The sequence below is a fragment of the Cydia fagiglandana genome, chromosome 26 (genome assembly GCF_963556715.1).
Source record: "Cydia fagiglandana chromosome 26, ilCydFagi1.1, whole genome shotgun sequence".
NCBI classification, from domain to species: domain Eukaryota; kingdom Metazoa; phylum Arthropoda; class Insecta; order Lepidoptera; family Tortricidae; genus Cydia; species Cydia fagiglandana.
The window spans coordinates 5,088,696-5,206,780 of record NC_085957.1 but is presented as its reverse complement, the minus strand read 5'-3'; the positions used below and the strand labels follow the sequence as shown (position 1 = coordinate 5,206,780).

Genomic DNA, 118,085 nt, shown 5'->3' with positions numbered 1-118,085 from the left:
GCGTGCGGCGCCCCCGTACTGCGCAGGCGAAGACTCATTTAAGCGGTCGGTCTATAGTAGGTTTAGTTTTAATTTTATTACGTTCTACTTTCAGATCTGACTCTGACGTCCCGGTCCCATACGGCCGAACCATCCCTCTTCTGCATCCGATACTGGGCGACATAAACATGGAAAGATTGATGCAGCTCGTCCCATATTGGGAACACAAACAAAGGGAAGCTTTGGTCGCAATTATCATGTCGCATTGTGTCGAGTATCGGGTGAGATTTGTGGAGCTGCTGCAGAGTTTCCTGAATGTTGACATGTTCGGATATTGCTCGGGTCTTGTAAATCAAACGTACAAGGACAATGACCCGTGAGTGATTTTTGCACCTAACTATTACACCGTGTTTATTAAGCATATTAAGTTTATTTAAGAAATATACCTAAGTTTAAAGACATACCTAGCATTGGCAGCGCGCCAATTATATCCATAATTCCATAGGCAAGCCGGGGCTAATTTGCCTTACATCTCTGCTCCTTTCCTTTACATCTCTGTTCAAACGTCCAAAAACAGACAAGCCGGTGGGAATTAGCTTTTATGGACGCGCCGCCACTGATATCTAGATCCAATTCTACCCTTTATTCAGGCCTACTTAGTCCAGCAAGTTTTCAGTTTAACGTTACTTACTTACTGCTGTGGCGCAACGACACCAAAGACCGCCATGCTACTCTGTCTAAAGCCGTTTCTGTCGGCGGCGCCGAATTCGCTAAGGTCTTTCTGTTTAACGTTACCTAATATGCATTGTTTATTAAGTGGTCGAGTGATGTGCGCACCGTTGCAATGGAGTATTTATTTAGTTATTAATGTACAAATACCATAGATATAAGAATACTAACGTAGATAATAAGTTTATTGTGTTACTAACCATGTATTACTATGTATTATGAATCTTTGTTATTTGAAATAAATGATTATTGATTGATTATTTAATAACCTAAAGGATTGATGGTCCTCCGTTCAAAATTAACGCTCTAGTCAGCAAATGCCTCCATTTTCAACCTGGACAGTAATTATTTAATATTCTTGTCCTCAGGTGTCCCGGTCACTCTGCAAAAGACTGCCCAATAATCAAAAAATATCTATTCTATCTTGTAATGGAAAACACAATATGCCGCCAATACATATCAGAAAAGATTTTCCATCACGCATACGCAAAAGGCGCCATACCTATTATCATTGGAACACCATTAGTAGACTGTATTAATATTTTGCCCCCTAATTCTTTCCTACATATGGATAATTTTGCCTCTGTTAGGGATTTGCTTACAGAAATCTACGCTATACGTGATAATACAAGTAAATTACTATCTTATCACGCGTGGCGAATGCACTTTAAGACTGTGGAAGAGCATGGTTATTTGGGTACTAGGTCTTTAGCTTTGTGTAGACTTTGTGAAGCTCTAAATTATAATGATATTGCTAAGAAAGTTTATGGTATAGAGGATATTATGCTGTATTTGGATCCAGCTGTGTGTTGTTCCAGGAATCCTTAGTCGAAATCATAGTTTTATGTTTATGGAATGTAGAGAGAGGGCAATAGAGACTCTCTCCAGGCGGGTGTTGTGGCTGGGGACAGAAGTCCACTGAAAGTTGGTTAGGAGGATATATTAAATATAATTCCTGATGCAAAGATTGTCCATCCAACGCGGCAACGCAGCGAGCGTGATGGGCACCTTTGCGTCGGGGGCAGCCCGGGACGGGCTTCAGTAGTCTTCTAGTAGTACAATAGTTAGATTATGTGTTATTTTAGTTATGAAATAAACTTTTTCTCCACACCACCCATACAACCATTTCCAGTCGCCGTTACGACGCGGTGTAGACACATCTTGTGTCGACACCGTCTGTTTCGGTCACAATTCCAGTCGCAGAGTCGTCGCCGTGTCGACACAGTTACCAGAAATGGGGAAGGGTCGACACATGACACAAAGTGACATAAAGTGTGGTCGCCGTGTGCACACATTGTTTCGGGTTTGCGACTACTTTATGCCAAAATCATTCGTTCATTCGTTCATTTTGTTCCTGTCAAATGGAAACTGTCAGATGGAAAAATAGTTAAATAAAAATAAGTGACATTAATACGCCATCTCTAAAACGGATTACAAGACGTAATTATATATTGTTTGCATTTATATTACAATAGGACTTAAATTATTATGGGGAATTAAACTGCTCGAGTGATTTGATAAACTAAGTGTAATATAATCAACGCGCCACCACATTGTTTTAGTTTAGCCGGAAATGAAATTGTTTACTTCTCAGTGCTTGTGTTCATAAATATATTATTTGATGCATTTTTAGTACTTCGATGCGTATACTATACTTAAATAACAGAAATAACGCTTTACATACTACGAAACTTGTTAATTATGATGTATAAATATGGTTTAAGGCTGAGAAATATTGCAGTCACAAAGTAGTCGCAAATGTTTCGACTTTGTGTCGACTCTGTGTTGACACATGACACGCGCTGTCAAAAGTAATAACAAAGTTACTGGATTTGCAAAATGGCTCCTTGTGTTCATTTGTTTTCAGATATTCTCAAAGTGTAAAAATGACGTGGTCAGAGATGGGACTTAATAGATTAACTGTTTATTCGACTAATTAATGGAATAAAAAAAGTAAATCCTCAAATTTTAATCACGATTAGTTTAGTCGACCTAACATAGATTGAAATTGAATTAATCTGAACATTAATCGAATAAATTATCGATTAAATCTCGGTTGGAAGTTGACAGGGGGCCATTTTTGTACGTAAAAATAATAGAAATGTCTTGCATGCAGATGGTAGCCAAACACTTTGTCATAAAAGTCGAGATGGATGTCGATTTATAGGTTTTAGGGAGTGCCGATTTCAAAAATGATGACCATTTTGGAATCCAAAATGGCGGCCATGCACTGTGTCATAAAAGTCGTCATGGATGTCGTTTTATACGTTTTAGGGAGCCCCAATTTTGAAAATGATGACCATTTTGGAATCCAAAATGGCGGCCATGCACTATGCCATAAAAGTCGTCAGGGGTGTGGATTTATAGGTTTTAGGAGGCGCAGATTTTTAAAATGATGACCATTTTGGATTCCAAGATGGCGGCCATGCACTATGTCATAAAAGTCGTCATGGATGTCGTTTTATAGGTTTTAGGGGGCCCCGATTTAGAAAATGATGACCATTTTGAAATCCAAAATGGCGGCCATGCACTATGTAATAAAAGTCGTCATGGGTGTCGTTTTATAGGTTTTGGGGGGCGCAGATTTAGAAAATGATGACCATTTTGGATTCCAAAATGGTGGCCATGCACTATGTCATAAAAGTCGTCATGGGTGTCGTTTTATAGGTTTTAAGGGGCGCAGATTTCGAAAACGATAACCATTTTCGATTCCAAAATGGCGGCCATGCACTATGTCATAAAAGTCGTCATAGATGTCGTTTTATGGGTTTTAGGGGGCCCCGATTTAGAAAATGATGACCATTTTGAAATCCAAAATGGCGGCCATGCACTATGTCATAAAAGTCGTCATGGGTGTCGTTTTATAGGTTTTAGGGGGCGCAGATTTCGAAAACGATGACCATTTTGGATTCCAAAATGGCGGCCATGCACTATGTTATAAAAGTCGTCATGGATGTCGTTTTATAGGTTTTAGGGGGCCCCGCTTTCGAAAATGATGACCATTTTGGAATCCAGAATGGCGGCCATGCACTATGTCATGAAAGTTGTCATGGGTGTCGTTTTATCGGTTTTGGGGGGCGCAGATTTCGAAAACGATAACCATTTTCGATTCCAAAATGGCGGCCACGCACTATGTCATAAAAGTCGTCATGGATGTCGTTTTATAGGTTTTAGGGGGCCCCGATTTAGAAAATGATGACCATTTTGAAATCCAAAATGGCGGCCATGCACTGTCATAAAAGTTGTCATGGGTGTCGTTTTATAGGTTTTGGGGGGCGCAGATTTAGAAAATGATGACCATTTTGGATTCCAAAATGGTGGCCATGCACTATGTCATAAAAGTCGTCATGGGTGTCGTTTTATAGGTTTTAGGGGGCGCAGATTTCGAAAACGATGACCATTTTGGATTCCAAGATGGCGGCCATGCACTATGTCATAAAAGTCGTCATGGATGTCGTTTTGTAGGTTTTAGGGGACGCAGATTTCGAAAATGATGGCCATTTTGGAATCCAAAATGGAGGCCATGCACTATGTCATAAAAGATGTCATGGGTGTCGTTTTATAGGTTTTAGGGGGCCCTGATTTCGAAAATGATGACCATTTTGGAATCCAAAATGGCGGCCATGCAGTATGTCATTAAAGTCGTCATGGCTGTCGTTTTATAGGTTTTAGGGAGCGCAGATTTCGAAAATAATAACTATTTTGGAATCGAAGATGGCGGCCATGCACTATGTTAAAAGTCGACATGGATGTCGTTTTGTTGGTCATGGTCATCATTTTCGAAATCTGCTCTTCCTAACACCTATAAATCAACATTTATGACGGCTTATATGACAAAGTGCACGGCAGACATCTTGGAATCCAAAATGGTCATCATTTTCGAATTCTGCACTCCCTAAAACCTATAAAACGATAGCCATGACGACTTTTATGACAAAGTGCACGGCACACATCTTGGATTCCAAACTGGTCATCATTTTCGAAATCGGCACTTCCTAAAACCTATAAAACGATATTCATGACGACTTTTATGACAAAATACGTAGCGGCCATCTTGGATTATAAAATGATCATCGTTTTCGAATTCTGCACTCCCTAAAACCTATAAATCGACATCCGTGACGACGCAAGTTATCTTTATTTTCAGATCTAACAAATTGCTACAGAATACAAAGGACAAAAAAAGCAGCGAGGAGGTAATGAAACAAGCAAAAATACAGATGATTCCTCGACGCAATTGGATGCTTCTTAAATTGTGTCCAGATTTTTTTGTCATAAAAGTTTTTATTTTTCACGTATTACTCTCACAAGTTCCGTGACATTTCGACCTTGTAATTTTTTAAGTAAATGTTTTTGTTTATCTGTGAGGATCTCACTAGAATAATATAATCAAGGTATGTTTATATTTGATAATTGAAATAGTAACGCAAAAAAAAATTATATTTGTGTCTTATATTCCTGCCGAAGACTTTTATTTTTCCTTTTCCTTCTACACAAGTTTGGTCAAGTAATAAGAATTTAGGGCTCTCAATTTTATTTTGACTTCTACAACAGTAAAGCTACGAGGCCATGTTTGGTATCGTTTTCGTATAAATTCGCTTAAACTGCTGAACAGTTTTAATTTAAATTTAGTACACATATGTTTTGAGTCCCGAGACAGGACATAATAAGTTATCTCAAAAATCATCCTTCAAAGGTGTGAAATGAGGTGTAGGGGGGAATTCAGAATTGACTTCTTGAAGTTAATACTGTTTAAGTTTAGGTTTGAAGTCATGTTTTTTTTATCATTTTTAACTAAATCAAAGATGTAGACCATCCCAAATTTAATATAAATCGGTTCAGCGGTTATTGATTTCCCGTACAAATTTCCACGCCACTTTTCACACCTTCAAAAGATGATTTTGGTTATAAGATCTATCCTATGTCCTGTTCCGGGACGCAAACTATTTCTATACCAAATTTCAACGAAATCGGTTCAGCGGTTAAGCGACAAGAGGAGTTTAAAAAAAACCGACCAAGTGCGAGTCGGACTCGCGTATTAAGGGTTCCGTACATTAAGTCCGACTCGCGCTTGACTGCACATTTCTAATAGGTTTTCCTGTCATCTATAGGTAAAGAACTATTTTGTGTATTCAGACAGACAGACATACAGACGCACGAGTAATCCTATAAGGATTCCGTTTTTTGCTTTTGAGGTAAGGAACCCTAAAAAGATTTTTTTAATTTTGTGGAATGGTTTCAATGTGATACCTTAAATGGATTCAGCAACCCAGATTTATACGAAAACGATACCATACACGGCCTAGCACCTTCACTGGTGTAGATATATCAAGATAAAATTGAGAGCCCTAAATAAACTTTCAAGAGCGGATATCTCAAAAACTATTCAACATATCGAAAAAATTGACGGAATAAACTTGTAACAAATTAAATTAACTTTCATTTTGTATAAGTGGCCATGTCGCTAAGATGCATAGTTTCCGAGATATAATCGAAAAACCGGAAAATGGGACATTCAAAGCCCCCTCTCTTCCCCCCGCTCAAGGGCTACGGCCGGGCACTTTCGATATGTTCACCTCCTAACTTGTCCAAACCAAGTTACAGAGTCAAAAATTGTGTTCCGAGCATTTCCCTCTACAACTTTTTTGAGCATTCGTTGGCTGACCTAAGTAGCTTATTGCATTTCTTTAAAAACTTTTCTGTAAAAGGTTGACGGGTGTTGGGTGTTTATATGTTTTTGGTCGATTATTATCATTTGTATCGCCCATGATGACTTACTAGAATTACTTACGAGCACACGAGACACTAAGTAGTTTGACAAACCTTGGTTTTCAAGAGGTATTTTATATTGACATTTGCTGTCACAAATTTGCTGTCAGATTTAGTCGCAAACCGCACGCAAAGTGCACACAAATGTGTCGACACCTTGTTACGGAAAAGTGTACACACGGCGACGACACTTTGTTTCGAAACAATTCTAGACACATTGTGTGGACTCTGTTACGACACATCTGACATTTAGTTACCACTTTGATGATTCTGCGACTGGAATGGTTATATGGGCAGCTCGGAAAGGCTTACTTTGCACTTCAAAAACTGATAGCAAAGTTGAATTTTATTCACATGTCTGGCAAAGTAATCAAATGCAAATTTTGAGTTGTTTTCTTATGTTTGCTGGTAGAATTGAGTTTTAAATGATGATTTTGGATGATAAATAGGTATTTAATAACATTAATTTGGATTTGATTTACAATTAGTTTGATTTTGTTTGATATTTTACATTAATATTTGCTTCGGGTTGGTGTGGTGAAAAATTTTGTGTTTCACTCGAGGGCAAATTTTGTTTAACTCTGGTGCTTTGACACCCTCGCAACGCCCAAGATTCCATTTATCAAACCACTCGCTACGCTCGTGGTTCAATTTTGGAATCTTTCGCTTGCTCGGGTATCAATATTAGCACGAGCGGTTAGACAACAACTTTGCCCCCTTGTAAAACAAATAACTATTATTTAGTAGTCCCTAGTAGTAATCACTTTATTACCCAACACAGGTTTACCTAAAATTATAATATTTTAGTATTTGGGTGTTGTGATTTTAATCTAACAAATAAACGAACCCTATGTGTAACCATACTTCTATTACCTCTAACTTGTCATTATAATATTTTTTAAGGAAAAAAACCGACTTCTATGGGGGCCGGTGAAAGATTGACAGATAAGAGAGATAAACAAAGATAGATGGTACACTATGTAGAAAAGGAGGTAAAACCACCCACTTTTCTACTAGCATTTCGCTTCTGTAAGGGTCGTAGTTCTAGCCCAACCTAACCCACTTCTCTGATAACAGTTCGGTTCTGTGAGGGTCGCAGTTCGAACCTAATCCAACCCACTTTTCAAGTAACATTTCGTTTCTGCAAAGGCTCGCAGTTCTAACCTAACCTAACCGTTGTTCGGTACTGTGAGGATCGCAGTTCAAACCTAACCGAACCCACTTAACGGCGCATGCGGTGCGGTGTACGAGGGTTTAAGCGGGAGGGGCTAGTAAGATTGGCATCGTCATACTTTATGCCTACATTTTATGGTAGGTAATCATAGTGGTTTATTTAGTTAAGGTATGATAGTGGTTTTCCGGGTCCGAGTCCGGGATGGTCCGGGTCAAGATCCGGGTCAAGGTCCGGGTCCGAGTCCGGGTCCGAGACCGGATCCGAGTCTGGGTCCGAGTCCGGGTCCGAATACGGGTCCTCGCTTAATTTTTCAAAGCTGGCACAAAAACATACAACATAGTACCACCAGTCATGTTAGGGGGTGTTCAGTTGCAATTAGTAACACAGTTTAAGTACCTGGGGCATTGGGTCACTGCGTCTCAAAATGATGACACGGACGTAGAGAGAGAGCGCAGGGCACTATCAGTGAGAAGCAACATGTTGATCCGCAGGTTTGCAAAATGCACAACAAGTGTTAAATTAACCTTGTTCAGATCGTATTGCCAAACCTTATACACTTGCAGCCTGTGGATCAATTACACGAAGAAAGCTTATAGTGCCCTGCGCGTCCTCTACAATAACGCGTTCAGGATGCTGATGGGGCTGCCGCTGTACTGCAGTGCTTCGGGGATGTTCGCGGAGGCACACACGGACGATTTATTTATTTATTTATTTCTATTCGGAGATCCAACAGCTGTTAACATGTTAATAGGTTTTATAGATAGATTTCCGTGCCATTATGCGCAAACGCGTCGCGTCCCTGATGCGCCGTGTGCGCGGCAGCACCAACGGGCTCTTGAGCGCGGTCGCTGGGGCCCATGACAGCCTGATATTTGGACACTGGGCAAAATCACACGCGCCACTTGCCCAGTATGACATGTAAGAGTTTATAATTTTATATAAACCTGTAATTTAAATTTAATTTAATTCAATTAATTTAAGAATGTATATGTAGCCTTTTTAATTGTTTAAGATAATATAATGTGAGTGACGTGTGAGTGAGGAAGAATGTACAAACTAAAAATAATTTATGTTAATTTATTTGTTTTTTATAATTTATGTTGTAATTGTAATATGGATATCTTGTCCGAAATAAAAGCTTTTTATATATTTTTTTTTAATTTTTAATTCCTTGCTTGCTGAAATAAGAATAAATGTTTTAATTCACCTACTTGAAGAGAGTATATATGAAGAGACAGCCTATTTGGCATACCACATTGATTAACTCATGGGGTTAAGAGCTGTGTCTAATCGAACACGCCACAAAACCCAGTTCTAGCAAGACTTGTGGCCTTAAGTCCACTGCCATTGGCAGGTAGGACAAGAGCAATATCTCATTGCTGTTAGTAAGGAATATGACAACACCACAATGTCCCAAGGATACTGGCAGTGAACGCACCTAGTATTAGTATTTGAAAGATTGCCAAGTGCAAATATCATCAGAGATACCTAGGTTAGTACTCCAAAAAGCTTAGCATAGCCATTTTGCAAACAGATGCACCTAGATTAGTGCTCCAAAATGCAGTGCACAGCTCAGTCACCATGTGCAGTTAGCAGACAGACACACCTAGTATAGTGGCCCAGAATGCACAGTGCACGGCACAACCACCGTGTGCAGTTAGCAGACAGATGCACCTAGCATAGTGCTCCAGAATGCAGTGCACAGCTCAGTCACCATGTGCAGTTAGCAGACAGACACACCTAGTATAGTGGCCCAGTATGCACAGGCACGGGTCCATATTGGCTCATATACAATTTATTATTCGAATATTTCTAATAATACCGCTTTGTAGTCATAATCATCGTTTCTCCGAAAATTGTTACTCATATATTTTTTTATAGTTTTTTGTGCTACTATCTACATTATTCATAACGATATATTCCGTTTTTTTTTACTCATTATGTTGTCACTGAGAATGTATCTGTTCCCAAAATGTTATTTGTAAGAATTTCTCGAAGACTAATGCGGGAGCATTTGCTCTCGCTACGCTCGCTCACTGTGAGGGTCACAGGATTTCGGTTCTGTGAGGTTCGCAGTTCTAACCTAACCTAACCCACCATTCTGGCAGCATTTCGGTTCTGTGATGGTCGCAGTTCTAATCTAACCTAACCCACCTTTCTGGCAGCATTTCGGTTCTGTGAGGGTCGCAGTTCTAACCTAACCTAACCCACCATTCTGGCAGCATTTCGGTTCTGTGAGGGTCGCAGTTCTAACCTAACCTAACCCACCATTCTGGCAGCATTTCGGTTCTGTGAGGGTCGCAGTTCTAACCTAACCTAACCCACCATTCTGGCAGCATTTCGGTTCTGTGAGGGTTGCAGTTCTAACCTAACCCACCTGTCTGGCAGCATTTCAGTTCTTTGAGGGTTACAGTTCTAACCTAACGTAACCCACCTTTCTCGCAGCATTTCGGTTCTATGAAGGTCGCAGTTCTAACCTAACCTAACCCACCTTTCTGGCAGGTGCAACAAAGTCAATCGCTATAATAATTTTTGGTTAACCGCGAGTTCTCAGTTTGGGGCGAACCACTAGTTATTGAATAATTAAGGTTAATTGTTTCAAAAATGTACCTGAAAACTCCTAGACTATTTTTATGTTTTGAAACCAGATCAGTGTCTAGACAGACGGATTGTCTAGCCTTTCATCTGTTATCCTAACGGTGACAAACGACAGATGGAAGGAGGTTTTTCCTTTTTACCAAGATGAGGCTTGGGGCTTGGGCTCTTGGGGCTTCTTTTTAACTACATAGACTCCCTCCCTCCTTGGTCTACCGATGTCCAGCTGTTAGCTAGTAAAATGGGGATTTCACGTGCGAATCAACTGGAGTAATCCGGGCCCATTTGAAACCTACAGTATTCGGAGACCTCGTATATTAAATATATTTATTTATACCATTCATAGACACAATAGGGCAGTTCTACCCGAGTAGCCACCCGGTCTTTGTACCAAATGCCTCGGGGGGAACAATAAGACAAGGTTGCAATTTTCAGCATCGCTCGCTGAATGATTACAGCTTCTCGTAGGGACTACACTTGCGTATATTCCAAAGTACCAGGTATTGACCTGTGCAGGTAAGAATGAACTGTGCTTTGGTTATACTAGTTTAGGGACAAAGGGTAGGATAGGGTAAACTCACACACTAATTATTCCGAAATTAGGGATCCTTTTAACTTTGATTGTAGACTGATATGGTTGGAATTATATTTCTCTTCTTAAGGACTTCATATATGGTTATATTAATCTAATATATATGTGTTAAATAGGTAATGGATTCAAATACCTAAACTTTCTAATTATTTGATTTATCAGGGTGGTAAATGTCACTAAATTTTAATTGCTAGATTCTGGTTTATTGATGTAAAGACGAGGTACTGAGTGGTTCAATCAGGTTTCCATGGTATTTCATAATCAAAACTTAAATATCAAGATGGGTTTAGGAGTACAGGCTAGTCTGAAATAGAAAGATCGAAGATTGGTTCTGTTTTAGGGACCCCTTTGGCAGACAAGAGTTCCCAATGGGAATTTTGAGTGAAATAATGCTCATCTTGATATTATAGTCTCATAGTTAAAACATGTATGGTTAGCAAATAGACTTAGTACTTCGTTCAAGCATCTAAAGACTTTAAATATAGTCTATATTTTAGTTCTGGGGAATGGAAATGGGATTAGTGTCCCTAGTTTTTTATCATAAAAAAGATAAGTAATTTTGATGACTGATGAATACTTGGCGCTTCTCTTCGTCGTCATCTAGACGCATAGGTTCCGAAGTGTTGGTCATAGCCCGTCTGGCTAAAGAGGTAGGGTAGGTGATCCGATTGAAATTGTTATCAGACTAAGATCTCCCAGACCTGCATCGGATATAGGGATGGCATGTGTGAATAAATCACACATCGTTTAGAAGATGATAGTTAAATATAATTATTCTTAAAATACTAGGGAGTAAATGGGCTTACTTACCTCAGGAGTGCTGCCTCTATATTACCCCGTAGCAGGATTTTACCAAACACCTTTTATAATTCATATTATATATTCAATATTCATACCATTCGAATATTTTATCCATAACATTTATACCTCGCCTTGAGATTCGTTGAATATACTGTGTCTGTGACTCAATTAAAATACTCTTCAAATTATTATTTAATAACATAATAAAACATATCTTCAGTACCATAATCATCTTCTTACAATCTAGGTAAAGTAAAATAAAATTGGAGTCCGAAGTATAGATGTTACTCATTAAAAACTCTAGGGTATCTCGGTTCACTTCGAGGGGTTCTAACGCTAGACTAGACGATCACGTGGCCAATTATTAGAATAATTAGGGAATTATGTATTTATGTATTCAATTTAGAAGGTTTAAGGTGGAGAGTTACAGCTGTGGTCACGAAGAGACTTTCTTTCTTTCTTCGTTTCGTTTTATTTCGTTTGTGTAATTAAATATAAATAATTTGGCCAAGTCCGAGATAGCTCGAGGCATTTAGTGTTCCGTACGGCTACCATCAGTTTGGCATTGACATAAACGATATCGTGAACATAATTTACTTCCTATAGGTATATCTCTTTCGCACTAATATGTCAGTACGAGCGAGATGCATAGAAAGTAAATTACGTTCACGGCCACGGTAGCGTTTATGTCAATGCCAAACTGATGGTAGCCGTACCGCTCGCATCGTTACATTTTACAGAGGTTGTTTGCCTGTTTTTAGGATACCGTATTCAACTACACACACAGAACTATAGTACAAAGTGTCTAAGTGCGAAGGCCGAAGGCCGAGCTTTAGCAAAATGTCATCGCTTTAGCACAGAGCAATAGTACAAGTGTCTAAATGTGAAGGCCAAAGGCCGACCTCCGCGTAGCCCGAAGGCCCGAAGCATCCAGGAGGTCAGTTCTAAACACAGGTAATTAATACAAGTGTCTAAATACGAAGGCCGCAGGCCGAGCTCCGCGTAGGGCCGAAGGCCCGAAGCGTCCAGGATGTTAGTACTTAAACACAGAAAAATAGTATAAGTATCTAAATGCGAAGGCCGAAGGCCGAGCTCCGCGTAGGGCCGAAGGCCCGAAGCGTCCAGGCTGTCAGTTCTGTGTTTAACCACTGACATCTTGCAGGCTTCGGGCCTTCGGCCCTACGCGGAGCTCGGCCTGCGGCCTTCGTATTTAGACACTTGTATTAATTACCTGTGTTTAGAACTGACCTCCTGGATGCTTCGGGCTTTCGGCCCAATGCGACTTCAGCGTTTGGATCTTGCGACTTAGACACTTGTACTTAAAAATACTTGGAAAAGTTACGGGAGGCGCGCGTCTGACGGACGCTTCGGATCTTCGAATCGCTCCTTCGGCCTTTGCATTTAGTTAGATTCTTGTACTATTGCTTTGTGTTTGAATACCGAAGTCGAGCATCTGGCGAATGCTTGATGTATTATAATAATTTAGAGTAAGGCCAAGCGCGCACCACGATTTTTTGTCCTGCGATAATTTTGTCGCAGAAATGCAACGTATGTGTTTATATGTTAGTGCGCGCATATGCGACAAAAAAATCGCAGCGATTTTAAAATTGTGATTTGTCACATTTTTCCGCGATTGTTCGCGACGCGATTGTCGCAAAGTGAATTGCAGCATGCGGAGTTGTATGGCCCCGCGCGCACTATGATAATAAAATCGCAAACCGGCCGGACCTCAGTCGGCATTTCGCTCTCCAAACCCCAACATCTCGGCACCTGCATCTCCAATGGAGTCTCAAAATGAGACGCTAGATGTTGACCATTTAATTATGAAAATAGACGGGGATCACCTTTGTGTTATAAATGCTCAAAGTCATACAGCAATCGCATATTAAAGACACGTTTCATGACAAGCGACTGGTACGAAATCCATGTTGAGAATGAACAAATCGTCGACTTTTTCATCGCAGTGCGCGCAGTGAATTTTCTGCGATATATTACAGCGCGATTCTAAAATCGTGTCGTAAAAATTAATATCGTGGTGCGCGCTTGGCCTATAATATCTTAAATGTATACTCCTTCAATTTGAATTTAGAACTCATTATTATTTTTTATTTGATTTTGTTTCTAGTTCTATGCCATATATATAGACTTTAATATTATTTAGAACTGCTAAAAAACAAGATCGGCTTACTTTAAATATTTCGTCAATTTTACCTTTGTTTCTAAAAACTGTGATATTTAGCTGTCATATACTATTGTCTTCCAAAATTATTTTCTCGTAACAGGACTGAGGGGCTATCGCGAAAACCGAAATTCGCAATTTGCGGGGATCTTTCTCTTTTACTCCAATGAATTAGAGTGACAGAGAAAAATGCTCGCAATTTGCGAACTTCTATTTTCGCGGTTATAGCCCTGAATCTTGTTGCTCACCGATCCGTTCAAAAATATACATAAGTACTGAATATAATTAATAGATATTATAGATATTATAATTATACAATTAATACAGAAATGTAATGGTACTTAATGAAAAGGAATATTGTGTATATTGTTTCGACGAATCAGAGATACTCTCAATAAAATCTATAGGTACATGAGGCCAAAGCTGTTCATAAATATTAAATGACTTTATTATCTCTATACGCCTTACTAACTCTATGTGTCCTATTGTGGAAAAAAAAACACAACGACAGTCAAGAACGGAATTCTTAATTTGAATTTTTCTGATTTTTGAGATGCCTAGTCCATTAGTTGGAAAGCCCGTTCGATATTGAAACTTATTTGCAATATAATAAGGTCGTATTTTGTAGATCTCTCTCATACTTAGAGTAGGCTATTCAGATAAAATTAAATATCCCACAAAAATAAGCAAGCAGAATTAAACTTTGTGTCAAAGACATAAGTCATAAATTTCAATGCCAAAGTTTTAATTAAGGATGTTTCTCGCCTAATATGAATTGACCAGTGTAAGCATCAGTTAGCTAGCCCTAAGCAACCAAAGGTCAAGCTGCAGTTGAAAAACTAATGAAGATAAAGTTAAGCTGATAATTTTCCCGCCGTCTCCATGCTTCTTTAAGTTGGGTATTGACTGGTCAGCTGCCTGTTAGCTATAGTTTTCGCGAAAATCGCCAGGACAGAGGTGAAAATTTTTGTATGAAAACTTGCAACTTTAAATGCATTTTTTGACGAATCTATTGCAGGCTAAAATGAAGTCAAAATCAGTCCATCGACTCAATTTTTTGCAAGATTTCTAATGGTATCCCACACGATTCTTACAAATGAAAAAAGTTTCAGCCTACCCCTCTCAACCCCCTAAATTTCCCCCTTTAATAAGAAATAAGCAGTTTTGACTTATTTACAATATGAGTGGTGGTAATTGCTATAACTGTTCCAAATTTTAGGTATCTATGTCAAACGGTCTCTGAGAAAAACGTATTTAACTGATTTGCAAGACCGAAGTGATCCCATAAGTGTTCCGTAAACAAAGTTTTGTACGGAACACTAAAAATACCTGTTTATTTATGTACACAGCCAATTTGTCGGTAGAAAATAGCGGGAATTTTAAAAATTTACTTGTTGCTGATCTCCCTTGGCAAATTTGAATTTCTTTTATAATGACAAGTTAGAGGTAATAGAAGTATGGTTACACATAGGGTTCGTTTATTTGTTAGATTAAAATCACAACACCCAAATACTAAAATATTATAATTTTAGGTAAACCTGTGTTGGGTAATAAAGTGATTACTACTAGGGACTATTAAAAAACAGTTATTTGTTTTACAAGGGGGCAAAGTTGTTGTTTAACCGCTCGTGCTAATATTGATACCCGAGCAAGCGAAAGATTCCAAAATTGAACCACGAGCGTAGCGAGTGGTTTGAAAAATGGAATTTTGACCGTTGCGAGGGTGTCAAAGCACGAGAGTTAAACAAAAATTGCCCCCGAATGAAACACAAAATTTTTCATCACACCAACCCGAAGCAAATATTAATGTAAAATATCAAACAAAATCAAACCAAATCAAATCCAAATAAATGTTATTAAATATATACTCGTATCATCCAAAATCATCATTTAAAACTCAATTCTACCAGCAAACATAAGAAAACAACTCAAAATTTGCATTTGATTACTTTGCCACACATGTGAATAAAATGCAACTTTGCTATCAGTTTTGAAGTGCAAAGTAAGCCTTTCCGAGCTGGTGTGGAGAAAAAGTTTATTTCATAACTAAAATAACACATAATCTAAACATCAAACTAATTAAAAACTAAACTTAAATATAAATAAAAACTAAATACCTATGTATAAAATAAACTACCTACTGAAGCCCGTCCCTGGCTGCCCCCGACGCAAAGGTGCCCATCACGCTCGCTGCGTTGCCGTTGCGATGGACAATCTTTGCATCAGGAATTATATTTAATATATCCTCCTAACCAACTATCAGTGGACTTCTGTCCCTAGCCACAACACCCGCCTGGAGAGAGTCTCTATTGCCCTCTCTCTACATTCCATAAACATAAAACTATGATTTCGACTAAGGATTCCTGGAACAACACACAGCTGGATCCAAATACAACATAATATCCTCTATACCATAAACTTTCTTAGCAATATCATTATAATTTAGAGCTTCACAAAGTCTACACAAAGCTAAAGACCTAGTACCCATATAACCATGCTCTTCCACAGTCTCAAAGTGCATTCGCCACTCGTGATAAGATAGTAATTTACTTGTATTATCACGTATAGCATAGATTTCTCTAGCCAAATCCCTAACAGAGGCAAAATTATCCATATGTAGGAAAGAATTAGGGGGCAAAATATTAATACAGTCTTCTAAATCTTCTAATGGTGTTCCCATGATAATAGGTATGGCGCCTTTTGCGTATGCGTTATGAAAAATCTTTTCTGATATGTATTGGCGGCATATTGTGTTTTCCATTACAAGATAGAATAGATATTTTTTGATAATTGGGCAGTCTTTTGCAGAGTGACCGGGACACCTGAGGACAAGAATATTAAATAATTACTGTCCAGGTTGAAAATGCAGGCATTTGCTGACTAGAGCGTTAATTTCAAACGGAGGACCATCAATCCTTTAGGTTATTAAATAATAAACAAGACATATTAGGTAACGTTAAACAGAGATACCTTAGCGAACTCGGCGCCATCGACAGAAACGGCTTTAGACAGAGTAGCATGGCGGTCTTTGGTGTCGAAGGCCAAGGTCCACTTCGGGTCGTTGCGCCACAGCAGTTAGTAACGTTAAACAGAAAACTTGCTGGACTAAGTAGGCCTGAATAAAGGGTAGAATTGGATATCAGTGGCGGCGCGTCCATAAAAGCTAATTCCCACCGGCTTGCCTGTTTTTGGACGTTTGAACAGAGATGAAAAGGAAAAGAGCATGTAAGGCAAATTAGCCCCGGCTTGCCTATGGAATTATGGATATAATTGACGCGCTGCCAATGCTAGGTATGTCTTTAAACTTAGGTATATTTCTTAAATAAACTTATATTATTATGCTTAAGGGCCCCCCACATCTGGCGTCTTTCGAGCGTCGGCGTCTGTCGGCGTCGGTCCAGCGCTATGGAAAATTACGTCGCTGCGCAGTTGCGTCGACGCTGCGTCGACGTTGCGTCGACGTCGGCCATAGAATTGTAGACGCCGACGCTCGAGAGACGCCAGATGTGGGGGGGGCCTTAGGTGCAAAAATCACTCTCGCGTCATTGTCCGTGTACGTTTGATTTACAAGACCCGAGCAATATCCGAACATGTCGACATTCAGGAACCTCTGCAGCAGCTTCACAAATCTCACCCGATACTCGACACAATGCGACAGGTAAGTTCGTTTAATTTCCAAATATGTGTACAAAATGCGAGAGTTTAAAGTGTTAAATTTTATGATGCCATAATAAAATACTTTCTTTGCGATACTTACATAACTGATTCCAGTATTAGCAGATTCGCGGATCCAACATGTAAACGTGGATTACTATTTTCAAAACATACGGTTAAAGCTAAACGTCCACAGCCACGCATTTGCTTTGGAGTGAAGATTTGCGATAGTAACGAAAAATATCAATCCATACATACATATATACAATCGCCTGCGCTCGCGGTTATCTACCCCTAGGCACAGAATAAATAATAGTACTGCCGTACAGAAAGGAAACTTCCTACAAAACCGAAGTTTGACAGCGGTTCAGGGTCGAATCATGCTATCCCTTTCTAATATATGGCACTATCCCTTTCGGCTATTTAGGGCTGTCAAAATTCAAGTGATTATCTTATCTGTGGTCGTGCACGCAAAAGGAAGTCAAGTGGCGCCAACCCTAATAATTGCTCGGAGCAATGCTGAGCCGAGCGGAGCCGAGTTTTGCCGAAGTCATGAGTTTCGCACCCCTGCCTTAGGGCGATACTCGTTTGCAGGTAGCAAGTAAGTAGTAAGGATTAAGGAACAATTTTCTTAACTGGAACACCGCTAGCACAGATGATTGTACTTGTTAATTTGTCTCTTTATTTATTTTTCATCTTAAGTTAGGTTAATTATAATATGAATATAAAAGTAAAATATAAAAACACTTACAAAACAATAAAAAATACATATAAACACATTATAAAAAACCTAACCTAGGGTGCCGCCGGCTTGTTAATTTTATTATTACGTAAATCTAGTCTAATGATAGAAAACCGGCCAAGTGCGAGTCGGACTCCCGTTCCAAGGGTTCTGTACATTACTAAATTTTTAACAATATATTTTTTATATATATGTGAAACCCGAGTGAATTGCCTTTAAAAAACCCGTAGGGGTCGATTCAAAAACTAAGTAATTGGTCCGACTCACGCTTGACTACATATTTCTAATAGGTTTTCCTGTCATCTATAGGTAAAGACCTATTTTATGTATTTTTTTCAAAATTTTATACCGAGCAGTTTCGGAGATAAAGGGGGGAATGGTCATTTTTTGACTATTTTCTTGAATTACTTCTAAACTGTTTATTCTAAAATTATAAAAAAAATATGTTTGAGATTCTCACATTGAGTTGTTTCATTTGATATGTAACACGATATAGTTTGCAAAACATATTTTTTGATTTTCTCATTTACCCCCCAAAAGTGGCTGCCATGTTTAAAATTCATTTATTTACGTTACATGTCCGTCTTTGGGTCACAAACTTACATATCTGTACCAAATTTCAACTTAATTGGTCCAGTAGTTTCTGAGAAAATAGGCTATGACAGACGGACAGACAGACAGACGCACGAGTGATCCTATAAAGGTTCCGTTTTTTTCCTTTTGAAGTACGGAACCCTAAAAATAACAATCTTTAGACATAACTGAAATGAAAGTAATACCTAAGTTTCTATATGTTATGTTTTATATTATACATATATATATGTATGTTTAAATATCAGGCGTTTAAGGTTTAATTTTTTTGGTTCCGTACCCAAAGGGTACCCAACTGTCTGTCACAGGAATGTATCTCAAAACAAAAAAAAATCTATAATTAAAAATATCACAAGTAGAGGTACCTTATAAATACAAAAAATGTTTAATTGTGTCAACAAAAACTTCAAACTCGCTATAATTAAAAAAATAAGTTCAAAAACTTAAACCCGACTACTGCAAATCGCGCTCTAAAAAGTATGAAACAAGATAGAATTCTTATCTACAATTATCAAGCAGGAAATATTATAAATGTTACCATTTTTTTATATAAAAATACAACGTAATATAATTTACTGTTTTTTTTATATATTTACAGAGATTCAGAGGATCGCCGTGGTCGTATGCCACGATTATAAACTTAAAAGTAATGTGGCATACGACCACGGCTATCCTCTGAATCTCTGTAAATATATAAAAAAAATCAGTAAATTATATTACGTTGTATTTTTATATAAAAAAATGGTAACATTTATAATATTTCCTGCTTGATAATTGTAGATAAGAATTCTATCTTGTTTCATACTTTTTAGAGCGCGATTTGCAGTAGTCGGGTTTAAGTTTTTGAACTTATTTTTTATTTAATTAATTTTGGGGCATGATTTCGTAACTAACTTTTTGAAGTAACTTTATATTACTTTTGCGCGGGCGTCCTCAGTACAGAAATGTACGCAGAGCGCCGCCTATATCGGGCTACGCCCGACTCCTTTAGTGCCTATGAGGGCGCCGATGGCGGCCGTCTTTGGAACGCGTACGTCGGGTTACGCTCGACTCTTTTAGTATGAGGGCGCCTTCGGCGCCCGGCTTTGGAACGCGTACGTCGGGTTACGCTCAACTCTTTTAGTATGAGGGCGCCGAAGGCGCCCGGCTTTGGAACGCGTACGTCGGACTACGCCCGACTCTTTTAGTATGAGGGCGCCGAAGGCGCCCGGCTTTGGAACGCGTACGTCGGGCTACGCTCGACACATTTAGTATGAGGGCGCCGAAGGCGCCCGTCTTTGGAACGCGTATGTCGGGCTACGCCCGACTCTTTTAGTATGGGGGGCGCCGAAGGCGCCCGGCTTTGGAACGCGTACGTCGGGCTACGCCCGACACATTTAGTATGAGGGCGCCGAAGGCGCCCGGCTTTAGAACGCGTATGTCGGGCTACGCCCGTCTCTTTTGGTATGAGGGCGCCGAAGGCGCCCGGCTTTCCAACGCGTACGTCGGGCTACGCCCGACACTTTTAGTATGAGGGCGCCGAAGGCGCCCGGCTTTGCAACGCGTACGTCGGGCTCCGCCCGACTCTTTTAGTATGAGGGCGCCGAAGGCGCCCGGGTTTGAAACGCGTACGTCGGGCTACGCCCGACACTTTTAGTATGAGGGCGCCGAAGGCGCCCAGCTTTGGAACGCGTACGTCGGGCTCCGCCCGACTTTTTTAGTATGAGGGCGCCGAAGGCGCCCGGCTTTAGAACGCGTACGTCGGGCTACGCCCGACACATTTAGTATGAGGGCGCCGAAGGCGCCCGGCTTCGTAACGCGATCTTGTAAAAAAATTGACTGATTCATACATTTTGGCTGATCAGGACTTCTATACCTGTTCACGTTATAAAATGTTGCAGGACATTAAAAAAACACCATGTATAGCGGCCAAACAAATTTCTTTTGCAAAAACCTTCTTGTATCGCCGTAGTCGAGTAACACGCGGATAGAATCCAGAGCGCTTGTAGATTCATAGTTCGAATCACCTAACCGATAATTAATGTTTTATCTGGCACATGCAAGCAAAGCCGGGTGCAAAAGCTAACAATATTTATATATTTGAAATGTGCTAATTGAGCTCTTTCCAATGATGTATAACACATCATCATTACTTAATTACCCGACTACGGCAACGCAAAAGGAGGGTTATGATTTTGACCGGTATGTATGTGGGTATGTATGTATGTATGTTCATCTGTTCCCTCATAATTTCTAAAGTACTTATTATAATTTAACAAACGATGTGTCATTCGAATCGTCTTAATCGTCCGCTGGTTATAGGCTATATGGCATCACAAAAAAATTAACATTGCGCCCTCTAGAGGTCATAAAGTCACGAACCAAAAAACTAAAAAAAAAATAAGTTCAAAAACTTAAACCCGACTACTGCAAATCGCGCTCTAAAAAGTATGAAACAAGATAGAATTCTTATCTACAATTATCAAGCAGGAAATATTATAAATGTTACCATTTTTTTATATAAAAATACAACGTAATATAATTTACTGTTTTTTTTATATATTTACAGAGATTCAGAGGATCGCCGTGGTCGTATGCCACGATTATAAACTTAAAAGTAATGTGGCATACGACCACGGCTATCCTCTGAATCTCTGTAAATATATAAAAAAATCAGTAAATTATATTACGTTGTATTTTTATATAAAAAAATGGTAACATTTATAATATTTCCTGCTTGATAATTGTAGATAAGAATTCTATCTTGTTTCATACTTTTTAGAGCGCGATTTGCAGTAGTCGGGTTTAAGTTTTTGAACTTATTTTTTATTTAATTAATTTTGGGGCATGATTTCGTAACTAACTTTTTGAAGTAACTTTATATTACTTTTGCGCGGGCGTCCTCAGTACAGAAATGTACGCAGAGCGCCGCCTATATCGGGCTACGCCCGACTCCTTTAGTGCCTATGAGGGCGCCGATGGCGGCCGTCTTTGGAACGCGTACGTCGGGTTACGCTCGACTCTTTTAGTATGAGGGCGCCTTCGGCGCCCGGCTTTGGAACGCGTACGTCGGGTTACGCCCGACTCTTTTAGTATGAGGGCGCCGAAGGCGCCCGGCTTTGGAACGCGTACGTCGGGCTACGCTCGACACATTTAGTATGAGGGCGCCGAAGGCGCCCGGCTTTGGAACGCGTATGTCGGGCTACGCCCGACTCTTTTAGTATGGGGGGCGCCGAAGGCGCCCGGCTTTGGAACGCGTACGTCGGGCTACGCCCGACTCTTTTAGTATGAGGGCGCCGAAGGCGCCCGGCTTTGGAACGCGTACGTCGGGCTACGCTCGACACATTTAGTATGAGGGCGCCGAAGGCGCCCGGCTTTGGAACGCGTACGTCGGGCTACGCCCGACTCTTTTAGTATGAGGGCGCCGAAGGCGCCCGGCTTTGGAACGCGTACGTCGGGCTACGCTCGACACATTTAGTATGAGGGCGCCGAAGGCGCCCGGCTTTGGAACGCGTATGTCGGGCTACGCCCGACTCTTTTAGTATGGGGGGCGCCGAAGGCGCCCGGCTTTGGAACGCGTACGTCGGGCTACGCCCGACACATTTAGTATGAGGGCGCCGAAGGCGCCCGGCTTTGCAACGCGTACGTCGGGCTCCGCCCAACTCTTTTAGTATGAGGGCGCCGAAGGCGCCCGGGTTTGGAACGCGTACGTCGGGCTACGCCCGACACTTTTAGTATGAGGGCGCCGAAGGCGCCCAGCTTTGGAACGCGTACGTCGGGCTCCGCCCGACTTTTTTAGTATGAGGGCGCCGAAGGCGCCCGGCTTTAGAACGCGTACGTCGGGCTACGCCCGACACATTTAGTATGAGGGCGCCGAAGGCGCCCGGCTTCGTAACGCGATCTTGTAAAAAAATTGACTGATTCATACATTTTGGCTGATCAGGACTTCTATACCTGTTCACGTTATAAAATGTTGCAGGACATTAAAAAAACACCATGTATAGCGGCCAAACAAATTTCTTTTGCAAAAACCTTCTTGTATCGCCGTAGTCGAGTAACACGCGGATAGAATCCAGAGCGCTTGTAGATTCATAGTTCGAATCACCTAACCGATAATTAATGTTTTATCTGGCACATGCAAGCAAAGCCGGGTGCAAAAGCTAACAATATTTATATATTTGAAATGTGCTAATTGAGCTCTTTCCAATGATGTATAACACAGCATCATTACTTAATTTTAGTTTTTTGGTTCGTGACTTTATGACCTCTAGAGGGCGCAATGTTCATTTTTTTGTGATGCCATATAGCCTATAACCAGCGGACGATTAAGACGATTCGAATGACACATCGTTTGTTAAATTATAATAAGTACTTTAGAAATTATGAGGGAACAGATGAACATACATACATACATACCCACATACATACCGGTCAAAATCATAACCCTCCTTTTGCGTTGCCGTAGTCGGGTAAAAAGAAAATCATTATCCAAAACAGTAATAAATACTCAGACACACCCACTTTGTAAGTAGATAAATTCAAATTTTCAATGGAAAGTCAACCTACATTTTTTTTAAATTTGCCGCCTTTTCTACTGAAAAAGTGAATGTGCCAGTGATATTATAGAATAAGGTAATGCGTGAGTACTTACAGTACAGGGAGCCGATTTTTTAAATTCGAAAGCTCGATTTCGTCACTCGAAAGTCGGTGGAAAACGGCGAAATGCTAATTTTTGAAATAAGAGCCATAGAAATTTGGAATCGAGTTGTATTGACCACTAATAGTAGAATTTAAATGCATAGTAGTGAAGATATTATTGAACGAAATACACGAAATCGAGCGGTCGAATTTCAAAAATCGGCCCCAGATGGATTGGATTGGATGCAATATCGACAAATCGTTCCACTGTATGTTGACCTTTATAGAGCGCTAAGATTTCATGTTTTAAAGGTAAGACATTGATTTTAATACTCAGATTCAAGCTCGAAATCGCTAGGATGGCATTTAACTAGAACAATCGTTTTATAATATTGCGTATTATATTTAATATTTTACGGACTACTTTTAAAAAAAAACATGATACAAGGGGCCCCAATTTGCTTTAAAATTCTCATCAGAATACAATAAAAACGATGATTTTAGAGTGGTTATTTTTGGCGTATAGTAATATTTAAGTGGGCCCTAATGGAATTATGAAGCGTTTCTAATAGTTCAAGTCCTAATCTTACATTTAAAATGAAGGTTTCCAAGTGTATTTCAAGTTATAGTAAATATTTTTCAGTTTTTATGACATGTTTCATGTCTGTATTTCACCTTTCGTATTTGAAACGAATCTCTCTGAGGGACCACGAGAGAATTGTTGAGAAGTACTACGAGAATCGAAAGGTAATACACCATATCTATTATTTGAAGTACAGTGGAATCCGTTTATTATGACTCCGCTTATACTGACCAACCGCTTACTGTGACGTAATTACTGTGCGAAGTTTGGTTTTCATATAAAATTCTGTGTGACAATGTCGGATATAATGATTTCGCTTATAGTGACAAATCGGTATGTATGACCATACTTGCACCATCCCAATAACCCAGGGTTAAGCGGTTAAACCGTTAACTTAGTGTCAAATTGTACTGGTAACCATGGTAACTCCAGGTTTAACCCGTTAACCTCGGGTTAGTAGAATGGAGCAAGTGGGCCTTACATGTTTTGGTTCGATGTACATTGCTGCTTTTCTTAGCGCAATACTGCTCTTTGAGTGTTGCCATAGTCTAATAAAACATGGTCCTCTCTTCCCAGAGTGACACAAGCTACGTCACAATAACATGGCCGCTATATATAGCGCTATCGCATATTATCATATAGCGCTGTCGCATGATGACGTAGGCTTGTGTCAGTCAGTCAGTACCAGGCGGAGTATATTATTATACCATGAGTGTTGCCCTACTTCACTTTGCTGTACATTGCTACTGACATATTTTGTTTGACAGACTATACCATAGTCTGACAAAAAAGAGTAGAAATTAAAGGCAATACTGTAGTGTCGTCCCGTTTTCTTAGATTGATTTGAAAGGGACGATACTACAGTAGTAGCACTTTTTAATTACTACTCTTTCTTGTCAGACTGTACCTCGATTTTTACAGTAAATAATAAGTATAAAGTTAGCCCTCTGTCCCCAGTTAATAATTCTGTGTCCCTAGTGAAAAAAGGTATATGTCTCGGGCAGCGCAGTTGTAAATGGGTTTAAAGTTCCAAGTAAGACCTGTGCCCTTTTACTCCTAAGCTGCGTGAGACTTGTACCCTTTTTCACTAGGGGCACAGAATTATAATTAACAATATTATAAATTAAAAAATATTAGGTGAAAGTTATAAAATTAATATTCTTTATACCTACAGAAATGGACGACATCAAATCTAGGGGAATATATGTTTAAATACTCCAAAGCACAGACGCCACCTTATAAAGTGATCAACCACCCGTTACGCGGCTATTTCACTGTTCTGATCTGGCAACACTGGCCTATGGTCAAACAACGACATGTCGAAGGTTATGGTGCATACAGGTAAATTTTAGGTACATATATATATAACTACTAGCTAATACTACCTATGTACTTAAAATTAATCATTTTAAGCAAGTACATCGTAATTTAACCAATTAAACAAAAGCATACCATCCGTTCCAGGCTTCGTCACATTACAGAAATCTCATCCACCTCAGGTTTCGTCAATATAGAAAGTACGTTTAAAGTACCGTAAAATGGGGTGAGTTGGGTGAAATTTGGCTTTCAAACCTCGATAAAATTTTATTTTTACATGTGAAAACTGAATGGTGTATAATAACATTAATAAGTGGTTCGGACGTTTGTATTTTAGTTTGTATTTTATTTTGGGTAGTTCCATTTCATAACTTTGTCGATAAAGAGGAAAATCCACCTCACCCCGTAGTGCCTCGTATTTGGGGTGAGAGGATTTTTCATACAAAGGTGATTTTTTTTATTATGCGTATTACTATAGCCCCATTTTAAATTGGATAACATTATTTGTGTAGCAGTTTTCTTAAAATCCCTTCTCACCCCCCTCTCAAACCTTCTCTCCCCATTCATAACCCAACTCTCCCCGCGAAACCTACTCACCCCGTTTTATGGCACCTAAAGTAAAGTAAAAGTAAATTCTTTATTTGCATTAAATGTGGTTAACTGTTGGTCTTATTGTAATTATAAAGTACTTCACACATTTAGCCGCATGATAGCATGCAAAATATGTAGGTACAAATACATATCTGTACATCTTAATTAAATCTACATATAGATGGTCAAGCAGATCTTGTCAGTAGAAAGAGGCGGCAAATTTGAAAAATGTAGGAGCGAAGGGATATCTTCTCATAGAAATATTGAATTTCGCGCCTTTTTTAGGGTTCCGTACCCAAAGGGTAAAACGGGACCCTATTACTAAGACTCTGCTGTCCGTCCGTCCGTCTGTCACCAGGCTGTATCTCACGAACCGTGATAGCTAGACAGTTGAAATTTTCACAGATGATGTATTTCTGTTGCCGCTATAACAACAAATACTAAAAACAGAATAAAATAAAGATTTAAGTGGGGCTCCCATACAACAAACGTGATTTTTGACCAAAGTTAAGCAACGTCGTGCCGGGTCAGTACTTGGATGGGTGACCGTTTTTTTTTTGCATTATGGTACGGAACCCTTCGTGCGCGAGTCCGACTCGCACTTGCCCGGTTTTCTACTGACAAGATTTGCTTGACCATCTATATTTAATAATTTACATTTCATGCAATCTTTTAATCAGCCAGCAACAGTGATAACAAATAAAATGATAAAATAATAATAATAAAAAGAAAATGTCATATTAGCTAGTGTGGAAATCAAAATATTCTTTAATATTTTAAAAAATATTATCTAGTAGTAGGGTTGCCATAATTAGTCGGAACTGATAAGGAACAGTGGTATTTTATAGAGCAGTGATCTCCAAGCTTTTTTATCAGAGGGCCATATTGCGCCTCAAGCCCCCTCCAGACTATGTGCGTGAATCGCGGCGCGACGTCGCGGAGCGAACATATCGCGAAGTTGACGTATACGTATTCGCGCACGAGTGTGGAGGAGGCTATACATAGCCTCCTCCACACTCGTGAATCTGGTTGCTGCTGTTCGGAGCTGGGGTTTAGGGAGCCCTGTTCTAGAGCGCTATTAATTAATAAATAAATATTATAGGCAGGGTTACCAGACCGGTCGACAAAATACGGGACAAAAACGGGACCAGTACGGGACAAATACGGGACGTGATACTTAAATACGGTGACAGTCCCGTATAGGACGTATGGCAACCCTATCTAGTAGCCAGTTATACAATGTCCGTTTGAATATTATGTTATATTATGTTATATTATATGTCAGACTATTCCTTAATATCGAATGGTAAATGATTAAAGACTTTATTGACATTATGTGACAGTTTTATCAATCTATATATATAAATGCAAGTGTCCTGACTGACTGACTGATTCATCAACGCAGAGCCGAAACTACAAAAGATAGAAAGTTGAAATTTGCACACCAGATTACATTTATAAAGTGTACAAGAGATAAGAAGCGATTTTGAGAAATACAACCCCTAAGGCGGTTAAAAAGGGGATGAAAGTTTGTATGGGGTTCAAGTTTTATTTTAAGCTAGGAATTTGAAACTTCGTAAAACGATATATTATTAAAATAGAAGAAAACTAATATCATAGTTTTTGTAAATTCATCCCCTAAGGTGGTGAAAAAGGGGTTGAAAGTTTGTATGGATATCAAATTTTTTTTCGAACGCGGGACTTGAATCTTTGTATTTGGGGATATTATTAAAAGACAGGAAAATAAATTTCAGCGTTTTGTAAAATTCATCCCCTAACAGGGTTAAAAAGGGGTTGAAATTGTGAATCCATTACAAATGCTTTGAAACTTCTTAGAAAGGCGTAATAGCTGATTTCAAAAAAAGTTATTGCAACGATTTCGGAAATTCTACCCCTAAGGGGGTTAAAACGGGGATGAAAGTTCGTGTTGGGGTGCAAATTTTATTTTAAGCTAGGATCTTGAAACTTTGCAAAAAAGTTATTAAATTAAATTACAAGAAAAATAATTTCAGCGTTTTTGAAAATTCATTCCCTAATGTGGTGCAAAAGGAGTTGAAAGTTTGTATGAATATCAAACATTTTTTTTTCCAGCTTATAAACTAGGAACTTCAAACTTGCTAAAAGGGCATTAACATTATACCTATCAAAAGTTTGTATTATAAAGTTTGCATGGGTGAAAATTATAGGTACCTACATACTCAAGATGTAAAATGTTCAAGATAAGAGTCCACGCGGACGAAGTCGCGGGCAACAGCTAGTTTTTAAATAATGCCCTGCGACATGATGCGACATGGGTTTATTATAGTTAGCAAACCATCATTTTAAAGACCAAAATTGTCTTTGGCACAAAGCTAGCGTGTACCGTAGTTCAAGCGTGGGTCATTATTAGGTAAATCTAATATTCATTGATTTCATTCCAGTGATGACCCGTTATGCGGCTGCAGCGTCACAAATTGCAAGTTTATACAAGACTATCGTTCCTTTTCTGCTGTCGATGCAGTTGTTGTGAACCTACCACTAGGTCGTAAAACGGGTAAAGTAAGCCTGAGAGCGGTTTCGCACTACGTCCGATCCGAATCCGATCCGAACCCGTGAAAATTTGGTCCGTAGTAGCCGTAGAACTATTTGTATGGTAAGTTAATGGCGTAACTCTGCAGTGGATCAAAGGACACAGCAACTCACGAGGTAACGATGCAGCCGACATCTTGGCGAGAGGAGGCTCGGAACTGAAGGTGGCAGGACCTGAGCCAATCCTACCTCTTGCACTATGCCTGACTCCGGAACATGCTGCGACACAACACCAAGTTAAATCACCAGCAATATTGGTCTAACCTAGGCACTTACAGGCAGGCGAAGGAAGCCCTCCCGACACTCAACCCCAACCTGTCGCGGAGGCTGCGACAGCTGAAGCGACCACAGCTCCGGCTTATGGCTGGGGCCATGACTGGCCACGCCTCATTTAACAAACACCTATTAACCCTACGTGTTACAGATAGCCCCCTCTGCAGAGCATGCATGGAGGCAGAGGAGACAGCCGCCCACGTCATTCTCGAATGCCCAGGGGTGGCAGAATACCGGGCACAACACCTCGGCTCACCGGGGTCTCTCCCAGAAGTCGTCGGCAACGTCAAGGATCTGCTAGGCTTCTTGGTAGAGTTGGGTTGGCAAGAATAGGGCTGCCAACCCACCACCCAAAATAGGCGCATTAATATGTCGTCGAGTTGCGGAAACCAAGCCCGCGAGAACCTATAACCTATGGTAAGTTACGCACCGCACACGTTGAATGACGGAATGAAATCGGACGACGGAGATCGGATCTAGTGCGGAACTTACCATAGAAATAGTTCTACGGCTACTACGGACCATACTTTCACGGGTTTGGATCGGATTCGGATCGGACGTAGTGCGAAACCGCTCTAAATATGGCCATTTGGCGGCAAAATATGTACATCAATTAAAATTTGTTTATTACCTTTATCTTATTAATCGCTCTATTATTACTTAGGTACTTAATTTTACTACTTAATTTTACAGTGCATTGGTGTTAGCTGTAATGCTGTAAAATTTGATTTCAATAAATATCAATATCAATATCAATATCTTGGCATTAGAAATGAGGATCTGCCGAGTCCTATCAAAATTTAGGCGTCCTAACCCCTTGTCGGGGGGTATTTGCAGGGGGTTCATTTAAAAACAATCGCATTTGACAAACTAGGCAAGTGAGGTGTCATTTTCGTGTACTTTTTTGCGCTGAATCGAATGAGACTCATACTTATAGGATCAATATTTAGCAAGATATGTATGATTTTTTTGAAAAAAATGGAAAGAACACGTTTGCGTTCTATTATTTTGAATAAGAATTTTTTTTTTCATATTTCATGCTCTGAAATTTATAGTTATAGACGTTATAGTTGATCTGAGGGTATGAGGACAGTGGCAGCACTAAACGTAGCGAACAACTTCGCGTGTTACCGCCGATACCCGATGCATCTTTCTAAAATTTGAGTTCATTCTGAGAGTCAACGGACTGTAGCTAAAATGAAAACGAAGTAACAAGGTAATCGAGACCGGATGTATCAGATGTAGGATACTGGTACCTTTCAATAACCTGTCCAAAATTCCATTTGAATTTGCACTGATCTCTCGCTAACCTGCCGCTGCCTTTCACCTGCCATTGATGTCGTTCACCTGAATATCAAACGCCTATATCTTTTAAAATAATTAAAGGATTTAATTCCGTTCAACATCACTATTCACCTGTTTAATTAGCATTCTAATGATCCAAATTAAAAATATGCGAAATCGTAACTGTTTTGAAAAATGACAGTCTTAATACAGCGATGCAGATTTTTTGAGAAACGGCCCCCAGGATAGAGGAGTCGCGTCATGAAAAAGGTTGAAAATCACTAATGATTGTTGCAGGCCATAGAAGGTAGGATCGCATAGAAGTGGTATACGCGTGCCTCCGTGAGGGACAAAACATACGCAAATGCGACACTGTGATTGGTCGAATTCATTTGTTGCCCACCATTCTCCATACTAATAAAAAGGTGGGGAACAAACAAAAAGTGAGACTGTGACAAGGACAAGCAATAATACCGCTTTCTCTGCTACTCCTACTGAAAGATACATAAGACTATCTCGTTCTGTCAGTTACCCCCAGTCCCCACCACTCATGCCAGATCCAGGTATATCCTAGATTCATGTTGCAGGCCCATTTTTACCAGATTTCACAAAACGCAAGCCGTACCAGCGCTGGATATTCTGGTCCGACGAACCTCCGATTTACACATTCCCGGATGACTTTCCACAGAACAGATACAATTTTTATAAGCTGGCTAACGTCTTTAACTGGTCTATGACGTACAGGTACAGATGTAAACTATGTACAGCTTGTATAGTCTCCAAAAAGTTGAGAAATTTCTCGGAATATATCAGGAAACAAAAGAAACTTTCATTTTAGAAATTAAAAACATCGATTTCCATACAAAAATAAGAGTTGGTCGTTTCCGAATTTTTCCCATGTCAACATGTTAGCAATTTTGGAAATTTTCGGACGGCACAGTCAGATTGGAGCTTTTCGGTTCCTCAGATGTCAAGTTTCATCATGTTTAGAGCAAAATGAAGAACTTTAAAATGGCGACCGTATTTTAGAATTTTGACTATGCATGTGGAAGCTTAGTAGTTTTAATTTTATTACGTTATCAGTAATAAAGTAGTAAGTTTTAATTTTATACTCTACTTTCAGATCCGATTCCGACGTCCCGATCCCATACGGCCGAACCATCCCTCTTCTGTACCCGATACTGGGCGACATAAACAGCGGAAGATTGAAGCAGCTCGTCCCATATTGGGCACTCAAACAAATGGAGCCTTTGGTCGCAATTGTCATGTCGCATTTTATCGAGTATCGGGTGCGATTTGTGAAGCATTTGCAGAGGTTCCTGAATGTGGACGTGTTCGGGAGTTGCTCGGTTTACGTAAATCAAACGTTCACGGACAAGTGAGTAATTTTTGTACCTACAGTAATGTCCGGTTATAACGACACCCAAGGGACCGCTAATATTACGTCGTACTAACCGGACGTCGTACTAATTATAATATAGTAATGTTACCTTACCTTATTAATGTTCCTTTTCGGAATGTTAGGTGTATTAAATAATATTCGAATGCTGGCACTTTTGGAGAGCGAGGCTTACATCTGGATACCGAGCGAGATCTATTTGTCGACGCCGCTTGCGGAGATAGGGATCTATATAGATGATGCAGGATTGCAGTCCCAGAATATAGTTCGTTATTTTTAGCATTAGAAATTAGGTAAACAATCTTGACGTTTTTCAATTAAAAGACATGTTAAGATCGCTTACTTACCTTCTTACAAGTTCTTTCTAATGCTAAAAAAACGAACTATAGGTCCAAGACCATGATCCCATCGATCGATATGTGACGCGTCTAGGCCTATGCTGATCAGAGGACGCCGCATTTAGCCTTGAATCTTCTTCTCCAATCTTCTTACTTTTTCTCCCAATTTGCAATATAGACATACATATATTATACCATTTTAGTTTCTTCTTTACACATTTCGTCCTTTATTAAACAAAAAACACTTTTTTTATTTTAATGTGACGTAATGGCCGTTGGCTGCATGAAAACGACAATGGAATTGACAGTACCTAGTGTCAACCTTTCTGTTTAACATTACCTAAGTAATATGTATTGTTTATTTAACCTAAATTTAACCTAAAGGATTGATGGTCCTTCGGTTAAAATTAACGCTCAAGCCAGCAAATGCTTCCATTTCCAGCCTGGACAGTAATTGTTTAATATTTTTGTCCACAGGTGCCCCGGTCGCTTAGCAAAAGACTGCCCAATAATCTACAAATATCTATTCTACCTTGTAATGGAAAACACCATATGCCGCCAATACATATCAGAAAAGATTTTTCATAACGCATACGCAAAAGGCGCCATACCTATTATCATGGGAACACCATTAGAAGACTGTATGAATATTTTGCCCCCTAATTCTTTCCTACATATGGATAATTTTGCCTCTGTTAGGGATTTGGCTAGAGAAATCTATGCTATACGTGATAATACAAGTAAATTACTATCTTATCACGCGTGGCGAATGCACTTTGAGACTGTGGAAGAGCATGGTTATATGGGTACTAGGTCTTTAGCTTTGTGTAGACTTTGTGAAGCTCTAAATTATAATGATATTGCTAAGAAAGTTTATGGTATAGAGGATATTATGTTGTATTTGGATCCAGCTGTGTGTTGTTCCAGGAATCCTTAGTCGAAATCATAGTTTTATGTTTATGGAATGTAGAGAGAGGGCAATAGAGACTCTCTCCAGGCGGGTGTTGTGGCTGGGGACAGAAGTCCACTGATAGTTGGTTAGGAGGATATATTAAATATAATTCCTGATGCAAAGATTGTCCATCGCAACGGCAACGCAGCGAGCGTGATGGGCATCTTTGCGTCGGGGGCAGCCCGGGACGGGCTTCAGTAGGTAGTTTATTTTATACATAGGTATTTAGTTTTTATTTATATTTAAGTTTAGTTTTTAATTAGTTTTATGTTTAGATTATGAGTTATTTTAGTTATGAAATAAACTTTCTCCACACCAGCTCGGAAAGGCTTATTTTGCACTTCAAAAACTGATAGTAAAGTTGCATTTTATTCACATGTGTGGCAAAGTAATCAAATGCAAATTTTGAGTTGTTTTCTTATGTTTGCTGGTAGAATTGAGTTTTAAATGATGATTTTGGATGATACGAGTATATATTTAATAACATTTATTTGGATTTGATTTGGTTTGATTTTGTTTGATGTTTTACATTAATATTTGCTTCGGGTTGGTATGATGAAAAATTTTGTTTCACTCGAGGGCAAATTTTGTTTAACTCTCGTGCTTTGACACCCTCGCAACGCTCAAAATTTCATTTTTCAAACCACTCGCTACGCTCGTGGTTCAATTTTGGAATCTTTCGCTTGCTCGGGTATCAATATGTTGTTTAAGCACGAGCGGTTAAACAACAACTTTGCCCCCTTGTAAAACAAATAACTATTATTTAGTAGTCCCTAGTAGTAATCACTTTATAACCCAGCACAGGCGGCCAATTTTTGAAATTCGAACACTCGATTTCGTGTATTTCGTTAAATGATGTCTCCACTACTAGGCGTTTAAATTCTACTAATAGAATTGAAATCGAGTGGTCAATACCACTAGATTCCAAATTTCGATCGCTCGTATTTCAAAAATTAGCATTTCGCCGTTTTCCACTGATTTTCGAGTGACGAAATCGAGCGATCGAAATTCAAAAATCGGCCCCCAGGTTTACCTAAAATTATAATATTTTAGTATTTGGGTGTTGTGATTTTAATCTAACAAATAAACGAACCCTATGTGTAACCATACTTCTATTACCTCGTTAGAGTTTGAATTTCTTTTATAATGACAAGTTATTGTCATTATAAAAGAAATTCAAATTTTCCAAGGGAGATCAGCCTTCGCACACACAAGTAAACTTTTAAAATTACCGCCGTTTTCTACTGACAAATTGGCTGTGTACATAAATAAACAGGTATTTTTATTATATTTAATTACACAAACAAAATAAAACGAAACGAAGAAAGAAAAGAAGTGTCGAGACCACAGCTGTAACTCTCTCCACGTTAAACCTTATAAATTAAATACATAATTCCCTAATTATTCTAATAATTGGCCACGAGATCGTCTAGTCTAGCGTAGCAATGTACAAATTGCAGAAATTGCAGAAATGTTCTCGGAAATTTCAGAGAAATTACATGAAAGAAGCTTAGAAAGTTCTCTGTGAGAATGTTCCCATGAGAACTTTAACGTTTTGTGTAATATATAATATATAATGTTACACGCCACATAACAGTAAAGCGGGCAGGCGAAATATTTAAAATGGCATGTGTCTACGTCGGTCTTGACACGATTAGATTGTTTATTAAATTTAAGTTCCAGAGCTGAGAATATTCTTCATAGAAGTTTCGCAACTTAAGAAACTTCTCCTCGGTGCATTGCTAGTCTAGCGTTAGAACCCCTCGAAGTGAACCGAGATACCCTAGTTTTTTTAATGAGTAACATCTATACTTCGGACTCCAATTTTATTTTACTTTACCTAGATTGTAAGAAGATGATTATGGTACTAAAGATATGTTTTATTATGTTATTAAAGAATAATTTGAAGAGTATTTTAATTGAGTCACAGACAGTATATTCAACGAATCTCAAGGCGAGGTATAAATGTTATGGATAAAATATTCATCAATCATTCAGCGAGCGATGCTGAAAATTGCAACCTTGTCTTATTGTTCCCCCCCGAGGCATTTGGTACAAAGACCAGGTGGCTACTCGGGTAGAACTGGCCTATTGTGTCTATGAATGGTATAAATAAATATATTTAATATACGAGGTCTCCGAATACTGTAGGTTTCAAATGGGCCCAGATTACTCCAGATGATTCGCACGTGAAATCCCCATTTTACTAGTTAACAGCTGGACATCGGTAGACCAAGGAGGGAGGGAGTCTATGTAGTTAAAAAGAAGCCCCAAGACAACCCTCATCTTGGTAAAAAGGAAAAACCTCCTTCCATCTGTCGTTTGTCACCGTTAGGATAACAGATGAAAGGCTAGACAATCCGTCTGTCTAGACACTGATCTAGTTTCGAAAAATAAAAATAGTCTAGGAGTTTTAGGTACATTTTTGAAACAATTAACCTTAATTATTCAATAATAATGTCATATAATAGATATTATATTTAAAGCAAATAACTAAACTGAATCAAATTGATTACTATGTCATGAAGGCCCAGAATGATAATGAAATACTCGGTACAGATGCATTAAGTTCCAACGTTACGAAGTATTGACCCCGCACTGTCCGAACAATAACATATCTTCTAACTCTAGCCTTCCGAAAACATTCGTCCCCGAAAGCCAAACGATAGATAACATGACCAGAGTATTCACTAGACTTTAAACCTTCGTTACAAAACCCCTATTAAAAATTAATAGCAAAAGTGAAAATACTCCGTTCGAATAATATCCAAGTTTAAACATTATGGAAACAAAATATTGTCTCCACAACGCCAAACAAAGATACGAATTCCAAATATTAACACGCTTGGTTGGAAAGCATAAGTTTCTTCAAATTAGCCTTGAATGACGCTACAGACTGGGACTGCTTGAGCGACAGGGGCAACTCGTTCCACAACTTCACAGCGCGTACCGTGAACGAATTCGCATACGATCGTGTCTTATTCGGGGGAATAGCAAGCGTAAGATTAGCACTTGAACGTAAGCGGTGTTCACTGCCTTCAGCCAGATAATTAAATCTCTCGGTAAGGTAAGATGGAGAGCAGGGGTTAAAGAGTACGTTGAAAAGCAACGACAAGACACGCACATTTCGGCGTCGGCGGATCGGTAACCACCCGAGCTGAGAGCGGAATTCAGAAATGTGATCGTACTTACGGAGGCCAAATATGTACCTGATACAAACATTTTGTAAACGCTCGAGTTTATCCAGCAATTCCTCAGTAAGATCTAAAAACGCAACGTCACCATAGTCAAGAAGAGGGAGCAATAGAGAACGAGCAAGAGTTAGTTTGGTGTGAAGAGGGAGGAAATTCTGAAGTCGTCGAAGAGAGTGGAGAGACCTAAAAATATTTTTGCTCACCTCGGCTACGTGAGGAGACCAAGAAAGCGTCTGATCCATGATGATACCCAGATTTCGGACAGTAGAGGAAAGACGGATAGTAATCCTAGTTATCAAACAAAATGTCAGGTACCACCATGTCCGAGAGCTTGTCTACATAGTAAGGACTGCCAATGACAATCGCCTGTGACTTCTGAGCATTAATTTTTAGACCAAATTTGCACGCCCAATCCCGTATAGACTGTAAGTCATGATTAATCTGAGAGATTAATGAGGGAAGATCGTCTATACTACCCGCTGCATAAATTTGTAGGTCGTCTGCATAAAGATGGTATGATGACGTAAGCGATGTGGTAATACCATTAATAAAAATAGAGAACAAGAGCGGAGAAAGCACCCCTCCCTGCGGGACGCCAGCAGTGAGCTCACACCATTCGGACAGTTTGTCATCTACTCTAACACGCTGGCGTCTGCCAGAAAGGTAACTACGGAACCAAGATAATGAAGTTTGGGAAATGTTAAGTGTGTTGAGTGTGCCTAGAAGGATCTCAAAATCTACCGTGTTGAAGGCACTACTAAAATCAAGGAGGACAAGGACAGTAAGCTTTTTGGATTCTATATTAAACCGAATATCGTCGGTGACTTTAACCAGAGCGGTAACTGTGCTATGTCCGGGGCGAAATCCAGATTGGAGGGGATTAAATAGGGAATTTTTATTAAGATGAGATAGGAGACGACGGTTAACACAATGTTCAATAATTTTGGCTAATATTGGGAGAATGGAGATAGGACGGTACTGGGCGAAAGATGCAGGATTGGAGGTTTTTGGGAGAGGAATGACATGGGCATACTTCCAGGATGCCGGAAACGTGCCAGTGGATAAAGAAAAATTAATGATGTCGGAGATGATGGGTGATATGAAATCCGCCACGAGCATAAGCATATCCACACTGAAGTTATCATCACCGACGGCCTTCGTCTTAATAGATTTCAATATTTTAAGTGTCTCTTGTGAAGAAATAACGCCTAATTCAAAGGGAGCTAAATTAGAGTTGGTTGTAATAGCAGCAAGAAGCGACAGGGTAGAGCGTTTAGTATAAGGATCCAGTGTAACCGGCGAAGTACTAAAGAATTGATTTATACCGTTTACGTCAAGAAAATTAGAACCAGACGGTTGAGATTTGCCAATCCCAAGTGTTTTTAAAAACTTCCACAACTTAGCAGGGGGACATTCCTCAATGGACTGGTGTATGTAGCGGCGCTTTGACTCCCTACAGACCTTATTGCAGCGGTTACGTAATGACATATATTTCTGGCGATATACTAGGTGTGTCTGTCTGCTAACTGCACATGGTGACTGAGCTGTGCACTGCATTTTGGAGCACTAATCTAGGTGCATCTGTTTGCAAAATGGCTATGCTAAGCTTTTTGGAGTACTAACCTAGGCATCTCTGATGATATTTGCACTTGGCAATCTTTCACATACTAATACTAGGTGCGTTCACTGCCAGTATCCTTGGGACATTGTGGTGTTGTCATATTCCTTACTAACAGCACTGAGATATTACTCATGTCCTACCTGCCAATGGCAGTGGACTTAAGGCCACAAGTCTTGCTAGAACTGGGTTTTGTGGCGTGTTCGATTAGACACAGCTCTTAACCCCATGAGTTAATCAATGTGGTATGCCAAATAGGCCGTCTCTTCATATATACTCTCTTCAAGTAGGTGAATTAAAACATTTATTCTTATTTCAGCAAGCAAGGAAATAAAAATTAAAAAAAGATATATAAAAAGCTTTTATTTCGGACAAGATATCCATATTACAATTACAACATAAATTATAAAACAAATAAATTAACATAAATTATTTTTAGTTTGTACATTCTTCCTCACGCACGCGTCAATCACATTATATTATCTTGAACAATTAAAAAGGCTACATATACATTCTTAAATTAATTAAATTAAATTAAATTTAAATTACAGACTTCTATAAAATTATAAATTCTTACATGTCATACTGGGCAAGTGGCGCGTGTGATTTTGCCCAGTGTCCAAATATCAGGCTGTCATGGGCCCCAGCGACCGCGCTCAAGAGCCCGTGGGTGCTGCCGCGCACACGGCGCATCAGGGACGCGACGCGTTTGCGCATAATGGCACGGAAATCGTCCGTGTGTGCCTCCGCGAACATCCCCGAAGCACTGCAGCCCCATCAGCATCCTGAACGCGTTATTTTGTAGAGGACGCGCAGGGCACTATAAGCTTTCTTCGTGTAATTGATCCACAGGCTGCAAGTGTAAAAGGTCTGGCAATACGATCTGAACAAGGTTAATTTAACACTTGTTGTGCATTTTGCAAACCTGCGGATCAACATGTTGCTTCTCACTGATGCAACATGTTGATCTGACACAGTGCCCTGCGCTCCCTCTCTACGTCCGTGTCATCATTTTGAGACGCAGTGACCCAATGCCCCAGGTACTTAAACTGTGTTACTAATTTCAACTGAACACCCCCTAACATGACTGGTGGTACTATGTTGTATGTTTTTGTGCCAGCTTTGAAAAATTAAGCGAGTAAGGACCCGGATTCGGACCCGGACTCGGACCCAGACTCGGATCCGGTCTCGGACCCGGACTCGGACCCGGACCTTGACCCGGATCTTGACCCGGACCACCCCGGACTCGGACCCGGAAAACCACTATCATACCTTAACTAAATAAACCACTATGATTACCTACCATAAAATGTAGGTATAAAATATGATGATGACAATCTTACTAGCCCCTCCCGCTTAAACCCTCGTACACCGCACCGCATGCGCCGTTAAGTGGGTTAGGCTAGGTTTGAACTGCGAACCTCACAGAACCGAACAACGGTTAGGTTAGGTTAGAACTGCGAGCCTTTGCAGAAACGAAATGCTACTTGAAAAGTGGGTTGGATTAGGTTCGAACTGCGACCCTCACAGAACCCAACTGTTATCAGAGAAGTGGGTTAGGTGAGGCTGGAACTACGACCCTTACAGAAGCGAAATGCTAGTAGAAAAGTGGGTGGTTTTACCTCCTTATCTACATAGTGTACCATCTATCTTTCTTTATCTTTCTTATCTGTCAATCTTTCACCGGCCCCCATAGAAGTCAGTTCTTTTTCTTAAAAATTATACACGGTGTAACATGAGGAAACCGAATAATTTTAACCACGCATTTCTGAGGTCAAAAGAAGTAAAAAATGTAATATGAGTTTAGGTCAATTTCGCCAAAAAAAAATTTTTTTTTTTTGTTTTTTTCAATTTTTTGAATGTATTTGTATAATAACAAGTTAGAGGTAATAGAAGTATGGTTACAAAAAGGGTTCGTTTATTTGTTAGATCAAAATCACAACACCCAAATACTTAAATATTATAATTTTAGGTAAACCTGTGTTGGGTAATAAAGTGATTACTACTAGGGACTACTAAATAATAGTTATTTGTTTTACAAGGGGGCAAAGTTGTTGTCTAACCGCTCGTGCTAATATTGATACCCGAGCAAGCGAAAGATTACAAAATTGAACCACGAGCGTAACGAGTGGTTTGATAAATGGAATCTTGAGCGTTGCGAGGGTGTCAAAGCACCAGAGTTAAACAAAATTTGCCCTCGAGTGTAACACAAAATTTTTCACCACACCAACCCGAAGCAAATATTAATGTAAAATATCAAACAAAATCAAACTAATTGTAAATCAAATCCAAATGAATGTTATTAAATACCTATTTATCATCCAAAATCATAATTTAAAACTCAATTCTACCAGCAAACATAAGAAAACAACTCAAAATTTGCATTTGATTACTTTGCCAGACATGTGAATAAAATTCAACTTTGCTATCAGTTTTTGAAGTGCAAAGTAAACCTTTCCGAGCTGGTGTGGAGAAAAAGTTTATTTCATAACTAAAATAACACATAATCTAACTATTGTACTACTAGAAGACTACTGAAGCCCGTCCCGGGCTGCCCCCGACGCAAAGGTGCCCATCACGCTCGCTGCGTTGCCGCGTTGGATGGACAATCTTTGCATCAGGAATTATATTTAATATATCCTCCTAACCAACTATCAGCGGACTTTTGTCCCCAGCCACAACACCCGCCTGGAGAGAGTCTCTATTGCCCTCTCTCTACATTCCATAAACATAAAACTATGATTTCGACTCAGAATTCCTGGAACAACACACAGCTGGATCTAAATACAACATAATATCATCTATACCATAAACTTTCTTAGCAGTATCATTATAATTTAGAGCTTCACAAAGTCTACACAAAGCTAAAGACCTAGTACCCAAATAACCATGCTCTTCCACAGTCTCAAAGTGCATTCGCCACTCGTGATAAGATAGTAATTTACTTGTATTATCACGTATAGCATAGATTTCTCTAGCCAAATCCCTAACAGAGGCAAAATTATCCATATGTAGGAAAGAATTAGGGGGCAAAATATTAATACAGTCTTCTAATGGTGTTCCAATGATAATAGGTATGGCGCCTTTTGCGTATGCGTTACGAAAAATCTTTTCTGATATGTATTGGCGGCATATTGTGTTTTCCATTACAAGGTAGAATAGATATTTGTAGATTATTGGGCAGTCTTTTGCGAAGTGACCGGGGCACCTGTGGACAAGAATATTAAACAATTACTGTCCAGGCTGGAAATGGAAGCATTTGCTGGCTTGAGCGTTAATTTTAACCGGAGGACCATCAATCCTTTAGGTTATTTATTAAAATAAATAAACAATACATATTACTTAGGTAATGTTAAACAGAAAGCGTGACACTAGGTACTGTCAACTCCATTGTCGTTTTCATGCAGCCAACGGCCATTACGTCATATTAAAATAAAAAAGTGTTTTTTGTTTAATAAAGGACGAAATGTGTAAAGAAGAAACTAAAATGATATAATATATGTATGTCTATATTGCAAATTGGGAGAAAAAGTAAGAAGATTGGAGAAGAAGATTCAAGGCTAAATGCGGCGTCCTCTGATCAGCATAGGCCTAGACGCGTCACATATCGATCGATGGGATCATGGTCTTGGACCTATAGTTCGTTTTTTTAGCATTAGAAAGAACTTGCAAGAAGGTAAGTAAGCGATCTTAACATGTCTTTTAATTGAAAAACGTCAAGATTGTTTACCTAATTTCTAATGCTAAAAATAACGAACTATATTCTGGGACTGCAATCCTGCATCATCTAGATCCCTATCTCCGCAAGCGGCGTCGAGAAATAGATCTCGCTCGGTATCCAGATGTAAGCCTCGCTCTCCAATAGTGCCAGCATTCGAATAATTATTTAATACACCTAACATTCCGAAAAGGAACATTAATAAGGTAAGGTAACATTAATATATTATAATTAGTACGACGTCCGGTTAGTACGACGTAATATTAGCGGTCCCTTGGGTGTCGTTATAACCGGACATTACTGTAGGTACAAAAATTACTCACTTGCCCGTGAACGTTTGATTTACGTAAACCGAGCAACTCCCGAACACGTCCACATTCACGAACCTCTGCAGATGCTTCACAAATCGCACCCGATACTCGATAAAATGCGACATGACAATTGCGACCAAAGGCTCCATTTGTTTGAGTGCCCAATATGGGACGAGCTGCTTCAATCTTCCGCTGTTTATGTCGCCCAGTATCGGGTACAGAAGAGGGATGGTTCGGCCGTATGGGATCGGGACGTCGGAATCGGATCTGAAAGTAGAGTATAAAATTAAAACTTACTACTTTATTACTGATAACGTAATAAAATTAAAACTAAACCTACTAAGCTTCCACATGCATAGTCATAATTCTAAAATACGGTCGCCATTTTAAAGTTCTTCATTTTGCTCTAAACATGATGAAACTTGACATCTGAGGAACCGAAAAGCTCCAATCTGACTGTGCCGTCCGAAAATTTCCAAAATTGCTAACATGTTGACATGGGAAAAATTCGGAAACGACCAACTCTTATTTTTGTATGGAAATCGATGTTTTTAATTTCTGAAATGAAAGTTTCTTTTGTTTCCTGATATATTCCGAGAATTTTTTAACGTTTTGGAGACTTTGTACAAGCTGTACATAGTTTACATCTGTACCTGTACGTCATAGACCAGTTAAAGACGTTAGCCAGCTTATAAAAATTGTATCTGTTCTGTGGAAAGTCATCCGGGAATGTGTAAATGGGAGGTTCGTCGGACCAGAATATCCAGCGCTGGTACGGCTTGCGTTTTGTGAAATCTGGTAAAAATGGGCCTGCAACAATCATTAGTGATTTTCAACCTTTTTCATGGCGACTCCTGGGGGCCGTTTCTCAAAAAATTTGCACCGCTGCATTAAGACTATCATTTTTCCAAACAGTTACGATTTCGCATATTTTTAATTTGGTTCATTAGAATGCTGATTAAACAGGTGAAAGAATGTTGAACAAAATTAAATCCTTTAATTATTTTAAAAGATATAGGCGTTTGATATTCAGGTGAACGACATCAATGGCAGGTGAAAGGCAGCGGCAGGTTAGCGAGAGATCAGTGCAAATTCAATTTTAATGAAATAAAGGAATTTTGGACAGGTTATTGAAAGGTATCAGTATCCTACATCTGATACATCCGGTCTCGATTACCTTGTTACTTCGTTTTCATTTTAGCTACAGTCCGTTGACTCAGAATGAACTCAAATTTTAGAAAGATACATCGGGTATGGCGGTAACACGCGAAGTTGTTCGCTACGTTTAGTGCTGTCACTGTCCTCATACCCTCAGATCAACTATAACTAAATTTCAGAGCATGAAATATGAAAAAAAAAATCTTATTCAAAATAATAGAACGCAAACGTGTCCTTTCTATGTTTTTAAAAAAAATCATATATATCTTGCTAACTATTGATCCTATAAGTATGAGTATCATTCGATTCAGCGCAAAAAAGTATACGAAAATGACACCTCACTTGCCTAGTTTCGCACTACGTCCGATCCGAATCCGATCCAAACCCGTGAAAGTATGGTCCGTAGTAGCCGTAGAACTATTTCTATGGTAAGTTCCGCACTAGATCCGATCTCCGTCGTCCGATTTCATTCCGTCATTCAACGTGTGCGGTGCGTAACTTATAGGTTATAGGTTCTCGCGGGCTTGGTTTCCGCAACTCGACGACATATTAATGCGCCTATTTTGGGTGGTGGGTTGGCAGCCCTATTCTTGCCAACCCAACTCTACCAAGAAGCCTAGCAGACCCTTGACGTTGCCGACGACTTCTGGGAGAGACCCCGGTGAGCCGAGGTGTTGTGCCCGGTATTCTGCCACCCCTGGGCATTCGAGAATGACGTGGGCGGCTGTCACCTCTGCCTCCATGCATGCTCTGCAGAGGGGGCTATCTGTAACACGTAGGGTTAATAGGTGTTTGTTAAATGAGGCGTGGCCAGTCATGGCCCCAGCCATAAGCCGGAGCTGTGGTCGCTTCAGCTGTCGCAGCCTCCGCGACAGGTTGGGGTTGAGTGTCGGGAGGCCTTCCTTCGCCTGCCTGTAAGTGCCTAGGTTAGACCAATATTGCTGGTGTTTTAACTTGGTGTTGTGTCGCAGCATGTTCCGGAGTCAGGCATAGTGCAGAGGTAGGATTGGCTCAGGTCCTGCCACCTTCTGTTCCGAGCCTCCTCTCGCCAAGATGTCGGCTGCATCGTTACCTCGTGAGTTGCTGTGTCCTTTGATTCACTGCAGAGTTACGCCATTAACTTACCATACAAATAGTTTTACGGCTACTACGGACCAAATTTCCACGGGTTCGGATCGGATTCGGATCGGACGTAGTGCGAAACCGCTCTCAGGCTTACTTTACCCGTTTTACGACCTAGTGGTAGGTTCACAACAACTGCATCGACGGCAGAAAAGGAACGATAGTCTTGTATAAACTTGCAATTTGTGACGCTGCAGCCGCATAACGGGTCATCACTGAAATGAAATCAATGAATATTAGATTTACCTAATAATGACCCACGCTTGAACTACGGTAGAAGCTAGCTTTGTGCCAAAGACAATTTTGGTCTTTAAAATGATGGTTGAAGGAGAAGTCGAAGGGGGAGTTGGAAGGGGTAGACCTCGGCGGACTTTCTCTGATCAGATCGGGGAAATCCTGAAGAAAGGCCAGGTCAAGAGCACCCTAAACCGGCGAACGTGTATGCTGAGGAATGTTATGAATGTGAAGGAAGCGAAAGAGGTATGTCAGGATCGTGGCAAGTGGAAATCCGTGGTCTCTGCCTACCCCTCCGGGAAATAGGCGTGATTATATGTATGTATGTATGTAAAATGATGGTTTGCTAACTGTAATAAACCCATGTCGCATCATGTCGCAGGCATTATTTAAAAATAACTGTCACATAATGTCAATAAAGTCTTTAATCATTTACCATTCGATATTAAGGAAATGTCTGACATAAAAATATTCAAACGGACATTGTATAACTGGCTACTAGATAGGGTTGCCATACGTCCTATACGGGACTGTCACCGTATTTAAGTATCACGTCCCGTATTTTTACTGGTCCCGTTTTTGTCCCGTATTTTGTCGACCGGTCTGGTGACCCTGCCTATAATATTAATTAATTAATAGCGCTCTAGAACAGGGCTCTGCAAACCCCAGCTCCGAACAGCAGCAACCAGATTCACCCCCCTCCCCCCCTGGGGGCACACGCGAAAGTTTCTGAGGCGCCCTATGGCCCTCTGATAAAAAAGCTTGGAGACCACTGCTCTATAAAATACCACTGTCCCTTATCAGTTCCGATTAGGGTTTGCACGACGGATCCGAAATGTATGGGAAGATCCGCGGATCCGGATCCAGATCCGGATAATTTCATACATTTCGGATCCGGATTGCAAACCTTAGTTCCGACTAATTATGGCAACCCTTCTACTAGATAATATTTTTTACAATATTAAAGAATATTTTGATTTCCACACTAGCTAATGACATTTTATTTTTATCTCTGTTACAAACTCTCGGGTTTTTAAGCCCGGTCATTTATAAGGCGTGCGTGGGGATAGATCCAACACGTAGAGGCCGTTTGGAGAGCTTTGATGTCATGTAGAACACCTGCTGGAACCCATTCACGGGTGCATAAATAGATACCCGTAAACCGGTTATTATTATTTTATGATTTTATTTGTTAACACTGTTGCTGGCTGATTAAAAGATTGCATGAAATGTAAATAATTAAATATAGATGGTCAAGCAAATCTCGTCAGTTGAAAAAGGCGCGAAATTCAATATTTCTATGAGAAGATATCCCTTCGCGCCTACATTTTTCAAATTTGCCGCCTCTTTCTACTGACAAGATCTGCTTGACCATCTATATGTAGATTTAATTAAGATTTACAGATGTGTATTTGTACCTACATATTTTGCATGCTATCATGCGGCTAAATGTGTGAAGTACTTTATAATTACAATAAGACCAACAGTTAACCACATTTAATGCAAATAAAGAATTTACTTTTACTTTACTTTAGGTGCCGTAAAACGGGGTGAGTAGGTTTCGCGGGGAGAGTTGGGTTATGAATGGGGAGAGAAGGTTTGAGACGGGGTGAGAAGGGATTTTAAGGAAACTGCTACACAAATAATGTTATCCAATTTAAAATGGGGCTATAGTAATACGCATAATAAAAAAAATCACCTTTGTATGAAAAACCCTCTCACCCCAAATACGAGGCACTACGGGGAGAGGTGGATTTTCCTCTTTATCGACAAAGTTATGAAATGGAACTACCCAAAATAAAATACAAACTAAAATACAAACGTCCGAACCACTTATTAATGTTATTATACACCATTCAGTTTTCACATGTAAAAATAAAATTTTATCGAGGTTTGAAAGCCAAATTTCACCCAACTCGTCATTTTACGGTACTTTTAACGTACTTTCTATATTGACGAGGTGGATGAGCTTTTTGTAATGTGACGAAGCCTGGAACGGATGGTATGCTTTTGTTTAATTGGTTAAATTACGATGTACTTGCTTAAAATGATTAATTTTAAGTACATATTAGGTAGGGGAGAGTGGGTAACAGTGACTAACGGGTAACAGTGAATAAAAAGCCGCTGTCCGTGTATTTACGCACACAAACACTTGTACTCTTGTCAAACGTTCGCCTTGAGCGTTCCCCCCGCACCGCGCCAGTCGTCGCCACGCTCACACGCCGGGAGGTCACGCGCCGGCAGCGTACCGCCATAGTAAGTAGCAAATTAAATTTTTACGTGTTTTTAAAAAGTGTGTTGTGTCAAATTCTTTAAGGGTTTTGCGTGTTTGTGGATTATTTAGTGTTGTGTAGTGTTTCGGTTAGCCTAAAATGCTATTATTTTGCACATAACAAGAGTCTATAGTTTATTCCGAATTTTTGATTTCGGTAACGGTGGTTGGGTCACAATGGATAATTTCAACTTGGGTTACAGTGGATAAGTATCCACTGTGCCCCGTATATTTGTTCTTCGCTAATTACTTTGTATTTTCTCGTCTGTTAGGTTACAAAATGCCTCGAAATAGGATGAGGAAGACTAAGATCGGACTGCATACGCAAAATGAGATGCAGGATGCAATTGACCTGGCGCATCAAGAAGGAAAACTATTAACTCCTGTGGCAGGGCCTTCAAAAGATTTTAAGAGCCCTTTAGATATTAGAGGATTACCTAAAGCAGGCTCAATAAAAAATAATAGAAAGCCAAGGAGGAAAGGTAAATCAATGATAGCTACAGACACATCTAATAAGAATGAGATTGAAGAACGAGAAATTGCGAAAAATGCCAAGAAAAAAACGGAAGCGGTAAAGAAAAGGACGACCGTCAAAAGGAAAGTGTTGCAAAGTGATTCAAATGATGAGGAAAACGATATATTAATTGTTCACCCCGAGGAAGAAGGATTGTTTAAAGAAACAGAAAATGATTTTGGTATCGTTGATCCAGAATGTTTCGGACAGTTGCCGACTTTACCAAAAGAAGGCAATTTTGTCCTAGTAGAGTTTAAAACAAATAATAAAAAGGTTTTCTACGCTGGAAAGGTGTTAAAAGATGCAGCAAATGGGGAAACCGAGATAAGTTTTTAAGGAGAGATATGAGAAATGGATAATTTCGCCTCCCAAATGTCCCTGACATCGCAGTGGTGCTCGTGTCAGACATAAAAATGTTTTTGCCTAATCCATCCTATTTGGGACAAACAAAAAGGCAGCAGGGGTGTTATTCCTTTGATTTAGATTTTTCTAGGATAGATATTCGTTGACTCAACAATTTGTTGACTTGTTTAGCTTCATGCTGTTTAAATTGAAGCAATGTTTTGATACAATTTAATGTTACTTTTGTTTTGCTTTTTTTTTGAGAGATTTTTTTTTGTTGCATCACATTGTTGTGATATTTAGTACTTAAATATAAAGAAGACTGATTAGTGATAATAATAGTTAGCGTACATAGTGCGTTTGTATGTTTCCAGTTTTTGATCTCCAAGTTAACATAAATATCATTGATTAGTTATGGTTTCGAACACTCCGTTCCATTAATATTTGCTATAAGTAATTATGAGACTGAATTACCTTAATAAATACCTAATATTTTTGTATTACCATGTTTCAAATGTTTTGAAACATTACGTAATTCTTATCTCCAAGTTAATATAATTATTGTCGATTAAATGTAGTTTCACACACTCTGTTCTACTGTTAATTATTAAAAGTGATCTTATGAAACCAAATGATTAATAAATAATATTTGTTAATTGAGTTTCTTTAAATAAATCCTGCAAAAAATCACTGTGACCCATGAGGTTCACTGTACCCCAAGGGCTTATCCAAAGTAACCCATGCATGGGTTACAGTGGATAATTTCCCATTTATAAAAAAAAATACTTTTGACTAAAATCTATGGCTGTTAGAATGTCTGTTGTCTGTTTTTTGTATACCCTGATAGTGTTAAAAAACAATGGATTCAAATGCTAGGGCTAAATGTACTTAGTTTCAGAAATATTGGGCTTCAAACAAAAGTGTATCCACTGTTACCCACTCTCCCCTAGTATTAGCTAGTAGTTATATATATATGCACCTAAAATTTACCTGTATGCACCATAACCTTCGACATGTCGTTGTTTGACCATAGGCCAGTGTTGCCAGATCAGAACAGTGAAATAGCCGCGTAACGGGTGGTTGATCACTTTGTAAGGTGGCGTCTGTGCTTTGGAGTATTTAAACATATATTCCCCTAGATTTGATGTCGTCCATTTCTGTAGGTATAAAGAATATTAATTTTATAACTTTCGTCTAATGTTTATTTATTTATAATATTGTTAATTATAATTCTGTGCCCCTAGTGAAAAAGGGTACAAGTCTCACGCAGCTTAGGAGTAAAAGGGCACAGGTCTTACTTGGAACTTTAAACCCATTTACAACTGCGCTGCCCGAGACATATACCTTTTTTCACTAGGGACACAGAATTATTAACTGGGGACAGAGGGCTAACTTTATACTTATTATTTACTGTAAAAATCGAGGTACAGTCTGACAAGAAAGAGTAGTAATTAAAAAGTGCTAATACTGTAGTATCGTCCCTTTCAAATCAATCTAAGAAAACAGGACGACACTACAGTATTGCCTTTAATTTCTACTCTTTTTTGTCAGACTATAGGTATAGTCTGTCAAACAAAGTATGTCAGTAGCAATTTACAGTAAAGTGAAGTAGGGCAACACTCATGGTATAATAATATACTCCGCCTGGTACTGACTGACTGACACAAGCCTACGTCATCATGCGACAGCGCTATATGATAATATGCGATAGCGCTATATAGCGGCCATGTTATTGTGACGTAGCTTGTGTCACTCTGGGAAGAGAGGACCATGTTTTATTAGACTATGGCAACACTCAAAGAGCAGTATTGCGCTAAGAAAAGCAGCAATGTACATCGAACCAAAACATGTAAGGCCCACTTGCTCCATTCTACTAACCCGAGGTTAACGGGTTAAACCTGTTACCATGGTTACCAGTACAATTTGACACTAAGTTAACGGTTTAACCGCTTAACCCTGGGTTATTGGGATGGTGCAAGTGACCCTAATTATCATAACCTCATTCTATTCTATTCTATTCTATTCTATTCTATTCTATTCTATTCTATTCTATTCTATTCTATTCTAAATATTTACGATCAACGAGCGTGATTGTACAGTCAACAACAGAGCTATGAATACAGGCAAAGTGCCAAAAATATGTATACACGACCTTAGCCCCCCCCCCCCCCCACCCCCCACATCTGGCGTCTTTCGAGCGTCGGCGTCTGTAGGCGTCGGTCCAGCGCTATGGAAAATGACGTCGCTGCGCAGTTGCGTCGACGCTGCGTCGACGTTGCGTCGACGTCGGCCATAGAATTGTAGACGCCGACGCTCGAAAGACGCCAGATGTGGGGAGGGGGCTTAATGTACAGGCAATAAAGTACTGTATACATATTTTTGACACTTTGCCTGTATTCATAGCTCTGTTGTTGACTGTACATTGTTGGCACCTTCACTTTGCTTAAGTTCATGCACAATCTTATTTAATAAATATTATTGGTATTTAATGGTGAAATTTCTCTTGAAATTAGCAACGATTCAGAATTTAAACAAACAGCCACGACCGACGAGACGGCGACATAAATTTTAAGAGCCCTTCAACGTGCACACTAGCGCCACAGCTAAATAATCGTGATTATTTAAATTTAACGAAAGATATTGAAAAAAAGGGGCCGCTACGTACTGTATTGTGTATTTAAGTACCTTTTGAATACATCAAACTAGTTTTTATGTTGCTGGATTTGTCAATCTATGCGTCCAAAGTTAAAACGGCCGTTTTTGTTTTAAGTTCCTAGATCGACGAAACCAGCAACATAGAAACTAGTTTGATGTATTCAAAAGGTACGTAAATACACAATACAGTACGTAGCGGCCCCCTTTTTTCAATATCTTTCGTTTTTAAATAATCACGATTTTTTAGCTGTGGCTCTTAAGATACTTCAAATAATATATATTTTAATTTAATTTAATTATCATTTATTTAAGGACCAACTGAGATCATTTTTGTTAGTACTTACGACTATGACTTATAAACTATTGTTAGTATTATGCTCTATATGCTATACAATGTCATTTTGTTACACATGTTATAGAGATAAATAAATTAATTGAAATGAGAAAGAAATGAAACTAAATCAAAATATGATATCAAAATATGATATATGGTGTAGAATATATTACCTTTCGATTCTCGTAGTATTTTTCAACAACTCTCTCGTGGTCCCTCAGAGAGATTCGTTTCAAATACGAAAGGTGAAATACAGACATGAAACATGTCATAAAAACTGAAAAATATTTAATATAACTTGAAATACACTTGGAAACCTTCATTTTAAATGTAAGATTAGGACTTAAACTATTAGAAACGCTTCATAATTCCATTAGGGCCCACTTAAATATTACTATACGCCAAAAATAACCACTATAAAATCATCGTTTTTATTGTTTTCTGATGCAGAATTTTAAAGCAAGGAGGGGCCCCTTTGTATCATGTATTTTTTTAAGTAGTCCGTTAAATATTAAATATAATACGCAATATTATTAAACGATTGTTCTAGTTAAATGCTATCCTAGCGATTTCGAGCTTGAATCTGAGTATTAAAATCAATGTCTTACCTTTAAAACATGAAATCTTAGCGCTCTATAAAGGTCAGCATACAGTGGAACGATTTGTCGATATTGCATCCAATCCAATCCAATCCATCTGGAACCGATTTCTGAAATTCGACCGCTCGATTTCGTGTATTTCGTTCAATAATATCTTCACTACTATGCATTTAAATTCTACTATTAGTGGTCAATACAACTCGATTCCAAATTTCTATGGCTCTTATTTCAAAAATTAGCATTTCGCCGTTTTCCACCGACTTTCGAGTGACGAAATCGAGCTTTCGAATTTCAAAAATCGGCTCCCTGTACTGTAAGTACTCACGCATTACCTTATTCTATAATATCACTGGCACATTCACTTTTTCAGTAGAAAAGGCGGCAAATTTAAAAAAAATGTAGGTTGACTTTCCATTGAAAATTTGAATTTATCTACTCTACTTACAAAGTGGGTGTGTCTGAGTATTTATTACTGTTATGGATTATAATTTTCTTTTCAATTATAGCAAGTTTGAAGTTTTTGTTTACACAATTATTAAACATTTTTTTGTATGGATAGGTTCCTCTACTTGTGATTTTTTTTAGTATAGATTTTTTTTTGTTTTGAGATACATTCCTGTGACAGACAGTACCCCCTTTGGGTACGGAACCAAAAAAAGCAAACCTTAAACGCCTGATACTTAAACATACTATAACATATACAAACGTAGGTATTATTATTTGTAAGGTATTTGTAATATGGGCCTTGTTGCCTGAATTAAATTTCTAAATAAATAAATTATATGTACTTTTATTGTATTTCATTTCAGTTATTTCTAAAGATTGCTATTTCTTTTCTATCATTAGACTAGATTTACGTAATAATAAAATTAACAAGTACAATCATCTGTGCTAGCGGTGTTCCAATTAAGAAATTTTTTCCTTAATCCTTAATACTTCCTACCTGCAAGGCGTTCTAACGAGTATCGCCCTAAGCAGGGGTGCGAAACTCCTGACTTCGGCTAAACTCGGCTCCGCTCGGCTCAGCATTTCTCCGAGCAATTATTAGGGTTGGCACCACTTGACTTCCTTTTGCGTGCACGACCACAGATAAGGGGCCAAATTCGACACGTACAGCTGTCAGATTTCGCATCCACGTCAAATCAACAGTTGATTTTATTGCATATTGAGTGTTGATTCCATCAACGGTGGATAATATCATTTAGTACAACCAAAACTCAACTCTAAACTAAGGGTGTTTCGGTTTGGTTTTCTTGTCACCATAACTGTGAATTGTTAATGTCAAATTTTGACATTGGACGTATTCGAGAACTTATGATTTTTGCCACATCAACGGGAGATCAACACGATACGTCAAATGTCGCTTGTCGAATAGGGATCATGATAATCACTTGAATTTTGACAGCCCTAAGTAGCCGAAAGGGATAGTGCCATATATTAGAAAGGGACAGCATGATTCGACCCTGAACCGCTGTCAAACTTCGGTTTTGTAGGAAGTTTCCTTTCTGTACGGCAGTACTATTATTTATTCTGTGCCTAAGGGTAGATAACCGCGAGCGCAGGCGATTGTACATACATGTATATTGTATAGGTATATATATTTTTCGTTACTATCGCAAATCTTCACTCCAGAGCAAATGCGTGGCTGTGGACGTTAAGCTTTAACCGTATGTTTTGAAAATAGTAATCCACGTTTACATGTTGGATCTGCGAATCTGCTGACTAAAGGCCTGCGTAAACCGGCGGAGCGCAGCGCAGATCACTTTAAAATTATCAATGTATTTTCTTCCCTATTTCAATTACCTTCAGGTATAGATTTAAAGGCTTTGAGACCGACCTCCGGAGCATCACGGAGGATTGTTACTCCGCGGCATCGAGGAGCACGCCAGAGGATACCGCGGAAGTAGTTGGCGGCATGCGCCGAGGCCGCCGGAGTAACGCCGGGACGACGGGGGAGAACTCGTGCATATTAGTCACTAATCCCTTGTGAAAGAGCACACGCGGCGGCATGCCGCGGCATCCCCCGGCCTGCGCCGAAGTGCTCCGAAGTGCGCCGGCCGCGAGCGCCGGACTGTGCGGGCGCTCGCGGTATGTCGGGGGATTTACCCTCGCCGGTGTGCGCTAAATGTAAATGCTCCTCGGTGATCTGCGCTACGCTCCGCCGCGCCGGTTTGCGCTGGCCTTAAAGGATGACTCAAGCTATACCGAGCCGTACGGGCCGGAGCTTCCGGCGCATCGTTTTCTATGGAAAGCATCACGTGATCACCTGTCATGTCATAGAAAAGTAAGCCCCGGAAGCTCCGGCCCGGACACAGCTATATATATGTCGGGGAATGGCCGAAATGTGCCATCTGTCGCCTTAAAGAGGCGTTTTATCATGCAAACCTCGACAAATAGAGCAAACTAGGGTGTTACGTACACCTGAGTGGCGTTCGACGCAATTCCGCCAAGACGTCATAGAGTGCGCTGTTAAAACAATTGAAGTCGAGAACAATTGAAGTTATGCTGTCAATCAATCTTCAGAGGGAGCACGATGAGATCGAACGGGAGAAACAGACGTCTGTAGAGGTTTTGTGATTTGTAATGAGTCTTGTGCAGTAAAGATCAGTGTTGCCAACTTGGCATAAATGATGCCAGATCTGGCATATTTTCACTCGCTTTGGCATCAAAATTTTCCATTTAGCAACTGGCATATTTTTTAGCATAATTTAGTCTAAGCCAAGTTTTCACTAACTTGGCAGCGATAATATGCGCCATCGCCTTATGTGGTTCATATTTTCATATGAATTTTGACTTTTGTGGACGGATGGACGTCAACGGAATATATAAAGTTGGTCAAGCAGATCTTGTCAGTAGAAAAAGGCGGTAAATTTGAAAAATGTATGTGTTTTAAGTGTCTAATTTCAAGTGATATTTTAGCATTTTTTTAGCATAGGTGTTTCAAAAATCTTTGGCATAATTTTGGCATAATCTAGACATTAGTGTAGCATTTTTTCAAAATCCGAGTTGGCAACACTGGTAAAGATTGTGAGTCGAACATCGTATTTCATTGAAGGGTCTCGTCATCCACGATTGAAGGTTCTGATGTGCTGCCGATAGTATGATACTTATGATAGTATGATACTTATAGTAGTATGATAGTATGATACTTATAGTAGTATGATAGTATGATGAACTTAAGAGGTCGCGTAAAGCCATGTAAAGCCTGACAACAGTTTATTTGACCCTCGCCATTTTGCGGATTTTCAATGGTACTAATTTCTTTTACTGGCAACATGTACTCTTTGACAACGAACGTTGATTGTCATCTAATGTCACCGATGTAAACAAATAGAAAATATCTACGAACCAATATATTCAAATATAAACGGTTTTATTACAAAAAATGCCAAAAAAAAGCCAAAGATGCGAAAAAAATTGTAGTGAATGCAATCAAATACTTACAGCTTAAAAAAGACGAAGGATTACATAGCATTCCAATAAACCATGTTTTAAAATAGTTTTAAAGTTGGTTGTTGACATGGCCGGGATTGACATTTTATAGTGCGGTTGTATTGAACTGGTTAGTTGTTTGGTTTAATATTAAATATTTAGAATCAGATTTCGACGAATAGGTAAATAGGGAATATTAGGCAAAGCTCTGCGTAGGTGGCACCTTTGTGGCATATACAGTAAACAAACCACATTGACACATCACACGTCACGTTAATCACATGGCCTACCGCGAAACAAGAAAATCGAAATTTCGTTATCTAATCTCTCTATCACTCTTGCATATTCGAGCGATAAAGAGGCAGATAACTAAATTTCGATTTTCGCGTTTACCGGTAGGCCCTTGTTAACAAACCGCCTTGATGCATCAATGTCATGTTTTATTGTCTGTGAAAACTTGTCAATAAACAGTTAGTCTATGAATTTACTGAGTCGGTAGGGCTGCACTCTGGCGGCAGAACATTGCAGTAATATCCCTGGGCAGAATGGGCTTACTCATGCCCACAGACTAGCCGAGGCGTAGACGTGGCCTACGACGGAAGATTTAACGATTGTTTTACGGTTTACCTCAGAAATGGAATATGTTACCCGCATTCCATTTCTGACTGCAGCTGCACTATTAGTACGAGATCAATTTTCATAGTAAAACCTTTTCACCGTTTTCATCACACACCAATCCGAAGAAAATATTAACTGTAATATATCAAACAAAACAGACCAAATCAAATCCAAATGAATGTTATTAAATATTTATCATTTAAAATCGTCATTTAAAAGTCAATTCTACCAGCAAACATAAGAAAACAACTCAAAATTTGCATTTGATTACTTTGCCTCACGTGTGAATAAAATGCAACTTTGCTATCGGGTTTTGAACAATCTAGAGAGCCTTTACCATTTGGTGTGGTGAAAATACCTTTGATACTTAGGGCCACTTGTATGTAGTGTCAAGTTGTACTGGTAACCATGGTAACTACAGATTTAACCGGTTAACCCGGGGTTAGTGGAATGATGCAAGTGGCGCTCAGTTGTTTATGGTGGATAACCCACCCTGTTGGGGAGATAAGGTAAACAAGATTCACTTTAAATAACACTGATTTATTTTTTAATAGTTTTTTTTTTCACTTGAAATATATTTATTTACCTATTTACATACAATGTATACAATGTATACAATGTATACATTGGTACTACTAAACGAAATTAATAACTAGCTTTAATCTAAAATAGGCCCCTGAGGCATTGTACCAAGGATAAGGTTTGCGGCATTTCCTCGCTGTATCGCAATGCTGATACGTTGTGCGAGGTAGCCGCCAGCTCTTCGGTCACCAGTTACGTCAACCAGACGCTTCGCGATTTCTGCGAACAACTTATGCGCGCTGGGACCCCATGGACCTAGAGTTTCAAATTTTTTATTTATTTCGATTTATTTCGACTCGAACAATATACCAGAAGGTTAGGTACGATTCACAAATAAACGGGTGTCTTGGAGCACTTGTCTGGGACGCTACGTGCGTATGCGTAGACACCCTGAGCGGCTACCGCGAAAACCGAAATTCGCAAATTGCGGGGATTTTTCTCTTTTACTCCAATGAAGGCGTAATTAGAGTGACAGAGAAAAATCCCCGCAATTTGCGAAGTTCGATTTTCGCGGTTATAGCCCTGGCGCCGTCCCATATTTGTACCAGCGCTAACTTTGGTGCCTGCAATGTTAGCGCTAATGCAGACGTCGCAAATATGTCGCACTAGGAATGAATGAATGAATGAATTTTTTAAGTTTTTAATAAAGTGGTTTTTTACATTTTTTTTTTTTAAACCATAAACATAATTAATAACAAACTTACAATAAAAAGTAACCTAAAATTAAAACTACCTACAAAACTAAAACTACTACCTAAAAAGTGTTATTTATGTTTTAAAACTGTTATAAAATAAATAAACAAAAACCGGCCAAGTGCGAGTCGGACTCGCGTTCCAAGGGTTCCGTACATTACCCAATTTTTAACAATGTATCGTCTCGTCAGCCCTAAGCGTTACCCACACAATGACGCGTGTAAAAACGTGCCGTTCACACATAGATAGGCAAATGAGTTTTGATGTATGGCGTGTCCGCCTGTCTCGAGTAAGGATCCCTAAAACAACACACAGCTGGATCCAAATACAACATAATATCCTCTATATCATAAACTTTCCTAGCATTATCATTATAATTTAGAGCTTCACAAACTCTACACAAAGCTAAAGACCTAGTACCAAGAAATCCATGCTCTTCCACAGTTTCAAAATCAATTCTCCACGCGTGATAAGACAATAATTTTGTAATATTAGCACGTATAGCATATATTTCCCTAGCTAAAAGTTTTACAGAAGCAAAATTATCCATATGTATGAAAGAGTTAGGGGGTAAAATTTTAATACAGTCTACTAAAGGTGCCCCCATGATGATAGGTATGGCGCCTTTTGAGTATGCGTGATGGAAAACTTTTTCTGATATGTATTGGCGGCATTTTGAGTTTTCTATTACTAAGTAGAACAGGTATTCGGCTATTATTGGACAGTCTTCTTTGAAGTGACCTGGGCACCTGTAAAAAAAATATAAACAATATACCTAAGGAATGGCCCGAAACTGCACAGGATCGGGAAGACTGTAAAAAGCGGGGGGAGGCCTTTGCACAGCTGTGGGACATTATAGGCTCCCAATAATATAATAATATTGTCAAGGTAGGAAATGTAGGTACTTGCTGTCTTTTGCAATGGACGACCTTGGGAGTCCGTTTAATTCACTACGATTTTTTTCTCTACTAATATTGGTTCTCGAAATTTCTCCGACTCCATTATTAATCCAGTGTTAACGGAATTGGTATAGATATATGATTCCAACTGAAATGGTAAATTAACGTTAATATCAACGTAATTACTGCTGATTAAACATTATAGTTCGTTTTTTTTAGCATTAGAAAGAACTTGCAAGAAGGTAAGCGATCTTGACATGTCTTTTAATTGAAAAACGCTTTTTAAAAATCAAAAACTATTACTTATGAAAGCAGAAGAATATAAATGATCGTATTAGATTAATAAATGTTACATATCTGCCGTAACTTATTTTTAAAATGTGTTTTTCAATTAAAAGACACATCAAGATTGTTTACCCTATTTCTAATTCTAAAAAACACGAACTATAGGGTTGACATTGTTTATACCAATTCCGTTAACACCACTCCGCTGCACCGAAAATGCTATATAATTTACGATGTCTGCTGACTCACTTATTCGTATTATTAGGAACAACCGCGCATTTTCCAAACAAGTCCACGTTAATAAACCTCTGTAGCTGCATCAAAAACTGCATCCGAAATCCGAGGCAGCGCGACATGACGATTGCGGCCAAAACGTTCGTCTGTTTTCGTTTCCAATATGGCACGAGTCCTTCCAACTCTTTGTCAGTTCTGTCGTTTAGTTTCGGGTACCGAAGAGGTATTGTCCGGCCATACGGTACTGGGATATCAGAGTCAGATCTGAAAAAAAAGTAGGGTCAAAACTGAAATTCAAACCTCGATAACATTTTATTTTTACATATGAAAACTGAATGGTGTATATAATAAGTGTCCCGGACGTTTGTATTTTAGTTTGTATTTTATTTTGGGTAGTTCCATTTCATAAATTTGACGATAAAGAGGAAAACCCACCTCACCACGTAGTGCCTCGTATTTGGGGGTGTGAGGGGCTTTCATACAAAGGTGATTTTGGAAGATTGTTGGATCGATTTTCTTTTATTATGCGTATTACTATACCATTATATACCATTTTAAATTGGAATAAATTATTTTTGTAGCAGTAGCCTTAAAATCTCTTCTCACTCCCCTCTCAAACCTTCTCTCCCCATTCATAACCCACCTCTCCCCGCGAAACCTACTCACCCCGTTTTACGGTATATAATTCAAATTGGCATCGGCTGCGGTCAAAAAATAGAGAACTGAATTTCTACAAGAATAGTACGGCTACCATGAGTTGACATTTCGCTGGCCCAATATTACAGGGTTCTATGTTACATTTTCAAGATAGTTGAAATTCGACATAATGTCACTATAACAATGTTCAAATTTCAGTTCGATAAAAGCGAAAAATAGAACCCTGAAATATTGGGCCAGCGATTTTGTGTCGCTTACTGCTTAACTTCACAATCGGGTAAATCCACTCTACCCTCTACACAAATATTTATCCTATTACCTTTTCTCAATACCAAAATTGCTTAATCTGACGGATGGATATATCCGAGTTTGATGTTAAGAGACTTGTTTTACGATTTCGTCGCTTTGCAACAGGTATATATAGTAGTATACCCTATAATGGACGTGGAACCAGTAATGGGTGAAAAATCCACAATTCCTCTAAAATAAGTAAGTTATACTGGGTCAAGCAGATCTTGTCAGTAGAAAAAGGCGGCAAATTTGAAAAATGAAGGCGCGAAGGGTTATCGTCTTATACAAAATTTGAATTTCGCGCCTTTTTCTACTGACAAGATTTGCTTGACCGTCTATAAAGTAGTTTATAAACACTGGATATATTTTTGTTGAGTTGCCCAAAAGTTGTCGTGCCACTGAAAAAAACGTATTTAAGTAGATATCTACATTATCTACATCATAGCTCAAAGTTACATTTATGAAAATGTTAACTTTGCTGGTATTTTATTAATATTAATATTGGTGTTAGGGGCTGTTCATAAATTACGTCATCTATTTTTGACCCCCCCCCCCCTTCTAAAACCATCCAAAAACATCATGCTTCGAATAACCCCGTTTTCTCCTGCGACATGCTACCGTCATCCGATGTCCAGATCCCGAATTTGAAATGACGTAATTTATGAATATCCCCTTACTTCTGCAGTCATGATCCGGATGTCACCTTTAATACCAATTAAATAATCCTACTTATACCTGTATGACATAGACCAGTTAAAGACATTAGCCAGTTGCTTAAAACTGGGTTTATACCGTCCTGGAATAGGAAATGTGTTTATTGGAGACTCGTCCGTCCAGAATATCCAGCGTTGGTACGGCTGGCGGTGCTTCACATCTGGTAGAGAGCCTGCAAAATAATGGATTTTCAGGGCTAGTGGGAAGCAGTCTCCGTAGCCTATGGACGCCTGCAACGCCAGAGGTGCTACATGCGCGCTGCCGACCCTAACACTCTGTACCCTCGTCTGGCAAAGTGGCAACCTTACCAGCAGGAACACAACACTATGAGTAGGGTCTAGTGTTATTTGGCTCCGGTTTTCTGTAAGGTAGAGGTACTTCCCCAGTTGGGCTCTGTTCTAGACCTGGAATGAGATCCGCTGTGCTGTGCCCTGCCACACAAAGCTATATGACATTTACCTTTCTTTTGGACGAAGTTTAAGGACATACCCGGGACCTAATGAGTGGGTATCACTATGAAACGGACCCCACTAAAATGCATACAGCAATGCATGCCTACGGCGCCCGCACCTTCCCCGCCGCCCTTAGTCGTCCTACCCCGTCGCCCCCGTACCGCGCAGGCGAGGACTCATTGAAGCGGTCGGTCTAATAGTACCTAGGCATAACTGTGGTTTACAGTTTGCTTATTTCATGCACTTCACTGTTTAACTATTGTATTGAGGACATGCGCCCCCGCCTTGGCCATCCCGCCGTCGGGCATATTAAACCTAAAGTACTTACTTCTTAAAAAATGTATGGTGATCATTCATCATCATTTCATTATTTCAGCCTATATACGTCCCACTGCTGAGCACAGGCCTCCTCTCATGCGCGAGAGGGCTTGGGCTATATAGTCCCCACGCTAGCCCACTGCGGATTGGGGACTTCACATACACCTTTGAATTTCTTCGCAGATGTATGCAGGTTTCCTTACGATGTTTTCCTTCACCGAAAAGCTAGTGGTAAATATCAAATGATATTTCGTACATAAGTTCCGAAAAACTCATTGGTACGAGCCAGGATTTGAACCCCCGACCTCCGGATTGAAAGTCAGACGTCATATCCACTCGGCCACCACTGCTTCTAAAAAATGTATACAAATTGTTAACTTTTGTAATGTCCACAGAAAATACGTTGGTTTTTAAATGTCCTACGAACCATTTAGACCTTTTAGTAGATTCACAACAACAGCGTCCATCGATGAAAGAAAACTGTCATTGTCTTCAAAAAACTTGCAATTTTTGACGCTGCAACCGAATAAAGGGTCGCTAACACTGAAATGAAACCGGTAAAGACTGGTAAAAACTTCATATAAGGATCAAACAGAAAACTGTGTTACGTCTTTCCTGTAGACATACACAGGAGTTACGGGCTATAAAGGTTAATTTTCTTATTTAACCCTTATCCACATGAAAAGGTCCTCCTTTTATTTAGAGAACTATGATAAAATCATTACTTACATGCCCACAAGCTTTTAACTATTGCCCACAGGAGAGACAAATGTACAGTTCCCGCGAACACACTAGTTTTCTCTCCTGTGTCTACAGGAAAGACGTAACACAGTTTTCTGTTTGACCCATAAATTACAAAAAAAATAAAACCATCACCGCAATGAAAGGACCATGATACCATGATCTGATGATGGAAATACGAGGTGGCCATAGGAACTCTGTGATAAAATAACGCAACCTAATTGTGTATGGGGTTGTTAGAATAGTCTCAATGAGTATTATTTGCTCGTGGAAAGAAAAGTACATTCAGCAATAAAAGCTTGTACCAACGGTATATAACTTACTTGTGATTACCAATGGGGGGTCCGACATGTCTATGTTTGAGCCACGGCCAGGGCCTCCACAAAATATTAAAATGGCCGCGTTCCGGGTCGTTGATGACTTGAAAATATAACGGCTTGGTGTCATAATATTTAAACATGTATCTTCCTAGATTTGACGTTGTCCAACCCTGTATGTAGAAAGAATATTATTACCACTCCAGCTCGTAAAGGCTCCACTTCAAAAACTGACGAGAATGTTGCATTTTATTCACCAGAGCTGGCAAGGGTGCGTCGTATAAAATATACTAACATTTGATATAATCTAATTTTAATATCATTCACAACATATAACACACGTTGGGGCTACCAACAAAAAATATATGTTTATAACATATGTGGTAGACATTCTCTAACATACTTCGTATATATTAATAAATAATATAAGGTTTGTATTGGCTAATTATTTTTTATATAACATTCATAACTTATAGGAATTATTACAACAAAAGACATTTGAAATATCTTATTTGATATTACATGAGAAAAATACCTTCCAAAATATATGATCATAAATGTAACAAAGTAATTAGTATCTTCTGCCGGTCATTCTTTACTAAAGCAGGTCTCCGTTAGGTACGACGACGAGCGAAGCGAGGAGGAGTGTTAGGTTGAACTGCGAACAAACAGTGCGCGAGCCGAGCGAGCGAAGCAAGCGTGCCGCGGCAGCGGCCGGCGAAGCGCCAGAACGAAATTGGTCCATGGTTTAGTAACTTACCGGATTTTATTATTCATTTATGTTCTTAGATCTAGTAACTGATATCGTTTTTGATCGTTCGACTATATAATTTTTATGAAATTCAAGTTTTATAGAATATGAAATTATCTACATTGAATGTTATTCAAAAACAAATTAGCCATTTTGACATTATACGATTTGGGTTTTATACAATGCAAAACTTATATTATTCAAAATTATACAAAGTGAGCGTATATCTTGTGAATGTTATATTAATAAATGGTATATATTATATTACTTACCCAGCTGGCAAAGTACATAATTAGATGCAAATTTGATTCTTTTGCGAGGTTGGGCGGACTCGGGCCCAACAAACTATACATGGTGTGGCCTGTAATACGAGCTAATAATTAAAACATAGATTGTACTCCTCAAAAGGTGACACTTTTGTTCATCAACTTTTAAAAATAATGAAGTATTTAGACTCCCTATTTTTCATACAAAATAAATATTATCTTCAATGGACGCCATCGCCACGCCATATCATTGTAATTGACGTTGCTTGTCAAGTTTGAGTCTTAGAATAAACTTTAAAGTGTATAAAAAATCAAACCACAAGTTATTTTTATAATTCGCTGAACAAATGTTGGTCAGTATGAGGAGTACAGCTTACAGTTTAATTTTTTGCTCATATTACAGGCCACACCCGGTATAAAGTGTTTGCAACCTGACCAGTTTAAAATACAACTAAAACATACTTAATTAACAAATGCTGTAATCTTGATAGTTACGAGGGTTTCAAGGCCACCAAAATTTTGCCACCAAGCGAAAAAAAATAACCACACCAACGGAACGAAGTGTAGTCAAACCAAATCAATTCAACATTATGTTCTTAAATAATTGGTATTTAAAGAGCATTTTTCAAAAAGTTTGTACTTTTCGATCTACGAAGCTGAACAACTTTCACCACATTTCCCAAAATGTCCAAGAAAGTTTCTAAGAAACATTTTCTTTTTTTGTTACCAAATGTGTAAGGAAATCTGGTAACAAAACAGGAAAGTTTTATAATAACTTTCTGAAAAAGAGAATTAGGTATTACCAGCCAAGAACACAACATTTGCATTTGATTACTTTTCCACACATGTGGATTTTTATCCACATCTTTCATTTTTAGTGCAGAATGAAGATCCTTGGTGCACAAAATAACGACCTCATGTGGTCGCGACCCTCACTCATGAGGAATCGAAGAAGAAGAAGAGAAGATCCACATCTTTCTCATTACCGTAAAACGGGGTGATTAGGTTTCGCGGGAAGAGTTGGGTTATGAACGGAGAGAGAAGGTGAGAAGGGATTTAAGGCTACTGCTACAAAAATAATGTATTCCAATTTAAAATGGGGCTATAGTAATACGCATAATAAAAAATCGATCCAACAATCTTCCAAAATCACCTTTGTATGAAAAACCCTCTCACCCCAAATACGGGGTGAGGTGGGTTTTCCTCTTTATCGTCAAAGTTATGAAATGGAACTACCCAAAATAAAATACAAACGTCCGAACCACTAATTATATACACCATTCTGTTTTCACATGTAAAAATAAAATTTTATCGAGGTTTGAAAGTCAAATTTCACCCAACTCACCCCATTTTACGGTACTTTTTGAACAATCAAGAGAGCCTTTACCAGCTGGTATGGTGAAAACTAGTTTAGAATTACCGCTCGCTTCGTGTAGAACATATAAACATTTTTCTGATGTTCCCCCATACTTTCAGGCGATATCAGCGTCCCCATATCTACATACAATCGATTCAAATACGAAACGGCAGTGCATACAATAAAAACCGAAAAATACTTAATAAAACTTTTCATTTTAAGACTAGGACTAAACCGTTATTTTGTAGGGCACACTTATATATGCCAAAAACGACGACATAACATCATTTATTTGTAGTTTTTGCTTATGCGCAATTTTTTGGTATTTTTCGGAAGGGGCTTGACGAATCGAGTATTTTTTTTAATCTGGTCCGTTATAGGGTAACTGATAGATTTTTGAAATTTTATAATTTGAATGATTTTTGTATTGACGTGCTATTGTAGCGAATTCACACTTGAATCTGAGCATTGAAATCAATGTCCAAACTGTAAGACATGAAATCCTAGCGCTCTGTAAAGATGACCGTACAATGGAATGTTTTGTCGATTGTGTCCACCTGTATGATTTTTTTTTAAATTTTATAAATATTCCGCAAATTCGAATCACGCTTGGCCAGTTAGTTATTTTTTTTTAACTATATGTACCGAGTTTGACGTTTGTATCTAAAAAAAAAACAAACAAATTTAATTTCATTTCAATAATTTTCAGAACTTTTACATTCCGTATAGCATATTCGACGACCGGTCTGGCCTAGTGGGTAGTGACCCTGCCTATGAAGCGGATGGTCCCGGGTTCGAATCCTGGTAAGGGCATTTATTTGTATGATGATACAGATATTTGTTCCTGAGTCATGATTGTTTTCTATGTATTTAAGTATTTAATTTATATATTATATACAACACAAGCCTTCTTGAGCTTACCGTGGGGCTTAGTCAATTTGTGTAAAAGAAGGCCTATAATATTTAATATAGCATATATTACCTATACCATATTAGCTCGGTTAGTAACAAATTTATAATGTAGGCCCATAACCTTTACTTTTCTTGTATGGATACCCCTCTTTTTTTTACTATACAGCCCTGTGACAGACAGACGGAATGACAGCGGAGGTAGCGGCGGCGGCGGTAGAAACTACCAGAGTTCTACTGGTCACTCTTCACGTAACGCCTCCCAAAACGTCGGGAAGACTATTTATTGTTCCTTCTTGGGAAAAACATAGAATAATAATAAAAGCAATACCTACGTAAACTAATAATATACCGGGTGTGGCCTGTAACACGAGCAAATAATTAAAACATAGATTGTACTCTTCAAACGGTGACACTTTTGTTCAGCAACTTTTAAAAATTATGAAGTCTTCAGACTCCCTATTTTTCATACAAAATAAATATTGTCTTCAATGGACGCCATCGCCACGCCATATTATTGTAATTGACGTTGCATGTCACACCTTAAACATAACAAAATTCGCAATACATTGCGTCTTAGAATAATCTTTAAAGTGTATTAAAAATCAAACCACAAGTTATTTTTAAAAGTTGCTGAACAAATGTTCATCGGTATGAGGAGTACAGCCTACAGTTTAATTTTTTGCTCATATTACAGGCCACACCCGGTATTACGTAACAACAATCGCAAATCTTCATTCAAGAACGAAATAGTTATTCACGATATACAAGTGCGGAAAAGAGGAAATTCGAAACGAGTGGTGATAAACTGATAAATTAAAACACGACCGAAGGGAGTGCTTTAAATCGACACCAGTTGCGAATTGACTATTCGCACGTGTATCGTACAACGTTTTACAGTACATATGGCACTTTAAACTTTTGACATACGCACTAAAAGTGCTATTTCACGCACTAGTGCGGGAAAATAGGACCATATCTACTGTAAAAGCCTTTGCCTGTGGACATTTAGCTTTAACCACGTGTTTTGAGAATAGGAATCAACGTTTACATATTACTGACTAAAATTTCAGTCAATAGAAAAGTGTTAACGAAATTTAGTCTGTGTTTTCGACCGATGTTATGAATGTTATGATACCCCCGCAGGCGTTCGTTGTTAACTGAAGCACTGAATAAGGGGTCATCCATTAATTACATCACACGTTTAGGGGGAGGGAGGGGGTCAAGAAAATGTGACATATTGTGACATGGGGGAGGGGGGAAACACAAACTTTGTGACGTCACTTTAACTTCATCAGTAACCGAAAATTTATATAAATTATTTTATTCGCAGTACATTTAAATAACAAGTTTTTAAAACGATAATCGTTTTTATTCGTTTAATTTTCTTTCCTAAGCAGTTTTGGGTTATAAAATTACTAATATTTATATCGTCAAAAATATTTTGATAAAATATTAATAATACTTAGGTACTTACTTAATTCGATTTGGCGATTTCGTAGAAAAAATGTTACGTCACACTAGGGGGGGGTTTGCCAAATGTGACCAAGTTTGACAAGGAGGGGGGGAGGGGTCAAAAAACCTAGAAATTCGTGTGACGTAATTAATGGATGACCCCAAATAATAGTACTAGGTACAGAAGACTCACTCTCTAACAAAACGCGTCTGTTGCGATCAGCACAGATATATTATGGCCGCTGGGTGGCGACAGCGCCACGCGCGGCTTATGGCTTTCCCCAAAATTGGGGTCGAACGGATGTACGTACTTTTAGCTACCTGTAATCTGTAGCAAAGCGGCGAAATCGCGGAGTGAGACACGCCTGACTGAAGTCACCTTGGTTCTACTTTTCTTCATTTCTTATCGAACACCTCGCCCGCTTAGCAACTTCTCGGGGCGACCGACACTTCAGATTTCTATAAAAAGCATCATGTGATCACCGTTCACCTGTCATAAAATGACAGATGACAGGTGATCACGTGATGCTTTCCATAGAAAATGAAGCTCCGAAAGCTCCGGCCCGGACACGGCCCGGTCTAACGTGAGCATAGACCTAGTATTACATAGATGAGCTAAACGCGTGCCTCCGTGAGGGACAAAACATACGCAAAGCGACAATATCAAAAACACGTTTTAACATTCCTGACAACATATCAAATACAATCTACGTAATTCGGTCGGGTTATTTGTTGCCCACCATGAACCATACAAAATTTTTGGTGGGGAACAAACAAAAAGTGAGACTGTGACAAGGACAAGCAATAATACCGCTTTCTCTGGTACTCCTACTGCAATTTCCATAAGTGAATCTCGTTCGGTCGTTTGACCCCTCCGCCGTGTCATCTTTATATTTTTGTACCTCTATGAAAGTGAGTCATCCTTTATTCTAAAGAAGAATAAAGAATAAAGTATATTTATTTCACAGAAAAACCTTCTTAACAATTATAAGTGTCCTGTGGCCCCACACTAGGCTATGCCTGTGACGTGGTAGCCGAATTCGTTATTCATAAGCTAAAGGTTTAGTAAAAACTAATCTAATAGGTAAAGAAATTAAGTAGTTCAGTTTTGATATTGAATCTACGTACATATATTATGAGCGCTGTAAATACTAAGGTTTGTGTATGTGTGTGTGTGTGTGTGTTCTGCTTATGACATTTCACATTTTGATGGACTATGTGCGGAAAGAGAAGAGTCATGGAACGTATGGAGCCCAATACGACTCTTCATTTTCCGCACAAACTCTATCGGTTAAAAACTAAGATATCCTCGGTCCACGGCCGAAGTAAATATTATTATTATTACCTATACCTTATTGTTCTTCGTTCCAAACCATAAAAATGTTTAACGATCTTTTTAATTTAATAGTTATGGCACGGACTACGTTCCTATTACTAAGTAAGTTACAGTATTTTCATTCTAACAGTACCTAGTTGAAACTGTTAAAGCCCTTGATTTTCGTTCACTGGTTGAAGCGCATAAAGGATGCATCACGTCAGACCGGGCCGTGTCCGGGTCGGAGCTTCCGGCGCTTACTTTTCTATGACATCACAGGCGATCACGTGATGTTTTCCATAGAAAACGATGCGCCGGATGTTCCGGCCCGGTCTAACGTAAGTCATCCCTAATTTGGAGGGAAGGCATAAGGAATCATGGCTTCATGAGGCGTTGTGTAAAGTATTTTGATCACACTTGCTCGTAAGAGGTGTATTACCTACACGGAGGCGAAGCGGTCCGTAAATCCTAAATTTTGACCTAGAGCTGTAATGTAGGTACGTACGAAATTAGGCAGAAGTTTTATTTATTTTTCTTTTTTCCTCACAAATGTGATGAAAAACATTATGTGCGCCACGGGCGGTGCAGGAATTACGAACTCGTATTAATTAAACCTTCGCCTTAGGCTTCGGGCGTCAAATCACACTCGTTCGTTCATACTTGTTTGGCGCACTTAATACACAGTGTAGGTACTATTAGGGTTCCCCACATATGTCGCCGCGCATTCGGCAAAATCCGACAGGAAAAAGCTTTAAGTCTGCGTAATAAGAGCGAAAAAGTCATCGTTCGGCTCAAGAGGGCTTACCGCGAACCACGTTGGACGTGTTGCCTCTCTGCCGCACCTGTAAATTTGTACGTAAATGTGACAGGGAGGCAACACGTCGAACGTGGTTCGCGATAGACCCTCAGTTCGCATCGACGGCTTTTTCGCTCTTATTGAGCGGACATAAAGTTGTATCCAGACAAGACAATTTTTCGCCAATCTGATGAAATTCTCCGATCGAACAGGGCTTGCGGACGCAGATACCAATTTGATTCCCCGATCACATCAGCAGGTGCGGACACAAAAATGACAATTTTCATAGTAGAATGCAAATTGGTGATTTAATTTGTGTACGTGTGGACGCTAGATGAGATTGATCAATTATTTTCCTGAACAAATCGACTGATTTCGTCAGTCCCGTCTGGATACAACTTAAAGCTTTTTCCTATCGGATTTTGCCGAATGCGCGTCGATATATCGAGGGAGACCCTTAGGTTATCATTCGCCTTAACTTTTTTCAGTCATCGGCGGCTCAGTATGTTTCTCTATGGTCACGTCGCTGAAGCAGAGGCATAGAAATTTAAGAAAAAACTATCCAAATCCATTCCACCCAGAGGACGACCAACTTACGAAGCTCATGGGTGAATACAGGGAATAGATAATAGTTATTTGTTTTAAGCCCCCTCCAGACTATGCGCGTGAATCGCGGGCGAAGCCGCGAACGCGAGTGTGGAGTCCAGAACGCAGACCTCGGAGTAATTAACAATGGAGCCGCCATTAACAGGCGTTCCCCTCTGTCGAAAATAGGCGGCCAATGGTCAACCACATGTCAACCATATGTATGGACTGACGTTTATCTGACATGACGTACCTATACATTTGATGTGCCCCTCCCCCGCAAAAAACGGCAGACTATTTTGTACCGAAAATTTTAGACATGGCGTCTCCGTTGTTAATTACTCCGAGACGCAGACCTGCGAAATCGACTCCACACTCGCGTTCGCGGCTTCGCCCGCGATTCACGCGCATAGTCTGGAGGGGGCTTTACAGGGTTGTTGTTTAACCGCTCGTGATAATATTGATAGCCGAGCAAGCGAAAGATTCCAAAATTAAACACGAGCGCAGCGAGTGGTTCGCAAAATGGAATCTAGAGCGTTGCGAGGATTTCAAAGCACGAGGGTTAAACAAGATTTGCTCCCGAGTGAAACACAAAATTCGTCACCACACCAAACCGAAGCAAGTATTAAATGTTTCTCAAACAAAATCAAATATTTCATCAAACAAAATCAAACCAAATCAAATCGAAATGTATGTAAAATAAATATTTATCAACCAAAATTATCATTTAAAATTCAATTCTACCAGCAAACATAAAAAACAACTCAAAATTTGCATTTTCTTACTTTGCCTCACATGTCACATGTGAATAAAATGCAACTTTGCTATCAGTTTTAAAAGTGCAAAATAAGCCTTTCCGAACTGGTGTGGTGAAAACAAACTTAAGTTTAAGTACACTAGCATTTGCCCGTGATTTCTCCTATGCAGGCGTATACATCCATATCCCATCGTAAATAACTATTACAGTACCTACATATGATGCTACTTTATCGCCCTAGTGCGGTAACTAGCACTTTACGTGCGTATGTTGAAAGTTTAAAGGGTCATAGTCATATGCTCATATGTAACCCACTGTAAAACGTAGTAATATACATGTGCGAAAAGGTAATTCGCGCCGTGCCGATTTAAACACCTTTCGGCCGTGTTTTTAGGGTTCCGTACCCAAAGGGTAAAACGGGACCCTATTACTAAGACTTCGCTGTCCGTCCGTCCGTCCGTCTGTCATCAGGCTGTATCTCACGAACCGTGATAGCTAGACAGTTGAAATTTTCACAGATGATGTATTTCTGTTGCCGCTATAACAACAAATACTAAAAACAGAATAAAATAAAGATTTAAGAGGGGCTGCCATACAGCAAACGTGATTTTTGACCAAAGTTAAGCAACGTCGGGAGTGGTCAGTACTTGGATGGGTGACCGTTTTCTTTTTGCATTTTTTTCCGTTTTTTTTTCCTTTATGGTACGGAACCCTTCGTGCGCGAGTCCGACTCGCACTTGCCCGGTTTTGTTTATCGCCACTCATGAATTTCCCACTTTCCGCACTTCTATCGCAATGAACCTACCAAATGGAACACTGTTCCAGATTTCACCTCAGAGGACAGCGACTACTTCGTCGAAAGATTCGGTAAACTTAGCGAGGAGTCCGGGGAAGGGACGATAATAATTGACAAGAATCTGAAAGTAAACGGACGACATTACAGTTTAAGAAGAAGCCCTATGATGTTGTGGAACGCTTAAAAGTAAAACGACGGAAACATTATTGAATTCGTTTTTTATTACAATACTTCATTATCATCATATCAGCCAGAAGCAGTGGTGACCGCGTGGATATGACGTCTGACTTTCAATCCGGAGGTCGCGGGTTCAAATCCTGGCTCACGTACCAATGAGTTTTTCGGAACTTATGTACGAAATATCATTTGATATTTACCACTAGCTTTTCCGTGAAGGAAACCTGCATGCATACATCTGCGAAGGAAATTCAAAGATGTATGTGAAGTCCCCTATCTGCATTGGGCTAGCGTGGGGACCATAGCCTAAGCCCTCTCGCGCATAAGAGGAGGCCTGTGCTCAGCAGTGGGACGTATATATATATAGGCTGAAATGATGATGATGATGATGATATCAACCAGAGGACGTGCACTGCTGGACATAGGTCTCCTCCAAAGAGTGCCACAATGACCGGTCTTGCGCCACCCGCATCCAGCGGACTCCTGCGACTTTTACCAGGTCGTCAGTCCACCTTGTGGGGGGTCCACCCACGCTGCGCCTTCCGGTACGTGGTCGCAACTCCACAATACTTATCCTTTCCTTATCTTATCAATGTTATCATCCCCGGGCCACAATAGGCTACATTCCTACTAGTCAAATCAGCTTCTTTTTTAGAACTGTCAAAACGATTTGCTAATATGGAATTTATATGAAAACGAATGTATATAGTGACGTCACAGTCAACTCACCTACTTTTTATACTTATTTCAATCCGATATATTAAATAGAAATAGTGCTTAAAAATAACTGCTGCGTATGTTTTTCTAATTATTATCTGGTGCTTTATTTCGTGTACGGTGTGAAATAATTTATTTTAAGTAGAGGAAACATCCCTATACCGTAGGTAAATGCTTAGAGCAATATAAGTACCTAAGGAAAGAGTGGTATAGTAGACCGTAAAAAGTTTGCAGCGATTTTAATAGCCCACGCAGTGCAAGTGTCATTTTAAACGTCAACCTTCTATGAAATTATGACGTATACATAACACTTACACTGCGTGGGCTATCAAATCCGCTGCAGACTTTGTATGGTGCGACTCTAACTTCATACATCAGCCAGCGTATTATGGATAGCTTTATCCATCTTTATCCACGTGATAAAATAACTGTCACTGTTTAACACCGCGGGATAGAAAGTGACGGACACAGTTTTATCACGCTGTCACCTAGACAAGAACGACCATCATATCCGTACAGTTTTCTTACCAAAACGCAAGTCGACATCTAGCGTCAAGTAGTAGAATCATCAGTATTGCAAGTTGACGATAGATGTATTTTATAACTCATTTTGGTAAGAAAACATATAACAATACAACAAACGTACACGTTTTATTTTTTATTACCATTGGGAGGAGGGATAAAATCAGGTTCCCTAGTTAGTCATAGGGGTGACTGAACTGCTTTACTTGGAATAAATTGTAAAAAAAAATGAAGGTATCCACTCATAGACAAAAACTCTATAAAATCGGTTTGTAAAAAAAGGAGATTCGTGATATGAGAATAGGACCCTTAAGCCTCATTCGCACGAACAGTATTTCAACGTGCGTTAAAAAGTACTTGAATCTGTTCGCTCGCTAGATTCGATTTATAGATGGTCAAGCAAATCTTGTCAGTAGAAAAAGGCGCGAAATTCAAATTTTCTATGAGACAATATCCCTTCGCGCCTACTTTTTTCAAATTTGCCGCCTTTTTCTATTGACAAGATCTGCTTGACCAACTTTAGCTACCAAGGTGTAAAGTCAACAACGCTTGATACATGAGCGCTTTATCAACGTGACTTAAAAAAGCGTTTGTCTCATACAAATGGCCTGTTCGATCGTGTAGAAGGTGGTACGCCAGACGTCCGTTAAAGCCACAACAGACTTCCGCACCAAACCACGACCTTGTTACGCCGCACTCAGGATAAGTGAGAGCAATGAGAGCCAGAAAGAGTTATCTTATGGCGGCGCACTGAGGTCGCGGTCTATTATGACTATTATAGCTTTTATGGACTCGGAGTAGTTTGTTGACACAGCTATTAAGTGAGAGCGAGAAAGAGATATTTAGACCGGACCAAGGTCGCCGTCTGGTACGCCCGTCTGTTGCAGCTTTTTTGCTCTACTGACGCTGACACCTGTCAATGTCAAACTCAGCTGTAAGATGGCATTTTGTTTGTATTCACGTTTACACACAATTTTCGTTCTTTTTAATCCTAAATAAAACTGATTGTTGTTTTTAATAGTGGATCAATATGGAAGATTACCTATCGACGACTGTTTCCAATCTGGTAAATATCTAATCATTATTTAACGAAATATTATATAAATCGTGGATTATCATTTATTAACAAGTTTGTTATCTAAGTATGATGACTTGTTTGGTTTGTTATAAATTTTGTGCAATATTCCATATTAAAGAGGTGCCTATATGTATGTTATGTTAATCGCTTTGTCTTATATGAGCACAAACATTAGAATTTTACAAGAAATTTGTGTCCTCTAATTGAATTAGGATTAGACGTAGATAAGTTAGAAATGGAAGTGAAATCTATAGCTGTTTTTTTTTTCTATTAGTAAGTAAGTATGTAAGTTCTTTATTAATGGCATTTGAAGAACTAACATTTTAACAATATACTCCCTTTGCTTAATCCAATTTTATACATATACTTCCAAGCCAACACGCACACTTCCAACCGGCACGTATGGAGGTCCAAGGGGGAGGCCTATGTTCAGCAGTGGACGTCTTGTGGCTGAGATGATGATGATGATGATGACTTCCAAGCCAATATTTGTTTGACATACTTAATGTATTTTATCATGCTGGTAGCAAGATTATTTATGATTCATGATCAGTTTTAGAAACTGCTTGGCTTAGAGTATTTAATAACTGGAGTGTCCATTAAGAGCTTACCCCTCTGTCGAAAAACTTGCACAATTGTGCAAACTTTTGTATGGACTGCAGTGGTGGCGCGTCCATAAAAGCCAATTCCCTCCGGCTTGCCTGTTTTTGGACGTTTGAGCCTACTATGTAAGCCAAATTAGCCCGGGCTTGCCAATGGATATGTTTGACGCGCTGCCACTGATGGACTGACGTGGCTATTTGTACATTACATACAAATCATGTTATTATTATTATTAAAGCCTTTCTTATACGAACTGTTAACATTCATTTAACAATTATATGTGTATAAGAGGCTGTACACGGAGCCAGAGGAGACCTCGAAGAAGATGGGAGGATGAACTCAGACTCACAGCTGGCCCGAACTGGAGAAGAGTGGCCCATGACAGACCTCAATGGAAAGAGCTAGAGGAGGCCTTTGCCAAGCGGCACACTGAGCTTAGAGATATACTCTAACTCAGAACAAAGGGGCTAGATAGATAGATAGATAGATGTGTATGGGGTCATCCATTAATTATGTCACACGAATTTCTAGATTTTTTGACCCTTCCCCCCCTCCTTGTCACACTTGGTCACATTTGGCAAACCCCTCCCCCCTAGTGTGACGTCACATTTTTTCTACGAAATCGCCAAATCGAATTAAGTACCTAAGTATTATTAATATTTTATCAAAATATTTTTGACGATATAAATATTAGTAATTTTATAACCAAATACTCCTTAGGAAAGAAAATTAAACGAATAAAAACGATTATCGTTTTAAAAACTTGTTATTTAAATGTACAGCGAATAAAATAAATTAAATAAATTTTCGGTTACTGATGAAGTTAAAGTGACGTCACAAAGTTTGTGTCTCCCCCCTCCCCCATATCACAACATGTCACATTTTCTTGACCCCCTCCCTCCCCCTAAACGTGTGATGTAATTAATGGATGACCCCTATGTATATTTCTATATGCATGTTCTAAGGTGTTTTTGACCTAGGCCTCTTCCGAATTACCATTTTCTAATATATTTAAGTATTTGTCCAACATTTTCTTCCATTCTTGTCTATCTATTGCGATTTCTTTCTAGTCTTTTCCTATTGTTTCTAGTTATTAGGTTTCCATCTTGTTTTTGGTTTGCCCTTTTTTCTTTTACCAATTTTTGGATTCCAATTTGTTGCTATTTTTGTCCATCTGTTGTTTTTCATTCTGTAGAAATCAATTTCAAATCATGTAGAAATAGCAATACATATGACGTCCCCATTCCCCGCAAAAATCGGCAGACTGTTTCGTAAAGAAAATAACTGTGACAATCCAGTTACTAAATGCTCAACGCTAAAGGTCAACCGAGGTATCTATAGAATTATTCTCTTTTTGTTGTTTCATGGTTGGAACACCCTCTAAAGAATATAGAGTTAGACCGTAAAAAGTCTGCAGCGATTTTGATAGCCCACGCAGTGTCATTTTAAACGTCAAACTTGTATGAAATTATGACGTATAAATAACACTTACACTGCGTGGGCTATCAAATCCGCTGCACAGTTTTATTGGTGGCATTGGTGCGACTATACACAGATAATCTCATACTTTCATTATTGTTGTTGAACCTTTTAATAAAGTTGTTATATTTAAAGTTTTAAAAGAATGATTAATGAAGAAGATTGAACTCTTATATATTGGACCAAAATATTCTTATAAAATTACTGACTTTATAGATTTTAATTTGGTAGTTACACCAGGCGTGGCTCACTCCGCGATTTCGTCGCTTTATAAGTAGCTAAAAGTACATCCGTTCCACACCAATTTTGTGGTTAGCCATAAGCCGCGCGTGGCACTGTCGCCACCTAGCGGCCATATCTGTGCTGATCGTAACAGATGCGTTTTGTTAGAGAGTGAGTCTTCTGTACCTAGTACTATTATTTATTCTGTGGTTACACTTTCAGAGATCCGCCTACTATTCCACGTTAAACCTAACCATAGGCAATGAAACCAGCAACCTAGACTCCACGGTCTCCTCTTTAGTCTATTCCAAGTTTTTGCACTGGCAACTCAGTCAATTGAAGTGTGGTATATGTAAAAAAGCGGATAAAATCGGATATAAAGACCATATTTTTGTACCAGTACTGAATGGGCATAGGGAAGAGTATGAATTAAAAACTGAAGTGGTATCCTGTTTAAATGAATATGGGATTAGTAAAGAAATGTTAATATTTCGGTGAGTGTGATAAAATATTTTAAAGTCTATTTCAATAGAACTTGCTAACTATGTAAACAAACTACGTAACTTTGTTTTATCACTGTTTCTCTTTGAATTTTCACACCACAACATCAAATACCATTGAAACCATACACATATACACTATTGAAACGGTCCGTTCCGTAAAATACATAAATATGTAAAGCCCCCTCCACACTCGTGCGCGAATCGCGGCGCGAAGCCGCGAACGCAAGTGTGGCGTCGATGTTCGCAGACAGCGAAATCGACTCCACACTCGCGTTCGCGGCTTCGCCCGCGATTCACGCGAATAGTCTGGAGGGGGCTTAACTGTATCTTGGATATTTAATTAAAAGTTTTTAGTGCAGGCTAATAAGGGAGCTATCACACTGGATGCGATTTGCACGTCGCTCCAATGTTTGAGCGAGACAATTAACGCTATATGTGTATTATACCGCCATCCCGCTTGCACATCGGAGCGACGCACAGTGTGATAACCACTTATGCCCGTGTTTTCTTAATTTTTCGTATTATATATTGACATATAAAATATTCAAAAAAATCACTACCCCCAAATGACCATGGCCAATATCATCTCCGGCTAAAACTCGTAAAGTGGTTAAGGGCGATGTGTAATGATCCCTCGTGGATGTCAGCTACCACTCCGTTGGTGGGTTGACGAACTACAGCCTAGCCACCCAAACTCGTAAAAAAATTGTCATTGCCTCCTGATTGCATTGAAAATAGGCGTTTTTTTGCTTTATCAAGATTGCTGGTTGCCAGTGCAAAAAACCCTTGGCTAGAGGCACCAAGTTACAACCCTTCATAACATTTTTTTTTTCAGAAATCAGAAAACTATTCCGCCCTAAACCTAGTCATAGGCAACGAGAGTTGCGACCTAGACTCGGCGGTGTCCGCTCTTGTCTATGCCAGTTTTTTGAGCTGGCGACACAGCGAGATCAAATGTACTGTGTGTACACGGCCTACTCCGGGGGCTAAAGACTTGTTGTGTGCGGCAGTCCTTAATGTGGATAGGGAGGATTTTGAGCTAAAAACGGAGGTGGAATTTTGTTTGAGAGAGAGTGGGGTTAGTAAGGAAATGTTGGTGTTTAGGTGAGTAGGCAGTAAAATTTATAGTTAACAAGTTTTTAAACTCGAGGAAAAATAAAAAAAATCATTGATTCGGGCATGACGAACTTGCGACCTTTCTAAGAAAATCATAAAAAATAGTAATAAAAATGTTTTTTACTAAATAAGTTTTAAATCACACTTTCTAATAATGTGAAAACTACTAATTACATAAAAATCTAAAAAATAATAACCTGATTTTTTTGGATTACATACAACTTTGAAAAATTTCCCTTGTATATAGTTGAGATAAAATTACAAAACTTGGCGTATTCTGTTAACATATGAAGTGTAACAAAATGAGGGGGTGCCGTTTCTTCTAGCTAGAGTTTAATTTTTCCCATACAAACGTGAACCACCCTAGTTTACATACTGCTCCCGTCTCGCCTCGCCCTTTCCCGGTTGGGTCGGTTTTTTGCCGGCGAGAGCCTATCAACGCGTGTGTACAGCCGGTATAAGATATAAAATAAACTTTTCTTTTTTTCAGAAATGACTACGATCTCCAAGAACTAGTAACAAAAACTAAAACTAATGTAGTGTTGGTGGATCATCATACTTTAGCCATCAAAGACAAGTTCTTTGCTCCTTATGTTACTGAGATCATAGACCATAGACCTATAGACAAGACAGAGTGGGCCTACAGAGATGATACAAGGTAATTTTAGCCCCTTATTCATGTCGGCGGCCGATCTTAAGATCAGGCATATCGTTCCCCCGACCCGTTCCCGTTCCCTGAGTCGACGGGGCTCCTATTTCTGGGCAGTTTGCCCTTCGGGCATCTGAAGCAACCTAACGGACCTATCCTAACTATACATATATGTGACGTTCCACGGCAAAAGGTACCTTATGGCGGCTGGCGCTTACGTCGCATAGCGCTGTAATAATATTGGACCAGCGTTAATAATAGCGTAAACGCCAAACGCCATAAGGTACCTTTACCCGTGGGACGTCACATATTGGTTTAATGTGACTCGTCAAAATATTACACAGGAACATTACGATCTGCCTGATCTTACGATCAGCCGCCGACATTCATAAGACTAATATCATCATCTTCCTCGCGCCGGCATTTTTGCCACGACTCATGGGGTCCGCGTGGCAACTAATCCCAAGAATTTGCGTAGGCACTAGTTTTTACCCGACTACGGCAACGCAAAAGGAGGGTTATGATTTTTACCGGTTTGTTTACGAAAGCGACTGCCATCTCTACCAATCCAGAGGGTAAACTACACCTTATTGGGATTAGTCCTGTTTCCTCACGATGTTTTCCTTCACCGAAAAGCAGCTGGTAAATATCAAATGATATTTCGTAGGTAGGTACATAAGTTCCGAAAACCTCATTGAACGTCGCACGCTCCTACCAGGGATGTTGCGGGTGCAGATTTTATGACATCCGCAGATGCGGATGTTTAAAGGCTCGCATCCACGGATGCGGATGCGGATGTCAAGATTAGGTACTTAAAAAGCGTCAAATATTACATTATAGTAATTTTTATTTAAAAAATGAAAGGTTTAGTTCTTATTTGAGCAAGAATATAGATAGTACATTATATTTAATAAACAGTAACGTGGCCGACTTTTCTGGATCTAGCTAGACGATTTCGTTATAGGTAATGCTAATGACGAAATTACCTAGCACTTACGCCGCCGCTAAGACGTTCCTGTACAGACTTGTTCGACATCCGCATCCGTATTAGCTCCGCATCGATTTTATGTGGATGCGGATGCGAATTTTCGCAACATCCCTGGCTCCACACCGCTAGGCCACCAGCACTCCCATCAGCGCAATCATGCGCGGTAACTTGTTTTGCAGGTCTACTATAGAAACAGTCGGATCGTGCTGTACGCTGGTAGCTCAAAGAATTATGGACATGTCAGCAGTGATGGCAAAAAAGGTCGAATTCTTCGAAACACATCCGCTATGCACACAGCTACTACACTGTACGTAGGTATTTATATTATTAACATTGATACCATATAAGACAATTGCTTTATGCTTCGAGCAACACCGGCTTCCGACACGTCGGAAGGAGCCCAAGCGATATCTTACCGTACAAATCGTTCTGTCATTTTTTGCGGGGGGAAACATGCACACAGAGTGACACTTCTCAATCACTCACTATAGTTCGTTTTTTTTAGCATTAGAAAGAACTCCGCAGAAGCAAGCGTGCAGTTTTTATCAGGCTCGTTAATTGTTAATAATTATTGTTTTTTTTTGTTCTTTCTAATGCTAAAAGAATCGGACTATATGTATATACAAAATCCAATCTGTAATGACGACACAAATACATAGAAAGAAAGCGGTGGTGGCCGAGTGGATATCCGACTTTCTATCCGGAGGTCGCGGGTTCTAACCCAGGCTCGTACCAATGAGTTTTTCGGAACTTATGTACGAAATATCATTTGATATTTACCACGTGCTTGTCGGTGAAGGAAAACGTGAGGAAACCTGCATACATCCGCGAAGAAATTCAAAGGTGTAAGTGAGGTCCCCATAGCTATAGCCCAAGCCCTCTTGCGAGTGAGAGGAGGCCTGTGCCCAGCAGCGGGACGTATATAGGCTGAATTATTATTTTTTATTATTATAATAAAACCAAAATATTTGCAGCAAGAATTATACCGTAATTTCTGTTTCAGCAACCATTATTCTCGACACGGTGAACTTCTCAAAAGAAGTGAAAAAAGGCACGCCACACGATTTGGAAATAGTGACGTTCCTAGAAGGGATTATGAAAATAGAAAATCCGGAGGCTGAGAGGTACGTGTACCTACATATACATATATTTAATACAATTCTAACCAATTGATAAAATTGCCGGTCTCTTTTGAATGCCAGACGGCGAAGGAATATGCCATGCCCCGGACGCCAGGCTATCGTCATTGTTTAAGCGATTCAACTTTACGCAGTCCTGCGTAAGTCCTATCGTATTACGAAGCTGACGGCTTAGCCGACGTTGGCGTCCGTGGCAAGACTTTCCGATGACGGCTACAGCCGTCTGTGGCTGTCAAAAGGTTAATATTTAATAATGTTTTATTTTTGGCAGAGAATGCAAACTGACACGTTTGCTAGAGGCTCGAACGAACGTCTCGCGTCTCACAGCAGCACAGCTTCTCAAGAAAGACGTCAAGATTGTCAAAGAGGTGTACGTGCCTAGTTTCCCTATATTAGTGGAGGTAATTTTGGGTTGTATATGTAAAACCGTGGGTTTTAGGAAGATAAGGTGAAACACTAAGCTATAGCCTAATAAGTCAATCAAATTAGATTTTTTTCGAAAAAGGAATCGTTTTAATAGCTTCATTTGGTCAGTCACCAACATTTGACCATTGAGGTTACATCAATTCAGCCGACCCATCAAATAACGCAATGAAATGAAACTCGCATGCGAGTTCTCGCACCGTCTTAATGAGGCCGTATAATGAACCATAGTAAACGTCAGCTGCCGCTCCGTTGGTGGGTTGAAAAACAGCCACGATTACAGATATGTGAGGTTCCTACTCCCCAACAGCTGGTCACAAGCTGCACTGCGTTATTATAGGTATAAGGGGCTTCAATTAAGCTTTTTTAGGGTTCCGTATGTACCAAAAGGGACCCTATTACTAAGACTCTGCTGTCCGTCCGTCCGTCTGTCTGTCACCAGGCTGTATCTCAAGAACCGTGATAGCTAGCCAGTTGAAATTTTCACAGATGATGTATTTCTGTTGCCGCTATAACAACAAATACTAAAAACATAATAAAATAAAGATTTAAGTGGGGCTCCCATACACCAAACGTGATTTTTGAAAGAAGTTAAGCAACGTCGGGCGGGGTCAGTACTTGGATGGGTGACCGTTTTTTTTTACTTTTTTTGCATTATGGTACGGAACCCTTCGTGCGCGAGTCCGACTCGCACTTGCCCGGTTTTTTTTTACATATTACACTCATTCCCGCAGGAATTCCTATCGAAGCCAGAAGCCCTAACAGCAGTCTCCGAAGCCCTAAAATCAAGCGGGTGTTCCCTCGCACTCCTATTGGGAATGAGCTTGCAGAACGGATTGAAACGAGACGCCGCTATATGCGGGAGCGAGCACGATAAAACTGCCAAAGTGAGTATTTTAAAATAAGAGATGGGCATATACCTCGTTTTTTAGCATTAAAAAGAGGTTAACAATCTTGGCGTGTATTTTTATTAAAAAAACATTTGTGAAAAATAAGTTACGCAAATATGTAACAATTATATAGCAAGGATATATAGGTATTTACATTATTTTGGTTTTATAATTAATAGTTTTTCCAAATTGAATTTTTAAAATAAACTATTTTGATACTTTAAAAATAGTTTTCAATAAAAAGACATGTCATTGTCAAGATTGTTTACCATTTTTCTAATGCTGAAAAAACGAAGTATAGCTATCTCACTCTGCACGAACTGTGCACTGACGGATTGTGAAAATTAATTCCTATGTCAAGAGTAATTAAAAAATGTTTTTCATTTCAGCTAGCCAAATTTCTTCAAGACTGGAGCGCGCCATCGCTTCAGCTGACCTCAACAGACCTTCAGTACCCAAACACTTGTTACTTCAACCAACTGTACCTAGGTGCGTCTAGAAAACAGTACATACCTGCTGTCAACGCGTTCTTACAAAATCCGTGAAAATGGGGTTGGCAACTGTCAAAGGTTTGCATAGATAGCGCCATCATAGCATTTGAAAAAGGGGCCTTTTTCTATGAGACGTGGCTTAAAGAGCTTGCATCCAGGGCATTAAAAAAACAAAAATTTGACACAACTCTAGGGATTGACAGGGCAAGCTATGATGGCGCCATCTGCTGAATACTTCGACCGGCCAACACCATTAATTTGAATTTTAGTGATAGTCTTGTCCGCTAGATGTCACTATACCATAAGCTGAGATTATCTGGAACGCGCTATTCTCTAAATAAGGTAGGCGTTTTAAACAGGTACTTAAATGAGAAGAATTTGACACTCGGATGCTGTTGTTGCAAATAATTTGGATTTTTATAGTTTTAGAAATAAAAAAGAATGAAAAACTTGAATTCGCTGTATTTTATTAACTATGGTATTTTGAAGCTACATATACTAATGGGGTTGGCAACTGTCAAAGGTTTGCATAGATGGCGCCATCATAGCTTGCCCCTTTTTCTATGAGATTTGTCTTAAAGGGCTGGCATCCAGTGTATTAAAGGAACAAAAATTTTACACAATTCTAGGGATTGACAGGGCAAGCTATGATGGCGCCATCTGCTAAAAACTTCCACCGGCCAACCCCATTAAAATACTAGATATATCTTATCCTATTGTAAGTACAAAGTTACAGAGCAATCTAGCTAGTCGTTTTAAAATGAGAGCATAGCTACGTTTGTATGGAGAACCGAGCTTGCTGGGATTGAATAAAACAAAATTATTTCATAAAAGATTTATTCAAATTATCTTAACAAATATTGTTAAAACTACATTCAGCAAAGCACCGCTGAGCGTTCGGCGCTGCAAGAGCGAGATGCAACTATCTTATAGAAAGAGATAGTACCAATACAAAATATAGCGGCATCATGCTTTTGCAATTGTAGTGGGAGTTATAATTAGCAACTTGACCGGTTCGGTGCTGATGACACGCCTGCCATGTCATCAATGTTTTTTACACATGGCGTGTCATCATATTCTATGGCATGGCTGCCGTGTCATGAAACGATTGTTCCGCGCCATAGCAAAAAGTTTTCAAAAATGGAACACGCAACGAATCGGTTAATACAGTCGTGTACACTCCTGAGCAATGAAAAGGGCTCACTTCCCATGTAAAGTGACATTAACCCTTTCGACGCCGTGTCAAACACAAAAGCTGTCACTCAGACGCCATGCACGTCACCGAAGTGTCAAAACTGAAATTGAACTTTATGCATACCAGTGGCCTATTTTATAAAGCTACAAATTACAATTTACAAGCGGAAGTCTCGTTCTAACACATAGGGTTAGAAAGAGACTTCCGCTTGTAAATTGTAACTTGTAGCTTTATAAAATGGGCCACAGGTGTGACCGATTAATAGGTCTTTGGCGTTGAACCTGCGGTGCGGATATATCGGTCATTGACTCATTGGCGTCCAAAAGGTTAAATTTTCATTTTGTTCCTTAACTTTGAACACTACGTATAAATACATAAATTAGTTTTTTTAATATATTTGATCGCTTAAATTATGGAGATACAAAATAATAAATCTACTTTTTGCGTAATTTGATACTGCACCTAAAGCAGAGACACTTTCCAGATAGAATTTCGTACATTGACCCGCCTATTGCTATCTCTTTTGCACACGCATTAATTATATTGCTGTCCCGCCCATAATGCCGGTCTTCAATGTCACTGCGAATTTGAGAGCAATCTATCTGGAAAGCGTTTCATCCAAGGGCCCAACCTTTTCTGTTCTCTTTCAAGGCGCAGCAACTAGTATCATTTCTCTCTCCTCGCTCTTTTAAAAATGCCGTTTGTCAAAAAAGGACAACCATAACAGTTGACAAGGTGGACTTCAAATCAAGTGTTGCCTTTCTTGATGCGCCCAGGCTGTGTATGTGTGCGTAAAAGCGTATATGTGTGCTCTTTTAGGGATGTGAAAAGTCGATTTTAATCATGTTATATATCGATAAACGCTACACAGCGGAACGAAATAGCGATTAATTGAAGCTTCAATATCTTCGTTAAACATAAACATAATTGAAATGCTAATGGGTAATGAATATATTATAATATAATAATATAATTCAATTATTGCGCAACACCTATTTTAGGAGGTATTTATGTATTTTAATTAAATATCTGAACTTTCCCTTGGTTCCCTGCTGGGGCGTGACTATAAAATTGTTATCTGACAACCACAATAAAGAATAAAAGCGTTTTTGGTCATTTTAGGTATCGTTAAGCCTTTGAAGTTAAATTAAAATTGCAAGAAATGTCGATAGTTTATCGATATGACTTTATCGACATGGCTACAGCAACGTGGGCCGCATTGTTAATCGTACACTAAACAAAAGTGGCAACAGTGACAGCTCGCTGAGACTACGTCTTTATATATTATAAGTCTATGGTTTCATCTTCCATGTTACTCTGTTCATTCATCATTCATTCAAATCAGTCATTCATTCATCATTCATTTAAATCAGTCATTCATTCATTCATTCGATTCAATTCAATTAGAAAACGGACAAATAACATTAGGAAAACAGTAAAAATGAGATTTTTTTATTGCCATAAACAAAAAAATACCTACAACGACGAGTCAAGCAGTGCAATAGGAGACTGGGGTCAATTGAAACGTTTTTAGAAAAAACGGCCATAGTGCCTACATTTTCTATCAATATTGGTTTGTGAAAGGTTTCGACTATGGGTAGATTATCTGGCTTTAAAGTTATTATGTTAATTTGTATCCATTGGTATCAGATACGGAATTAAAAGCATTTTAGAAATCCTCGAAAATTGTTTCAATTGACCCTGGTTCCGGGTCAATTGAAACAATGAATGGGGTCTATTGAAACACCTAGAAATAAAATACTTATTTATTGTAATAATCATTTTTATTCCTTTTTTTGGTCTTGATTAAATCACACAATCTCAATCTTTGATTTAAACACTGTAAGTGGTAGTTTCTACCATTAACTTAACGAAAAAACCTAGCATTTATTGCTATGAATTTACTTACATTTTCATATGGCACTTATTGCCTTATTATTTAGAATATGTAGATATCTATATCACACTCCCCTCGATTCGTAGTTTTTGGACGGTTTCGCGGCATCTAAAAACAAAAAAAATATGTTACTGCAAAAAAATGCTTAAAACCATATACAACGGTAAATTTTGTTTCAATTGACCCAGCAACGTCTTGGTGAATATTTAAAATCATAGAAAAATAACGGTAGACGGTACGTACACATATACCACTAAAAACTCAACAAGAATAACCATACAAACAAAAGGTTAAATAGTATTAAAGTACTACCAATGGATACTGATTAATAAACAAAACAAAAACATCAAAAATACTTACTTTTTGTGCCGAAAAAGCAATACACTCGCGTAATAACGTCCGACGGTCACAGAGCCGCGGCTAGCACTGCTCGACCGGTTCTGACACGAACGCCGATCCCTTCCCCCTCAGGGACCGCCTCGCTATCGTCACTCGTTTCGGAGTTATTGAACTTGTTTCTATTGACCCGTGTTTCAATTGACCCCAGTCTCCCTAGTTTGTGTTACAAAGGATCAAAATGATATATTTCCTTCCGTACATTGAATCCTGAATGAAGCGATGGATTCTACAATAGAATCCTGAGCGTAATGAGGGATTCAACTGTTATCGCCCAAGACGAAATAATTTTGATACCGTGTGACACATGCTGTTTTTCACATCAACCATGAGGAAAATAAAAAATCTTAGTGTTGACACAATCTGATGCTTAAACAGATTTAAGCAAAAAAAATAATGTGCACAAAAATGTAAAAATAGTGTGCTAGAACAGAAAAGTGTTACATTAATCCCTCCTAGCAGGGAAGAGAAGTGCCACTTTGATCCCAGGAAGAAAAGGCCCTTTTTCGAATAGGTGATGTGAAAAGTATTTGTCAATAGGGAGTATTATTGCAATATTCTGGGAGACGCTGGGGGTGGCTAGCGTCAAGTCATAGTTGCTGTGAGACGCTAGGGGTGGCTAGCGTCAAGTCATAGTTGCTGTGAGACGCTAGGGGTGGCTAGCGTCAAGTCATAGTTGCTGGGAGACGCTAGGGGTGGCTAGCGTCAAGTCATAGTTGCTGTGAGACGCTAGGGGTGGCTAGCGTCAAGTCATAGTTGCTGTCTAAACGCTAGGGGTGGCTAGCGTCAAGTCATAGTTGCTGGGAGACGCTATTAGGGGTGGCTAGCGTCAAGTCATAGTTGCTGTCTAAACATGGCGGTGACCTCCTCCACCGTCTTATTCTTGGTCTCCGGGACCTTCATGCTGATGAAGACCATGAACAGCAGCTGGAATATGGCGAAGATCACGAACACGTACGCCTTTATCGCCAGCTGAAATAGAAAAGGTGTACAATATGAATAATCTCAGGTGAATTTTTCGGACTCGGACCCTAATCTGTTAAACAAAAGATATTGTTTCCTTTATGCAGTGGTTACAATCCTTACTGCTAATAGCCCGACGTAAGTAACGGGAACAAACCCATTTAAAAAACAAATTTACCATTCTAATTATATGGTTCAATCAAATTCTTGAATCAGCCCATTGATATAGTATATAGAGAAATAGTTTCATTCAAAGTTTTTCATTTATTAACCATTTTATAGCAATGGTGATTATTGCCTAGGTGGGATCCCTTTGTTTCCCATAAAGTTTTAAGTCATATAATGTATTGTATGTCATATTATAGTTAGTCATAAAACTGAAACCGTTAACATTTGAGAATTTTCGTTAGGTTATTCTGTATAATTCGTTTTTTTTAGCATTAGAAATAAGGTAAACAATCTTGATGTGTCTTTTAATAGAAAAACTAATTTTAAAAATAAGTTACGGTAAATATGTAACAATTATGAATCTAATACGATCATTTATATTCTTCTGCTTTCATAAGTAATAGTTTTTAAAAAGCGTTTTTCAATTAAAAGACATGCCAAGATCGCTTACCTTCTTTCAAGTTCTTTCTAATGCTAAAAAAAACGAACTATAGGTGGGGCAGAGGTGGGGTCCCTATGTTTCCCATAAAGTTAAGTCATAATGTCATATTATAGTTAGTCATAAAACTGAAACCGTTAACATTTCAGGATTTTTGTTAGGTTATTCTGTAGATAGGATTCTGTGGATAGGTTAGGTTTGTTTTATGGCAATCCTGAAAAGTTACGCGTTTCTGAGAAAAACCAATTATGACTAACGAAAATTCGGACAAACAATACATTATGACTTAACTATTTGGGAAACAATAGAGACCCTTGCTAGGTACATTCTAAGTGTTACTTACTTATTCAAAACTTGACAGATGTCTCAACATTGATAAAATGATAAATCAATTTTACGTATTAAGTTTTTGGATCTTTTGGAAGACCTTCTAGACCCCGCCCCTGATTTGAAATGACGTAATTTATGAATAGCCCCTTTGCTTTATTCCTACTACCGGTAGGTACTTACTTGAAGTGGTAGGAAGGTGAGGCCTACAAGGAAGTTAGCCGCCCAGTTGACTGTGACCGCCACAGAGGCCGCCGCCGGCCTCGAAGACTGGTTGAATAGTTCTAGAAACAACGATATTGTTATTGAGCATTTACACAAGTAAAATAGGTTAACTGGAAGAGATCCCTTAAAGGGATAAGTTCGCCTTTGTACTAATGACGAATGTTATTTTTCCTGTTTTGTTTTGTTTTACTACTACTTATTACTACTACTACTACTACTAAAATAACAAACAAGCGGTCTAGCGTAAGTGCTCATTATACATTTCAGACGATGCAAGAACTCGCATGGTTTCATTACATTGCGGGTTTTGATCGGTCGGTTGAATTGGACGTAACCAACAGTCCGTAATGTAACTAAAATCGCATGCGAGTTCGCGCGCCGTTTAAATCATTCCGTAGTTGCATTCTCGCGCGCGAGTCCATATTTGAAGTTCAATTCAATTCAATATAAGTCGCGCTAGATGTAGGTATGTATGGAGTCGCGCGTGAGAACGCAGCTCATGCTAACAGGTTAGATGTCTATTAGTTAGACCTTCACATTAAGTGTGTAAACCAAAAACAAAGCGCGTAAAATGTGTGGCTAAAATCCTATTTTAACACTTTTTTTCCCGTTTTTTGGCCCGTGACAAAGACAGCGGAAACTCTACTATCACTCTGTCTGTACTCAGCTTTTGCGCGTTTCAGACTTTATTTAATAACTCAATGCCAATACCGTACACGGCGGGGAGAAGTTGATACCTGTCGGGAAAAAAATGAAGAAATTTGAACCTTATGCAATTTACTTTAAAGTTCAAATTTCTTCGGTAGAATATCTCGAGTTATTAACTTCTTCCCGCCTTGTACGGATTATACATATAGCCGTTTCTTTAAACGATACCAATCACAGTAAACGCGAGCTCTAATACCTTTCACTGTCTTATCGTATTAAAATATAGACAGAGGGGCTACCGCGAAAACCGAAATTCGCTAATTGCGGGGATATTTCTCTGTCACTCTAATCACGCCTTCATTGGAGTAAAAGAGAAAGATCCCCGCAATTTGCGAATTTCGGGTTTCGCGGTAGCCGCTCAGATTAGGAGGCTAGACCGGGCCGGAGCTACCGGCGCGAAGAGATAGTCAAAGAGGAAAAATATGGTAAATGTGTTAACAATTTGAAAAAATATTTAATTGAGAACTGTTTTTATTCCATACAAGATTATTTTGACCTATATAAATTTCACAAATAATTGTATTATTGTATAGATTTTGTGTGCGTAAGTTTTTAGTTATAGTTTTGCAATACCCTAACATTAACATTTGTTGCGCCATAATTTTGTAAGTTCCCATCTGTATCTATTTGTACAGTCGCCATCAGATATATCGGAGCGGCCAAGATGTTCACAATATCTGAACGCGCACTCTAACGCCTTGACAATAGAGGCGTGTTCAGATATTTGTGAACACCCTGGCCGCTCCGATGTATCTGATGGCGACTGTACCAACATGGACGCAATAAAGATATTATGATTATGCTTCGTTTACTATGGATAGCACCACGTGATCACCGATCAGCCGTCATAGAAAATGACATGGCGGACGCCTCGGCCCAGGCACGGCCCGGTCTAGCGTGAATCATCCTTAATGGCACCTAATGATAAATGTGAAGTTTACTTGGCGTTGACAGTTTTATGCATTACACGACTACTGTGTGTATGATTTCTCTTCACGGTGCATACATACATGAGTACACTGGCGTACAAAAGTGCATGGAGATGTTTCAACCGTAATATTAAGGCAATGCGGTCAACATCTATCCATGCAATTTTGAACGCCACTGCACCTACTCTTGACTGATACACAATAGACAACTCACCAGTAACAAGGAACCAAGGTATGGAGCCAGGGCCCACAGCGAACATCACGACGAACAAAATCACTAGACCGATGCATGCGTACGGCATCCATGCGATCGTGGTCTGGAAAATAAATAAAAAAATATTACCATTTCAAGCTAATATCGTCATTTAGATAAATTATATAGACGTAAAGAGTATGTAATATTGACGGCAATATTTCCCACGCTCGTAACAAGATGTAGCCGGCCAGGAGCAACGTCTTCCCGCCGGCTATCTCCACCAGCACCAGGCTTACAGGGCAGCACGTTCAGTAATATTGCCAGCAATATATTCTACTAACCTCACTGTTATACCTTCGAACTAGTTGGTCTTCACCGGCACCGAGCACATAATAGTCATCTTCAGTAGAATTGTCAGCAATATTTCCCACAAGACCTACCACGTGCGACATGACCGCTAGCAGCAAGATGGAGCTGATGAACATGCCGCTGAAGCCGACCAGGAGCAACGTCTTCCGGCCGGCTATCTCCACCAGCATCTGACTTACTAAGGTACAACAGCAATATTTCGCACAAACCTCACTATTATAACTTCGCACTAGCCCATCTCCACCAGTACCGAGCACGTAAAAGTCATCTTCAGTGATATTGTCAGCAATATTTCCCACAAGACTCACCACGTGCAACATGACCGCTAGCAGCAAGATGGAGCTGATGAACATGCCGCTGAAGCCGACCAGGAGCAACGTCTTCCGGCCGGCTATCTCCACCAGCACCAGACTCACTAAAATCAGCACGTTCAGTAATATTGTCAGCAATATTTCCCACAACTTACCACGTGCAACATTGCCGCTAGCAGCAAGATGGAGCTGATGAACATGCCGCTGAAGCCGACCAGGAGCAACGTCTTCCGGCCGGCTATCTCCACCAGCATCAGACTTACTAAGGTACAACAGCAATATTGTCAGCAATATTTCCCACAAACCTCACTATTATAACTTCGCACTAGCCAATCTCCACCAGTACTGAGCACGTAAAAGTCGTCTTCAGTAATATTGTCGGCAATATTTCCCACAACTCACCACGTGCAACATTGCCGCTAGTAACAAGATGGAGCTGATGAACATGCCGCTGAAGCCGACCAGGAGCAACGTCTTCCGGCCGGCTATCTCCACCAGCACCAGACTCACTAACGTCATCAGAACGTTCATGGCTCCTGTGCCTGTAAGAAGAAAAGATATGTAGAGTAAGTTATTATAGTAAGTTACAGGGATGTTGCGGATATTTGCATCCGCGGAACATCCGCATTATTTTCAACATCCGCATCTGCATCCGCATCCGCATAAAATTGAAACGTTTAGTAGTTGAGCAAGAATATATTAGGTGGGTTTTATTTAGTAAACAGTAACTTCGCCGACTTTTCGGGATCTAGACGACTTCGTTATATACGAGTATAATGACGAAATTACCTAGCACTTATGCCGCCGGCGCCGCCGCTAATACGTTAAAAAATCTGCATCCGCAACATCCCTGGTAAGTTACTGTAGTTGTTAGTTTATGTATTTTATTGTATTGTATATTTTAGGGTTCCGTACCTCAAAAGGAAAAAACGGAACCCTTATACGATCACTCGTGCGTCTGTCTGTCTGTTTACTTGTTGCAAACAACAACTCTAAAAATAAATTTACCTAATGTAGCATACTGCGAATACGGCGGCTTAAGGCTGGCCTGCGAGAAGATATCAGTAGAGTAGAACATGACGGCGTTTATTCCAGACAACTGCTGGGCAACCATCACTGTCATGGCGATGAGCAGCGGTTGACGGAGCTGGCGGTTGCCGAAGAGTTCGCGTAGTGTCACCTTCTTGCTCACTTTGTTCTTTTCTGCCTCCTAGAAATGACAATAAACAGGTGAATGGTGTGGTTTGCCGAATTATGGAGATCAAACATCAAACATCAACATTTATTCAGCAAGTAGGCCACAAGGGCACTTTTACACGTCAACATTGAATTTACATAAAAGCAAAAAGCAAAAATAATAAATTTTATAAAATAAAACTAACAATTCAATCTAACGTATTACAATTACTAAGAGATGTATATAGTCTCTTAATGTCGAATTACATACAAAATACAGATACAAAACATAAAAAAAAATCTATAATATTTAGAGGTGTAAATGTCTCTAGGTGTCAGATTTGTGAGTTACCACTGAAAGTAGATAAGAATGAATACACCTAATATTTCTTAATAATCACATGCTGGAGCTTTATTGACTCATAAACAGTTATAATTCCGCCATTTGCAGGTACTTACTTATTTTTACTATGCAATAAATTTTAAATAAATAAATAAAAATTAAAAAAAATTTTTTTTAATTATACTCGGGATTGAATACAATCTCTCGTAAAATCCGTTAAAACTGACCTGGTGCATTTCTTCCATTTCACCGTGGACAGCTACGTCACCCCTTAGCCAATTCAGAGCTGAAAATAAGAAATAAAAATTTCAGTGTTAGTTCTGAACAGATTTCTAAGATCCTTACTAAATAGGTATCATAGATTTTTGTTAGGACAAAAAAAGTTGTCGGCGAAAAACAGAAAATTAGTTATAGTTAAGACGGCCCTGCCCGCCGGGCTATATTAGGTGGCCCGCCACCAGATGATCATGGTACCTGTAGATAACCTTGCCATCCGAAAGTCACCTTTAGGCAAATTAATCTTGCGGCCTGGAGCTACAAGCCAAAACCGTCTTTGTGGCCCACATAAAAAGGCTGAGTATGGCTGTGGCAAACTGTTTTAGTCTGAGTAGATTACCTTCCTGTGCATGCAGTTCCCTCCCCTTATTCAGCAGCAAATACTTCGGCGACTCGGGACAGAGTGGCAGTGTGACGCTCTGTATGACGGCGGGTATAGCGCAGACGGCCAGCAGCCAGGGCCAGCCTTCCTCCGTGCCCAGGACTGAGGGCAGACCCAGCCCTTGGGAGAGGAGGATGGAGATGGTGATGACCAGCTGGTAGACTGTGCCGATCTGAGAAGTGAGAGTTAGGTTTTTAGACTTGAAATATGCTTGAAATAAGTAAAAGAAAATTACATTAGGTGTTTCTTATCCCAAATATAATGGCCTAAAACTTTTAGCCTGGCTAGTCGGGTCAAAAACATTCTGTGTTCGCGTCTTTCCTGTAGACATACACAAGAGTTAAGGGCTATAAAGGTTAATTTTCTTATTTAACCCTTATCCACGTGAAAAGGTCCTCCTTTTATTAAGAGAACTGTGATAAAATCATTACTTACATACCCACAAGCTGTTAACTATTGCCCACAGGAGAGAAAAATGTACAGTTCGCGCGAACACGCTAGCTTTTTGTGTGTATGTCTACAGGAAAGACGCGAACACAGAATGTTTTTGACCCAGTCGGTAGTGTCGACCCTTCCTACGAAGCTGGAGGTCCCTGGATCGAATCCCGGTACGGTATTTCTAATCCCTAACGCAAAAAGAGGGGTGTTATAAGTTTGACGCCAATGTTTGCCTGTGGCGTCGTATAGTGCTTTCACGCGAAAGCGAATTATCTTGCGATGGTTCTTAGCTATGATTCATAGAAATCGATCCACCAGTTTGAAGAGTATCAGCTCGTTTCGTATGTATTTTGGCATAAATTAAATTTTGTTGGCATTGAAAGGTGTTTGAAAATTTATACTTTAATGGTTATTTGTTGTTGTCAACGCCCGTCAATCGATTGCCATATTCAGCCAACGTCATCTTCAGCCTTTGTTCACTGACTACACTTGGACTACACTTGCACTGCACTTCCTACCTTTTTGTAATGAAAAACACTTTCTTGACAACTTAATATCCATTTATTCCGAAACCAAATTGACTATATATGTGGAAAAATCTTAATAGCGCGAAGTAGCCGATAGAACAGGGACATCTATCGTGAAATTCGGCAACTATAAAAACTAAACATAACTACATTCAACACCCTTTAAAACTCATGGACGGCTTGCAACGATCGTGGGTGTTAAATATTAATATTAAAGTTACACTCACCGATCCTCGGAGCGACACTGGTGATATCTCGGCCAAATACATGGGAGCCAGGCCCGCGTTCAGACCGCTGTTGATGCCGATGACCAAGCTGCAATCAAACCAATTAAATCAATAACACGATTACTTAAGTATTAATAAGATTTACTTTCACAACGGATTGTTCTTCTTTATTATGTTTATTTTAACTAATTTAATCGGGTCATACACATTTTAAAAATGCTTAACTTATTTGCGTCTTTACTGTAGACTTGGGAAAGTTAAAAGAATTAACTCAAAAGTGCCGCGCGATTTTTCGAACGTCATCCACCCAACGAGCCAACGGACGCCAAGCGCTTCTTTCATCCGAAAGCGGCCACCAATCCGTCAAAACATTTTGGTCCTGCCATCACTCTGCGTGGCAACTTATCAACGTATGTACAAGTAAGTAAGTAGGGTCTCTATTGTTTCCCAGATAGTTCTAAGTCATAATATATTGTTTGTCCGAATTTTAGTTAGTCATAATTGGTTTTTCTCAGAAACGCGTAACTTTTCAGGATTGGCATAAAACAAACCTAACCTCCTAACCTATCCTTTCTACAGAATAACCTTACGAAAATCCTGAAAAGTTAACGGTTTCAGTTTTATGACTAACGATAATATGACAAACAATACATTATGACTAAAAACTTTATGGGAAACAAAGGGACCCCAAGTAAAGTATGTTGTCCTTCCGGATCGTTCCCACCAACTGGGAAAGGGAGGCTGAAGATCGCGACCACTGGAGGACCCTGGGTGAAGGGGTAGTTGCACACGATGAAGCGTGGTACCTTCTTCACACTAGGCGAGAACTGAGACACCAACGCGCCGCTCTCCCACCTTCGTCACCGGGCACGGCATTCTCCCGCCAGCTATGCGGTCGCCAGAGTGGCAACTCTCGCATTGGACTTAATAGTCATTTGCGGAAGTGCCGCACTTTTAATATGGACGCTGTTCTGTGGCGGATTTGCAGTCTTTGCCGCCCTAGGCCCCAGACTCTATAGGCTCCCCTTTCGCAGCACCCATAATATAGAACACATTTTGAGTTATTTCCTGCTATCAGCGATTTTTTTGTTACAATTTGCCGCCCATAATTTTTTGCCGCCCTAGGCCCGGGCCTACTGGGCCTTAAGACAAATCCGCCACTGACGCTGTTTGAACCATCATCTTATTGATGTTACAGGCCAATGGTGATGATGATAAGTACCTAAAGTAGTCCATGCAAGGAGGGCAAAGCTTACCGTCCTAGTATAAGGAGTTCCGCGGAATTAGCTTTCTTGGCGGTCCCCTGGAACGCGGCTGAGACGAACACAAGCGCGTTGTTGAGCAGCAGCCCGCCTTTTCGACCAAATCTGTAAGCAATTTAAGTAATTATAAGTAGGTACATTCCATGGACGGACGACCTTGTTAAGGCCGCCGGAAGACGCTGGATGCGGGTCGCTTCCAACCGGTACCACAGAATAATGAATAGTACTACCGTACAGAAAGGAAACTTCCTACAAAAACGAAGTTTGACAGCGGTTCAGGGTCGAATCATGCTGTTCCTTTCTAGTATATGGCACTGTCCCTTTCGGCTATTTAGGGTTGTCAAGAATCAAGTGATTATCTTATCTGTGGTCGTGCACGCAAAAGGAAGTCAAGTGGTGCCAACCCTAATAATTGCTCGGAGCAATGCTGAGCCGAACGGAGCCGAGTTTGACCGAAGTCAGGAGTTTCGCACCCCTGCCGGTACGAATGAAGGTCCAAGGGGGAGGCCTATGTTCAGCAGTGGACGTCTTATGGCTGAGATGATGATGATGATGACATGTTTATTATTAAAAATTTTGCTCAAATTAACAGTCAACAATAAGTGGTATGGTTATGGTAAATCGGTTGATTTGATCAGAAATTAAATTGGCGTCTATCTCCAATTTTAGATTTATGGTCATATTAAAGCCCTCTAAATTGAAAAAAATGCCCCAGAACGAAAACACTGGCCTCTGAAATTGGTATTCTTGCGTCCGCACCTCATTTTATCGGTAATATATTACCGGCGGCATTATCGGCGGTTAAATTCGGCGAGCCAAATTGGTATTTGCATCCGCACCTCCTGATTCGGTCGGACAATTGAATCAGATTGGCGAAAAATTGACTAATCTGGATACGTCTTAATAGGTACAGTCATCAGCAATAGTATCTTACACAACTAGGGCCGCAAAAATATGTGACACGTTCTTATTTGGAGCGCAATAAGAGCGCGTCATATATTTTTGCGGCCCTAGTTACTGCCATAAGACTTTCTCTACCAGTCAACCTTTAGGCAAAGCAGAGAGATTGCCTGCAAAATTGAGCAGTTATTCAATCATGGAAATATTGCTTAACTGTACCTGTCAGCAATGACTCCAGTCAGCATGCCCCCAATCATGCCCCCCACGCAGTAGACAGAGACGGCAACAGACCAGATGGTGGCCACCTTTGGCTCTTCGGTGGCCTCCATGGTCAGATTGGTGCCCGATAACGCGTCGAATTGTAGCCATCTTGACATCACCTGAAATAAGAAGAAAATATTTGATACTTAAACCAAAAAAAGGTCAAACATAGTCTAAAGCCCCCTCCAGACTATGTGCGCGAATCGCGGGCGAAGCCGCGAACGCGAGTGTGGAGTCGATTTCGCTGTCTGCGAAAATCGCCGCCACACTTGCGTTCGCGGCTTCGCGCCGCGATTCGCGCACGAGTGTGGAGGGGGCTTAAGATCAACAAAAACTCGTTATTGTTTCTACTTATTTCACAGATCATATATTATTTGAAAGTTAGGCCATGACATCGCCCCTTAATATAAAAGTATAGTCATATCATAAGGTGGTATTCCACCTGTCCAATGTACAGTCACCTGCAATAATATATTAGTCAATATTACTCTTCGAAGGCCGCTACGTTTGCAATCGACAACATTGCCTTTATAATGTGTCCAGGCGTTCGTATTTTTACCCACGACAGTGGGTACCTCGATCAGGTGGGTACAGTACAGTAGGTACAGTCACCTGCAATAATATGTTACACAACGAAGGCAACAAAAATATTTGACGCGATCTTACTTGAACCATAATAACACTAACAACGACGAAAGGCGTCCCATCGAAATTCATGTCTGAATGTACAAAGGTTGATATTGCGTCATTTTACGTCTTTGGTGGTCAAAGTTTGGTTTACTTACTTGGTTTAGTATTTTATTACTTATAATATAATGCCCCAAATATGCGTATATATTATATCTTCTAGCACCCACAACACAAGCCTTATTGAGCTTCCTGTGGACTAGGTCGATCTGTGTAAAATTGTCCAATAATATTTATGTATTTATATTATTTTCTGTTGACTTACCAGCTGTGGCGCGTTGAGGACACCAGTACTATAGCCATGTTGGAAGGCAGACCAGCAGGCGGACGACACCACGGCAAACGCCAGCCGCAGGTTCATACCCTGTGACAAACATACATACCATAGGGATTATACTGTATTAATATAGTTTCACCAAACAAAGTCTGCAGCGGATTTGATAGCCCACGCAGTGTAAGTGTTATGTACATACGTCATAATTTCATAGAAGATTGACGTTTAAAATGACACTTGTACTGCGTGGGCTATCAAAATCGCTGCAGACTTTTTACGGTCTGACTTTAATAAATTATTTTACACCATGCATGAAATAAAGCACCAGATAATTATTAGAAAAACACAGATAGGAGTTATTTTTAAACACAAGTTTTATTTAATAAATCGGATAGAAATATAAAAAGTAGGTGAGTTGACCGTTGACCGTGACGTCACGATGTAATGTTTCATATTAATTCCATATTGGCAAATCGTTTTGACAGTTCTAAAAAAGTAACTGATTTGACTAGTAGGAAAGTACCCTATTAATTTTATACTTAAATACTATATTGGTGAAGGGAAGTATTGGGCTGAAGATCGAATTGTGCGCTACACATTATTGTGTGCGTATGAAAATAGACAAAACACCGGACAAGTGCGAGTCGGACTCGCCCACTGAGGGCTCCGTACTTTTTAGTATTTGTTGTTACAGCGGCAACAGAAATACATTATCTGTGAAAATTTCAACTGTCTAGCTATCACGGTTCATGAAATACAGCCTGGTGACCGACAGACGGACAGTGGAGTCTTAGTAATAGGGTCCCGTTTTTACCCGTTGGGTGCGGAACGGTAAAAACTAAGTAATGACTTCTTTTGTGCTCTCGGTCACCATGGGTCTATTGTGACTCGTGAGTCAGAAATGACTCACATCGTATGTAAATGGAATCCAAAAGTGGACTGGGCTATTAGGGTTCCTTTGCAACGTTTTTGTGCCACTAACATTAGCAAGTGTTTACCGTAGCCTATGGATGCTTGCGACGAGGTGTTACATGCGAGTAACCCTCTAAAACTCCTTTTGTTTTTATGAGACGGGTGACATAGGATCTCTGTTTGTGAAATATAATATAAGGCTACATTTTTAACAGACTTTAACGCTGCCTGTCCACTGGAGCAGGGGGCCGATTATTAATTTCGACCGCTCGTATTCGTGTAGGTATTTCTTTCAATAATATCTCCACTACTATTAGCACAGAATAAATAATAGTACTAGGTACAGAAGACTCACTCTCTAACAAAACGCGTCTGTTACGATCAGGACAGATATGGCCGCTAGGTGGCGACAGCGCCACGCGCGGCTTATGGCAAACCCCAAAATTGGGGTCGAACGGATGTACTTTTAGCTACCTGTAGCAAAGCGACGAAATCGCGGAGTGAGACACGCCTGCTATTAGGCATTTAATTTCTACTATTAGAATTGAAATCGAGTGGTCAATACCAAATTCCCCCACAAAATCTAGCCAAAAATCCACCAATAGAATTGCATAAACTCTCCAGTCTTTGCGCTATTCGTGGATTTTTATCCTATTTTAGTGGATAGGCAACCTAAAAGAACTTTTAGGGTGAGAAGGGATTTTAAGGCTACTGCTACAAAAATATAATGTATTCCAATTTAAAATGGGGCTATAGTAATACGCATAATAAAAAAAATCAATCCAACAATCTTCCAAAATCATCTTTGTATGAAAAACCCTCTCACCCCCAACACGAGGCACTACGGGGTGACGTGGGTTTTCCTCTTTATCGTCAAAGTTATGAAATGGAACTACCCAAAATAAAATAAAAACGTCCGAACCACTTATTATATACACCATTCAGTTTTCACATGTAAAAATAAAATTTTATCGAGGTTTGAAAGTCAAATTTCATCCAACTCCCCCCATTTTACGGTATGTTTAAAAATAGGAAAAAAATACTTGTTTACAAGTAGGCCTTGAAGAAAACCTATCTACAGGCATTTACACCTAACAGCATAGGTACACCATTATTTTCGCTATTCTTATCACAAACCGCATAATTGAAATTATCCACACTGACATAAATACAATAAGGTATCACATAGTCATTACAGGTATGTATGTAATGTTAATGTACATGAATGTACACGTACACGGTTTGGCAATGAACGTGTGAAAAAAAACACCGAGAACATTTCATCAATTTCGGAAAATTCTCTTTGTTAGCTTTTAAATATAATTTTAGCAGTGGGGAGACACTTTTCCTTTCGGGCATTCTCGGCCCCGTTCCGCTCAGCATTGCGCCGGCATTAGGATTGGCGCAACTTGAAGTCCCTTTGCGTGCACGACCACAGATAAGAAAATTACTTGAATTTTGACAACCCTAAATAGCCGAAAGTGCCATTAGAAAGGGACAGCGTGATTCGTCCCTGAACCGCTGTCAAACTTCGGTTTTGTAGGAAGTGTCCTTTCTGTACGGTAGTCTACATGAGGTGCCCAATACTAAAATAACTTTACGAAGAAAGAAGACTCGCACTTGACCGCATTTTGTCTATGTATATAAACGTGGGTCCGTTGACGTAATCTTCGCACGGTCGGTTAAACTGGTTTACGTTCCTTATTTAACTTTTTGCGTCGAAGGCGAAGGGCGTTAACCTTTTACCGGCCAACCATTGAAACTACTATACTCTGACAAACACATTGTGTCAATAGAAAAAGGCGTGAAGTTCGAAAAAGTACGAAATAATGCACCAGAAAAATATTAACAAACCTAGACCGCAGCTATTTTCAGATTTTTTATATTTTAAAATCAGAATATTACATTAATAATATTAAATTATGTTCATAAGTCTAAACCTAAATAACGCTGAGGCATTATTCCCAGGACACAATTTTTATTTAAAAAATCTGAAAGAACCATAAAGAGAAGATGACGTCACGGTCACGTTACCTATAACTTGACCGTGACGTCATTGTTCTGTATTTCATAAACTCCATAGCGGCTAATCGTTTTGACAGTTTGAAAAAACCGGACAAGTGCGAAACGGACTCGCCCATCGAGGGCTCCGTACTTTTTAGTAATATTTGTTGTTATCATGATGTTATAGCATTGTTGACTTGCGAAAATTAGTTAAACGCCCAGTATAACTAACTAATCAAACTATCATGTTGTTGTAGCGGCAACAGAAATACATCATCTGTGAAAATTTCAACTTTCTAGCTATCACGGTTCATGAGATACAGCCTGGTGACAGACAGACCTGCCGTGCACTGAGAGAAAAGTACAACAAAAACACACTTAGAATTACAAAAATAAACTTAATCCGGGGACAAGGAGAGTTAACTAATAGGAACAAATTGACTTTTGCAATTTCTATTCGTTCTTGCAATTTCTATTATCTGTTTGTTGAATTTATATTTGGGATTACTGAGCTGTTTGTAGAAATAAATAAACTTTACAGAAATAGTGAAACGTCCATAATTATTACTAAAACTTCATTTTTTCCCGCAGTACAGAACTGTTTTTTAATTCCTGGTGATGATTTTTCTCTCAGTCTCAGTGTGGAGTCTTAGTAATAGGGTGCCGTTTTTACCATTTGGGTACGGAACCCTAAAAAGAAACTGTTTTGACTAAGCAGTTAACTACCCTATAGGGTATTTGGCTATTAGTTAAACCAGTTTCTTTGTTCGAACTGTGAAAACGATTTTGCTGCTATGGAATTTATATGAAACACTAGCATGTGACGTCACAATCAAATTACCTACTCTTTATAGTTTAATACTGGTTTTAAAATAGAGATTGTATCTAAAAATAACTGTTGTCTACGTTTCTCTATTAAACATCTGGTACTTTTATTTAATTACACAAATCGGTCTACCGCGATATAATTCCATTAATAATTAGCTTGTGGCGAGCTGTTGGGGAGTAACGACCCCACGGACCCGAGTGCTCCCGAGAGTCGGTCAGGGTCTCCGTCTCCGGCGTGTCTTCGTCGGTCGGAGTGGACCCCAAGGGGACCCGCAGGACTCTCAGCTCTGGCTTGCCTTAATTGGCCGTCCAGAGAGGAGTCGCTAGAGCTATATGCTCCAGGGGTGGAAGTGAAAGATGCATAAGACGCGAGTTGGCACAGTGGCTGGTAACAGCCACTGGGTAGAAAGCGGCGCACACCTCTCGACACCCCTGAGCCGCTCACACCGATGTTGCCCCTGGTCGTCTTAACGACGGCAGTTTCAGGGGCCCATCTAGTCAGCGGCAAGTCACCACTTGCCTCGATAACGTGTGTTAGCATTGTTATGGCAGGTGTCCGAACTCTTTACAATAGCCCAGTCTCATAGTCCACCCAAACTTCAATCCATAGACCGGTATACTATTCACTTTTGCTACAATAGTCCCAATGCCTGCTGAGACCGGTTCATGGGTGTCTATTGTTGCACCTGTGAACGGGTTCCAGCAGGCGTTCTACATGACATTAAAGCTCTCCAAGGGGCCTCTACGTGTTGGATCTGTGTCCCCACGCAAGCCTATCAAAAAACCGGGATTATAGGCCCGTGATATCCAAGGAGATACAAATAATAATAATAATAAAATTGTTTATTCATTATAAGTGTTACGCTACGTCTTACGTAGGCGAACAACGCGCGAACGCGGCGCGGCGCGGCGCGGCGAAATCAATCCTTTGATGCCCATAGAAGTGTCCTACGTAAGCGATCTCGTTGCGAACGCGGTGCGGCGCGATTTGCACGCGAATGTCAGGCGGCGCGGCGCGGCGCGGCGCGGCGGCGGCCGCTTTCGCCGCGCCGCGCCGCGCCGCGTTCGCGCGTTGTTCGCCTACGTAAGACGTAGCGTTAGGTTACATTGTACAGGGTTGGTACCTCTTTTTAAGTAAACAGATACTTGTATTAAGAGGCACCGCTCTTCCATTGATTCGATTAATTCCGACGTTTCAGCTGAGTTGCACCAGCTGTGGTCACGGAAAGACCTGTGTGTCTATGTGTGTGTGTGGTCTTTCCGTGACCACAGCTGGTGCAACTCAGCTGAAACGTCGGAATTAATCGAATCAATGAAATTATATCGCGGTAGACCCGTTTGTGTAATTAAATATGTGTACAAAACGCGAGAGTTTAAAGTGTTATATCTGGTACTTTATTTCATACATGGTGTCAGATAATTTATTTTAAATACAGTTAAATACCCTATTGTTTTGCCAGATACCCGGAAGTGAGCCGAGAGTCGGTCGGGTATCGGAGCCGCCATGTCCATTAAACACACGACAATTAACACCGCGGGGTGTGAACAAAACACCATTGTCTTTGTTTTATTACATAACTAAAGTAACGACGTTCAACACAAAGAATATCGCACATTGACCGGCATATCGCGACAATCGCCCGCGCAATAAAATTAACACACGACAATTAACAGAGCGGGGCGTGAAAAAACAGCTTGGCTTTGTTTTGTTACAACATAACTGTAGTAAGGACGCCTAGCACAAAGAATATCGTACATTGACCGGCATTTTACGTCATTTCTCTATCGCCCGCGCAATAAAATTATAGTTTTTTTTAGCACTAGAAATAAGGTAGACACTCTCGATATGTCTCTTATTGAAAAACACGTTTTAAAAATAAGTCACGGCAAATTAGTAACAATTATGAATCTAATACGATAAATTATATATTCTTTTGCTTTCAACTTATGAAAGCAAAATAATAATAATAGTTTTAAAATTTATTAAAAGTTCTACACATACATGACAAAAAACATACAACTAAGGCTTACAAATAAAAATTAAAACTATAAATTTAAGAAAACAAACCGCTCCCTGCCGTTCCCGGTGCAAAGGTGCCCATGATGCTCGCAGCATTTCCACGCTGGATCACCACGGACAGCCTTTGCACAAGGAACGACTCGGAGCGGGGACCCTCCCCTTTCTGTCTGAGTCGACGTCCCAAATCACGAGTGAAGCGTTTCGCGTCGGCAGACCAGCAACCCGCCGTTTCTACAGAGAAAGGGATGACTGGGAGAGAGGAGAGAGGGGCATATTTTTGACGCTTTAGATCCGCTTGAGTTTCGGCTGCCGCACCGGCCACGCGTGATGTACGGCTGATGTGGGAGGCGGCGAACGTACTGACGCATGTAGCGTCCCAAACCAAACACCGTCCCCTTTCCCATGGTACCAAAGTCAGACCATCAGGCCGTTTACCGTCGGTACGACTGAGGCCTGGTGGTTCAAGCACTGATGGGACACCAGCGGACCTGAGAGCTCGCTGGATAGTATCATTTAGGGCATGGTGACGCGGATGCCTACCTGCACATCGGCGACAATAATAATAGTTACTGATTTTTAAAAACCGTTTTTCAAAAAACTTGTCTAGATCGCTTACCTTCTTGCAAGTTCTTTCTAATGCTAAAAAAACGAACTATTAGTAACTCCAGGTTTCGCTGCGCTTCTTTGTAATGCTAAAAAAACGAACTTACTTATAGACTGTGTCATAAATGCATAATATTATGCTATACGGTAGCTATCAGTAAGTATGTAAACAAGGAAGATTAAAAAGACACATCCAGGCAAATGTTTACTGTTTGCACAATTTATATATAACCTTAACAAGATAAACAGGTGATCTCCAGTGTTGCCAACTTGGCATAATTGATGCCAGATCTGGCATATTTTCACTTGCTTTGGCACCAAAATTTTCCATTTAGCATCTGGCATATTTTTTTGCATAATTTAGTCTAAGCCAAGTTTGCACCAACTTGGCATCAACAATATGCGCCATCGCCTTATGTGGTTCATATTTTCATATGAATTTTGACTTTTGGGGACGGATGGACGTCGACGGACTATATAAAGTTGGTCAAGCAGATCTTGTCAGTAGAAAAAGGCGGCAAATTTGAGAAATGTATGTGTTTTAAGTATCTAATTTCAAGTTGACATTTTAGCATTTTTTTAGCATATTTCAAAAAACTTTGGCACAATTTTGGCATAATCTAGACATTAGTCTAGCATTTTTTCAAAATCCGAGTTGGCAACACTGGTGATCTCGGCAGTAGAGAATTATTTGAGTGAAATAACACCTTACGGCTTATTCATTTTAGAACCATAATCAGATGCAGTGCTTAATTGTAGTTCGTTTTTAGGGTTCCGTACCCAAAGGATAAAACGGGACCCTATTACTAAGACTTCGCTGTCCGTCCGTCCGTCCGTCCGTCTGTCTGTCACCAGGCTGTATCTCACGAACCGTGATAGCTAGACAGTTGAAATTTTCACAGATGATGTATTTCTGTTGCCGCTATAACAACAAATACTAAAAACAGAATAAAATAAAGATTTAAATGGGGCTCCCATACAACAAACGTGATTTTTGACCAAAGTTAAGCAACGTCGGGAGGGGTCAGTACTTGGATGGGTGACCGTTTGTTTTGCTTTTTTTTTGTTTTTTGTTTTTGCATTATGGTACGGAACCCTTCGTGCGCGAGTCCGACTCGCACTTGCCCGGTTTTTTTAGTATTAAAAAGAAGGTAAGCAATCTGGAAATGTCTTTTAAATGAAAAACGCTCTTAAAAAATCAATAATGCCGGCTACATACGTAACGATAAATCGTTGCGATAAAACTGTGCAGTCCGACTGTGCAGATAAATCGAACCGTGTGTATGACAAATCGTTGTCGATTATCGTAACGATTTGTCATACACACGGTTCGATTTATCTGCACAGTCGGACTGCACAGTTTTATCGCAGCGATTTATCGTTACGTATGTAGCCGGCATAACTATACTTATGATGGCAGAAGAATATAAATGATCTTACTTATTACTTACTCGTAGCTTCTTAATTGACACATTGTACATATTTGCCGATTAAAAGACCCATCATTATTGTTTACCTTTTTGTTAATGCTAAAAAACTGGTCAAGTGCGAGTCGGACTCGCGTTGCAAGGGTTCCGTACATCACACAATTTTCAATATTTTTTTTGTACGTGGAACGTGACGTAGTAAAACGTCTTGAAAAACCCGAATGGGTCAATCAAAAACCAGATGTAACATAAAGTTTTCTGGCGTGGTGGCTTATATCTCTGCAACTATGCAAAGTAGCGTAGATAGGAAGATTAAATGCCGAACAATAGTACAAGTGTCCAGATGCGATGACTGAAGACCGAGCTCCGCGTAGGGCTGATAGCTCGCGTCCGACGGGTGGCGCTTCCTACAACTTTCGCAAGTGTTTTAAGCCTTTATACGTTAGAGGGAATATATTTCCCACCTAATTTTGAACTTTATTTCAAAGGGATAGGGTTCAATTTTGCATAATTCCTGACTCCCTTGTACCTTATAAAGGGCCGAAAGCCGAAGAGAGATAATACCTACAGGGTGGCCAAAACATAAGTGCATTCCCTCAGCCAGGGAGGTTTTGGGATTATACTGAGTTTTACAACTTTTACTATGGGACCAATGCCGAAATCGCAAAAAAATGTATCCATCCATAGAAAACGGACCAGCCAAAATTTATGAAACAGCCAAATTTTTCTTCGCGATTTCGGGGTTGCACGTTGGCAACAACTGGAATACACTTGGTTTATTTTTTGGCCACCCTGTATAGTGCTTTTTAAAACACGTAACAATAGTAACCTAATCAATCAGTACTACAAGTACTATTGCGGCTTTGTGCCAGATACAGCCTAGTCGCATTTTTTGCCTTCAGACCGACTCACGCTTGAAGCTAAAGTCACGCTTCCTCGGGACGCTTCGGGCCTTCGGCCCTATGCGGATATCGGCCTAGGGCCTTCGCAATAGCTGTCTACATCACGTTTCACTTAAACCATTGCGGCTGTATCCCTAAAATAACCTAAACCGCATTTTTGTTCTTAAATCCGACTCACGCTTGACTCTAGATTTCTAATAGGTTTTCCTGTCATCTTTAGGTAAAGGACTATTCAGTGTATTTTTTTCAGAATTTTAGACCCTGTAGTTTCGGAGATAGAGGGGGGGGAATGGTCATTTTTTGTCTATTTTCTTGAATAACTTCTAAACTTTTTATCGTAAATTTATAAAAAAAATATATTTGAGATTCTCACAATGAGCTCTTTCGTTTGACATGTAACACGATATAGTTTGCAAAACTTTATTTTTTAATTTTATCGTTTACCCCCCAAAAGTAGCCCTTATGTTTAAAATTCATTTGTTGACGTTACATATCCGTCTTTGGGTTCTAAACTTACATATGTGTACCAAATTTCAACTTAATTGGTCCAGTAGTTTCCGAGCAAATTGGCTGTGACAGACGGACGGACAGACAGACGCACGAGTGATCCTTTAAGGGTTCCGTTTTTTCCTTTTGAGGTACGGAACCCTAAAAACGAACTATATATAGGTATAGATAAAAAATTTTGAACTGAGCTTGTTCACTTACCTGTACTAACAATGGCATTGTTTTATTACAATCCTATTATCTGCTTTTGTTCTCGTAGGCGCCAACCAATTTACTTACAAAATAAGTTAGAAGTACATTGCTTGTAAATTGAATTTTAAACCTTATTTCTTATTAAATGGGGTTAAAATGGTCTAAAAAGATAATATCATATTCAATCTTTTGGAAAGAGTGCATTCTTCTTAAGGGTCGATGGTCGTTAAATGCAAAAAAAGTTAGGTTAGCCATTATTTAGATAGTGTATTTTGTAGTCTATGTTTAAAGAAATAGAGTCGTTAATCTATACTAACATTTCAAGGCGGTTATAATCTGCTTTTACTACGAGAGGATTATCCTAATTTGTGGTTTACCACTCAATGGTATTGTATTCTTGAGACTCTTTGAGTAAACTACATATTTTTAAAATGGAACGAAATTTAAACATATAAAAGTATATCCTATGTTTAAAAAAAAGTCCTCATTTCGTTTATTTTTATCTGTTACCAAAAAATCTGTTACGATGTGCTCTAAATAAGTTGGTTTTTAAAAAGGCGGCAAAGTAGAAAGTATAGGTAGAGCCGCTTCCTCGTACTTTTTTTTTAGACACAGTGGGCCATCGCCGGCCAGTCCAAGGGACGCAGCTATGCGGTAGAATGAGATAGCAATATCACTTGCTCCCTCTAACGCATAAATGCGTGCCTGAACCTGAACGCATACAAATTATTCAGTGTTATTAAGACTTGCAATGCGTGTACAGTCAGCAGCAGAAGTCGCTATACACTCCAGGTGCTCAAAGAGAGGTTAACGTTTAAACTGTCAAAAAGTTGTTGACTGTCATGGTAGCATTTACTTGTGAGCGCTCAACATGTCACAAATATCTTAACAGTCGCTATTCATTAATTTCTACACTTACAACAAATCATTGATACCTTAGCTGTCAAAAAACCACTGGTATCTAAGCGGTCAACGTGTCAAATATATCTGAACAATATGGAAAAATAGACGTTTAAAGCATACATGTATGGTCGTATATTGAATGAATAATAGCTATGCTAATTTCAGGTAAAGCGTTTTGACAATCATCGAAAGCAGTACAGTCTTGTCATCAGTGGCCGATTTCCCATATAAGGCACAGTAGGCCCGGGCCTAGGGCGGCAAGATATTAGGGGCGGCAAATTGTGACAAAAAATTCGCTGATGAATTGTTGATAACAAAAATAACTCAAAATTAGACCAGGCAACGAATTCTCAAAAAAAGGTAATGGTATAGGTAAAGCTATAGAGGGAAATGCTTGAAACACAATTTTTGACTTTGTACCTAACTTTATTTGGACTATTTAGGAGGTAAACATATCAAAAGTCCCCCGGCCGTAGCCCTTGAGGCGGGGGAAGAGACAGGTTTGAAGGTCACATTTTTCAGTTTTTCGCTTATATCTCGGAAACTATGCGTTCTAACGACAAGATCATTATACAAAATTAAAGTTGGTTAAATTGCAACAAGCTACAATTTTTACGATATCTGGAAGGCCCTCCACACTTGTGCGCAAATTGCGGCGCGGGGCCGCGTACGCAAGTGTAGCGTCGATTTCGCATATTGTTGACGCCTTCGCGCCTTGTTCCCCGTTTATAGGGTTCTGTACCTCAAAAGGAAAAAACGGAACCCTGTGCGTCTGGCTGTCCGTCCGTCACAGCCTATTTTCTCCGAAACTGCTGGACCAATTAAGTTCAAATTTGGCACACATATGTAAGTTTGTGACCCAAAGATGGACGTGTAACGTAAATAAATGAATTTTAAATATGGAGGCCATTTTTTGGGGGTAAATGAGAAAATTTTAAAATAATGTTTTTCAAACTATATTGCGTTTACAGTTTACATATCAAATCAAAGAGCTCATTGTAAGAATCTCAAATATATTTTTTTATAATTTTTGAATAAATAGTTTAGCAGTTATTCAAGAAAATAGGCAAAAAACAGGGAGGTTACCCACACGCTGGTTCAACGCCATTCAAGATGTTACACGCGAGGGGTTCCAGGGTTCCTTAAGGAAGGCAATGAATCGGCCAGGATGGAGAGCACTACAGCACAGAGCGACTTATGGTGGTCACGACCCTCAGACATGAGGATTCGACTAGGAAGGAAGGCAAAAAAATTGTTTTCTTGTTTCTTTTTTAGATTTTTTGAATGTTTTTGTAGGTACACAAAAAGTCAATGTTATTGGTAAAACTGTCACTTAAAATGAATAAGTATTTGCTTATTTTTTTCGTAAACCTATGTTCCTATGATTATGTCACGAGGACGTATAGTTTCTGAGATATGATAAGCGAAAAACCGAAAAATGTGACCTTCAAACCAAACTCCTCTACTTTTGATATGTTCACCTAACGAGTCCAAAAAAGTTACTAAGTAAAAAAATGTGTCCCAAGCATTAAGCTATAATATATCTTTTCATTGCCTGATCTAAATGTAGTCAATATGATGAGTGCTGATGCTGAGAAAGGGGCGGCTACAAGGCTTGGGGCCTAGGGCGGCAAAAACTGCAAATCCGCCACTGCTTGTCATCACATACATCTATCTCACGTTTTGCCCTTCAACCATTGACAGTGGTCTGTCAGTCAACTTACTGCAAACTATTTCTTTTATTGAATAGAATCATCAAAACGAATGAGTGACACATAGCGAAAGCTAACTGAAGCCGAATTTAGAGCCAATTATCAAGGCACGTTGTGGTCTTGTTACTAAGGCGTTTGCTTTTCAAAGCAGAGACCGCGGGTTCAAATCTCAGTCGGACGCACCTAGAAATTACAGCTTTTTTTTTTTGGGTTTCATTTCTATTATTAATTTGTGGTTTTATATTAATTTCACATAAGTTTATATGTTTTTTGAAGATATTATGTCACATGTAGCGTATGTACGACTTTCTAACAGGACGTTGTAGGTTTGAACCCGCAGTGGGCGTTCCTTAGATTACTCCTGTGCCGAATGCCATTTTGATGTTTACTGCTAGGTTATACTAACAATAAGTTCAAAGATATACAGTATGTATCAGGACGAAAGGCCAAGAAAGAGACCCATTAATGTTTAGATCATACTGGACAACTTTTACTATGGGACCAATCCCGATAACGCGGAAAAATAATTGGAAGTTTTATACATTTTGCTGGTCTGATGTTGAAATTTTCTATGGGAGAGTAAATTTTTTTCCGGGGTTTCGGGGTTGGTCCCATAGTAAAAGTTGCTCAGTATGACCTAAACATTAATGGGTCTCTTTCTTGGCCTTTCGTTCTGATACATACTGTATATAACTCCGTATACTATATCCTCTCTGCTAAGTTGTAAAAAAAAAATTGTCATTCCTCCAACAAAATAAAGAGAGGAGTCATAGTTGGATATGCTTAACACCTTTACTGCCCGTGCTTCTCACGTGGGCCCACGGCTAGCCTCTATTACAAAGCCATAAGGTTTACATGTCAGATTGGGACAGTGAACGTGTTACGTTTGAATTCTATTGTTTTCTCCTTCGTTCTTTGATCGATTCGGAGCATCGTATTTTAGTACTATATAGTATATTTTAGTACAATAAGCGGGCTAAATAAATATATTAACATATAATGTGCTCTACGGTTTGGAAGAACGGCCGCCTATGACAGTTAAAATAAAAAACCGATCATTCTCGTAGAACCTACCAAAGAATATAATACTCAGAACCTACTTATTTATTGTCTAAGTTTGACACTTGACGATAAAATACTTCTTTAAGAAAGGAGGTGTCAATTCGTAGCTGCTACAGTATTTTTTTTTAAGTTAAACTGATAAAACGTTGATGCTTATTGCTTAGTTACCATTGAAATAACAACTGCTTAGCAACTGGTGGCACCCTGGCTGCTGACGTACGTGATTGGCAGTGCGTGTAGGTATTAAAACAGCAGCTTGAATTTGAGTGCTTAGATACCACTGACTTTTTAACCGTTATTGTCATTGTGATTAAATAAGGGTGTATGTGTTAAAGAAAAACTCAGAAGTTAAGATATATGTGACGAACTGAAAGCCTACGCTAAAATGACAACTTAGATGTCCTTATTTTTGTGACGATTGAAGTGTATATGTTTTCTTGGACACCTTGCCCGCTCAGGTATATCTGCTGCTGACTGTACCATTATAATTTCTCTTGGTCTAACACTATTTTATTTCGTTATGGTGATAAAAACTAAACCAGTCAGGTAGTTGGTAGGCAGATATACATTTATTATGACGACCGGTCTGGCCTAGTGGGTAGTGACCCTGCCTGTGAAGCCGATGGTCCTTGGTTCGAATCCCAGTAAGGGCATTTATTTGTGTGATGACCTGATGACACAGATATTTGTTCCCGAGTCATGGTTGTTTTCTATATGCCGGAAGCCGGTGTTGCTCGAAATCTATATGTATATTTATAGTTCGTTTTTTTTAGCATTAGAAAGAACTTGCAAGAAGGTAAGCGATCTTGACATGTCTTTTAATTGAAAAACGCTTTTTAAAATTCAAAAACTATTACTTATGAAAGCAGAAGAATATAAATGATCGTATTAGATTCATAATTGTTACATATTTGCCGTAACTTATTTTTAAAATGTGTTTTTCAATTAAAAGACACATCAAGATTGTTTACCTAATTTCTAATGCTAAAAAAAACGAACTATAAGTATTTATATTATATACACATATCGTTGTCTGAGTACCCACAGCACAAGCCTTCTTGAGCTTACTGTGGGGCTTGGTCAATCTGTGTAAGAATGTCCTATAATATTTATTTATTTATTTTTATTATTTTGTAAAATCATCAGGTGAAAAAACATTAGCGAAGTCAAGGGAGAAACGTAAATCAGAATGAAGCCACCGCGCCAAAGAATTCTAAAAATAACCGAATTTAACACAAATACGTTTGTACACAACAATTTGAATCATATTTTCCAGTAAATAAAGTTCATAATAGCCAGTTCTTCAGTTAGTTGTGTATTTGCCCTACATTTGTACCGTTTCAGTTGCTTTTCTTGGCTTTGATGATTTTTGTTGATAATAATAAGTTTTCTCTAAAATTTAAAACGAAATACAGAGAATAAGTTTTCTATCATAAATTTCATTTTTGATACAAGCTTTTATCGCTGACTGTACTTTTATTTAAACATGCAACTAATACTTGTCAAGACAATTCTAACAAACCCAAACACAATTGCATTGTCATCCAATTTGCATATGTATGCAAATTTTTAACTTCCATAGAAATCGGAAAGTTGAAAAGTGGGTCAAATTTAACTTGCAATATTTGTCCCGTACAAACATAGTTAAAGAGCCAACAGATTACCGGTTCGCCGGACGATATCAGCCTGTCAGTTGTTCAGAGCTGTCAAATTTTGCTTTTAACTGGCAGGCCGATATCGTCCGGCGGACTGGTAACCAGTGGGCCGGGCCCCTTTACATTACAGTACGTCTCCGCTTAAGTAGTATCTTAGATCGTTTTTAGGGTTCCGTACCCAAAGGGTAAAACGGGACCCTATTACTAAGACTTCGCTGTCCGTCCGTCCGTCCGTCTGTCTGTCACCAGGCTGTATCTCACGAACCGTGATAGCTAGACAATTGAAATTTTCACAGATTTCTGTTGCCGCTATAACAACAAATACTAAAAACAGAATAAAATAAAGATTTAAATGGAGCTCCCATACAACAAACGTGATTTTTGACCAAAGTTAAGCAACGTCGTCGGGCGTGGTCAGTACTTGGATGGGTGACCGTTTTTTTTTTGCATTTTTTTCTTTTTTTTTGCTTAATGGTACGGAACCCTTGGTGCGCGAGTCCGACTCGCACTTGCCCGGTTTTTTAACATTAGAAAGAACTTGAAAGAAGGTAAGCGATTTTGACATGTCTTTTAATTCAAAAACGCTTTTTATAAATCAGGAACTATCATTTATGAAAGCAGAAGAATATAAATGATCGTATTACATTCATAATTGTTACATATTTGCCGTAACCTATTTTTAAAATGTGTTTTTCAATTAAAAGACACATCAAGATTGTTTACCTTATATCTAATGCTAAAAAAAACTAACTATTGACAATGATGGATTGTGAGTGATTGTGATGAACTGATGAATGATGATACAGTCACTCATTATGTTAAATATGTTATCGCCTTATCAGTTGTCGTTTTCTCTGTAGGTAACAGTAACTTGTTATACTCCTAAATAGGCCTAACGTCTCACGTAACTCAAGACTCTCAAGAGCAAGTACTTCACTTCACTTTACACGGGTCGCATTGTCTGGAAATTTCCATGGAAAGTTAGCCGTTTAAATTTGTTAAGTAAGCCGTTATTGTGGACCGAACGAGACCGAAGCCTTCCAATTCAGCTGTGGGTAAAAATGATTTCGCAGAACTAGACATATTCCATCAGGTAGCATTTCTTAAATGGGACTCGTGTAATTGTGTAAGCATCTTAATTATGATACAGAGGTCCTACCGCGAACCACCTTCGTGTTGCCTCTCTGTCGCACTTGTAAATTCGTACGTAAGTGTGACAGGGCGGCAACACTTGGAACGCGGTTCGCCGTAGGCCCTCAAATTTTTTATCGATTTTTAGCTTTTTTAAGCGTCCGGTTTTTTACCTTTTTTAAGAAACCCTAATAACGCTTAGTCAGGCGTGGCTCACTCCGCGATTTCGTCACTTTGCTACAGGTACCTAGCTAAAAGTACATCCGTTCCACCCCAATTTTGGGGAAAGCCATAAGCGGCCCGTGGCGCTGTCGCCACCTAGCGGCCATATCTGTGCTGGTCGTAACAGACGCGTTTTACTAGAGAGTGAGTCTTCTGTACCTAGTACTATTATTTATTCTGTGGCTTAGTGACGGTCTTATGAAAATGGCGCAAATGTAGGTACAGTCAGCAGCAGAAGTTGCTAAGCGGGCAAGGTGTTCAAAATGATCTTGGACTACTTTGTTGTTAAGAGAATAAGAGCGTGTCAAGGTAATTTTGAACACCTCGCCCGCTTAGCAACTTCTGCTGCGGACTGTACTTACTGCAAATAACATCAAACAGCCTTGACAGTTGACTCTTATGATTAAATTAACATTGTCATGCGATTTTACGTCATTTTGAATATCATTGTGTCACATTAGATCATCTATTGTCATTGGACAGAGACCCGAAAATGGTAGACTGGCAATCGAAACACAATGTGCGTAACTTATGTTGAACATGTAACTAGTGTTTACGGCTACCACGACTTTAGACACTGACATAATCGCCAGCGTGAGCGTAATTTACTTTTCACCACACCAGCTCGGAAAGGCTTACTTTGCAATTCAAAAACTGATAGCAAAGTTGTATTTTATTCACATGTGAGGCAAAGTAATCAATGCCAATGTTGAGTTGTTTTCTTATGCATATTTGCTGGTAGAATTGACTTTTAAATGATGATTTTGGATGATAAATATTTAATAACATTCATTTCGTTTTGATTGGGTTTGATTTTATTTGATATTTTACGTATAGTATTTGCTTCGGGCTGGTGTGGTGAAAAATTTTGTGTTTCACTCGATGGCAAATTTTGTTTAACCCTCGTGCTTTGAAACCCTCGCAAGAAGATTCCATTTTTCGAACCACTCGCTACGCTCGTGGTTCAATTTTGGAATCTTTCGCTTGCTCGGGTATCAATATTAGCACGAGCGGTTAAACAACAACTTTGCCCCCTTGTAAAACAAATAACTATTACGTCACCCTAGGCCCGTAAGTGGGATTTGCTTCCCGCTACGCGAGAAGAAAATCTCACTTCCTGGCCAACAAAAGACACTTTAGACAAACCACGGGCGGTAATTCGCAAAGGCCCAGGCAGCGTAGCACGGTCGCGTTTTTATCCCTTGTCATCATGCCTGTCACGTTCTAACAAGTATGTAAGTGCGAAAGGGACGCGCATAGTGATAGTCGATAAAAATGGAACCGTGCTGCGCCCGCAGGTCGCATATTTGTGGCCCTCACCTTCTTTTCGGGCCACAAATACCTGCGATCCGGAGCATTTACAAATTAGTATGTAATGTAGGTACTACATATTAGTGCGAGCTGAGAGCAAGATTGTATAGAAAGTAAGTTTTACAGACTATGACAGTTTGACACTGATAAAACCGTCCTGGTAAGGCTAATGAACTCTGATTTAATAGTGCCCTATCCGTTAGATTGCAATAAAACTTGGCTGGCTAGAAGAGCTTCTTATTCTGGGTGGAATAGGTACCTAAATACAAAATCATAACTTGTGTCGAAAAAAAATTACCTAATGTATAATTTTCCGTCGTGGGAGATCTTTAAGGACATACTACAGTGAACTTGCGCTTATATTGAAGATGGAACTATCTATCCACCAAATTGTATAGATATCTGAGAAAAAATCTACAACAAAATACTCAGTGTAAATAAGATTTTGGCAAAAATTTCATTTTTGGTACAAGCTTTTATCGCTGACCGTACTTTTCTTTCCACAGGCAACTAATACTTATCGAGACAATTCTAAAAACCCCAAACACAATTAGGTTCCGTTGTTTTATCACAGAGTTCCTATGGCCACCTCCGGTCTCCATCATCAGATCAGCTCGATGACACCATAATATTGCATTGTCACCCGACTTACGTATGTATGCAAAGTAGCTCAATCGGAAACCGGGAAGTGGGTCAAATTTAACTTGCAAGATTTGATTACAGACAAACAACGGTCAGGTGTCAGATGAAAGTAAATAAAAGCTTGTAATAAAGTAGGACACTATTTGTCCTTATTAGTTACTTGTCTCTGTTTGGCAACATGATCGCGTGCTAACTCGCCATACCACTTTAAACGGGTCTAGACTTAGACTTAGAACTTTAGAGTACGTACTTGTGTGTCGTTCCGAATAAAAAGGGACTTAAGAGAGACTAATTAATACGCACGCCACTCTTTTGACACTGACATATTCGCTAGCGTGTGTGTAACTTACTTTCTATGCATCTCGCTCGTACTTGCATATTAGTGCGAGAGAGCTATAACAGTTTGACACTGCTAAGGCAGAAGTGGTAGGGCTACTTGGGCTAGCCAAGGTGACAATCGCTCTCGTCTCTCTATCACTCGTCCCTATTAGTGTGACAGTGACAGATGCGTTTCGTACGCTACGTACAAGTACCGTCTTTACCATAAGGGCACACGGGGCCCGTGCCCAGGGCCCCAATCCTCAGGGGGCCCCGAAGGACAGACAGTAACAGTATATTTTATTACCCATGATAAATAGAAGATGATAGTAGAAAAATTAAGTTTATATTCATATAGAGTTTATTTGTTTACAAATTCATTTACTTTAAAGACACTGCACCTAATCTTTCTGGTTTGACCCATTGGTTGACTGGTAGAGAATGCCTTAAGGCATTAAGTCCGCCATTTGTACCTTCATGTATTGTGCAATAAAGATTAAAATAAATCCTTCCTTCCTTCTTCCTCTCCTGTTCCCATTATTTGGGGTCGGGTCTCCTCACTGTCCTGCGCCAAGTCCTACGATCTTGGGTTGTCTGTTGGGGCACCTGGGCTTTCTTGAGGTCTCTTTCTATACTTGTCCACCAGGTATAAGGCGGGCGGCCGCGGCCTCTTGCGGCCTCTGGTAGATTGAGGGCTACTTGTACTACGTGATCGTTTTCCCGTCGTTTAACGTGGCCATACCAACGAAGGCGGTTTTCGGTAAGTTTGTCTGCGATTGGATTGCAAAGATTAAAATAAATAAATAAATAAATAAAAATGTTATAAGTACGTTTTTTTTAGCATTAGAAAGAACTCCACAGAAGCAAGCGTGCAGTTTTTATCAGGCTCTTTAATTGTTAATAATTACTGAATTATCTGATGTAGCATGGTCAATACATATAATTTACTTCAAATTATTACCGCTAAAAGTGCCGGATTTGGAACCACAAGCTTACTTCTGCGAAGTTCTTTCTAATGCTAAAAAAACGTACTAAGTATAACATTTTTATTTATTTATTTATTTTAATCTTTATTGCACAATACATGAAGGTACAAATGGCGGACTTAATGCCTTAAGGCATTCTCTACCAGTCAACCAATGGGTCAAACCAGAAAGATTAGGTGCAGTGTCTTTAAAGTAAATGAATTTGTCTAGTTTAATTCGCTATCTTTACTTTCCAAAAGGGCCCCAAATTCTTATGTGCCCAGGGCACTTAGTTTGAGACGGCCCTGGCTTCGTAGCGATAGGCATGCTGTCTACAGGGCCGGGTCCCTTTTGCCCGGCGCGCCACATTTTTCTTCACCAACGCCGGCGCGGGCGCACCGTTTCTCAGCAAGCATGCGGAAAGTCCGTTACTATCTATTTTTAGTGCGTCGCGCATCAGACCATGTGTTATGAAAAAATTTACTGGATTCAGGAATACTGGGAGATTTACTATAAAAGACGAAACAATAACAAAAGTTGTCTTCTGTTCCCTAAATATCAGAATACTTACTACTTAATACCTACATGGTTGGCGCGGTGACCTAAAATGAGTCTTGGCCTCCAACACAAGAGCACGCCACTTTGATCGGTCCAGAGCGGTATCCCGCCAGCTTTCGCCGACGCCGAGCTCACGGAGATCTGCCTCCACTCTATCTGCCCAACCCAACGGTATTTAGGCCCTTTTGGCTGCCCAATCTCCACCCATCCTTTAGAGATGGCCAAGCCAGCGGAGACGATGCGCTTTCAGCGAAATTTTAGAATGTATTCTAGGAGGGAATAAATCCTAGGAGCCTAATGTCTGGTTGTGACCCGCCCCACCTGATTTAATTGGACAATTTAATCAGATTGGCGTAAAATTGTTCCCGTTTGAACAGGCCTTTATATGAATATTTATGGACAGGAAACCGTCGAAACGTTTGGAAGGTGGAAGCCGCTTGTACATTTTTAATTTGTTAGCTTTCTGATTTGCATCTGCTTTCACAGGATATGCGCCCGTAAACATCTATACATATTAATAACTGGACAGTTAGGATTATGTTTATATTTATGTCCTTCCGGTTACTAAATTTAACTTACTACTTTGGTGAGTTTTTAGTTTACTACGGCATCGGCATTAAAACATTATTAAAAGTGGAAACACAGTGTGACTCGGACGAGAAACGAACTCGCGACTATACCTCGTTTTTTTTAGCATTAGAAAAAAGGTAAACAATCTTGATGTGTCTTTTAATTGAAAAACACATTTTAAAAATAAATTACGGCAAATATGTAACAATTATGAATCTAAAACGATCATTTATATTCTTCTGCTTTCATAAGTAATAGTTTTTGGTTTTTAAAAAGCGTTTTTCAATTCAAAGACATGTCAAGATCGCTTACCTTCTTGCAAGTTCTTTCTAATGCTACCTTATTTCTAATGCTAATAAAACGAACTATAAGCTAAGAGAATATTCGAACACGTTTTATGACACTGTTTCACTTTGTTTTATTTCTATTCAAGTCGGTGCTAAGTTAGCGTATACACGGACTCTACTATCGTTCGGAGACACTGCTGAATCAATAAAAACATAATTTATTATTATTTCTTGCGAACCCAAGCTTGTAACATATGTTAGACATCTTATATGGCTTCATGGCTTACGCATGACATCATAAATTTTTTTAGTGTAAGGTTCCACGCGTGAAAAAACTAGGAAAGGCCTAGTTTACCCTCTATAAGGTCAGATGGCAGTCGCTTTCGTAAAAACTAGTGCCTACTCCAATTCCTGTGATTAGTTGCCAAGCGGATCCCAGGCTCCCATGAGCCATGGCAAAATGCGTGGGAACAATGCGAGGATGAGTGTAAGGTTTCATGCTGTCGGTTTCGATTCAATAAAGATTGTTTTATTTATTATTTTTGTTTAAGTAAATTATTTTTGTGTTAGGTAAATCAGAAGCGGCTGTAAACCATACGAATACCTGGAAATCATGGAAAAGTGGGAGTATTTCCATCAAGCCGAGCTTGCCCGAAGTCAGGAGACCCACTGCTTGTGGTGAAAAAGTTTGTGTTTCAGTCGCTACGCTCGTGGTTCAGTTTTGGAATCTTTCGCTTGATCGAGTATCAATATTAGCACGAGCGGTTAAACAACAACTTTGCCCCCTTGTAAAACAAATAACTATTCTCTAAAAAGAATTTTGGGTTTTTTGCTATCATGCGTAAAAACAAGGAAACGACCGATTTTTCCTGTTTGTCTTCAATCATTTTTTTTTTCTTAATTTTCGGGTACATATATGTAGTATTTAATTATAAATTGTAACAAAATATAATATTATAATGTTTTTACGTTTATAAAAAAAAATGTCCTCATTATTAAACTCTACAGTAGAGTCAACCATTTACATAAGTGCAAATTAGATCCCTTCCACACTTACTATCGGCATCAAATACTTCTTCGTCCGAAACTAATTTTAGAAACAACACCTAAGTATCCTTCACAAAAGACAATCATAAAAAAGTTGAAACCCGAAACATTCATTCACCGCTTCACATGCCGGTAAAAAACAAATAACTTACCGCCATCCTGTTATAAAATCCAAATAATCCACAACACTACACGATAACACAACCACTAAACTTTAACAGTGATTTAAACATTAATTTCATATAAAATTGTAGGTTTTATTCACAGAATTATGTGAAAAAGTTGTGCTTGCATGCCGGCCGCGTCCGAGCGCTTCGGGTGTGGTTCGAATTTTAAAATTCAGTGACGCGCGCTCGGCGGACGCCGACGTCATAAAACAACCGGTTTGGCAGACACGCACTGTGGAAAATAGCGGA

The 118,085-nt window shown here is 39.5% G+C and overlaps 5 protein-coding genes across 7 annotated transcripts; 3 read left to right on the top strand and 2 right to left on the bottom strand.

Annotated features, from left to right (window-relative positions):
* Positions 1–28,697: 28,697 nt before the first annotated feature.
* LOC134677324 (alpha-(1,3)-fucosyltransferase 7-like) lies at positions 28,698–32,731 on the top strand. Its single transcript, XM_063535760.1, has 4 exons — positions 28,698–28,860; positions 30,626–30,782; positions 31,162–31,416; positions 32,253–32,731. Exons 1-4 carry the CDS (start codon positions 28,698–28,700, stop codon positions 32,710–32,712), a joined length of 1,035 nt encoding a protein of 344 aa, XP_063391830.1. The 3' UTR covers positions 32,713–32,731.
* A 23,627-nt stretch (positions 32,732–56,358) lies between these two features.
* On the bottom strand, positions 56,359–60,440 carry LOC134677323 (alpha-(1,3)-fucosyltransferase 4-like). The gene is made up of 4 exons (XM_063535759.1): positions 60,410–60,440; positions 59,225–59,375; positions 57,557–57,805; positions 56,359–56,872 (listed from the first exon to the last, which is right to left on the bottom strand). The coding sequence occupies exons 1-4, from the start codon at positions 60,438–60,440 to the stop codon at positions 56,359–56,361; spliced, it is 945 nt and encodes a 314-aa protein (XP_063391829.1).
* A 6,692-nt stretch (positions 60,441–67,132) lies between these two features.
* On the top strand, positions 67,133–70,202 carry LOC134677238 (uncharacterized). The gene is made up of 3 exons (XM_063535670.1): positions 67,133–67,207; positions 68,369–68,488; positions 70,048–70,202. The coding sequence occupies exons 1-3, from the start codon at positions 67,150–67,152 to the stop codon at positions 70,200–70,202; spliced, it is 333 nt and encodes a 110-aa protein (XP_063391740.1). The 5' UTR covers positions 67,133–67,149.
* Positions 70,203–72,384: 2,182 nt separating this feature from the next.
* Positions 72,385–81,684, top strand: LOC134677428 (exopolyphosphatase PRUNE1). 3 transcript variants are annotated; one of them, XM_063535893.1, is made up of 9 exons: positions 72,385–72,500; positions 75,039–75,310; positions 76,926–77,093; positions 78,252–78,379; positions 79,076–79,196; positions 79,483–79,612; positions 80,369–80,521; positions 80,914–81,093; positions 81,539–81,654. In XM_063535893.1, the coding sequence occupies exons 1-8, from the start codon at positions 72,465–72,467 to the stop codon at positions 81,067–81,069; spliced, it is 1,164 nt and encodes a 387-aa protein (XP_063391963.1). In that variant the 5' UTR covers positions 72,385–72,464; the 3' UTR covers positions 81,070–81,093; positions 81,539–81,654. The 3 variants fall into 3 exon arrangements, with proteins under 3 accessions (XP_063391963.1, XP_063391961.1, XP_063391964.1); XM_063535891.1 differs by having other exon boundaries at positions 80,914–81,684; XM_063535894.1 differs by lacking the exon at positions 75,039–75,310 and adding an exon at positions 76,155–76,423 and having other exon boundaries at positions 80,914–81,672.
* Positions 81,685–82,444: 760 nt separating this feature from the next.
* On the bottom strand, positions 82,445–117,842 carry LOC134677414 (solute carrier family 2, facilitated glucose transporter member 3-like). The gene is made up of 12 exons (XM_063535870.1): positions 117,822–117,842; positions 95,883–95,981; positions 94,889–95,049; positions 93,764–93,874; positions 92,508–92,595; positions 91,274–91,487; positions 90,885–90,943; positions 90,147–90,348; positions 89,541–89,680; positions 88,477–88,579; positions 86,584–86,684; positions 82,445–85,475 (listed from the first exon to the last, which is right to left on the bottom strand). The coding sequence occupies exons 1-12, from the start codon at positions 117,825–117,827 to the stop codon at positions 85,338–85,340; spliced, it is 1,422 nt and encodes a 473-aa protein (XP_063391940.1). The 5' UTR covers positions 117,828–117,842; the 3' UTR covers positions 82,445–85,337.
* Positions 117,843–118,085: the final 243 nt, after the last annotated feature.

What these genes read in the sequence shown, in the direction of transcription:
- LOC134677324 (XM_063535760.1), top strand. Translation starts at nt 28,698, where the DNA reads ATGCTGCGACACAACACCAAGTTAAATCACCAGCAATATTGGTCTAAC. An exon ending in TATGGCTGGGGCCATGACTG is followed by an intron (nt 28,861 to 30,625) that starts GCCACGCCTCAT and finishes TTCATGTTGCAG; the next exon opens with GCCCATTTTTACCAGATTTC. An exon ending in AACTGGTCTATGACGTACAG is followed by an intron (nt 30,783 to 31,161) that starts GTACAGATGTAA and finishes CTCTACTTTCAG; the next exon opens with ATCCGATTCCGACGTCCCGA.
- LOC134677323 (XM_063535759.1), bottom strand. Translation starts at nt 60,440, where the DNA reads ATGGACGCTGTTGTTGTGAATCTACTAAAAG. An exon ending in TGTTGTGAATCTACTAAAAG is followed by an intron (nt 59,376 to 60,409) that starts GTCTAAATGGTT and finishes ATTATTTTGCAG; the next exon opens with GCTCTCTACCAGATGTGAAG. An exon ending in AACTGGTCTATGTCATACAG is followed by an intron (nt 57,806 to 59,224) that starts GTATAAGTAGGA and finishes CTTTTTTTTCAG; the next exon opens with ATCTGACTCTGATATCCCAG.
- LOC134677238 (XM_063535670.1), top strand. Translation starts at nt 67,150, where the DNA reads ATGTTTAACGATCTTTTTAATTTAATAGTTATGGCACGGACTACGTTC. An exon ending in GACTACGTTCCTATTACTAA is followed by an intron (nt 67,208 to 68,368) that starts GTAAGTTACAGT and finishes AACTTTTTTCAG; the next exon opens with TCATCGGCGGCTCAGTATGT. An exon ending in CCAACTTACGAAGCTCATGG is followed by an intron (nt 68,489 to 70,047) that starts GTGAATACAGGG and finishes ACACTGTTCCAG; the next exon opens with ATTTCACCTCAGAGGACAGC.
- LOC134677428 (XM_063535891.1), top strand. Translation starts at nt 72,465, where the DNA reads ATGGAAGATTACCTATCGACGACTGTTTCCAATCTG. An exon ending in GCCTACAGAGATGATACAAG is followed by an intron (nt 77,094 to 78,251) that starts GTAATTTTAGCC and finishes CTTGTTTTGCAG; the next exon opens with GTCTACTATAGAAACAGTCG. An exon ending in AGCACGATAAAACTGCCAAA is followed by an intron (nt 80,522 to 80,913) that starts GTGAGTATTTTA and finishes TTTTCATTTCAG; the next exon opens with CTAGCCAAATTTCTTCAAGA.
- LOC134677414 (XM_063535870.1), bottom strand. An exon ending in GAACTCCTTATACTAGGACG is followed by an intron (nt 92,596 to 93,763) that starts GTAAGCTTTGCC and finishes GTTTGATTGCAG; the next exon opens with CTTGGTCATCGGCATCAACA. An exon ending in AAATGGAAGAAATGCACCAG is followed by an intron (nt 90,349 to 90,884) that starts GTCAGTTTTAAC and finishes TGTCATTTCTAG; the next exon opens with GAGGCAGAAAAGAACAAAGT.